Raw genomic sequence first — 127,999 nt, forward strand, 5'->3', positions numbered from 1 at the left:
TTACTATAATTACTGTGCGTGATAAGCAGAAACTACGTAAAGGTATAATAATTGTCTAACTAATCATAACGTATAAATATTATGTAGCATTGCCATAGTGATTATTGTAAGTCATTGATTATACTCCTGGCCATCTGCACCTGGGATGCAAAATGATTTCCATTCAATGTACCCAGAGGAGAATTTAACTAAACAAAACACAGTTGCCCTGGGAGGCTCTTTCAAGGCACTAATTCTGATTGGTAACTCAGGGCACTAATTATTTTTCAAACAGAGTTAAGAGAGAGGCCAGTCTTTGTCTCTCTATTCATCTTTGGAAAAGACAGCAAATGACAGTGGAGACCAGAGGAACACAAAAACATAAGAGGTAAGTGTAGGGGTAGGACACAGGCCCCTAGAGCCTGCTCTGCCATTCAATATGATTGTGACTATGATGGGTATTTCAACTCCACTTTTCTGGATAATCAGCATATCTCTTAACTCCTCTCATGCCCAAACTTCTATCCATTACTGTTTCATATACACTCAAAACTGAGTAGCTCTCTGAAAAATCCAAAGAATCTGAGTGAAGATATTTTGGCCTCAAGTTGCCAACTCCTTTTTCCTGAAAACTGTGCTACCCTGTTTTAGACATTTGAGACATATTGGAAGTTGCTGTTCCAAACATACCCAGTTTAATTTGGATTTGTCTGGTCTTTTCCCCAGTGCTCAAGTCCCTCCTCCAGTTTAAGTCCAATCTGCAAAGCTAACTCAGCTTTATTTTAGCCTTTTCTGTAAACCCAATTGGCCCCAGTGCTGACCCTGATCACACCATTGAAGGTGATTATCACCCCCAAGGAATAGTTTCATTCACTGTTTATCTTCTCTTTTTTGGCCAGTTATCAGCTCCCTGCATTGAAATCTAGAAAAAAATCCTCAGAATTCCTGTTGTAAGCAAAGTCTGTAAATGCATGGAACATTTCCAGCTAATATGTTAGGCAAGGCCTCCATCTCATAAACCCATGCTGGTACATTCAATTACCATAAAGAACAGATTCAAGTCTGTTCTTATGTCATCTTTCACAATTTCATCTATGTCGCCACAGCCTATGGTTCCCTGGATCGTTCAGAGCTGCCCTTTAAAGATTAGTGTTCTCAGTTACAGTATCCATGGGTCTGACTAGCCCTCCACCTCTTCTTTCTCCCACAACCCTGCTCATTGTTTCTTGCAGGTACTTATCTGACTTTTTGTTTAGACCTCGACAGAAGTTTCCGATGTTTACCTTGGGCCATCTTATTTGGAGACACGTTCTGAACACAATAGTATTTATTCTTATAACAAAGTCCAAGCAAAATAGTTTTCCAATAAATTATTTTAAGTGTATCTGAGTTGGAAATTTATGGATAATTAGAGTCCCCTAAAATGTAGTTTTATATATATTTATTATCAATATGCCAACGACGAAATGAAAATATATACGTTTTTGCAAGAACATTATCTAATTTTAACATCTCAATCAAGGCTTCGTCCCTTAAACTCTTGGTGGTAATCAGGTCAGCAGATTAATAATATCTTATTGCATTGCGCTGATTATAATAAAGAATAGCAGGATTACCTTTCACAGAATATTCAGTGGTTTGGTAAAGTCAATAAAGGAACAAAGCACCTCAATTCATCCCAAAAAACTATATAAACCAAGCAAGGAATTTTAAATAGTGGTTTATTTTGTAACAGAGGAAACATGGCTGTAAATTTGTACACAACAAGCTTCCACATACAGAGCAATGTGATTATCTGACCAATTATCTGTTTTAATGATACAGAAACAGCAACTGCCTGGAAAACTCAATAGGTCTGGCAGCATATGTATAGAGACAGCAGAGTTAACATTTTGGGTCTGGTGAAATTTCTTCAGAACTGTTTTAACGATGTTGGTTGAAGAATAAATTTGGCTAGCATTTCAGGAAGATTCACCCAGCTCCTCTTCAAAATATGCAATCTTTTACCTCCTCCTGACAGGGAAAATTGGCACCTCCAACAGTGCAGCTTTCTTAGTCTCTATCGCTTAAAGAATCACTGCAATGCAGAAAGTGAAGGAATAGTGTTCCATTAAGGATTTAGAATATCCTTGGGGAAAGCAGAGAGGAAGAAATTAATTGCTTAAAAGTATATATTTAATAGAATAGGGAAAATAATCAGCCAAACACTATATAAAGACTTGAGACAATCAAACAATTCAGGAAACAAAAATATCATGAACTTTATATACCACAATGCTGTTGGCAACAAGAATAATTATGTGTATACAGAGGAAGATAGTGAAATGTACTAAGTCGTTAAATTAGACAATTGTATTTGAATAGTCTCTTATGACCTCAAATGTGTTCCAAAGTTCTTTACAGCCAATTATTTTTTGAGGCGTATTGTTGCTATTTAGAAAACGTGGCAGGTAATTTGCATACAGAAAACTTGCATTAGCTGCGATGTGAAAAATTCTGACTGAGAATAAAATTTGGCCAGAACACCAGTATGAATTCTCAAATAACAATAAAATACTGCAGATGCTGGAAATCGGAAATAAAAACAGAGTGCTGAAGAAACTCAGCAGGTCTTGCAGCACCTGTGGAGAGACAAAAAAGTTAACAGTTCATGTCCAGTTTGACTTTTCAAAACTCATTTTTTTTTGTTCTGAAAATGCCTTATCAGATTCAAAATGCTAAGTCTGCTTCTTTATTCATGGATGCTGCCATGCCTGTTGAGTTTCTTCAGTACTTTTTCATTTTTAAACCAGAGTGAATTCCCCTGCTCTTACTTGTAATAGTGGCAGGGGGGGTTCATTTGTCCGAACCTCAGTTTAACAGGTTATCTGATCAATGGAACATTCAACAGTGCAACACACTCTTTAACACTGGAGTGTCAGGCTGGAATTTCACACTGAAGTAGGACTTCAACCAACAACCTTCTCGCTTGAAGGGAAACGTGCCGTCCACTAAACCCCTGGCGATGGAATGGACTAATGCCTTCTCAATGGACAAGTCCCTCAGAGAAGTTTGTTAGTAAAGCAAAAATGCACAGAAATGTATCATTTATTGGTAAACTATACCTAGGAAATATTCTGGGGACCTGAGCTCAAATCCTGCCATGGCAGATGGTGGAATTTGAATTCTCTTAACCTGGAATAAATTGTCAGGAAAAAAAAGCCATCTGGTTCACTAATGCCCTTTAGGGAAGGAAATTGCTGTCCTTACCTGCTGCCCTACATGACCCACAACAATGTGGTTGACTCTTAACTGCCCAGTGAGCAATCAGGGATGGGCAGCCTAGCCAGGAACACCCACAGCTCATAAATGAATAAAAAGGATTCACAGATAAAATAATAATGAGCAAAGCACTCAAAGTCCCATAAATAAAACCCAGAACATAAGCTGTTGGTGGTTTCTGAAAAAAGATAGATGCATGTGGGTAACATGCCTTTTAACTAAAGTGCCACTTTAAATCCACAAAGCATTTAACAGTGAAGCTGAATAAACCCATGAGGGAGACAGGAATAAAAGGATTGGCTGATGGTGTGGGATGAAATACTGCAGGAGCAGGATTGAATGGAACAGAAGTATTGGTATTGACCTATTACTCAATGGCCTGTTTGTATATTTAATTCTGCATAATTCCTGCTGGACTTCTGCATTTTATTATTAAAGATGTATGCAGTGGACTTTGACGCACAAACTACATCACGGAATAAAGACATAAAGCAGTTTCTTGGCAAGCCATGAGTAGAACATCATGCAACAAAAGGATCAACGAACCCCCTTCACACCCAAGGGGTTTTGAACGTCACTTTCAGACAGCTGAAAGATTGATGAGCTCCAGGCTCCTGCAGAAGCAGCATTTGTTTGACAGAATCATTAACATGCATCCCTTTGGTTATCATCTTCCATTTCATCACATATGATGGATCACATTTATAATGTCCTTGCCCAATTTAATGTTCCAAGTTTGTCTCTTTAAAAATTATAGTCGAGTTCCCTTTAGTTTTGAGAATCTTCACCAAGCAACTGGCAGTAGTTTTTTTCCCGCATTATAATGATAAAAATGTCAAACAAACCCTTACCTAGAAAGCATCATAAAATGGTTACAGCCCACTAAGTCCATGCCAGCTCTCCCCAAGAGCCATACAGCAGTTCATATTCTTCCTTAGTCCTGTGATTAGTTCTGTTTAGATTAGATTCCCTACAGTATGGAAACAGGCCCTTCAGCCCAACAAGTCCACACTGACCCTTTGAAGAGCAACCCATTCAGACTCATTCCCTCACCCCACATTTACCCCTGACACTACGGGCAATTTAGCATGGCTAATTCACCTGACCCGCACATCTTTGGACTGTGGGAGGAAACCGTAGCACCCGGAGAAAACCCACACAGACACGGGGAGAACGTGCAAACTCCACACAGACAGGTAATTATCCAATTCCTTTTTGAAAGTTACAACTGAACCTGCCTCCACCAAACCACCAGACAGTACCATTCTGGTCCTAACTACTCACTGCATTGAAGATGTTTTTCCTCATGTCATCATTAATTCTTTTGTCAATCACGTTTATGTGGTATTTGGCAACAGGGAAGACCTTGTATTCTTTGTCTCATTGTACACGATAATTGCTTTGAGGTACGGCAAGCTGAAATTTTCAGAGAGACCAGACATTACAGTGAAAACAACTTTCAGAACTGCTCAGAATCACAGAATTGTTAGGGTGCAAAAAGAAGTCATTTAACCCATTGAGTCTGCCTAGATCTCTGGGCATTTTAATTTAATGCCAATGTCTTCCCTTTTCCCTGTAACCCTTCATGTTATTTAAATGCAAACAATCACCCATTACCCTCATGAACATCCCAATTGAAACTGCCTCCACCACAGTGATGCAAAGCATTCCAGCCCCAAACACCCGGCAAAACAAAACACAAATGTACAGTTGTCCCCAGTGCTAACATCACTCATTAATAAAAAATCCATAAATTAACTATAAAATGTTGTGAGTGCACAAGCACAAGTGCGCATATAGAAGATTTTTCCAATGCAGCTGTACAGGAGTACCATTTATTGTTTCAAATCAGTGAAAATTCTTCCGTTAAACCTGCTTTGCTGAGCAGTATGAACAGGCAGAAAAATCCATGCGATAATTTGAGGCTCCAAAGGTAGTCTTGCCAATTTTTTTTCGTATTGCAGCAGTCTGTGAGGGTAAAATGTTTTTGAAGGAAGTACAGCATTATCCAGTTCTACTTCACCATCAACTCTTTTATTCCTTTTGGTTTGTCATGGTGTTGGTTTGATATCTGGTGGAAATAGCATATCGTCGCAGCAGATGGGGGTTTCAGGGCAAACATGAACTACAATGTCTTTATAGCAACCTTTGATGTCAATCATAACAAACGAAAGCGTTATTAGATAAAGCTTGACACCGAGTTAAAAAAGGGATATTACAGCAGCTAATAAGCAACAGATTATATTTAAAAGCTTGGTTCATGCAGTACATTTTAAAGAAGAGAAATAGGTGAAGAGGTTGAGATGTTTGGGGAAAGAGGTTCAGAGTTCATAGCTTTTGAAATCAGTGTCTACCACATTAACAGCATTACTCTCATCAACCCTCCTTGTTACCCCTTCAAAAAACTTCAAGTTATTTACACAAACTCAATATGCCCTTTACAAATCTGCATTGACTTTCTTTAATTAGTCCATATTTATCAAAGTGACTATAAATAAACTGATTAAGAATTAATTATGAATTTAAACTGATTGTCCCATAGCTTCTGAACTTAACACCGACTTTTTGAACAAAGGTTTAATATTCTCATTACAGCGCAGTAAAGGCCCTTCAGCCCTCAATGTTGCGCCGAACTGTGAAACCAATCTGAAGCTTATCTAACCTACAATATTCCATTATCATCCATATGATTATTCAATGACCATTTAAATACCCTTAATGTTGGTGAGTCTACTACTGTTGCAGGCAGGTCATTCTACACCCTTACTACTGTCTGAGTAAAGAACCTATTTCTGACATCTGTCCTATATCTATCACCCCTCAATTTAAAGCAATGTCCCCTCATGCTAGCCATCACCATCCAAGGAAAAAAGCTCTCACCCTACCTAATCCTGTGATCAACTTGCAGTAATTAAGTCACCTTCTTCTCTCTAACAAAAACAGCCTCAGGTCCCTCAGCCTTTCCTCGTAAGGCCTTCCTTCCATACCAGGCAACATCCTGGTAAAGCCCCTTTGCAATGCTTCCACATCCTTCCTATAATGCGTCAACCAGAACTGTACACAATACTCCAAGTTCAGCTGCATCAGAGTTTTGATCATCTGCAGCATAACCTCATGGCTCCAAAACTCAATTCCTCTACCAATAAAAGTTAACACATCGTATGCCTTCTTAATAACCCAATCAACCTGGGTGGCAACTTTCAGGGATCTATGCACATGGAGACAAAGATATGTCTGCTCATCCACACTACCAAGAATCTTATCATAATCCCAGTCCCCTGTATTCCTGTTACTCCTTCCAAAGTGAATCACCTCACACTTCTCCACATTAAACTCCATTTGCCACCTCTCAGCCCAGCTCTGCAGTTTATCTATGTTCCTCTGTAACCTGCAACATCCTTCCACACTGTCCACAACTTCACTAACTTTAATGTCATCCACAAATTTAGTAATCCATCCTTCTACTCCCTCGTCCCTACGTCGGTTTTGCTCATGCTGGGTATCGGGTCCTTTGTCCTGGTGACATTATTCAAAAGGGCCACAACACACTGCAGTACACCAGAACTACAAAAAGAGCAAGAAGAACACCTATACAAGGTATTTACCAAAAACTGATACCCACGCAATTTCATCAACAGATGCCTAAGGGAAAGACAACGAAATGAGGACATGCCACAACCCAAAGGACTGGCCACACTACCATACATCAGGAGCGTTTCTAAACTGACAGCCAGACTGCTGTGACCACTAGGACTCATAACAGCACACAAACCAACAGCCACTCTCAGACAACAACTCACCAGTACAAAGGACCTGATACCCAGCATGAGCAAAACCGACGTAGTGTACAAAATCCCATGCAAGGACTGCACAAAACACTACATAGGACAAACAGGAAGACAGCTAACAACCCGCATCCATGAACACCAACTAGCCACGAAATGACACAACCAGCTATCCTTAGTAGCCATACACTCAGATGACAAACAACATGAATTCGATTGGGACAACACCACTATTATAGGGCAAGCCTAACAGAGAACAGCCAGGGAATTCCTAGAGGCATGGCACTCATCCACAAATTCTATCAATAGACACATCGACCTAGACCCTATATACCGGCCACTGCAGTGGACAGCAACTGACTACCGGAACTGGCAGATTCAAACCACTATATTTTCTATTGCAGGGAGATTGGAATTGAACACATTATCCAGAAGTGGCCTGACTAATGACTTGTACTTTTGTAACATGACATTCCAACTGCTATATTCAATGCACTAACCAATAAAGGCAAATGTACCAAACGCCTTCTACACTACTTTAATCGTGACTCCAGCTTCAAAGAACTATGAACCTGCACCCTAAGGTCTCTTTGTTTGACAACACTCCCAAAACCATACCATCAACTGTGTTAAGTCCTGCCCTGATTTGCCTTATCAAAATGCAACACTTAAAATTTATCTAAATTAAACTGCATCTGCCACTTTCTGCCCATTGAGCCATATTGTGGCATGGACAGATAATGCTCAATGATATCATTCACAGGCAGCAATGAGACAGTGGTGCCAAACCCTTGTCAAAGCAAAGAAAGATCAGTGCTCTCCAAAGACTTCCTTCTAGCGTGGACCCATCCAGCTCTTTAGACTTGATGCCACAACACAGTTCAGACTGCAATATAGAAATGACATAGTCCATCATCTCCCAAGAGGGATGGATGCCATCTTCAAAGTGGACCTGGCACAGAACATATCGTACAAACCTGAGTCAAGTACAGGTCACTCTGGTATAACACAAATTGGCTACAATGCAATTGACAAATTATAGTCGCTGTTTAGGTAATGCAAACTTTCTACTGAACTGGCATGGCGCTTTTCCAAAGCACGATTTGCTGTAGCACGAGGTTGCTGAGAGATGCAAGGGTTGCATTACAGTAGAACGTCTTGTACTGGAAAATGGGATTAGAATATTTAGATGGTTGGCTGATGACCAGGCCAACATGATAGCCTCAAAGACTTTTTACCATGCTGTAAAAACGCTATGACCCAATAAATCAAGCATAATTTTTCTAGAAAAGGAAACAGGAATATATGGGCCAAATGGCCTGTTTCCACACTGTGGGGAACCTAAATTTTAAAAAAGGGGTTGAATAGCCTTGGGCTGAAAGGATACAGAGGGACCTATACCATGATCAACACTTCGGGTAGCCAATCATAAGACGTCAGGCTTAGGCCAATCATTGAAAAGCAGGAAGGAGGGATGAGGTCGCACTGTAGCTAGGCCACGCCCTCTATCTGGACAGGGAGGGTGATGGACATCCAGAATTACCAATCGCGAAGCGCTCCGGGCAGAGGTCGGGATGCCAAGCCGGAAGCTCGGCCAATCGGCAACGGCCTGGGGGGCGGGGCCGGCAAGCTCGTGCGCAGCCTCAGGAGTGGAGAGGGCGAAGGCAGAGAAAGACAGGACGGTTTGTTGGCGGCGGGAGTCGGAGCATCGAGAGAGAGAGAGAGAACCGGCAGCACGACACGTCCCTCACCCAACCCTCCCCCGAATAATACGGCGAGGACGAACTCAAAATATAAAAAGGAAACCCGGCCGGACTTTAACGTGACGGACCTTTTCCCGGTGCCTCGCCCTCTGACCGGGTGGTGCTGGTCGAAGGCCCCGACCGTTTTTCTGTCAGCAGTAGCTGTCGCCGTTCGGTTATCCACCCCTTCCCCTGAGAAACAGAGAGATACACAGGGGAAAGGGAAAAGGGGGTCGGCGAGTGACGACGGCGATAACCGTTTTGAGAAATCGGCGGGACCATGGGTGAGAGTCGCGCTCGCGCTCCGTCTTTATTTTTTCCCCCCACTCCACCCACCGCGCGCTCCGGCTGTCGTGGGGCTCGGTGGGAGAGCTGCGCATGCGTAAAGTCGCCCCCACCTCCTCCAGCCAGGGGCGTGTGTCAGCTCGGCGGTGTTTCGTGAGTGCGCATGCGTGAGCTTGGAGGCGCCCGCGTGCCCGGGGAGGGGAGTCATCCAGACAGTTGACATACTTTGCGGTGACACGGGTCAAGGTGAACGTGAAGGGGGTTGCCGGCTGTGGGGCGGGCTCACCAGGCAGGGGTTGTCTTTTGAATGGCAGGACCCAAGGAAGTACAGAGGATGTTCCCCAGAAGGGTGGGGAAACCTTGGTGTGACTGTCCATAGGTCCTGAAGACAGCAGGACAACTGTTAAGAAAGCAAATCAGTGGAGAAATCAGCAGATCACGTTTGATACCATAAGACACAGGAGCAGAAATTAGGGCATTCAGCTTATCAAGTCAGCTCTGCCATTTAGTCATGGCTGACAGGTTTCTCAACCCCCATTCTCTTGTTTTCTCCTGTAACCCTTGATCCCCTTGATGATCAAGAACTATCTATCTCTGTCTTCGATTATACTCTATGACCCGACCTCCACAGCCTTCTCTGGCAGTGAATTCCATTGTTTCACCATTCTCCAGCTGAACAAGTTTCACCTTTTCTGAATCAAATGACCCTCCTTGAGAATGGTTTTTGAAACCATTCATTCTACAGCCTTGTGCATACATATAAATGTTTTCCCAATGTGACAGAAATATGTTGCAATCAGTTTGCAGAGTCCAGAGAGTGCTTATAATGTATGTGGAACAGTGTGTTTTTTGTCACTGTCTCAGTTGTTTTTAGTTACTAAATATTTTTACATTGAATTTATCGATTAGAGACAAAAAACTGCAGATGCTGCAATCCAAGGTAGACAAGCAGGAGGCAGGGAAACCACAGCAAACCAGGCAGCATCAGGAGGTGAAGTTGACATTTTGGGTGTAACCCTTCTTCAGGGCTGGGGGTGAGTGTAAGGGGAGCTGCAGATAAAGGGGGGAAGTGGCAAGGTGGTTTGTTGGGGATTGGTGAAGACAAGTAGAGGGTATGACCTGGTTGGTCAATAGGAGGAATGAAAACTGCAATTTCTTTGTACATAGTTATTTAACAGATTGATATCAATGTGGCAAATTAGGGAGCCGCATTTCCCACTTTTGCAAGGGTTTATTGTAAACCTGTAGTTCATTACAAACTAGTTTCCACCTTTTTGTTTCTTTATAAAGTCATGAGGGGCATTGATAAGATAAATCGACAAAGTCTTTTCTCTGGGGTGGGTGACTCTAGAACTAGAGGGTCTAGGTTTGAGGTGAGAGGGGAAAGATTAAAGGGGACCTAAGGTGCAGTTCTTTCACACCAGGGGCGGTACCTGTGCGGAATGAGATGCCAGAGGAAGTGGAGGAGTCTGGTAGAATTACAGTATTTAAAAGATATTTGGATGGGTTTGTGAATAGGAAGAATTTAGAGGGAAATGAGCCAAGTACTGGCAACTGGGACTAGATTAATTTAGGATATCTGGTCAAACAATTAATCAGTTTCAAGTACAGTCTAACAGGGTTGGGAAAGCTCAGCTTTTTTTTTACATGAACCTCTTCAGAGATGCTATAAAACACCCATGAAGCAGGTGGATCTTGAATGCAGACTGCCTGGCTCAACGGCAGGGATCTATCACTGTACAACAAGAGCCCTAGAGTGCCTATTTTATTTCTCTTTGTACCCAGAATTGCTCTTGCACACAGCTGAACTGCTTTTTTTCTACAAACAATGTTCATTTACTATCTGTCGCCACATGGTAATGTTCATTTACTATCTGCCGCCACTAAATCACCCACATTTCCAATTAAGCAATGTATGTGCAGAGCCTCACAGAGACACAACCTAGCTCCCTTGATTTTTATTTTGTAATCAAGCACCACTGGAGCAGGTGGAATTGAACCTGAGCATCCTGGCCCAGAGATAGGAGCACTACATAAGCCCTAAGAAAGGATTGTAAAGACAAGAAAGGATGGGGGTGTGGTCAGACAGTCAACCATGTTTTTGATCATTTGTGATTTTTTAAAAAATATATATATCTGATATTTTCACACCTCAAGCATTTGGCATTTGAACCCCAGGACTTCTGATAAGAATGTGTATAAGGTATGAGCAGTAGGCAAAGAATTAAGTTTAGGGTTGCGGGACAAAGGCTCAGCTAGCATGACATTGGCCAGATAAGAACTTGCAGTAAACAATGATGTGCTGGAGGCAAGGGTAGTGGTTTAACGAGGTGAAGAACATCTATTATGTACTGCCAGTTAATGAGATGAAGAATATCTATTGTGTCATGCCAGATGGCTTAATCTTTACTGTTGATGCTTGCTGATTGTAACGGTCACCCAATCAATATAGACATTGCCTTATTTGGATGCTGCTATAACGCTATAATTCTGTAAGAATCTGCTGTTCGAGAGAAGACCGAGAACATGGGTGATGGCTGTCCCTCCAGGACTTGGAATAAAGATCAAGAAGGTAGAGCCATACTGTGTCTGGGTGTTTGCTTTGACTGATATGAAATAGGACAATACTGGCACAGCGATAGGGACACTGGCGGTGCACTACATAAACCCAAAACCAAATGCAACTTCCAATCAACATCTTCTTTCTAATACTGTAGCTGTTCTAGAAACCCTTTAAAGTAGCTTGCATTTTCTAATGCTGACTAGTCACAGTGTGATCCCTACCAGTATTCCTGTAATTTCCGATTATTGTTTCTGCCAGACAAATAATTCTTCTTCATGTCGTAACGAATGTTTATTTGACTAGATTAAGGTGGGCATCACAAAGACAATTAATCTGGTTGTTATCTCATTATTATTTTTGGACTTTGCTTGCAAATTCTTGACTATATTACAACCAGCTACATTACTTTGGTGCATCACCTGTATTATGCTTGGAACAAATTTGATATCATAGGTGTGATTTTAGATGAAGGTCAACATGGTACAAGATGAGAAGTTTCAACGAATTTGTATGATCTTTTGAATTGGGTGCTTTAATTGGATAATTAATTCAAATTGAGAGAAAAATGAGAACAGAAAGAAATGCATTTAATTATGCAATAGATGTTGTATTAACCATCGATGAAATTTGTTTAATTTACAAAACTCCTGAAACTAAATGTATCATTACCCTTAATTATAGCCTTAATTGCAAAATTTTATTTCCAAGACAGCTGTATATTGTATTGCTTCTTAAACGATTGAAATAGAGATGTAGCATTTTTTGGAGTTTTCAGTTCAGTTGTGGAGAGTACACATTTGAGTGTTTTGGCAGAAATTGAAAATAAAATAGGTGATTGAAGCTTTAAATCGAAAAATATTGAACAGTGATAGTTAACTGCTCTGGTGGACTGGGATTATGCTGAATTGAATTGAATTTATTGTCACATGTACTGAGGCACAGCGAAAAGCAGATCAGAGTTAAGTAACATAGAGAAGTAAATAACAGGTAAACAGTGGAAAAACCAAAAACACAGGTACAAGCGAATGTTGAGTTTGAGTCCATTCAGTATTCTAATAACAGGAGAGTAGAAACTGTTACGAAACCGGCTGGTGCATGTGTTCAGGCTTCTGTACCTTCCCCCCGATGATAGAACATTGCCAGAGTGGGATGGATCTTTAAGAATGCTGGTGGCCTTTCCTTGACAGCGGGCCTGGTAGATGGATTCTGTAGATGGGAGGTTGGCCTTTGTGATTGTCCAGGCCAAGTTCACCACTCTCCAATCTTGAATGGTACAGTTGCCATACCAGATAGTGATACATCCAGATAGAATGCTCTCGATGGTGCACCTATAAAAATTGGCAAGGGTATTTGCCGTCATGCCAAATTTCCTCAGCTGTCGGAGGAAGAAGAGACATTGTTAGGCCTTTGTAACCAGTGCATCCATGTGAAGAGTCCAAGAAAGCTTATTGTGGATGACCACTCCCAGGAGCTTGACACTCTCCACTCATTCCACCTCTGTACTGTTAATGTATAGAGGGGTATGAATAACATCCCGCCAAAAGTCAATAATGAGTTCCTTGGTTTTGCTGGCATTGAGAGTTAGGTTGTTCTCAGTGCACCATTTTTCCAGGTGCTGTCTGTTTCGTCGCCATCAGCGAACTTGTAACTGGCTTAGTGTGGTATATAGTGAGTACAGCAGGGCGAAGAGCAGGCACGGGGGTGGGGGGTGCCTCCAGTGTTGTGTTAGTAGGATGAAATATTGTCCCCAGTCTTCACTGATTGTGGCCTGTGGGTCAGGAAACTGAGTATCCAGTTGCAGCAATTGGAGCTTAGTCCGAGATCACTAAGTGCACTGAGAACAACCTAACACTCAATGCCAGCAAAACCAAGGAACTCATTATTGACTTTTGGCGGGATGTTATTCATGCCCCTCTATACATTTAGTAATTTAGTCTTGAGGGGTTAATAGTGTTGAAGGTTGAACTGAAGTCAATGACTAGGATTCTTACATAGCTGTTCTTGGTGAAGGGCAAGTGATATGGCATCTGACGCAGATCTGTTGGTCCAATGGGCAAATTGGAGTGAGTCAAGAGTGGTGGGAGGCTGATGTTGATTAATGCCATGACCAACCTTTCAAAGCACTTCATGACGGCTGAAGTTAGGCCCACAAGGTGGTTGTCATTGAGGCATGCTGTATGAGCCTTCTTAGGAACATGGATGATGTTGACCCTCTTGAAACAGGCAGGGACAGTGGTCTGTTGCAGGGAGAGGTTGACGATGTCTGAGAAGACCTCTGCCAATTGATCTGCGCATGCCCTGAGTGCACGGTCTGGTACTCCATCTGGTTCCATTGCTTTCCTTGGATTCACACAAAGGAAAATTGATTTGACCTTTGATGCAGTGACTGTTGGGGTAGGTTCGTCAGGACTTGTCAGAATAGGCTTCCCTGAAGAGTAGAGTATTGTTTACACTTCTCAAAATCTGCCTCCCACCAGTCAAATGAGTGTATAATATGCAGTCAGTGGACTAATTTGTTCTAATGTGGTATGCAAGCAGATTTTTATAATCAAACTAGAGACTTTTTTATTTCTTTGTGTGAATTGGGTTTTTTTTTTGCCTTGACGTTTTTTTGTCCTTCGTGGCCAAAAGTGTTTATTGATACTGCAACAGAACAAGGTTACGCTGTTACATAATGTATGGATTCAAGTTAGTACATTTCCAATGATGCTACCATTTGTAATATTTTTCACAATACTACAAACTACCAACGAAACTGCTGGCTGACTTGTTACTCGATGCCCCAAGTTCATGTGCTCAGCCAAGTTATACAGCTTCAAATAGGGTTCATTTTCATTTATAAATGAGAGGATACTTGAAATGAAATTATTAAAATCAGTCAGTGCAAGGCAGAAAGAAGTTGATCTTGTTGTTCAGTTGCTTGTAGTGTGTGTTTAGTTTCTCCACAATGAGAATTTGATAGAACCTGCATGTTTATGATGTGTTTTACAATCACAGGCCATTCCAAATGCTTTACAGCCATTACAGCTTTTTTGGAGTATAAACACTGTTATAATGTCAGAAACATGACATCCAGTTCTGAGCAGCAAGGTCCCACAAATGACAACATGACAATAGCTGGTAGTCATTTTTTTATTCATTCATGAGATGTAGGTCTCGCTGACCAGGCTAGCATTTCTTGCCCATTCCTCGTTGCCCTTAAGGTGGTGTTGAGGTTCAGCCTTGAAATTCTGCAGTCCATAAGCTGTAAGTAGACCCACAATACCATCATGGAGTTCCATGATTTAGATCCATCGACAATCCAGGAATGACTGTACGTTTGCAAGTCAGGTGTCTTGAAAGGGAATCTTCTGGTCATGTTCTGCTGCCCTTGTCTGTTCAGGTTGGAGTGGGTTTGGAAGGCACTGTCGAAGAAGCCTTGGTGAATTTCTGCAGTGTGTTTTGTAGATGGTACACATTGCCGCTACTGAGTATCAGTGGTGGATCTGGTGCTAATCAAGCCTGCTGTTTTGTCCAAGATGGCATCACATTTTGGTGGTGTTGGTGTTGGATTTATCTAGGCAGGTGGGGCATATTCCATCATGCTCCTGACTTGTGCCTTGTCAGTAACGAACTGGTTTTGGAGAGGCTCAAGGTGAGTCACTTGCTGCAGGATTCCAAGCTTCTGATCTGCTCTTTTACCCATAGTATTTAGATGACTGGTACAGTTTAGTTTCTGATCAGTGGTAACAAACAGATTGTTAATATTGAGAGATTTTGAGATGATGCCATTGACTGTCCACAGCAAATCATTCGATTCTGTCTTGTTGAATTTGGTAACTGCCTGGCATTTGTGTGGTATGAACGTTACTTGACACTTTACAGTTAAGCCCTAATATTGTGCAGGTCTTACTGCATGGACTGCTTTGACATCTGGGGAGTCACAAATGGATTGGAACGTTGTCTAATCATTAGTGAATGTCCCCATTTTCTGACCTTTTACAGTGACAGAAAGGTCATTTGAATCAGGCAAAAGTGATTGGGAGTAGGACGCTGTCATGAGGAACTCCTGTAGAGAACTGGAACTGCGGTGAATGACATCCACAAACCGCAACCATCTTGCTTTGTACTAGGTATGACTCCCGACCATCTAAGTGTTTTACCCCTGATTCCCATTGAGTCAAGCTTTGCAAATGCTCCCTGATACCACACTTGGTCAAATATGGCCTTGATGTCAAGAGTAGTTAGCTGCACCTCACCTCTTGCAAGTTTACCTTTTTTTTGTCTGTGTTTGAACTAGGGTTATTGTGAGGTGAGGAGTGCAGTGGCCCTGGTTGAACCCAAATTTTGTATCAGTGAGTAGAGTATTGCTGATAGCACTTTTTTATCACTAGGATCCAGAATAAACTGGGGAAGTAATTGACCAGGTTGAATTTGACGTGGTGTTTTGTATACAGGACAGACCTAGGTAATTTTCTACATTGTTGGATGATGCTACTGTTGCAGTTGTACTGGAACAGCTTGGCTAGGAAACAACAGGTTCTGGAGCACATCTTCAGTACTGTTGTTGGAATGTTGTCAGGGCTTACTATATTTGCAGGATCCAGTTCCTCTAGCTGGTTGTTGATGTCATGTGTTGTGAATTGGCTGAAAACTGTGATGCTGGGCGTCTCTAGAGGACGCTAAAATAAGTCATTCACTCAACACTTCTGGCTGAAGATTGTTGTGAATGCTTCAGACTTACATTTTGTACTGAACTGGGCTCAGCTCCCCCTTCATTGAGGATGTGGACATTTGTACAACTTCTTCCTCCATTATTTAATTATCCATCATTATTCAAGATAGGATATGAACGGGCTGTAAAGCTCAGACTTGTTGGTTTGGAATGCAAATACTATATTGTGGTTTCACAATGTTGACGCTGCATTTTTAGATATGCCTGTTATTGCTCCAGGCATACCCTTCTGCATTTTTCATTCAGTAGGATTTATTTCCTGCCTTGATAGTACAGGTCATTTTACGATAACATGCATTTCGTTCATGCGAATTTGCTATAGCATGATTGAATTGGGAACACTGTTTCTGAAACACAAACTTTTAAAGAGTGTATTGTTTATAACACGATTCCAGTCCCATTAGATTAAATGGTGCTGCTATTGCAGAATTTTCTTACGACACATGATTGCACAAAATGGAACTACTATGTTTCAGCTGAACTGACTGTAACGGTAGATTGGGAGATGAGCCAAACCCTGAGGTTGCAGATTATTTTGGGAGTACAGTTTTGCTGATGAATGTTCATGGCACCTCATGGACCCATTGTCTTGAGTTGCTAGATCTATTTGAAAACTTAGCATGGCGATAGTGCCACACAACCTAATTCTTAAGGTGGAACTTCATCTTGACAAGAACCTTGAGGTGGTTGCTCCTACCGATATTGTCACAGGCAGTGGTGAGGACAAGGTACAGTATGTTTTTCCTGCTTGTTTCATATACCCCCTGCTGCAGACCCAGCCTAGCAGCAATGTCTTTTAGAACTCAACCAGTAAAGGTGTTACTGAGCCATTCTGGGATGTAGACATTGTTGCTTCTGGTCAGGAATGTTGTGCTAGAAAAGCACAGCAGGTCAGGCAGCATCCGAGAAGCATGAAAATCAGCATTTTGGGCAAAAGCTCTTCTTCAGGAATGAGGCTTGTGGGCCAAGGGTGTGGCTCACAAGCTTCATTTGTGATGAAGGGCTTTTGCCTGAAATGTTGATTGTCCTCCTCTGCTGCCTGATCTGCTGTGCTTTTCCAGCACCACACTCCAGAATCTGCAGCCCTCACTTTCTCCCATCGTTGCTTCTGGTGCCTAGGTCAATGCCAGGTGGTCTGTCCTGTTTTTTTTTGAGACTTTTGTATCAATTGTTACCATTTGTGTGGCTTGCTGGGCCATTATAGAGAGTAGAGTCATAGAAATGTACAGCATGGAAACAGACCCTTCTGTCCAACTCATCCATGCTGACCAAATATCCCAACCCAATTCAGTCCCACCTGCTAGCACCCCACCTATATCCCTCCAAACCTTTCCTATTCATATACCCATCCAGATGCGCTTCTTAAATGTTGCAATTGTATTAGTCTCCACCACTTTCTCTGGCAGCCCATTCCACAAATGCACCACCCTTTGCATGAAAAAGTTGCCCCTTGGGTGTCTCTCATATCTTTCCCTTCTCACCCTAAACCTATGCTCTTTAGTTCTGGACTCACCCACCCAAGGGAACATACCTTGTCTGTTTACCCTATCCATGCCCCTCATGATTTTATAAATCCCGTCACCCGTTAGTTCCCAAAGCTCCAATGAGAACAGGAGAAGGGCTTATGCCCGAAACGTCGAATCTCCTGTTCCTTGGATGCTGCCTGACCTGCTGCGCTTTTCCAGCAACACATTTTCAGCTCCAAGGAGAACAGCCCCAATTTATTCAATCTCTCCATATAGCTCAAACCCTCCAACCTTAGCAACATCCTTGTAAATCTTTTCTGAATCCTGTCAAGTTTCACAACATCCTTCGCATAGCAGGGAGACCAGAATGCTCTCAATATTCCAAAAGTGGTCTAACCAATGCCCTATACAGACGCAACATCATCTCCCAACTCCTGTACTCAATATTCTGACCAATAAAGGAAACCATACCAAATGCCACTTTCACTATCCTATCTACCTGTGACTCCACTTTCAAGGAGCTATGAACCTGCACTCCAAGGTCTTTGTTCAGCAACACTCCTTAGGACCTTACCATTAAGTGGATGAGTCCTGCTAAGATTTGCTTTCCCAAAATGCAACTTCATTTTTATATATAATGTGTGTGTATATAATATATATATATAATAGATATTTTAATTGAAAGAAAAAGAAATTTTGTAACTTTTTTTACAAAATTACAAAGTAATACAAACAAGTATAAACACTAAATTTAATATAAAAGAAATAAATAATAACCAAAACACCACAAAAGAGAAAAAGGGGAAAAATACACTCAGCTAACTACTAATCTATCCTACAAATAACCAAAGCATAAAATAAGAGAACTTACATTACTAGTGAGAAATAACATAATAATTCAAGTATATACTCAAAACGGATTAACATCAAGTCATGATAAAAACCACTACCACAGCTAGACAAAAGCCCTTGACAATATGGCCGAAATATCTGTGTCTATATAGTTCAGAAAGGGCTGCCATATTTTATAGAATAATTCAGTTTTTTGGTGCACCATATTTGTGAGGAAGTCAATGGGGATATATTCCATGATTAATCTGTGCCAGTTCGAAAGTCCTGGAGGGCCCTCTGCTATCTAATTGACTAAGATATTTTTTCGTGCACAGAAAGAGAGAATGGAGAATAATTTCCTCCCATGCACATGCAGGGAGGGCAGGTTTGAAAAGCCATTGAGAAGAGACACTGGATCCAATCCAGTCTCCGTTCCCAAGATTTCTGTCAGAGCGTTCGCTGCTCTGTCCTGGTATTCGTGGATCTTGTGGCATGTCCATAAACAGTGCTTGAGAGTGCCCACTTCTGTTTTACATTTAGGACACATTGGGGATGTTCCTATCCTAAATTTTGCCAGTCGTTCAGGTACTACATGAGCCTATGGAGTATTTTTAATTAATAGCTTGAGTTCTATTACAAGTAGAGATCTTTCTGGCATTTTGCCAGATGCCCTCCCACATTTCTGATGGAATTTCTAACCCCAATTCCTGGTTCTATGTTTTAAACAGTCGTTCCATGTCTTTCAATATGTCGTTATGTAATGAGTGATAAAGAGTACTGACCGAGGGTGGACCCATTGGCCATAGCACTGTTCTCTCCCAATCCGATTTGTAAGGACTCTGATAATGTGGTCATCTTCTGTATATAATCTCTTATTTGGAAATACAGAAAAAGGTCTCCATTAGGCAGTCCAAACTTCTGGTGCAGCTGCTCAAAAACATCATAACCTCTCCATCAAACAGGTCCCCTAAGCAACAGACATCTCTGGACCTCCAGGTTTTAAATGTAGCGTCTGTCAGCACTGGCTGAAAACCTCCTGCTCCCACTATCGGAGTATAAGGAGAGGTTTTTTTGACAGTTACCCTCACCTTGCCGCATTATCCTCCAGGCTTTAACTGTATTTAATAAAGTAGGGTTTTTACAATAGTCCATAATAGCTCTCATCTTATCTAAAAATAAAAGATTGATGAATGGACATTTTGCTCAGGAGGTCTCTGTCTAACCAAATTGATTGGGTGTCTTGTGACCCACAACTAGCTACGTAGCCTAACAGAGCTCAACTGATACCTCGTAAAGTCTGGAAAATCCAGTCCTCCCCTTGTGGAAGCTGCAGCTTTTCTAATTTGATAAGGGGCTGTCTATCCTTCCGGATGAAGGAACCAGGCCAGCCGTGTAGTTTACGAAATGCCAGTCTCAGCAACATCAAAGGGAGCATTCTCATAGGATGTAAGAGATGAGGCAGAATATTCACTTTAACTAGAGCTACTCTGCCTAACCAGGATATTGGGAGATCTCCCCAGCGTTGAAGGTCCTGCCTTATTTTCTCTAGTAGGTGCACAAAATTGGCTTTATACAGCTAACCAAATACTGGGGTGATAAAAATACTTAAGTATAGAAAACCCTCCACTGACCACTGAAATGGAAAACAAGATCCGTCCGATAAATTGGATATACTAGCGAGACCCCCAATGGCATGGCCTCCGATTTTTGTAAAATTGATTATTGTAGCCTGAGAACATACTAAATAGATTATTTGCTTGAATTAAGTGGGGCATGACTATCAAAGGATTACTGAAGAAAAGAAGTACATCATCAGCATAGAGAGTGATTTTATGTTTACCCAAACCAACCCCAGTTTAATCTTTAGATTAGATTACTTAGTGTGGAAACAGGCCCTTCGGCCCAACAAGTCCACACCGACCCGCCGAAGCGCAACCCACCGATACCCCTACATATACCCCTTACCTAACACTACGGGCAATTTAGCATGGCCAATTCACCTGACCCGCACATCTATGGACTGTGGGAGGAAACCGGAGCACCCGGAGGAAACCCACGCAGATACGGGGAGAATGTGCAAACTCCACACAGTCAGTCGCCTGAGGTGGGAATTGAACCCAGGTCCCTGGCGCTGTGAGGCAGCAGTGCTAACCACCGTGCCGCCCCGGTGAAATCATTCCATCTTTGGTCACTTCAATCCCTGTGGCTGCTTAGGCTTGTATTTTGCGTAGTGAACATTGGAGTTTGAAACAGTACACTGCAGGAAGGGGTCCTTCGGCCCACCATGTCTCTGCCAATCATGATGCATTTTAAACTAACCCCATCTGTCTGTAGGTCCATTATCCCTGTTCCCTGCCTGTTTATTTGTCTGTCGAAATGCTTCTTAAAATATGCTATCTTATCTGAAAGTGACTACAGAAATGTGTTTTTCCAGAATTCAGCAGTTGTCATCTGTAGCTTCTTAATTCCAGACTTTTTTTAATATTTTGAATTCAGATTCCACCTGTGGCAGGATTTGAACCCAGGACCCCAAAATATTAGCGGAGTTCAATTGGATTTAATAGTTTAGCAATAATATTACTAGATCATTGCCTCCTCTTAATTTGTGCTATTCTTCGCTGACACATGCATGCACATTCCAAAGGGACAGTTCTGTCCTTCATCAGTCCTAATACTTCACTGCACCGTAGCACCTTCACCAGTCGAAGAAGGTATAGCGTTTGCCTGTTCATCACATGCTGTCCATAGCCGCAAAAACATTTTCCATGTGAAGCAGTGTTTTGCTTGTACGACTTTCAATTTAATTTACTGCATTTGCTGCACAAGTGGTGAGACCAAAAGCCAGCTGAATGACTATATTTGCAAAATACCTCTACTCTCTGGGATGGCCTTGACCTTACGATTGCTTGCCATTTCAATAAACCACCTTACCCTCATGGTAAGATTTCCATCCTGGGCCAACTGCAGTCTTCCAAAAAAGCACAATGCGAGCTTAAGGAATACTACTGCTGTTCTACTTATACCGTGCTGCCTTAGTCCTTCTCTCCTTCACCATTGATACACCAAAGAACTGCCCCCTACCTTGCCCTGGCTCAGATCAGCCCTGAGAATAAGGGTGCAGTGGCCAAATTAGTTGAGGACATATGGACAATCTATATCAAACTGTTTGATGAGATCCGTCTTGGGGCGTTGGCATTCTGGCTTTGCTGCAAAGCTGGGGAAGGCTAAAGCTAAGGTACTGGAAACAGAACTGGACTAACTCGATGCCCACTCAGCTCGTTGTGTATGTAAGGAACAGTAAAACTTTTTTTTTAAAAGCAATTCAATACCCAGGTTTACCTCACGGCTTTTTCCTTGGATTATTTTCTAATGTTATCATCGAGGCAGAATGAGCTATTAACAAAATATTAAACACACTGAATCCATTGTTTTTAGCTCTGCCGAAAGCTTACCTTTATATCAGTAACAACTACTGACTCTCACTGAAGCACATTTTTGCACACCAAAATGTGAAATAAAGATTTTAATTTGTGATCACGATATTTTCTGCCTCCCTCTTTCAATAATCCATATGGTCACTGAAACCCTTATCACCTTTCTGGTCACCCACAGTCGTAGTTTGATCCAACACTACCTTCTGGATTCTTGACCTTCAATTTTTGCAAGTTGCAGTTGTGCAAAACTTCTACCTGTATTTTATGTTCTGTCCTGCACTAATTTCTGTTGGCCCACGATCTCTGCCTTTGCCAAATTATACTTGATCTCTTTTTTTTCCCCAGTACATAAATGTTTAAATCCTTGTGCTTTTGAAAGTTAGTCTCTCCCTCCACCGACGTTCGGCATCCTCTTCATATTTTTACTGCTTATTTTGCCTGTCATTCATTTTCAGTTTGTTGAAGAGTTTCCCAGGAATGGTGGAGGAATTTCTGTTTTGCTCTCTGTTTAACTTCACTGCACCCTGTCCCACAGCTAAATGTTTTCCACCTTTTTTTAAAATAAAATTCCAAAGATACTTTACTAAGAAATGGTTTGAGCTAATGTCTCTTCCTAATTGAGTGATGTTTATAGTTCATAATCTAATACAAAAGACTTCATGAAAGTCAATGCACTATATGTGTGTTGACTGAGATACTGTCATCTTCAGCCTCTTAAAAATAAAATTGATCAAAATAATCAAACTGGTGGTTTTACTTAGTATTTTAAAAGAATTGGCAATGTAATAAGTCAGCTTCTTAGTATTTGTTCAGCATTCAGTGATGGAAATGAAGTACAAAACCTTAAGTAGATGCATTTAAGCCAATCCTAAATTAAGTTCTAACTTATGCAAAGAAAGCATCAAATCTTAAAGGAAAATGTCTTGTGGAATATTGTTACCATAATGGGAATTGTCTTGGGTAATGTCAACCTGTGGGAGAAAGCCAAATAGCCAGTGTGGTATTTTAGTTCAAAGATTTGATCAAAATCATTTTGTTTGTCGATTATGTAAGTGAGCTTAACATACTAGAGTTTCTAAAATGGTTTGGTTTCTTTCTCATAGATAATCTAAATGATGCTCTCCAAAAACTAAAATTGACTGCTGCTGATGGCACATCTGATAATGTGGAGGGATGCCTTGACTGCTTACTCCAAGCCTTGGCTCAAAATAGTGAGTATATTTTGAAGCATGCCTTTTTATGTTGGATGCTGAATGGTTTTAAGAAACATTACTCCAGCTGTTCAAAAGCTGGGTGATGTGTTATAGCTAGCAGTTGAATGTCTTGGCCAGTTGTGATCTCTGTTATCTTGAGTTTCTAGATTTGCAGATAACTCTCCTATTGTTATCCATTTAAAGATGCATATAAGTAGGTTCATGTCTGATTGTCCCTATGGCAAGCTTCAACCTTGATTCTGATTCATATGGCATTGAAATGAGTGTTTGTTTATTAGTTTCTTCCCTGCAGCAGCTATCTAGGGCACTTGGCCAGATTGCATTAGCAGGGACCTAGGACCAGTTTTTCATGCCAATCTCTTTGAAGTATGGTTTGTGGCTTACAGAGAAGTAGCTCCTGGCCATCTGTCTTTCAACTCTTTTTAAACATTCAAAAAAAATTCTCTTGAGTACAAATGGTCAGAAGTTTTTTTTTACATTTTAAATGGGATGAGTGTGTTTCATGACCAGACTAAAAATTATTGCCTGCCCATCCCTGATTATCCTTGAAGGTAAAAGTGAACTGCTTTCTAAAACGTTTGCAGCCCACATGATGTAGGTACACCCAAAGTGTTGTTAGGAAGGGAGATCTGGGATTTGACCTAATGTGGTAAAGTGATGATGTAGTTCCATGTCAGGATAATGTTTGCTTGAAGGGTACCTTGCAGCTGGTGGTTTCCATGAATCTACTTGTTCTTATAGATGTTCGAATTACAAGTTTTGGCTGAGCTATTAAAGGGTTCTTGATATGTTACTGCAGTGCACCTTTTGATATGCACGGTACTCTGGTGCTTGGGAGATGTGAATTGTTTGAATGGTGAGTAGGATCCCAGTCAAGTGGGCTTCGTTGTCTTGGAAAATGTCAAGTATTTTAAGAATCTTTGGAATTACACTTTTCTTTAAACGAATGGAATGTGTTCCATCATATTTCTGCATTATTTCTTATGGATGGTGGTCAGGCTTGGTGAATCCAAATGTGAGCTACTTGACGTAGAGCTCCCAGCTGTTTTGCTTCCCTTGTCCAGTCTCTTCCACTTAGGTTCATAATTCTTCTGATGCTTTACAGTAGTTTCAGAATTTCCAATTTGCAGGCTCCAGCTAATGCCTCTTCACCATGGGCATGGAATCCCTTTTTACAGTCTGTCCCCCATCAGGATGGTTTTGGAGCTCTCTGCTTCTCTCTGGGGAGAAAAGGATTGAACTTACCCCATCCACCATCACCCTCTTCTGCCTACTGAGCTCTTCCTCACAACCCCTTTCCTTTTTAACTCCTCACTATTTCGGATCAAAGGTGTGGCCATGGATACTTGAATAGGTCCCTCAGTTATGCATGTCTCTTTGTGGGGCACATGGAACATTCTTCATTCTTACTATGGCCTCCATCTACAATGCTTTCACCGGTATGTTGATGACATCAGCAGTGCTGCTTCCCCCTTTTTTTCCCGAATTGGAAAATTATCCATTTCACTTCCAATTTCCACTCTGTTCTCACCTTAATCTCGTCCATCTCTGAATCTTCTCCTCTTATCCTCAGTTTGTGCCCCTTTCTGAAGATGGGCTGGACCACGGATATACAAAACAAAATCACTGACTCCCACAGTTATCTGGACTCCTTCCTATTAAAAACTCCATTCAGTTTGATCCCATTTATTCAGATGACTTATTCAGGCTAGCTGGTTTATAAAGCCTGCCCATACAGTGGTGACTGGGCCATCATGGTTAAGTACATTTGCAGCACTTTAGCCAATACTAATTCTCCTTCCCCTGAGTTAGGGAAAAAAATATTCAAGATCCCATCTGACTGCTTCTTGGAAAGCTAGCATTCTACTCTCCTTTATTTCAATAATGTCATGCAGGGGTATTTGTTTTTTCTTGTTCCCATCCTGGATAAGATTAAACACTTGAGCTTTATCTGTAACTTTTTAACATAAAATGTGGCATGTGTTGATTTGTACATTTTTAATATAGATCTTTTGTTTATTTTAAGCTACACAAGTTCACCACCACACCAATTTGCATGTTAGTAAATCTAGGGCCTGATTGTTGATATCTGATCGATCTTTTGTGATACCATTCAGACATCACCTTGCTGAAAAACCTGTCCAAATGTAACCTTTTCCTTCAGTTACTGTCAGCATCCCTAAACATCTCATACACCGACTTGTATGAGACACTTACTTCTGCATCCTTCACACTGCATTTCAGTAAGGCCCCTATCTGCAACCCACGACTTTGCTTACTATAGTCAGTAAGTTCCTTAATCTTATCTTGATGATTTTGGGATTATTTCAAGAGTCAGCATTTATTATTCATTCATCCCTAATTGCCCTTGAGCCGAGTGGCTTGCTCATCCATTTCAGAAGATAGTTGAGAGTAATCGCATTGCCATGATTCACAAGCCAGAGATAAAGATGGCAGAATTCTTTCTCTAAAGGGCATTTGTGATGTAGATGGGTTTTATGCATTAGTCATGGTCACCATTATTTGAATGGTTTTTGTAAACTTGATTTGTTTATTAATTGAATTTAAATTTCACTAGCTCCCATGATGGGATTTGAAACAATGCCCCAGACCCTTAAATGTAAAATAAATGCAAATGTGAATACTGGAAATCCGAAACTTAAAAATGCTAGAGAAACTCAGCAGGAGTATCTGTGGAGAGAAAGAGTTACAATTTTGATTTGTGATTTTTTTTTAAAAATACGGGTCACAGTGTTAATTCCTTTTTTTTCTCTCTGTAGAAGCTGCTGGACCTGCTGATTTTTCTCCAGCATTTTGCTTTTATTCCCTCAAAAGTTTAGACTAAGCTCCTTTTGAGCATTGAGTCCTAAATTATGCAGTTTTCTGACAGAGTCATAGAGATGTACAGCACAGAAACAGACCCTTTGGTCCAACTCGTCTATGCTGACCAGATAACCCAACCCAATCTAGTCCCACCTGCCAGCACCCGGCCCATATTCCTCAACTCTTCCCATTCATATACCTATCCAGGTGCCTTTATAATCTTTTCCTGGAGTAAGGTAACTCTAACATAGTTGGTAATTGCAGACCCAATTTACTTTGAGCACAAATACCTGAACCTCCTATAAACAGTAATACTAGTAACCTCAAAGCAAAGAGATCTCCCAGTTTTTCTTCTATTTTAATTTTTGCCATGTGACTACTTAGTGTTTAATGATGGTCGAAAATGATTAAGGTCTTGGAAAATATTCAACTCCTGAGGGTTTCTTGTCCGATACAGGAGTTCAAGCCTTGACCAAGATTAACAAAAGCTGAACTTCACAGTTCATCTTGGCAGTAACAGGTGTGAACATCTTAAGAGGGTTTGTTGTTCATGTATTATACTGCATACAAAACATAAATTTTGGAAAATAATTTTCATGCTGTTTTGGGGCATGATCTTGTGTGGGGTATACAGATGCATTGTAATCTTAAGGTATATGTTATGAACCTGGCTGATGGTATTGCTGGACAAACCAGATAATAGAATGAAAAGTGACTTGAGGGTCATATGTTTAATTTTATTTTAGTTAATCTGATGATTAGTCATGAAAATATACACAACTGCAGATGTTCCTTAACGACAGGATGGAATTTTATTATGTAGAAGTGAAAAAGAGACTAAACTAATAGGAACTGGATGCCATTTATATTAATGATTTGGATGTGAATATAGGAGGAATGGTTAGAAAGTTTGCAGAGGACACCAAAATTGGTGATGTAGTTAAGTGAAGAATGTTATCTCCGAGTACAATAGGACCTTGATCAGATGGACTAAGGAGCAGGAGATAAAATTTAATTAAAATAAATGAGTTGTTGAATTTTGGTAAGGGCAGGACATATACACGTAGTGGTAGATTCCTGAGAAGTGTTGCCTAACCTTGGGGTGCAGCCTCATAGTTTCTTGAAGGCGGAGTTGCAGGTAGCTTGGATGGGGAAGAAGGCATTTGGTACACTTGCCTTTCATTGGTCAGTGCATTAAGTGTAGGATTTGGGAACATTGGTGAGCCCACTTTTAGAATACTGCATTCAGTTCTGGTATCTCTGGTCGAGGGAAGAATGTTGTTAAACTTGAAAGGATGCAGAAGAGGTTTTCAAGGATGTTACTGGGGTTGGAGAGCTTGAGCTATAGAAAGAGGCTGAGTCGGCTAGGGCTATTTTCCCTGCAACATTAAAAGGTGAAGAGTGACCATATAGAGGCTTATAAAATCATGAGTGACATGGATAGGGTGAATAGCCAAGGTCTTTATCCCTGGGTAGGGATAAGGTAAACCTTTTAAGTGAAGGGGAAAGCTACATGAAAGGGACCTAAGGGGCAACTTTTTCATGCAGAGGATGGTGCGTGTATAGAATGAGCTGCCCGAGGAGGTGGTGAAGGTTTGGTACATTTACAACATATAAATGGCGTCTGGATGGGTATATGAATAAGAAGGGTTTAGAGGGATATGGTCTAATGCTTCCCATCTTTGGCAAATTCTGAGAGATGTTGCTGGGTATGGAGGGTTTGAGTTATAAAGGAAGGCTAGGACTTTTTTCACTGGAGTGAAGGAGGTTGAAAGGTGACCTGATAGAAGTTTATAAAATAATGACGGGTACAGACATAGTTAATGGTAGTTGCCTGTTTCCTGGATGGGGGATTTCAAGACCAGAGGGCAAGTTTTTAAGGTGCGAAGGGAGAGATTTAAAGACATGAGGGACAAATATTTTAGACAGAGGATGGTTCGTGTGTGAAATGAAATTCCTGAGGAAACGGTGGATGTGGGTACAATTACAATATTCCAAAGACTTATGGATAAGTATGTGGTTAGGACAGGTGGGACGAGCATGCTGGTGGGACTCGTTTGTTTTGGGATTATGTTCAGCACGGACTGGTTGGACTGAACGGTCTGTTTCTGTGCTGTATGACTGTGATGCTATGACACTAAATGGGATTAGATTAATTTAGAATATCTGGTCGGCATGGACGAGTTGGACATAAGGGTCTATTTCTGTTGTAAACACTGACTTATCTAAACACTAATGGCCAAACAAAGTTTCAACCCATTTTCCATACTATCCATCAGGATACTCCTATCTCAGCTTTTTGTACATATACTTAATGGGCTCCTTATTTCTTTTCAGACAGTTGTGGGAATAATTTCATAATTCTTTGGGTCTGCAGTTGTGAATCTTTCATAACTTGGTGTCTGTCGTTCCAACAACTTGAAGACTTCTGTAAAAGCTGCCCCAGCTTAGAATCTGAAGACTTAAAATACATTTCTGCTGAAGTGACTTGTACCCCTATTCTGAACTGGAAGCACTTCATTCTGCTGCCAGGAGAAACTATTCTAGGTTATTGTTTTGTGTAATTAAGTACAGGAGTACAATGAAAATGTACAATGTTGCCATTCCCATGGCCATTTTAGGAACAAAGATAACCAGCTACGAAAATAGAAAAATAAGTAAGTTTAAAAAGTTCATCACTATGTTGCTTCTTAATATAAAGTTAAACATTTCGGTCCTTTCCAAAACCATGGACCTGCAGTCACTGCACGCTGAGCTTTCCCCACAAGGGCCTGCTCCTCCTTGTGGTGGGCACACTTTCACCGTACTGGGTGAAGTACTGCCTTGGCTCGCCAGCCTCTTCACTGCCACTGACTGGCATCTGGGCTTGTGCTGGACCCCGGCCGCTGCCATGCTCCATCGCTGCCACTGTCTCCAGGAGGCAAGTTTTTAAAAAATACGTTTTCTAAAAAAAAGATAAACAGAGGAAAAACACAAGAAAAGAGGAGAGAAGGAGAAAAAGAAAAATGTGGATGGAATTCACAAGACCAAGGCTGAATAGCCTGGGAGCTGCCTACTCTGCCACTGCCATCTTAGAAATATCCTACTTTCTGAACTGAACTCTAGATCCTTCTGAACTGAAGTTAGAACAAAAGCAATCACCTTTTAATGTGTTTGTTACTCGTTATGAACTGAACAGTACAAACATCTTTTCCTTAACACTGCAAGGGTCTGGTAGATACTTGACTGTAGTGCATCTTCTTGGAGCGAATTTACTTAAATCACTGTTCAAAATTGTCTTTCTGACCTTTCTTTTAAAAAAAACCTTTAAGAGCTGACCCACGTTTAACTGTCTGTCTGTTTTGGGGATTTGGATTTCAAAATATTGTGCGTATGCATATATTAAAAATAGTGCACATTCCAAATTGTATATTTGAAACAGTCAGGTTTATGTCTAGTGTAGCATGATATTACTGAAGATGTCCACCTTAGTTTCATTTGAGGTGAATGAATTCTGGTTTCCTCAATTCAATACTTTTAGATGATTGCAAGGTTTTCAACTCCATGTTTCTACTAATGTTGATCACTTCCATTATCAGTCAAAAAAATTCCATGTATTGAGTTAAACCTGCAGTCTCTCATGCTGCTGTCAATTTGAAATCATTTTTCAGCTTTATCTTTTCAATGTGATTTGCTACCATGCATGCCTCTAAGATGCATAGTAGGTACCTCCTTCCAGTACACACATTGCTCCAACTCTTAATATGACTCCAAGGCTAAGCCTCTTAAGACTACGGATCATTGCGCCTTTTGTTTTAATACTATTTCTAAGCTCAAATTCTGCACAGGAATTAGAAAGTCGAACAGACCTTAGGCTGACTGTACTTGAGCACTCCCCTCTAGATTTTTTTTCCTCTCCTTTTTACAGCTAATACAATTCCAATTGTAAGTACTTAATTTTTAAACCTTGAGCTAATATTCACGCTAGGGTTTCATCCTTGATGCACAACTCTTATTAAATATCCTTTTGTATAGTGCTTTGCCAGATGCCTTCTCCAGATTTAAGTGCCATGTCATGAGCAATTTCCACAGTTGTCTTAGGATATCATATCATTTACTCAAAGACATTTGTTGGGGTAGTTTTTTTTTCTGCATCAACTAATAAATTTTATTGTGTAAGTACTTAAAATTTACACCTTGAAACAGCTTAAATTAGTATACGAAACATAACTAAAACTAATACTTCTATAATTTGTATTGAAAGCTGTAATAAATCAGACATGTTAACATGGTTCCCATCTGCTGTTAACACCCCAATAGTCTAATGTCTACATATTCTTCAATTGTTTTGGATCCTTCAAGGCTCTTTCTAATGGCCTTTGCCAATATTTTCCTAGTAGTCTATTTACTTTTTTAGTCCATTTAGGGCTAGCAACTACTTTATCATGGAATGTTGCAGCATAGCAGAAATCTATTTAATTCATCTTTAAAAGACTGTCCAATTTGACCCAATACCCTACTATTTTCCCATAGCCCCAATTTTTTAACTATATCGCCCTTCAAAATTTTAATCGAGATTGTCAGGTTACCTTTTTGAGGAGTATGTTATTTATATCTCCCCCCCCTTAGATGCATGGAAGAAATTATCATTTAGAATGTTTACTTTTTTATTTTCTACTATTGTTAAATTAGCTTTTATTTTAATCTCCCCCATCTGGAAATCAGAATCTAATCCATTATCGATTGTCAGGAAAAACCCATCAATAATGTCCTTTAGGGAAGGAAACTGCCATCCTTATCTGGTCTGGTCTAATGTGACCCCAGATCCACAGCAGAGTGGTTGATTCTTAAATGCCCTCTGGGCCATTAGGGGTAGGTGATAAATGCTGCAGATCCAGTGATGCCCTTATTCCTTGATTGGAAAGAAGTTAAGATTGCATTCTTGCTGCTGAAGTGTTAAAATCTCTTGCTATTCGTTTTGATATCTGCAGCTGTTTTTATTCACCAGATTGATTTTTCCATTTATCAGTCAGTGTTATAATGTTTCTGTATCTTATCGTTCTGAGAACTGCAACCCTTTCCTTTATTCTTTACAGGACTTTGAGCTTTTTTTTTGCTCTATCCTGATTTTTTTAAAAATCTGTTTAAAGTCGTGCTTTTTAAATTGATTTTGTTTTTAATGTACCCTGCACATGCAGCATTATACTACTAATTGTACAATGTATTATTTTCCCTTATAAAATTCAAAAGTATTTTATTTTACGATTGTGAATTATACATCTAGCCTCATCAGGCAGAAACTGGTATAAACTGCATACTTGCTAATGAATTTCAAAGTTGCTGATGAAGTACAAACTTTGGGAGAAGATTTGTAGCTTGGGTGCTCGTTGTTGTGGTTCTGTTCGCCAAGCTGGGAGTTTTGTTGCAAACGTTTCGTCCCCTTTCTAGATGACATTCTCAGTGCTTGGGAGCCTCCTGTGAAGCGCTTCTGTCATGTTTCCTGTTTGTATGGAAACATGACAGAAGCGCTTCACAGGAGGCTCCCAAGCACTGAGGATGTCATCTAGAAAGGGGACGAAACGTTTGCAACAAAAACTCCCAGCTCGGCGAACAGAACCACAACAAGTACAAACTGATGTAGTTGCTTCTGATCTTATTTCCAAATTTGGTGAGACTTGTAAATTGGGCCATGCAGCTGTACAAGAAACCAGTTGACTGCTACAATTTTGAATATTGATTTCAAAGCTGAAAATGTGCTTTGAGGTTTAAAAGTACAAAATTAGCATTTTCAAAACTGGTTCTATAAATTGCTAAAAGATTTCAGTTCTGGGATAAATGAAAAAGATTGTACAAACAATGGGAGATTTGCACATAAATACTATGAAGCAGTGGACCACATTTCAAGGTTGTCGGTCTGTTCAACCGGTATCTGTCACACTGTAGTGGTAACGGGCAGAGTGAAGGTCAAGAATTAGTCATTTTTGGGATATTTGAGTTTTTCAAAGATTATTCATAATTAGGCCAGTTTGCTTGCTCTCCTAACTGTAATTGATAGCTATTGGACATTTATAGTTTTGATGTAACTGAGGGCAAGTGGAAATATTGTTTATCAATTTAGTTTTAGATATTTTTACTCTCAATGGGTGGGCTACCTTAAAACAGCACAGCTTTGATTAATTTAAGTAGAGAATTGGCAGTGATATGATTAAGAGAACAGTGCCAAGTTGTAATATTGAGAAAAATGTTTGAATTTGTGATGATGCTGTCAACAAAATGTCACCACTGAAATGGAATACCAGCCAACTTGTATACTAATTCTTTGGAGTGGGGCTTACTTGTGTATTGGCTAAACTGAAAGTGATATAATTGTTTATGTAAGTGATTGGAAATCTGAGCACTGGCAGCTGGAGTGGGAGTTGACTTCCTTATTTTCTCCTTCCCATTTAGTGTCATAAAACTTAATAAGCACTAAAAAGTATTGTCACTTTTTGTGTTGTTTGTTCATGGAGTATGGGAATGACTGACTGGGCCAGTATTTATTGACTGTCTCTAATTGTCCTGGAGAGATTGAGAGCTTTCCTAAACAGTTTTAGTTCTTAATGTAGGGAGGGTGTTTTTTATTAGATTAGACTTAGTGTGGAAACAGGCCCTTCGGCCCAACAAGTCCACACCGACCCGCCGAAGCGCAACCCACCCATACCCCTACATTTACCCCTTACCTAACACTACGGGCAATTTAGCATGGCCAATTCACCTGACCCGCACATCTTTGGACTGTGGGAGGAAACCGGAGCACCCGGAGGAAACCCACGCAGACACGGGGAGAACGTGCAAACTCCACACAGTCAGTCGCCTGAGTCGGGAACTGAACCTGGGTCTCAGGCGCTGTGAGGCAGCAGTGCTAACCACTGTGCCACCGTGCCGCCCACTGTGCCACCGTGCCAATAACATTGAAGAAACAAGTCAGGTGGATGTGTGGCTTGGAGGGGAACTTGCAATTGGTGCTGTTCTCATGCATTCTGCTGCCTTCCTAGATGATAGAACCTCCCAAATCTGTAATCTCTATCAAAGGAGACTTGGTGAGTTATCGTAGTGCATCTTATAAATGTGCATGCTGAAGGTGAAGGGTATTGTGCCAGTCAAGAAGGCAGAAATTACCTGGGTGGTGTAAGTTTCTTGTGTTGTCAGAGATACACTTGTCATGAACATATTTGTACCTTTCTAAATGTTTGGTGACAGGAGGTGATGTATTAATTGCAGAATTCCTAGCCTCTGACATGCTCTTGCAGCCATTGTATTTGGCTAGTTCAGTTTGGTTTCTAGTCATTGATTCTCTCGCTCGCGCTCTCTCTTGTGTATGTGGGGCTTGGGTTCAAATCTCATTTAGTCCAGAGGTGTATTATAACAGCTCTGAACAGGTTGATTAGAAAATATCTAAAAAGGCCAGTGAAGCAGCTGAAGATGGCTAGGCTTAAGACACTCCCCCTAAGAACTTATGCAGAAGTGACTGACCTCAGGCAACCACAACCCTCTTCTTTGTGCCCGGAACGACTGTGTTTCTCCCAATTCCTATTAATTGTTTTGATGGGGTTCCTTGATACCATATCCGTTCAAATGCGGTCTTGATGATTTGTTCAAAGACTGACTCTCTCACCTCTTGAATTTATTTCTTCGATCCAAGTTTTGACCGAGGCTGTAATGGGTTTGATGAACAGATTATCCCTTTGCAAGTACCGCTTAATTCGCGAAGTAGTTGGCTATGAAGTATTGAGGCTACAGGTTGCTTTTAACCATTAGTATCATGGAATTGTATTGTGGTTAGATTTTTTTTGTCAAATAAAATAATGGTATGGAGAACAATTTGGAGTAAGGTAAATAAAATTAAAAAGATTGGTAGCATTGACTGAAAGCATTGTTTAATTTCTAATTCAGACAGTTGGGATGGAATTTTTATTTATTTTCTTTAATGCCCCAAATTTAATTTGGGCTTTGTATGACCCATCAATTCATCTAGTTTTTTTCTTCTCAGACCAGAAATGAGAATGAAATAGCCTTTTTTATTTTGAAGATTTACTGTCTTTGCAAAGCTGCATTTGACCAAGGAGTTTTCAGTACTGACTTAGTGATTTGTTCCATGAATGTTGCATATCTTAAATATAAAATTTGCCAAACAAAAGAGATTAATATTTTTACCTTCCGAGCCAAAGTATTTCGTATTAGTGACCTGGCACATGGAAATCATTTACCTGACTGAAGTAAGCAAATGTCAATCACAATCATTGGAATAAACAACTAAGATTTCACAAAAGCAAGAACATTAAATCTCCAGAAAAATGGGACACTTTTTTTAATCTTCTGAGGCAGTCAGCTCTTTTGCCTTCCGTATTGCTTAATTACATGTTTTGTAGCTTTAACAATGGGTAAAAAATTAAAATATACATGCAGCTTTAACAAATACTTGCTGTGGGAGCAGCTTTATAATGTAGCACTTTACAGCGATCACAAACCTAGTTTAATTAAATTTCGTGTCTCTTAATGGCCACTATGCAAAAAGCTTTCATTGCGTAATTCAATTTTAAAGCAACAGCAGCATTTTTAAATGGTACAATAAAGTGTATGTTAACTCCCAACAATAAACAATACTGAACAGTGTACTGCTGTACAGCAAATGATCATCTGGAACTATCAATTGAAATGCACTGTAAACTGAATAGCTGAGAGGAAGTGGTGGAGGCTGGTATAATTACAACATTTAAAAGGCATCTAGATGGGTGTCTGAATAGGAAGGGTTTGGAGGGATATGGGCCAGGTGTTGTCAGGTGGGACAAGATTGCGTTGGGATATCTGGTCGGCATGGACGAGTTGGACCGAAGGGTCGGTCTCCGTGCTGTACATCTCTATGACCCTATTAATAATGTATGCTACTGGTATTTTTGTCCCTTCTGCTTAAAAACTGCAGTTGCAAGGCTGAAGTTTCTTTCTTTGAAAGATTACATGTAATAACATCCATGAAATGATCTAGACCAGTAGCATCTTTGCTTCAGGTAATTGCAAATACAAAGTGCACTGTGTAGAAGTGTTTTTCTTTTCCAAAAACAATGGAGCCAGTGTTTTGAATACCTGTCATTTTTATTGTCTAGCAGTTGCAAAACACTAGAGTTACAGGGGTAATGTTCTAAAAATCTCACTTCTGTCAGTTGCAAAGACTCTCATTCTGTCAATAAGTTTCTTAATTATATGTTCTCTACTGCATCTACATCATAGATCATTTTTTGGTTGAGAGTAACTGAAAAATTAAAACCCTTGGATGAAATATACTAGCAAGGATGCCACTGATTATATCAATGTATAGGTCTCTTGCAGAGTAAGACGTTACAGCTTTGGTTTTGTGTTATTATAGTTATTTATTTCAGTTAGGTTTATTGTATAAGTGCTGTAGTTGAAGTAAAGAAATAGATGCGTATAGATGATTCCTGAACCTTCCTGGTAAGTAACCTTTGACATCATTCACTCTGCCATTCTCCAAATGCCTATGCATTTCCCCTCACTTGGCGTTATTCTTCTCTGTGCTGAGAAATGAATTCAAAGTCTTGTCCCCCTATACCATTCCTTGAGTCTGCAAATGGCCTATTCAGTACCCTTCAATCATCCACTTTCTCAATGCAATGCTTTCCTTGGCAGAAACTGCCAGGCTCTGACTTGATCCTAAAATGTTCTTGTCAGTTTTCAAATGCTTTGCCTCTCCCTTATTTTGGCCTTTTTACATCCATCAAGAAATATTGTTTTCTATCTGTGGAAGCCATGGTTTGAGCTGTTAAAGCCTATTACCATTTTGGAATCCACTCTTCATATATTTTTCCATAACACTGATCAAGCAATTGCTCACTTATATCTAATATCTGCTGACTGGTACTATGACTCCTCCCTAGTCCCACTTTTTGTTTTCCAAATTATGCCTTGACATTTTACAAAATGATTACTGTGACATCCCTTTGTGTGTCCCCATCGAAAGGTTTCATAATTGAATCATTCAAAGCCACCTTGTACCCGAACTCTTATTGAACAATATTAATATACCCTTAACTTCTTTGGCATTTATTATCAAAACTTTCTTTCCTGGAAGGTTGCACTGTTTCTTTGTAGTGAAACATTTAGATACACTGTCAGCCCAGCCTCCTTGTTTTGGTGCTGTGGTTATACTTCCAGGGGAGTGGTATAGGATATATCAGTATCGGGCTTTTAAGTGAACCAAAGGTTATGAAGTGTGGAAAACTCAACTAGATGAATATTGGAATAACTTTGTTTGGAGCTGACAAAGACATAAACCTTTAGAGATTTAATAAATAAGATGTTGTTCCACTAGCCATCACCATTGTCACTGATTCCCCAAGTTTAACGTTCTCACCTTCACTGATTTATTAGTGTTCTTTCTTCAGGAAGGATATAAATACATTGAATGCACTTCATGTATCTATACTAGATCCACACCTGGCAAGTGTCTAATTAGTGAGATGTCTCATGTATCTGGGCTTGTATCCATTGGAGGTTACATGAGGAAGGGGTGACTTGATTGTAGTGTTATCTGATCCAGAATAATCTTAAGGTGGATAAGGGAGGAGTGTTTTCTCCTTTGCGAGAGTCTGGAGCTAGGGGGCACTGTTTTAAAATTAGAGATTGCCTTTTTAGCAGGTGAGAATTCTTTTCTGACTGTTATGACTTTGGAACTCTGCCTTAAGAATACATAATGATACCACTTTCACCATCCTCTAAGGCAAGGGAATTGATGGTTGACTGGGTGTAGATGGGAATATGAAACACCAAACAGATCAGCTATGATCTTGTTGAATGATGGACAGACTTGATGGGCGAAATGGCTTGCTTCTTTTGTTTATTAGTTCATTCACTCGATGCATGTTTGTTTTTTCATTGATAAAATTGCCTGAATTCCATTTTAGGTTGTCTAATGATTAATTGGAAATCTTAATTGGATATTGGGACTGAGCTATTCAAGCTAGAAAATTACAAGTTCAAAGAATTTCTAGAATGACTGGAATTTCTATGGCCTATCTTGTCACAATTTGTAGATTTGGATCACAATGCATTGATACAAACCAGAAAATCTGTGTAGCTAGACTTGACTAAGACCATAAGAAATAGGAAAAGGAAAATGGTCATCCAGCCCCTCAAGCCTGCTATGCGATTCAGTAGGATCATGGCTGATCCAACATTTCTCATGCCTACTTTGCTGCCCTTTTCCCCATAACCCTTGATTCTCCTACTGATCAGGAATCTATCTATCTTAATCTTGAATGCATACAAAGACTGTTGCCCCCACAGCTCTCCGTTGGAAGGAGTTCCAAAGGTACTTACCTTTCCTTTTAAGGGGACCAAAACTGCTCTCAAAACTCCAGGTCTGGTCTCACCAGCACCCGTACAGTTTTAGTAAAACCTCTCTGCTCTAATGCTACAAATCCCCTTAGAAATAAGGGCCAACATTCCAATAGCCATCCTGATTACCTGTTGTATCGGTGTGCTAGTTTTCGGTGTTTCAGACACCAGATCAGTCAAGTCCTTTTGTGTTGCAGTTTTGTGCAGTTTTTTTGCATTTAAATAACATTCTGTTCTTTTATCCTCTTTTTGCAAACTGCATTTTCCCATGTTATACTCCATTTGTCGACATTTTTTTACCTGTTTAACCTGTCATTATATTTTTGTAAATTAGAACATAGAACAATACAGCACAGAACAGGCCCTTCGACCCACGATGTTGTGCCGAACATTTGTCCTAGCTTAAGCACCTATCCATGTACCTATCCAATTACCACTTAAAGGTCACCAATGATTCTGACTCCCACAGGCAGCGCATTCCATGCCCCCACCACTCTCTGGGTAAGGAACCTACCCCTGACATCCCCCATACCTTCCACCCTTCACCTTAAATTTATGTCCCCTTGTAACACTCTGTTGTACACGGGGGAAAAAGTCTCTGACTGTCTACTCTATCTATTCCCCTGATCATCTTATAAACCTTTATCAAGTCACCCCTCATCCTTCGCCGTTCCAATGAGAAAAGGCCTAGCACTCTCAACATATCCTCGTATGACCCATTCTCCATTCCAGGCAACATCCTGGTAAATCTCCTCTGCACCCTCTCCAAAGCTTCCACATCTTTCCTAAAATGAGGCGACCAGAACTGTACACAGTACTCCAAACGTGGCCTTACCAAGGTCCTATACAGCCGCAACATCACTTCACGACTCTTGAAGTCAATCCCTCTGCTAATGAACGCTAATACATCATAAACCTTCTTACAAGCTCTATCCACCTGAGTGGCAACTTTCAAAGATCTATGAACACAGACCCCAAGATCCCTCTGCTCCTCTACCTTACTAAGAACCCTACTGTTAACCCTATTCCGCATTCTTATTTGTCCATCCAAAATGGACAACCTCACACTTGACAGGGTTGAACTCCATCTGCCACTCCTCAGCCCAGCTCTGCATCATATCTAAGTCCCTTTGCAGCCGACAACAGCCCTCCTCACTATCCACAACTCCACCAATCTTTGTATCATCTGCAAATTTACTGACCCAACGTTCGACTCCCTCTTCCAAGTCATTAATAAAAATTACAAACAGCAGAGGACCCCATCTTGCAACCTGCCTTGCCACCTATTTTAGTATTTGTCTGCAAATTTGACTGCAGTACATTCACTTCCTTGGCTCAAGTCAGTAATATAGATGTGTATCTATTCTAAACAGTTGTGCTCTTGGCACTAATCTGTGTGGAAACGGACTGGTCACAGGTTCCCAACCTGAAAACAAACCCCTTATCCCTATTGCTAGTGGCCAATTCTGTGTCCATGCTGATATACTACCTCTGATAAATTGGACTCCAATTTATGACTTAACCTTTTGAGGTATCATGTTGAATGCCATCTGGAAGTCCAAGTGCAATAGAACCTTCCAAATCTGCAACCGCCTCAAAGTCTCTCAACCATTCTGACTTGGAAATACTATATCATTATCTCCAGTGGTGAATCAAAATATTGATGTGTCCTTCCTACTTACACCTGTGGGCACCCACAGCTTACCGACTGTAGTGGTTCAAGAAGGTGACTTGCCATGACCTCCATGGACAAATAACTTTGTCTAATGAATGCTTAACTTTTTGAATTAATAAAAAATAAAAAGGTTCTTGCATCTAAAAGTAAATATTCAATTTACACTCTCACACATAAGAATGGCCACAAACAAGCAATGTTCTATGCCAGGGCTTTCCAAAGTGTTAGATTCCATGTAGGCTTGTGAGCTGAAATTCTAGGGTCATATTGTCTTCTGACTAGCATTAGCTGCCTTCCTGGTCAGGTGTATTCCACCCTCCCCAAAAAACATTCCCAGTTCATAGGTTCCAGGGTTGTAACCAATTTCCTGCCCTGAAATTCTGTCACCGTTGAAAAAAGTTTAGGAAGTACTATTAGGCAGTCAGCACCCAGTAGCCTGTATCTAGATATGCAGCCTTCGAGGCTTTCTGAAATGGGGGTAAGAAATTGTAAATGTGTTGCTGGAAAAGCGCAGCAGGTCAGGCAGCATCCAAGGAGCAGGGGAATCGATGTTTCGAACATGAGCCCTTCTTCCTGAAGAAGGGCCCATGCCCGAAACGTCGATTCTCCTGCTCCTTGGATGCTGCCTGATCTGCGCATTTTCAGCTCTGATCTCCAGCATCTGCAGTCCTCACTTTCTCCTAAGAAATTGTAATACCTATGATGTCAATTTTGACTTTCGAGGTGTTTCAGATTATAGGGTGTCGTTTTGTGTTGCAATCTCCATGCACGTTTCATAAGACGTTAATCTGTATCAATTTATTACAAATTAGCAGATGAGAAGCAATCTGTATTCCTATCTGGCATCTCATAATCCAGTCTAACCTATCAAATGCTGCCAGTAAGAGAAACTAGCTAGTTTGCTTTTGCTAATCCTGTTCATTCTCTCGTTAAGAGAAAGCATAAGGATCTGCGTGAAATAAGGCCGCATACTAAAATATAAACCTGTTTAAAAAGTGCAAAAGACAACCAATTACAAATTTATTTCTCCTAAACCTTTTTTCATTAGCTTTAATGGTGTTCTTCATTTGACTGAGTATGAAATACATTGTTTAGAGGTTTTTAATTCCTTTTAAAATTATACAAAACCCTCTTCTGTTTTTATTTTAAAATGTCTAATTGAAATTTCTTGTGATGCAGAGGTTGATCTGTAAGTTAACAGTAGATCCCAGTGGCTAGGGAGTGAATTTATCTTTTCCTGGTTTTTATAATCAGCAATATATCTTTTTTTTTAAAGGTGCGTCCATTTCAATGATACTGACAGATGCAGAAGATTTCAACCATTGAATCCTATTAGAACTTGACATTTCTTTAAACTACATATCTGTACATGTATCACATTGCTTAACCATCTTGTTTAAATGACATCTTTAGATACCTTAATGTCAAAACAAAAAGTTCCAGAGCTTCATGGAACAATATGAATTCCCTAATCAGTAGCTCCCAAAAACAGATTTTGCTGTAACTTGAATTGCTTCCTTCTCTTTGAGCTTACCCTGCCTAAATAAAAAGATCTTAAATATTAACATTGCCTTTCTTTTCTCTTTTTCAGCCAAGCACTCAACTTTTAAAATTTAGTTGGGAACAATATTTAGTTTCCTCAAGGTTGTCAGGTGTGACTAGTCCTTTACCATGGTCCACCTGCCTCCAGTGCTGTTAGTCACATGAAAAATGTAATTCTAAAGATCCAAGAAAGTTTCTAAGTCTTGATGGATTTCCTGATTGCTACCTGGTGTTGGGTATGAGTGTACTTTGTATTAAGGATTTTAAAGTACCACGCACCAATATATTATGTTACTGAGGAATGGACATGGCATGATATTGCACAGACCACCTTTTAAATTATTGCTTTGAATTAAATCGCACAGAAAAGTTGATCAAAAACTTTCCGATCAGTAGGCAAAACTTTTGCCTAGAAGGCATCTTCGAAACTTATCTTGGATGCTGTCTTTTTTTCCAGGGATTTGAAATAACATCCACTCTGATACACCAGCTGGAATATCCACAGAGTATTTGGAAGAAAATACATTTTTATTGTCATAATTTAATTGTAGCGAGTTTTGAGAAGATTTGTAGCTCAGGTTGAGGTTCTGGATATAGGTTTGCTTGCTGAGCTGGAAGGTTCATTTCCAGACGTTTTGTCACCCTACTAGGTAACCTCTTCAGTGAGCCTTGGGCAAAGCACTGCAAATAAATCTTGCTTTCTATTTATATGTTTGAGTTTCTTTGGGTTGGTGATGTCACTTCTTGTGGTGATGTCATTTCCTGTACTTTTTCTTAGGGTGTGGTAGATGGGGGTCTAACTCGATGTGTTTGTTGATAGAGTTCCGGTTGGAATGCCATGCTTCTAGGAATTCTTGTGCGTGTCTTTGGCTCATCACAGGATGGATGTGTTGTCCCAGTTGAAGTGGTATCCTACCTTACCTGTATGTAAGGATACTAATGAGAAAGGGTCATGAAGTTTTGTGGCTCATCCGTGTTCATGTATCCTGGTGGCTAGTTTTCTGCCTGTTTGTCCAATGTAGTGTTTGTTACAGTCCTTGCACAGTATTTTGTAAATTACATTAGTTTTGCTTGTTATCTGTATAGGGTCTTTCAAGTTCATTAGCCACTATTTTGGTGTGTTGGTGGGAATCGCAGCAGAGTCTCTGGTGCTGTGTGGCAGCAGTGCTAACTACACTATTCTCCCTGGTATTGACTTTATTTGTTTAAACCCTGATGTCTAAAGCTTTTATTAAACCACAGCACCATCTCCTTTGCCATGATTTCCCTTAAGGTTCATTTGGATTTTAGTTTTTGGCCACTTATCCTAATATCGCAATTGATTTGCATCTCTCTTCCTCGTATCTCTGACACACCTTTGGAAACTTATTTTCTAAAAGAACCTAATGAGTTCACTGGTTGATACAATTGATGTTGTGTATTATAAGCTTTCAGAAAAGGTGTAGCTGATCTGTGTGTAGATGTATAATTTGTAATCTAAACAGGTCAGAAGTTTCACCCATACCAAATACATATCTGGACCATCTTATTGTTGCTTGGCAAGGGTAAGATCTCATTGTTTGTATCTGCTTTAATTAGTTATTGCTTGTTTGTTGCAGATGCTGAAACTAGTTTAAAGGTCCAAGAGAGTGGAATCCTTCACGTTTTCCCTCGTCTGTTGTCTCCACATTGTTCCTGCACAGCAAAAGTAGCAAACGTCATAGCAGAAATAGCCAAAAATGGTGAGGTTTTCAACAAGAACTTTCTCTGCTGGAACATCTTCAGTTTTACACCTCATCTGTCAGTATTTTGTGTTTTTTGACTTTTTTTAAAAATCCATCTCATGTTTACATAAAGTTTAAAATCTTGCAATAAATATTATGTTGACAGGTTTCAGTGTAAGAAAATAATAACTCTGCAATTTACCCCTGATAACTGGACCAATTTTATATCTAAGTCTTTACTCAGAAAAATTATTTGATTATGTCTTGCATTATACCAGCAAGGTACAGTGCATTCTTCAAGTTTAGTTATCTGGATTGGAGAACAGAAGATAAATAGATGAATGTATGCAGATGTTGTTCAATTCAAATTTTAAATCATGCATTTTATTAGTTTTTTATGTCATTTCTTTCCGTTGTTTAAGGATAGAACTTTTGAAATTCAGAGAGCAATTAAGTACAGAATGTGGAGTGTACGGCTATGTCTGCCCTACAGGTGCAGAAATAAATTAGAGGTGCAAAGCTTTGATGCTGAATGACAAAGGTGTAATCTCTGAGACAGTTTGTATAGGTATATTTTTAGTATTTGCCCAATTTAATTTTTTTAAAGGGAAAAATGTGACAGGAAGATTGTCAGCAAATGTGTGTAGATTGCATTTTGGCTTTTTGAGAAAGGACAGCACAGATATAGGAGTCGAGAATGTGGTGCTGAAAAAAATACAACCGGTCAGGCAGCAGCTGAGGAGCAGGAGAATTGATGGTTTGGGCATAAGCCCTTCATCAGGAAGCCCTCTCAACTCTGCTACTCCAGCATCTGCAATCCTCACTTTCTCCGAGCACAGATGTAGGCATCAGGGTAGAGGACTATGAAATTTTAACCAAAAAAAGAGAAGTTGTTTAGCAATCTTAAAAGTGGATAAATCTGTATGCATCACAGGCTGTTGACGGAGATGATATTAGGAACTGTGGAAGTGATTTTCAAATCCCCTCTGCCTATGGTGAGATGACAGAGACGAGTAGATAGTTAACACTATCCAATTACTTAAAGGAGGAAGAGAGAAACCAGGGAATTACAGATCAGTCAATATATCTCAATATTTGCATTAACAACCTACCACCCTGCATGAACTCAAAATTTCCTTCATCCTATACTGTGTTGACCTGCTGTTCCCTGTTGTTCTTGCTTTCATTTGCTTCCCTAGTAATCCAACATAATCAATTCAGTTTTGATTCTAGGTTACAGATACCATGATGATCACCCCCCCCATTGTATTTTGCCCACCTCATCCTAGCCATTATGCCCACACAAGCTGTCCTCTTTTACTAGTGGTCTTAGTTGCATCTCTCCCATGCTCTCAATCAGTACCATCATTGCTGGCTGTATTCTAACACAATCCATAAAATTGTTGTATTTTTACCTCTGTTCCAATTTTATATAACTACTTCAATTTTTTTTTGGTTGCCATTGCTCACAGCCCAATTCTGTTGATTCCAATGAGGTTCTGTTTTCTGAATATTAACATGTATTTATGTATGTTTAATATGAACAATTAGTAAGAGCAGTAGTAGGCCAAGAAATGCTGCCCATCAGTAATGTAATTGGAGAAAAATGGAAAGAAATTTTTAAATTAAAGTTTACTTAACAGGATTGTGCACTGACATTTTGGTTTGTAATCAACATGTATTATCTGTCAGTGGCTTCATCAAAATTGAAGCTTTTTTGTAAAATTTCTTGCACGAAAGCTTGCTTTTAGATTGCTCATACAACAATTTGATTTGTTTAAATAAAATGGTAGCAAGTCAGACAATTTTTACATAATTACTTCTATGAAAATATAAAGTTGCTCTTAAGAGCATTGTGGACTGTTACCTGAGTACTATTTTTGTATTTGAAATGGCATTATGATGTTTTTTGTACTTTCAGTTAAATTATTGAAATGTGCTTCACCATTTCAGTTGAAGCCAAAACTATTACCATACTCAATAGTTTTGTTTACAAGTTATACAAATATTATACACTGTCCTTTCCATATGAGCATCAACATGAAACCTAAAGTAAATTCCTCATCAAATTTTTCACTTACAAACTTGATACTCTGGTGCAGTTCACTTATCTTACATGCATGTTGATTTACTACCCATACTGTTTGTAGAATTCATGCGAAACTCATGTGTGGACACAGCATTGATTCCACCTTTGGTACAACTGCTGAACAACAGAGATCAAGAAGTGCTCCTTCAAACAGGACGTGCCCTTGGCAACATTTGCTATGATAGCCGTAAGTCCAGAATTAAAATGCTTTTGCAATACTGTGGTATTCATATCCATATTTTAAAATTATTAACATCCTTTTACTAGCAGACAGCTAATGGTATTAATACTCTACTGCCAAGGTAAAATATATGAATCATTTGGTTATTTTTCCTTAATATTTTAACTACAAATGATGTTTGAGAACATGCATGAATGTGTCAGGATATCAAGAGCTTTTGAGTCCTTGTAAAATTAGTATGCACGTTAGTTTTAAGCATGAGCAAAACTTGGTTTTAATAACTTCAAAAACAAATTCTAATTTTAAGGCACATGCCATAAGCAGTCTGAATTTATTATGCTCTAGTATTATAATCCTGGGTGGTGATATCAGAGCCTTCTGAGGAACAAAATTGCTTCTTTATTGAATTGCTGACACAAGGTGGGGGAATAATTTGCTGCCTCTGTTTTGCTACTGTTGAATCATGGTTAACATAATCTGTATACAATACCTGTAGTGTTGGTGGAGTATTGTTGGTTTTACTGATTGACCATTTCCCCACCTGCCCCTCTTCCTTTTCCCTAATGTAGTGTGCGATTTACCTTCAGCTGTAATTTCCTTACCTTTGCACTTCATAGTACTGAGTTTAGGAGCACTCTTTGATATAGAGATGAAATTATAATTGAATATTGACTATAATATGATGAATTAAACCACAAATAGTGAAGTTAACAAAAGCTCAGTCTGTCAATCAAGAGAATTGTGAAAATATTAGCTAGGATATTGTGGTATTGACAACGTTCATGTTCTTTATATCAGATTGTGAATTTTCTACAGCTGCTGAGGAAGCATTTAACCATCCCTACGTAATTGCACTTAAATCATATTATATATTCTACAGTAATCTTTAATACATATGAAATTGAGAGTGTATCTACACTCCTTGTCAATAATTACTCCTTGTATTGAGAAGTTTTTTGATTGTTCGTTATTGTAAGGAATTGACTGGTTGATGTATGGATTCGTTTATTCCTATCCAATTCTTTATATTAATTAATATTCATTATGTGTGCATGTCCAGAAGACTTTGCAAATTTTACAACATTATACAAAATAGTACTTTTTAATTGTACAGAAAAGTAGCCTAATTGCATAAATTTTGAGATGTGTTCTGTTTTAACATGGTTTTTTTTAATGCTTTAAAATATTATTCTTTCCATCCAACCATTCAAAAATGATAAGAATATCCGCTGAATAAACTCCTCTTCAAAATTGACATTGATTTGTATGGAAGAAAATAAAAATATTCAGCTCTGTTACATGTGTAAAACATGGTAAATACAATATAGAATGACGTGCTTTGTGAATAGCCTAAGGAAGTGACTAAAATACAAGATAGTAAACAAGAACTGAACTATGCCTTGGCATTTTAAGAAAAAAAATTAGTCCAAACACTAATCTAGCACCATGACATTTACCCCTTTTTTAAGCAATCATGACAAGTCTATCTAAGTAGCTAGCTTCGTGGAGTATTCCCAGACACTTATGGATTGAGGTAAATATCCTGTGCATTACAGGTAAAGTTTAAGATGGATAATATCCCAGTGTAGTTGAATATTCTCTGCTACACCTTACAAACTTTACAATGTTATAGCTTACAAGTTCTTGGACTTCAGTTTCCTTGCTTCAGCTTGGGGAAAAGATTTCCAGCCTTGGGTTATCTTGCATGACTTTTTTGCTTATTTTCCTCTGTAGACCATTGATACCTAATTTTTATAACTTTAAAACTTAAATATAGCAATAAATTTTTAAAGGAAGCCTTCTGTCCTCAAACAAAAGTACAGCTGGATCTTCACAGTTGTACAGGTGGTCAGTCAGTAACTCAGATATTTGTCAGAGCTGCAATGGCCGCCAACAAAATTTTGATTTGGCATTAACAATTAGGCTCTGCAACTGTGTCCTTTGCCTTTGCGAACTTTGCAGGCTAAACAGTGAAGGTATCTTGAATTGTAGGCATCCTTTTAGAGGAGTATAGTGGAATCGGAGAGGGTTTATCTGCTCCAAAGTGGTGTCATTTTTTTCATTCACTCCACTCTTCAAGGAAGGTTGCCCTTCTATTTTTGAATCTTTGGGACATAGTTGCATTCCCTAAACACGCGCAGTGTGTTTCTTTTTCAATGGCGGAACTATGTTTAAAAGGCTTTAAAACCATCACTTCTATTTGTCATTCTGATTGCAACTTGAGTCACTGCAGCAGTTGCTAGTTGTGTTTGAGCAACCTGCTGCTGAAGGTTAACTGATATTATTGATTTTAGACCAAGAAGAAGAAAGTGTTATCTCTGTGTCTGAGAATGTACCATTTGCTACAATTTCAATCTATTTTCTGGTGGCCTGAAGTCTAAACATTACTGCTGAAAGTAGCCTTCCTTGGTTGGCAGATCACATTTGTGATCTCTGGTTCTTGTTTGCCCACGGACTGCTCAGGGGGGAGGCCACCTGATAAGTAGACTCCTAGAGATGTACAGCACAGAAACAGACCCTTCAGTCCAACTTTTCCACGCCAACCAGATAACCCAACCCAATCTAGTCCCACTTGCCAACACCTGGCCCATTTCCTTCCAAACTCTTCCTATTCCTGTACCCATCCAGATACCTTTTAAAAGTTGTAATTGTACTAGCCTCCACCACTTTCTCTGGCAGCTCATTCCATACACATACACATGTGAAAAAGTTGCCCCTTAGGTCTTTTATATCTTTCCCTTCTCACCCTAAACCTATGCCTTCTAGTTCTGGACTCCCCCACGCCAAGGAAAATTCCTGGTCTGTTTAACCTGTCCATGCCCCTCATGATTTTATAAAGCTCTATAATGTCACCCCTCAGCCTCTGATGCTCCAGGGGAAACAGCCCCAAAGTATTCCTATACTTCAAACCTTCCAACCCTGGCAACATCCTTGTAAATCTTTCCTGAACCCTTTCAAGTTTCACAACATCCTTCCGATAGGAAGGAGACCACAATTGCACGCAGTATTCCAGAAGTGGCCTAACCAATGTCCTGTACAGCCGCAACATGACCTCCCAACTCCTGTACTCAATACTCTGACCAATAAAAGAAAGCATACCCAACGCTGCCTTCACTATCCTATCTACCTGCGACTGTACTTCCAAGGAGCTATGAACCTGCACTCCAAGGTCACTTTGTTCAGCAACACTCCTGAGGACTTACCATTAAGTGTATAAGCCCTCCTAAGATTTGCTTTCCCAAAATGTGGCACCTCTCATTTATCTAAATTAAACTCCATCTGCCACTCCTCAGTCTACTGGCCCATCTGATCAAGATCCCATTGTAATCTACAGTAACCTTCTTCGCTCTCCACTACACCTCCAATTTTGGTGCCAAGTGCAAACTCCTATATTCATTATCTCCTATATTCATATCCACGTCATTTTTAATAAATGATGAAAAGTAGTGGACCAAGCAGTGATCCTTGTGGCACTTCCCTGGTCACTGGCGTCCAGTCTCAAAAACAACCCTCCACCACCACCCTCTGTCTTTTACTTTTGAGCCCGTTCTGTATTTAAATGGCTAGTTCTCTCTGTGCTCCATGAGATCTAACCTTGTTGAACGCCTTACTGAAGTCCATATAGATCACATCCACCACTCTGCCCAAAACTCAGATATGATTTCCTACACACAAAGCCATGTTGATTATCCATAATCAGTCCCTTGCTTTTCTAAATACATGTACATTATGTCCCTCAGGATTCCCTCCAACAACTTGCCCACCCACAACATCAGGCTCACTGGTCTATAGTTCCCTGGCTTGTCCTTACCACCTTTCTTAAATAGTGGCACCAGGTTAGCCGACATCTCCTGTGACTATTGATGATGCAAATGTCTCAGCAAGTGGCCCAGCAATCATTTCCTTTGCTTCCCAGAGTTCTAGGATTAGATTACTTAGTGTGGAAACAGGCCCTTCGGCCCTACAAGTCCACACCGACCCGCTGAAGCGCAACCAACCCATTCCCCTATATTTACCCCTTTACCTAACACTACGGGTAATTTAGCTTGGCCAATCCACCTGACCTGCACATCTTTGGACTGTGGGAGGAAACCGGAGCACCCGGAGGAAACCCACGCAGACACGGGGAGAATGTGCAAACTCCACTTAGATAGTCGCCTGAGTCGGGAATTGAACCCGGGTCTCTGGCGCTGTGAGGCAACAGTGCTAGCCACTGTGCCACCGTGCCGCCCTGATCAGGTCCTGGGGATTTATCCATTTTTATGCATTTGAAGACATATTCAGCACTTCCTCCTCTGTAATATTGACATTTTTCAAGATGTCACCATCTATTTCCCTATATTCTGTATCTTCCATATCCTTTTCCATAGTAAACATTGAAAATACTAGTGTCTCCCCAACTCCTGTGGCTCCACACAAAAGCCGCCTTGCTAATTTTTGAGGGACCCTATTCTCTCCCGAGTTACCCATTTTTGTCCCTTAATGTATTTGTATAAACCATTTGGATTCTCCTTAACCCTATTTTAATGTACTGAAGTCAAATCATGCTGACGTGCACACAGGGGCTAATACAGTTGTTCGACTTTCATGAAAATTCCTTAGAGACTTATTTCTCCAATTTCATTTGTGTGGTTTGCACGTATGGTCATCTTTGCTTTGAAAATTTCTTCATGGGATGTCTAATGCAATTCTTCATCAGTTCTGCTGTTCTCACTTTGAATTCTTGAGCTCCAAGCATCTGAGAAGTGATGTGAAATAGTGAATTATTGAAAAACTGAATTTGTGCTGCTAGTTTAACCATGCTGGAACATAATACAGGGGCATAGCTTCAAAAGCTAAAAGGTTATCTTTTGGGTTTGTATCTTTTAACTTTTTTTCACTTGGAGTGGACTTCCTGGTGGAATATTAGAAATGTAAACCCTGGATCAATTCAAGAAATAATTGTCTGTAACATTGGAATGCAATGCATTGTTACTCTGGAAGGTTAGATTAAAGTAGGAAAAACCATCTTTTTCACAAGTAAATATATAATCTGTGCTCTGTTTATAAGACGTAGGAGCAGAAATTAGACCATTCGGCCCATTGAGTCTGCTCCTCCATTCAGTCACGGCTGTTAAATTTCTCAACCTCATTCTTCCACAGTCTCCCCGTAACCCTTGATAATCAAGAACCTATCTATGTCAGTCTTAAATATACTCTGACCTGGCTTCTACAGCCTTCTGTGACAATAAATTCCATAGATTCACCACTCTCTGTTCATTCTGAACTTTCAGCTACACATCTTCTTTCTATTAAAGATTGACTGATATTCTTTTAGGCTAATGGAGATCTTGCCTACCAGTCAGAGCCTCAGTAGGCACTCCCCATGAATTTCAAGTGAGAGGCCTGATCGATATTTAAGTAGCCACTGTCAAGCCTTCATTGTAATTGAGATCACCAGCAGCAAAAAGCCTTTCCCCAAGAACTGCAAGCATGTCAGAGGCTGGCAGCCCAACATCATGCCTCAGAGTTCCAGCATCATCATGGGAACTGAGACTGAAGCGGAGTGATAGTGAAATGGGTGTTGATGAATGGACAAGATGTGATATTCTGTTGGGAGCGTTGTTGGAGACTGGGTCCCATTTTAATTCCTGAGCTGCAACTTATTTGCAGTGTGCGCCAAGCTAATAGCTGTCACTTAAGTTATTAATCAGCCTCATTGACATTGCTCTGGTGGCCTGGAATCCTATTGTCAGCACTTTTTATGTTCTAACTTAATGGGAAAGTTTTGCTCCAAAGGAAACGTGGGGTTTTCTTGCAATTAAGTGGGCTAAGCCACCATGCTCCTTTTTGTCTCAATTTAATTTGCATTAAAACGTTATAGCTTTAGTTTGTCCCCAGCACATCAACTAAATTGGAATGCTGTTATTTTGACATTTCTATTTGCTGTATGCAAGGATTTAACATTGAATATACTGAACTCTGCTGTTAATCCTGTCAGTTCTTAGTGGCATAAGCCCAGAGGAAACTAATTACCCAATATTTCGGTAAATGTCTACTCAGACATACCCCACACTTTGTTGCAAGACAATTTTTGATTCAAAAGCATTTCTGATCCCTTTTTGTTTTCGCTATTGACTTATGGGATGTGCACATTGCTGGCTGGCCAGCATTTTATTGTCTGCCCTTAGTTGCCTGAGAAGGTGATGGTGAACTGCCTTCTTGTGCCACTGCAGTCCACATGCTGTGGGTTGACCCACAATGTCCTTAGGGAGGGATTCCAGGATTTACCCAGCAACAGTGAAAGAATGGCGATGTTTCCAAGTCATAATGGTGAATGGCCTGAAGGGGAGTTTACAGGTGGTGGTATTTCCATATATCTGTTGCCCTTATCCTTTCAGATGGATGTGCCATGGATTTGAAGGACAGTTGGTGACTTTCTGCAGTGCATCTTGTAGATGATACACACTGCTACTGAGCATCAGTGGTGGATACTGTGGATGTGGTGCCATTCAAATGGGCTGCTTTGTTCTGAATGGTGTCTAGCGTATTGAGTGTTGTTGGAGCCGCATCCCTTCAGGTAAATGGGGAGTATTCCATCATACCTGATGAAGGGCTCTGGCCCAAAACGTCGAATTTCCTGTTCCTTGGATGCTGCCTAACCTGCTGTGCTTTAACCAGCAACACATTTTCAGCAGTATTCCATCATACTCCTGACTTGTGCCTGGTAGGTGATGGGCATGCTTTGAGGAGTCAGGAGATGAGTTACTCTCCACAGTATTCTTACTGTTGTAGCCACTGTTCATATGACTAGTCCAGATGAGTTTCTGGTCAATATTAACTCCAAGGATGTTGATAATGGTAACACCACAGAATGTAGAGGGATTAGATTATCTCGTTGGAAATGAGCAGTTTATTGTTGAGCAGGTGCTGCTTAAAAGCACTGTTCGTGACACCTTCCATTATTTTACTGATGATGGAGACTAGACTAATGGGGTAATAATTAGTTGGGTTGGGTTTGTCCTACATTTTCTGTACAAGACATACCTGTGCAATTTTCCACATTGTAGATGCCAACATTCTAACTGCACCAGAGGAGCTTGGCTAGAGGAGCGGCAACTTTCAAATCAAATTTTCAGAATTGTTGCTGGAGTGTTGTCAGGGCCAATAGCCTTTGCAGTATCCAGTGTCTCCGATAGTTTCTTGACATCACGTGGAGTGAATTGAGTTGGCTGAAGACTGGTATCTGTAATGCTGGGGACTATTAGAGAAGGCCAAGATGGATTATCTATTTGACACCTTTTTGGCTGAAGATTGCTGTGACTGCTTCAGCCTTGAATTTTGCCGCCTTGTGTTTTTGTTCTTCCATCATTGGGGATGAGGACATTTGTGGAACTGCCACCTCCAGTGTGTTGTTTAATTATCCACCACAATTTGTGACTGGTTGTGGCAGGACTGCAGAGCTTAGATCTGATCTATTGGCTTTTAGGATTGCTTAGCTATCACTTGTTGCTTAAGCTGCTTTGTAGCTTCACCAGGTATGTCCGGTGCTGCTCCTGGCATGGCCTCCTGTATTCTGCATTGAAACAGGGTTGATTCTGCTTCTGTTGATGACCCAAAGTGCCTCAGGCTCGATCTGTTTGAAGCCTGTCCCATTTAGGTCGGTGATAGTGTCACGCAACACAATGGAGGATATTCTCAATTTGAAGGCAGACTTCATCTCCAGTAGGACTGTGTCGTGTCACTCTTACTAATACACTCATTAACAGTTGGAGTTGGTGGATTGGTAAGAATGAAGTCAAGTTTGTTTTTCCCTCCAGTTGATTCCCTCACCACCTGCCACTGACCCAGTCTAGTAGCTATGTCCTTTAGGACCCGACCAGCTCAATCAGTAGTGTTGCTATCAAGTCACCTTGGTGATGTACATTGAAATCCTTCACCCAGTGTACATTCTGCATCTTTGCCACATTTGATGTTTCCTCCAAGTATTGTTCAACATGAAGTAATATTGATTCATAAGCTGAGGATAGTATGTGGTAAGCAGCAGGAGGTTTCCTTGCCCCTGTTCAACCTGAAGCCATGAGACTCCAAAGGCAACTCCCTCCCTCCCTCTGATGGGTCTGTCCTGCCAGTGCCTGGGACAGTCATACTTAAGGAATCATACCTGACTGACAATGTCAGGCTATTGCTCGACTAGTCTGTGTGACAGCTCTTCCAATTTTGGCATTAGTCCCCAGTGTTACGAAGGAGGACTTTGAAGGGTCAACAGGGCTGTTCCTACCATTGTCTATTCCAGTGCTAGGTCGATGCTAGGTAGTCCATCCATATTCATTTCTTTCTTGAGACTTTGTAGTGATTGATAGAACTGGGTGCTAGTTTATTTCAGAGGGATCATAGTTTTTCTGGCTCCCACCCTTTAGTTTATAAAATATTAATCATCAAAGAAGAATTTAGGCGTAAAAAACGAAAGGCAAACTCCGAACAACATTTGACCATCCCAAATACATAAGACAGGAAATACTTATACATTTTTAGGGTGAGGTAAAACTAATTAACTTGTATTAAGGTGGCAAAGTAAATAGTAGATGAGCATTGTCCTGTGATTGTTCCATGCAGAATGGCATAAAGTCAAGGCCTCCCTCCTGTTTGTGACACATTGAAATAGGTTGGAGAAGGTTCATGTGAAGCATAGGCTTGTTAAGCCACAAGGTCTGTTTGTGGTGTGAATGACAAAATTTTATGTCTCCTGAATTGAAAATGCTTCACCAAGTAATCATTTTCAAACCAGAAAGTTTGATAATTATCAATAAGTATTGTCATTTGTTGCAAATGAAATAATAGGTTTTTTTAACCTTTCCCTGGAGGTACTCAAATGCATGAAACTGCTTTGAGAAATGTCTTTGCAAACTTCCTGATCATGTGCTCTGTGGAATATAGTAAGCAAAACTATACTCCCATTCAGTGACCACAATGTTCATCAAATAAAATTCAATGTAATCTGTGGGAATTATGTATTATTTTTAAGATTATCTTTTAAGATTTGGGTTTCTGGTTTTTGAGTTAGTAACCAGTGGGCTTTTTATCTGATAATATTTGAGCATTCTTTAGCCATGGCAACGTATTTGTGTTGTTGCATATATCTCAGCCAGAGACCATTTTGGTGTAGTGAAAGCCATTAACAGTATAACTTAACAAGCCAAGTTTCGCTCTGGGATCTGACTTGCCCAGTAATGATATCAGCTGGGATCATGACCAATGGGAAAACACTTCGAACAGCACATACTAAATTTCATTTGAGTCAAATGTTTAACATACATGACAAACCTGAGAGCCATAGGTCAGTGTTGACCCAGGTGTTAAATGAAGTAATATTAATGCAGCTATAAGGTTTTAATTTGAATGGTGAATACTTTTTTGTGAGAACATTCATTTTCAATAAATAACATTTCTGGTACAGCACCTTACCGAAGAGTCACTGTCACAGTTTCTGTGAAACAACACGAGTAGGAGTAGGAGCAGGAGTAGATCATTCAGCCTCTCAGGCCTGTTGCATCATCAGATTGTGAATTCAACTTCACTTTCCTATTTGTTTCCCATAAATGTTAGATTTTTGATTTCGAGATGTACAGCACGGACCCACACCCTTTAGTCCAAAACATTTATACCGACCAGCTATCCTAACCTAATCTAGTCTCATTTTGCCAGTATTCCCTCTAAACCCGTCCTATTCATATACCCTTCCAGATACCTTTTAAATGATGTCCTTTTACCAGCTTCTAACACTTCGTCTGGCAGGTCATTCCATACACACACCACCCTCTGTGGAAAAAGTTGTCTCTTGGGTCTCTTTTAAATCTTTCTCTTCTCACCCTAAACCTATGTCTTCTAGTTCTTGACTCCCCCACCCCAGGGAAAACACCTTGGCCATTCACTCATCCATGTCCCTCATGATTTTATAAATCTCTATCAGGTCACCCCTCAGCCTTCGATGCTCCAGGAAAAACAGCCCTAGCCTATTCAGTCTCTCCCTAAAACTCAAACCCTCCAACTTTGGCAACATCCTTGTAAATCTTTTCTGAACCCTTTCAAGTTTCACAATATCCTTCTGATAGAAAGGAGACCAGAGATGAACAACAATTTAACTTCTCATGAATAGGAAGGACATGGGGAGAAGGATCAGGAAACAGGATAATAAGTCACTGTCATGTTGTATGGGGGAACAGTTTGATCAAGCTGTCTGATTTTCACCTGCCCTGCCTTATTTCCCAAGAATAGACCATGTTTTGCACCATCCACATATTGACTCAGAAAACCTTTCTTGTACACACTGAACAAATTCCTCTCCTCTCCAGCTAAACCCTTAACAATATGGCAGTCCCACTCTATATTGGGAAAGTTAAAATCCCCCACCATAACCACCCTATTATTGTTACAGATAACTGAGATCTTCTTACAAATTTATTTCTTAATCTCCTGCTGACTATTGGGAGGTCTATAATACAATCCCAATAAGGTAATCATCCCTTTCCTATTTCTCAGTTCCACCCAAATAACTTCCTTGAATGCATTCCCAGGAATATCCTCCCTCAATACAGCCATAATGTTATCCCTTATCAAAAACGCCACTGCCCTTCTTCCCTTCCTCACATATCCGCCCTGCCACCCCGCCCTGATCCTTCCTATACCATTTGTATCTTGAACATTTAAGCTGCCAGTCCTGTCCATCCCTGAGCCACTTCTCTGTAATTGCTATGGTATCCCAGTCCCATGTTCCTGGCCATGCCTTGAGTTCATCTGCCTTCCCAGTTAGGCCTCTTGCATTGAAATAAATGCCATTTTAAGTTATCAGTCCTACCTTGTTCTCTGCTTTGTTCCTGCCAGCCCTGTGTTTGAGTCACTCCTTTTCTCACCTGTACCACTGTCAAATTGATTCTTTTCTCCCTATTTCTCTCCGTGCTGGTCCCAACACCTTTCAAATCAGGTGCAATCTGTCCTCCTTGTATAGGTCACTTCAACCCCACAAGAGAATCCAATGATCCAAAAATGTGAACCTTTTTCTCCCCTGCACCAGCTCCTCAGCCATGTATTCGTCTGTTCTATCCTGCTATTCTTACCCTGACTAGCTTGTAGCACTGGGAGTAATCCAGATATGACTACCCTTGAGGGCCTCCTTTTTTAAACTCCTGCCTAACTTTATCATTTTCCTTCAGAATCTCATCCTTTTTTCTTCCTATGTCATTAGGTCTAATGTGTACAACAGCCTCCTGCTGGTTCTTCTCCCCTTTGAGAACATTCTGCACCTTCTCCATGATCATGGTACCAGGGAGGCAACACATCATTCTGAATTTTTGCTGCCATCTACAGAAATGTCTGTCTCTGCCTCTGACTGGAGAGTCCTCTATCATATTCGATTGCTTGGAACCCATTGCACCCCTCGTTACATTAGAACCATTCTCCATCGTATAAACTTTGCTGCTTGTGCTACATTCCCCTGCAAGTCCATCACCAGCTACATTTTCAAAAAAATCACATTTGCTTGAGATGGGGATAGCCACAGGAGATTCTGGCACTACCTGACTACCCCTCCTATCTTTCCTGGAGTTAGCCCATCTATCTAATTTTATCCACGGCTTTTCTACCTTCCTGTAACTGCCATCCATTGCCTCTAATTGCTGCTCCAACCAATCCATGCAATCTGATAGGATTTGCAATCAAAAACACTTCCTGCAGACAATTGTCAGTAACGTGGAAACTCTCCATAAACTTCCATGTCTGACAGGAAGAACACATTACTCTACTAAAGATCATCTTTGTGAAGGGGCAATCTACAGACCCAGAAGATAGCACTGTCTTGCTCTTAAAAAAAAAACACTGCAGGCTAATTTAATACTTGTATTTTTGAAACTTAATCAAGAGACAGATCTCAATAAAACATATAGTCAAGAAAGAACCCACTCTACTCACTATTATGGAGTTACAGCAAGGCTACACTTAAAACTATGCACTTATCTGTTCCTGTGCTAAAATCTCTCCCACCCAGGTTCCTCCAAGGTCACATGTTAATTTTGCTGTTTGTTAATTTTTTCATAGAAGTAAGTCTATGTCCGTAATTCAAATCCAAAACATGAATAGTTGTATGGTTTTTAATTTCATTTAAAATGGTTTACTTGTGAGAGCCACCTGCATAAATGCTATTACGAAGTTCTTGTTGCCATCATGTTGTGATATCTTGAAGATTTCAATTTGAATGTTGATCTGTGAAGTAAAGGAAATTGGTTTGTACAAGTCAGAAAAATGCATCTGCACAAAATAATTCAGCATTTCACTTTAAACAGACCTGTGTTTACTCCACTTTTTTTTCCCCTCACCTTGGAAGTGAGCAACAATGGGAGAGGTAAAAATATTAAGCTCTTTGGATTGACCATTTAGAATCAAAATAATCATGAAAAATTCCTTGAACTGTTCAGTCATGAGATAGTTATGTTTCAGAGACCCAGTGAAATTAATTTCTTCTTAGATTGTTGCTTCATTTATGTATTGTCAAACATTGGTTTCAAAATTGTATTAATTTTATTCTATTTGAATATTTCTATGCATTTGCCTAGAGTGCAACACACTACTTTCTTTGTTTTATAAAACATATGAATATTATGAATATTCATTATGAATATTGCTTAGCTTATTTTAAAGCATTTTACTTTGTTTCCAGAATGTCTTATTTGAATTTATATTTATGTTTTAGATTTTTTAATTTAATTCTTTGTTTTGCAGATGAGGGCAGGAATGCAGTTGACCTATCTGGTGGCGCACAGATAGTAGTTGACCACTTACAGACACTATGCAGTAATATTGATGCGGCCAATCAGAAGCTCTTGACTGTCTTTTGTGGCTTCCTGTTGAACTATAGCAATGATAATGGTAAACTAAAAAGAAAAATGTTTATAATTTGCATACATGCCATCTTTAAAGCAAACATTTGCATTCAATAGTTAACATAACTCAATTGTTTTAAAAAACAAATTATTCAGTATAAAACCATTGACCTTTGACATGAATGTTTTGTCTTGTCCTTTATTTCCCTACCTTTTTCACCTTTTTGTTTTTATAATCTCTTGCTTCTTATCACAACAATAAGATCCTTGACTGACATTTTAAAAATTCTTATCCCAAAATGTGGTGTATATTGGCCAAGGAAAAACAATTTTAATTTTTTAAATTGTATTTGTTTACATGAAATAACCCCATCTTGTAGAAGGAAAAGAGGAGGGGAAAGATTCTGACATATGGATTCCAAACAAAATGTAATTAGTGTCCCATGGAATTATACAATTTTGGAACAGTCAAGAGGTTTTCTGCACAGTGTCAAGACGGTTAATCTCTGTTGCTGTCTGCTTCATCTTGTAGTGTCAGTGATACTAGTTCAGAGCATTGTATATGAAAGCAGTTTTAATTCTGATTGTGACTTCTGTATAAGTAAAATATTTATCAAAGTAATCTCAATATTATTCATTGAGAGTTTTGATACCATAATTTAAAATAGTAGTTGGTTCAATTATAGCATATAAGCTTTTTGTCCCTTAGATCCTGAAGAACCAAACATAACCAAGATGGTATCCAAAAGCTTTTAATTGATTAGACTGTAACTTTCATAATTGTGTTTATGTGCCCATTATAATGTAATTTAGCACGATTTGTCTTTTAACATTTCATCTCGATTAGAAAGCGATGGATGAGGCTTATTTCACGTTCATAAGTCCGTACGGTGGCTGTGGTTTGTAGAATTTTCATTTTCCTACTAGGTGATTAAAGTTGGTAGATGTTTTTAATTGAATAAAAACTGAATAGTTGCACATGTTGTAAGTCAGAAACAAAAACAGAAGTCCAGTATCATCTGTGAAGAGAAATCTGAGTTAACATTTCAGGTTTGGTGACCCTTCCTCACAACTGATGGTAGCTAGGAAAGTGTTGGTTTAAACATGGAAGATAGGGTGGGGCGCAGGGGTAGGGAGTAAATGAAAAGTGAGGATAAGAATCCAAAGAAAGAGAAAACCGGTGAAAAGACAAAGGAGTGGATGAATAGCTGTTAGTGACTAACAATAGGTAGTGTGCAATGGCAAACTGTGATTACAAGGCCTGGTATATGGGATAGGGAGCTCGGATGTAGAGTTCAAGCCCTAAAATTATTGATCTGTTAGAGTCCGAAGGGCTGTACTGTCCCCAAGCAGGAAGTGACCTGTTTCTTACCCCCTCCATCCACCTTATTTTTTTTTTGTTTTGGAGCGTTTTTATTAGAAGAAAGTGAGGACTGGAGATCAGAGTAGTGTGTGTGGTGCTGGAAAAGCACAGCAGGTCAGGCAGCATCCAAGGAGCAGGAGAATCACTGTTTCTGACATAAGCCTTTTATCAGGCTTATGCTCAAAATGTCGACTATCCTGCTCCTTGGATAGTTGCCTGACCTGCTATGCTTTTCCAGCACCACACTCTCGATTTGAGGTGTTTTTATTGGTTAGCTGTACTTGATTTACGCAAATAAGTGAATGTAAATTTTTTTATAATAGATTAACCTGATTTTGCAGGTTGCTTGATAGGATCCAGTCATTGTGGGTGTGTTGTGAAAGATAATCAGTTCACAAAGTAATGTCTTTATTTGGAGTTGGATAACCAATTAAGAATTCAGCTGTAACATTTATACCAAAGTCGCAACAGCTATACTTAAAATGTCTCCTTTTATTTTCTAGATTACTTTTTTGTCTTAGACCTTCTTTAGGTCAGTTCTATCACTAAAGAAGTTTGCAGTGAAATTGTCAATTATGATAGAAGAAAAGTTGGCTTTGCTACCTGTTGTGGAGAAATGTTTCTAGGCTAATTGACTTCAGTGTCACAAATTTAACTTATGGTCAATGTGAAACATTCACAATGAAGATACGGTTCTGGGATGAAACAAAGCAAATTGTAATGGCATTTCATAGGCTAGTGATGAAGTAATTTCTGCACATGGCTTACAAATTTGGTTGCCCTAAAACTATCACAGACCATTGTGTTCAGAGAAATGTCTGTGATTATTAAAGACTTTGGGACCAGTGAAAAGACTAGGGTGACCTTTATCATTAGAAAAAGTGACTGAGACTACACTACAAGGTAATGAAAGGTGTGTTTGAAAGATGTCAACTGTTCAACTTGGACTACAAGCAGTGTGTTAGAAGCCACAAGTACAAAATGCTTTAAACAAGGTTACGGATTAGTCACAACTTTTCCCCTTGTATTCTGTGCTGTAAACAGGGGGAGCAAGTGCTTTTCGGGGTAAGTAGTTGATTCTGGGCCACTTCTCATCCTCAAAGGAGAGTTAGATTTGTGCTTGTAGACAAGGAATTTGATGAACATTAAGAACTTTTTCATTTTTCACCTCCAGCAAAGTCAGGAAGAAATGTGATTGTGAAGAACAAATCACGAGAGTTCTTGTGGAATGATTACACAAGGATTCTGGCAGAATGAATTCTCAGAGGGTGGGGAAAGGTTTTGAAACACATTTATCTGTACACTATGTTCTCTTGGTTCACAAGTATTTTACAGAGCAAAATTGGATCATTTAATGAATTTTATTTCAAGGAGGTTTGGCACATGACAGTAGGGAAGTCTGTTGCAACTATACAAGGTGCTGGTGAGACCACTTTTTGGATACTAGTGGGCAGTTTTGGCCCCCTATTTAAGGAAAAATATTATTTCATTGGAAGCAGTTTAGAGAAGTTTTACTAGGCTGATCCTGGTATGGCAGGATTAACTTATGAGCAAAGACCAGACAGGTTAGGACTTTACTCGCTGAGCTTAGAAAAATGAGAGGTAATCTCCTGAAAACATAGGATTCTTAAGTGGCTTGACAAGGTGAATGCTGGGAGGATGTTCCCCTCATGGAAGAGTCTAGGACCACAGGACATAGTGTTACAACACTGGGTAGACCCTCCTGCTTTAAAACCAGCAACACAGAAAAAAAATTGTCCCGTGCAGTAATCTGTAAAACCTCGAGTGGCCAAGAACTATTTAAAGTAAAAATTAACAACTTTATTTCTTAAAGTAAAACAGAATAATTAACTAACAAGTCCTTGCTCTAACCTACCTTTTCACCTTTCCTTCTATAATACTAGTCTGATAAACTCGCGATTACGATTTACAAACAAGACGTCTTATCTTAAAGTCAGGCAATTTTCAGTTTTCTCTGTATTTCAGTCGTCTTTTCTTCTTGGCGATCCTGCTTCACACATTACTGATCAATAAAGGTACCTGTTTAAGAGAGCTATTTTCTGGGCAGTGTGCAGATTGCGTTGGCGTGGCAGTTCTCCTCCCAACAGTTCAATTTTTCCCAATCTTGTAGCCCCAAAGCAAGATTATCAATATACCAAATTCAAACTGGATTGAAGTTTGGTATTTTTCAGGGTATAATTTAAACTGGTTGGCCAAATTCAAATCTGTTTTGTCATTTTCAGGCAACTAGCTAATAGAGTTGTTCAACCAAATATTTCATTATATTTATTTTCAGAACATTTGGTTCTGTCAGGTTGTTCTGTTACTTTTAACTCTCTTAAAGGTACAGTATATCCACATCTTCATAACAATAGTCAGAATAATGGGGTGCCAATTTAAGGGATTGTGAGGAGGACACATTTCTTCTGAGGATTGGGAGCTTTTGGAACTCTTTGCCAGAGGACTGTGGGGGCAGAGCCTTTGTGTATATTTAAGGCTGAGATAGTCTCTTACTCATTCGGAGAATCGAAGATCGCAGTGAAAGGGTGGAAAAGTGGGTGTGAGGAATGTCGGATCAGCCATGATCCTATTGAATGGCAGAGCAGGCTCGAGGGGCCAAGGAACCACCCCCTCTTTCTTTATGGACTTATGGTATTATTTAAAAGTTCTAGTGCTGTAAATAATGCTGCATGTTTTTCTTAGAAACCAAATGTTAGTAATGAAGGTTTGCAGCTGAGGAACTGCTTTTAAAAATTTTTAGCTACTCTTAGAGACTAAGACAAAGGGAAAAAAGATGTAGAAATGGCTGGCCTCCTGTCCGAAAATAGTTTTGGGAAGCTCCTCTTGCCTTCCTGGATAAGCACTGTCCCACGAGGACAGGTCAACCTAAGCTGGCAGAACAGTAGTATATAGCTAGTAGACCTCAACATTGACTCTGACCATGACATCTTATGGAATTCAATCATAAGCAAGAAAATGATCTCTATTTGCCACCTACAACCCTTCCTCAATTAGTAAACCAATACACACTTAGAAAATGTGCTCAGTAGCAGGGCCTTGCATGGCAGCAGTGACCACTGCACAGGGCTTGGGTGAAATCCTGACTTCACACTGAGAATATCACCACTGGATTATGTGGCACAACCATCATGCTGGTCGAGGAGGCTCCATAAATATGCATTTCCACAACGATTTGGGAGACCATCAGCTCAGTGCAAAAAAAATTGAAGCACTTGCAAATCTCTTCAGCCAGAAGTGACAAGATTATTATCCTTGGCTTCCTCCCAAGGTAGCTAACATCTCGCACTGGCTTTCGACCACTCCGGTTCACTTGTTAATAGGGCGAAACGGCTGAAGACAACTTGCGATAGTACTGAAGACCTGTGCTCATAATTGCCTTCCAACTAACACCTTGATATGCCACCTGCAGCAGTTTGAGAATGTGGTGGTAATTTTTTTCAGTACTGCTCGCATCCCATGAATGATTTTTTTTACATGCTACTTGCTAATTGGTGAGTTTATTCTGTTAATTTGTAAAGTATTTTAAAGTACATAGTTGCATATGTGACTGGTTTTATATGTAAAACATGTGCTAGCTGAAAGATCTATATTTCTGTGATCTTGGGGATCTGTATCTGGACGTCTTTTCAGGTTTGGCATGAGAAATCCATTTCAAATTTTTAAGACTATCTTGGAAAACATTTTACTTGTTAATATCATTTTGTGAATTAAACTTAAGGCATCAAGAAACAGACATTAACATCCTAATTCAATTATTTTCAGATACCTGTATAGTCTGTTGTTTCTTTAGATACCATTTATAAGATTTCCTAATAATTTCAATCTATTCTAGAAATTGTTTGCATTTTTTTTTCCAAGCCAGGAACACGAAACCGAAATAGACATCACTTAGGGATTATCTTTTAATGAGTTGTTAGTTGCAGATTTTGGCTTGGTAGTTAGACTTGACCTGTCAACCTCTCCCTGAGCCTTGGTTGCTGTTGTATTGTAGTTATCAATTTCAGCTCCGTATAATTGACCAGCAACAGCATCCCACCATGTTTACACTGCCTGGTTGGAGCTAGGAGCAAACTCCTATGTTTTAGGAGCCTTGCATAGAACTCTGCTTGCAGTCACAGACTATGAACTTTGTGCAATAGTTGAGGAATATCTCTTTAAAATGTATGTGTATTTATGCTGGTATCCAATAATTGGCTCTGCATGCATTATTTCATTTAGATGCCTATTCTGTTCTACTCATCTATTGAATTCAGAAACTTTAAAAACTAACTTACAGCCTTTTCCGGATTGGGAATCTAAGTAATATTGATGATTTTAGTGTGTGTGTATGAAATTTCTTTTACTATGTGAGCAAAAGCATAAAAAGCTTAAAATAGGTGAAATAAATAGTTAAAATGCTAGAAAATTCCGTGCTAATATTTGTTTGCCTGTTACTAATTGTACATCCATTTTCAACCTCTAAAGCAATTAACCAGTGACATTTATTGCTATTGCAGAATTAATGAAGCAAGGTTTTTCAAAGCTCTTTTAATAAAATTGTGCCTTGCAAATCAGTACTATAGCTCGCCATTAGATTTAATGTTTTCACAAAACCTCTGCACCTAACAAAACATGGTAGCGTTTTCATCATTCAAGTGTATAGCCAGCTGTCTTCCTGTGTACGCATTATTAAGGCATTTATTATTGTTTTGGTTGACACATTTGCAAGCAGCAAATCAAAAATAATGATTTTAAGTAAATGAATTGAAGGCTTGCAATTAGCTTCTAGTAATAACATTGGTATGGACTCCAGGTTAAAGACCTTTTTAGTATAAATAACAAGGTTATATCTTGTGATTTTAATTTAGTTGTATGATATATGATCTATCCATATGGCAGTACCATGTGAAGTAACCAGTATAAACAGTATCTTATTGTCCCGTTACTTACTTTGTTACTAATAGCTGCATTGACTTTGGCCTGAGGACACGTTCATTTTGACCTGTGTAAGTATAAACAATGGCTAGCTTGAAAATCAAGTTAACCTATCCAGCATCCTTTTGGACTCTTATGATATCATGTAGTGGAGTTGATGTGTCAAATTACTACTTAATGATAAATTCATGCAAAAAACTAAAATTTAAATGCTGAGTGTGACAACAGCTATCACGGTGGATGTCACAGCATAAAATCTGATTATAAGAGTTGTGATGAGAGATCAACTGATTATTAATCTCCTATAGTCTGAATAGGTGGAAATTTAAATTCTTGAAGGAAAGTGAGACTTCTAACAGTTTACTTGTACTGTATATGCCTGTTCTCTAATACAAAGTGAGATTTATTTCATAAGACTTAATACAGGTTTTTAAAACCTGTATTGCATTCGTCTTACCTAAGTGGTTTGGATATGGCAGTCAGTTGGCAAAATAACAGGCATACCAAATTTCACAGCCTGGCCAACAAATCTTAAAATGCCATATTCACTCAAATAACTAGTTTAGTGCAATGGTGTGTTGCATGTTCCATTTAAGATGCAGATATTTTGCTTCTAAGCCCAATTGCACAATGAAGTGCTACGCACATGTAATGTCCTGTGATAAGGCTTGGAACACGATTGGAAATTGCACCTGTTTATCTTCTGTTATTAATAATTCTTGTTAGGATACAATTCAACATTTGGTAACAGTGGCAGACCTTATCCAAGTGACACTTTCTTGTTTGAGAAACCGACATGCCTGTTTAAACTTGCCCACGTGTGTCACCACCTTTTAGAAAAGGATGTTTATATTTGGCAACTATTAAGAATTAAACTGATTCCTTCTGTTACAGTCCCAATTGCAAAAGCACTAAATAATTGTAGTTCCTTGATTATTATACTGTGACTAACTCTCCAATTGAGAGAGAATGTGAAACCTTCTAACCTGCAGAGTTTTGCACAATACTGAGTGGTCGGTCTATGCACTGGGCTACTGATTTGAGTTATAGTTTGCAGATTTGAGAAACTTCTGCAATGGAAGGGAGGAGCTGAGTATGAATTATATCCTGCAGTGACAGTAATATAGATGGATTGATTTTTGAATTCTGAGAGAATTTGAAAAATAGACAGCTCTTTGATCCAGTAAAGCATATTGCTTAGTATGGTAGGAGATGTTTAGACTTTGAAAATATTTTTTGTTACAAGCCACCTATTTATGAAAAAATTCCATTTTAATATACAATGCTTTACTTTATCCACTTTTGTGATTTTTAAGAAGAAATTGTGATCCTTTGAAAGCGTCCTCACCTGTTGATGGTTGTTCTTAACGGCTGTTCCAGAAAGGGATATAGAGAAATGGGTTGTCATATTTATCTTTGTAGATTTACCTTCCCTTTTGAATACATCAACTTTTCATTTACTAGATACTGATCTAACAGTTCAGAGCTTGGGTAATTTGTTTTTGTGTCCACAAGTTTGCAACTGTCCAAATATTATTGTCTGACAAATCAAGTATGGTTTAATTGCTCTGATTCATCACCTCTTTAATCATTCTAAGCAACATAATCTCTCCTTTTCACTACATTGCTTTCAGACAGTATATGTTGTGCAATCTTGTTTCTTTTCTGTTTATCATGTCAAGAGATAGCTCTGTGTATCTTACACTGAGAATTAAATATTAACTTAATGCTGATTTTTGTTTTATTTTACAGATGTTTTGCAGGCCCAGTTGATAAATATGGGGGTCATTCCGACTTTGGTTCAGTTATTGGGAATACATTCCGAACATACAGCCCTGACAGAAATGTGCTTGGTTGCATTTGGTAACCTAGCAGAGATAGGTAAGCTAGATTAAATCTAGAGACCCAGAAGGATTGTATTTGCCATAAGCCTCTATCTTGCAGCAAAGTATTGCATTTGATCTTTACTTTTTCAATATTCCTGTCCTTCCTGTTGCTTGCTTAGTTTTCCTTCTGTCATTTTAGAGGAAATTATGAAGGAACCTTAATTTTTTTTTAAAGTGAAGTTTTTTTTAAATGTGCTAATTAGTTGAAGTGATCCAGTAATGTAGCTCTTGCACAGTTGCTTAGAAACATGAATTAGTGGTGAATTCTTGAAAATATTATCCTCCAAAATGTTCAGCATTCAGCCAGTAGCATGTAATGTACAAGTCTTTGGACATATTTGTTTTTCATGATTAATGCAGGTCAAAAAAATCGCTACAAAACTAATACAACTGAATCGCCATATTAAAGGATGTTCTATCCCTTTTTCTGTGTCCATTTTTTAATTGCCTTTTTAATGTTGATTAAATTTTAATTTAAGAGTCTAGCAAAGAGCAGTTCGCATCAACTAAGATCGCAGATGAACTTGTAAAGCTCTTCAAAAAACAAACTGAACACGAGAAGAAAGAAATGATTTTTGAAGTTTTAGCTCCACTGGCAGAACATGGTGAGTATTAAATTGATGAGATCATTTATTGGTCACACGTTTCCCATCAATTTTTATGCTTTTCACAGCCATCTTTTTATAAACTGAAGAGGTTTTAATGCAGTGCTGTTAGTGCTAACACATTGGCTGTTGCTGTCTAAGGCATTCTCCAATGCAGGACTTGTGATCAGGATGTTCCAGGAACAGCACAACTCTGGATGCTAATATTACCTTGCAATATTAATCTCCATAACCACACTTGACCTCAGCACAGACCTCAGCCTTACTCCCTATTTTCTTGCCTGTTCTGCCTTGACATTTAAAAAAAAAAATTTGGTTGCAACCAATCTCGTGTCTAAAGTACTGTCTCCTTTCTCCTCAACACAGATTATCACCTGAGTGAACCACAAGTGCAGCTACCAAAAGTGGTGGCCTGTGCTTTCAGCTACCCTTGAGGGGTGCTTCCTGGCTGACAATAAGTTGGAGACAACTTTGTTGCTTGTTTGATGCAAGGTTAAAATGTGACTTGCAGTTGCCTTCCTGACGATAGAGGTGCCATTTGGGGCTCCTCCAAAGATTATTGCATTGATTCAGGCAGTCTTTGACAGAGTGTGCGCCTGTGTGTAACATTCCTCATTCAGGGCTAAGATGATTAATGGTTGCCTCCTATTCCATCTTTTAAAACAGTCTCCAGCATGGCACATGTGACTATTGGAGGCGACCACCACTGGCATTTGTGTCATATATTTTGTGCATGTCAGTGCAGTGCTAATACTTCCACTATTAATTGATACCCCATATGACTGTCCAAGAGGTTCAAAGATCTAAATAGAAGATCTTTGTGCCCAAAACCCTAAGTAGCAGAGCACCTTTACTTAATGCACTCCGCCATTTAGAGCACTGACGTTTGTGCAGATATTTCATGCTACTCATCTGGAGATACCTGTCTTGTGTGCAACTCTGGACACTATGCATCACTGCCCAGTTGAGCATGCCTTTGTTTACACTCCTCTGAGAGGGACTGCTCGCAGCTCTCATTTGCTCCTTCTCGCCTGTGCAGTGCAATTCATTCTGATCTATTTGTTTTAAACTAGATTATAAACTCAAGGCAACGATATATGCATTGGAATGATTTAAAACAATGGAAAGATTTAATATCAAGTTAGTGTCAGGAACTAATGTAAATATGTGATCTGTGGGGTCATGCATAAACGTGATGATGAGATTTTTAATTCTTCCATGGGATGTGAATATTAGTGAGAAGGCTTGCATTTGCTTCCCAATCCAAACTGCTATTGAGAAGGTGGTGATTTGCGACCTTGAATCAGTGCAATTATACATTTCAGGATTTCTATCCACCAACATTGAAGGAACAATGCTATGATTCTGAATCTGTATAGTGTATAGCTTGGGGAACTTTGAGGTAGTGGTATTCCCATGTATCTACAATCCTGATCGTTATAAGTGGAGGTGCTGATGAGTAAGATTTGGTGAGTTTATGTAGTAATCTTTGATGCATACTGCTATCATTTGTATTGGTGCTGAAAGGAATTAATGGTTCAATTGGCGGACAATCGAATGAACTATTATGTTCTACATCATGATGAGCTTCTTGAATGTAGTAGGAGCTAAAGTTTCAAGGAGTGTGGAGTTTTCCATCATACTCCTGACTTGTGACTTGTATGAACAGATTTTGGGATATTCAGTCTTGATGTTTCACTCCATTTGTTCCCACAATGTGTCTCAGATTTTAGTCTCTGGTCACACTGGGATGTCAAGAGTGGGGATTCATTGATGATGCTGTTGAATGATATTTTGTGTGAGCTGTTGGATTTGCTGGACTATTGGAATAAAAAGAGCGGGTCAGTGGGATGAAGTGTCAGAAAGGTATAATGAATCAAATGGTTTTACATCATGGGAAGTTGCCACTGAGCGATAATGATAGACAGTCAATTGTAGACTAAATTTATTGAAGTCCTTGTTGAGACCAGGACATATAGCAAAAAGTGGCTATTTCCAAAGTTTGCTTCTCTTCTTTGTTGGAGCAGCCAGGAAGATTAAACATGAAGAGATCAAAGTGCGAGGGGCAGTTTATGGCAAGCTACAAGAAGGCCAGAGCAACATTTGCAATACAAATAGTCATGCAACTCGGAAACAGATCCTTCAGTCTAACTCATCCATGTTGACCAGGTTTCCCAAAGTAAACTAGTCCCATTTGCAGCTTCTCTTTCTAACTCAAACCTTCAAGTTCTGGGAACATTCTTCTAACAACCTTGTAAATAAAAAGTAACTAACAAAGAAGATTGATTAGGGCAGCATGGTGATGTTGTTTACTCGGGCTTTTAGTAAAGCCTTTGACAACTTCTGCATGGTAGACTAATTAGTAATGTCAGATCACATGGAATTCAGGGTGAACTTGCCAATTAGATACAAAATTGACTGAATGGCAGGAGACAGTGTGATAGATGGGGATTGTTTTTCAGACTGGAGACCTGTTACCAGCGATGTTCCATACGGGGTAGTACTGGGTCATTATATAAATGTTTACCATTTATATAAAATTATTTAAATGAAAATATAAAAAGCATGGTTAGTAAGTTTGTGGATGACACCAAAATTGGTGGTACAGTGGACAGTGAAGAAGGGTATCTGAGATTACAAAGCGATTATAATCAATTGCATCAATGGTCTGTGGAGTGGCAGATGGAGATTAATTTGGATTATTGTGAAGTATTGCATATTGGTAAAACAAACAAGGGCAGGACTTGTAAAATTTAAAAATAGGACCTTGGGTATTGTTGTAGAACAGAAACCTAGGGGTTCAGGTACATAATCTTCGAAGTTTGCGTCACATGTTTTAGATTAGATTCCCTACAGTATGGAACCAACCCTCCGAAGCATAACCCAGCTCGACCCATTCCCCTACCCTATATTTACCCCTGACTAATGCACCTAACACTGCAATTTAGCATGGCCAATTCACCTGACTTGCACATCTTTGGATTGTGGGAGGAAACCAGAGCACCCACATGAAACCCACGCTGACGCAGAGAGAATGTGCAAACGCCACACAGCAGGGTGATTTAAGGCTTTTGGCATGTTTACCTTCATTGTTCCGACCTCTGAGTGTACAAGATGGGATGTCATGTTGAGGTTGTACAGGACTTTGGTGAGGCTTCTTCTGGAGTACTTTCTGCAGTTCTGTTCGCCCTGTTCTAGGACCGATACTATTAAGCTAGATTTACCAGGATGTTGCTGAGAATGGTGGCTTTGAGTTATAAGTAGAAGCCAGCATCTGTAGTCCTCACTTTCTTCTGGTTAGACCGAAGGGTCTGTTTCCATGCTGCACCCTGTCCAATGAAAATGTATGCTGAAGTTTTCACTTACTGTGTTCCTTCACTCCAATTTGCAGAAAATTGCACAGTAAATGACAAATGCAGTTAACTGTTCCTGCAAAAATATTTATTAGTGACTTGCGTGATCACTGTTTGAGATTTGCTGTGTAAAATGTGCCTGAAATCATATAGTTCACAATGTTCAAGCTGTTATAAATGTGGTAAACCTTGCGGCTAATTAATTTGCTAATGCAGATCTGAAGTAAAAGAAAAAATTACTTTTCAATTTTATTTGATTGATTGAGCAGCTTTATGAAAGTCTCTGTTAAATCGGTGGTACAGTTAACAGATTTGCTGTCTACTTCACTTAAGATTTTAAAGGGGGATTTAATGTTCAATCATATCCAGGTCGCTGAATGAACAAAAGCAGCTCTTCAGAGTCAATATCAAAAAATGTGTCCATGGTAGCTGCCCATTCTAATTTGTTGATTTTTGGATTGCTTGCAGATCTGTAGTTCATCAGAGTTGTAGGCTGATAGGTTTTTTTTTGAGGAAACGGATACAAAGTCTGTTTCTGTAGAAATGAGCTAATCTGACTTTTGAGAACATAGGACTTGCTGTCTTTGGTAATGAAAATTCGAGGATAGAGGACTTTTTCCAATTTTTTTTAAGATAAAACATGACTTAGCAAATTTTTATACATACAAACCTAACCCCACAAAGCCTTTTTTTAGAAAAGAAAAATGTCACTGCTTACATGTGGTCACATCTGTTCATCTGTATGTATTGCCTCTCATGTAATGAATAACCAGTCCATATACAATTATTGGTGGGTGAGTATTTTTTGTAACCGTTTTAGAGATTGGAATGCACTATAAGAATGAGGAGTTAAATGATCAAGATATTTTTTGGTGGTGGTGAAAATTGCAAGATTGGTCAAGATGCCCCTTGTTGAATGACAACATCTAGCAAAAACGTTGCCTTGTCAAATCTGAAGAGCAACCCTTCATAAAATGCAATGTCAAGTCCTGGATTAGGGCTCAAGCTTAAAACCTTGAGACAGAGGTTATAACCAAAGGATGTAGGTAGACTTGAAACAGGTGATGAGAACAAATCACATTTCCTGAATAATATATTCCCCAGTAATAGCTGGAGGGAGTAGAGAACAAGAAGCCCTGCCTAAACTTGTGTGCCAAGCCAAAATCTGGCAGTTATAGAAATTAGGCCATCCATTAAACTACATCACATTTGATTGTCAATAGACAGACACTTAAGGACTAGAGGGAGCACTGAGTCATAGCAAAGCTGATTATTAGCAAAGGCCTACATTAGAAAGAAGCAACTGGAATGATTTGGGCTTTTCAGCATGTAAGGGAGATGTTGAAGATGTAATCTTAGTTAATTGAATTGCAAAGGATTGTTTGAAATTAATAGTGGATTTTAAAAACCTGGCAAAAGCGATTTAACACTGATACCAGAATTTATATTTCAAAGTAGAATATTGTTGCATCTTGATCAGACATGGAAAGGAAAGAGGGGAACTAGAGTACTACCCTGATTAAATTGGATGGATTAAAATTACCTGCTTCCTATCGTTCTGTTGTGATCTGTGAAATAGTTCTTACTGGAACCACTGCAATTGCAATAAATCTGATTCAGTTTTGGAAAAGGAAAAGTCAACTCTGGTACGTTATCTAACATTGAAAGCTATTCTATTGGCAAGAAATACTTGAGCAATTTTTGAAAAATAAAGCATCTTCTGCATGTCTTTAGAAATTACACTTATAAATGAAATATTGCAAAACTTGCTATATGTTTTATCAATTTTAAGTGAAAATATTCCATGTCAAATCACCAAGATGAAAGTAGAAAATAAATAGCTGAAGACATTTGTATGACGAGTGTTTTGAATGAAAGTGGAGGCAAGTGAAGGATTAAAGTTGAAATGTGCAAGCAGGCATAGCTGGAACTTCATTTCAGTTAAATTGCTGTTGTTGAAAGCAGAGTGAAGATCATGAAAGAATTGATTCCTTTTCACTGACATTTTGGTACATGATATAGACACTGCACATTCTAAAGCCAGCAGATACTATATCAACTACATTAATCTTTTGTAAACCTTTTCCATTCTTGGACCTAAAACATGCATCCAAAAATGTATATAGTGAAATGGAAGCACTTTTCAGTGATCCACCAGTTTCAGTAATAGCTATTTTTATTGAAATAAAGTTCTCCTATCTTTTTCAACTTTAATGTTCTAATGCCCTCCTATCCCTTTTCTTAAGCCCCTGTCAAAGAAATTCAGCTATTCATTTTCCTCTTTTGCAGGTGCTGAAACTCTTAGGGATTCTTCTGAGAATTTTCAATAAGGCCTCATATCCCTTGTTAAGGCTGCGCTGGCAGTGGGTGGTATTGCCCCAGTAAGTGGATTTTAAAAATCTGAATCATGAAGGTGCACAGATTAATGGTAGCCATTTCTGATCCTGCCTATGTTACTCCAAACCCAGAGAACATGGTTGATTCTCAACTGCCCTTTGAATCAAGCAACTGGGGATGGGCAGTAAATGCTGACATTGCCAGTGGGATATCATTGTTTCCATTGTCACTAGGACTCACTTTTGATGCTGTGAATGAACGCTAAAGGTCGATCATTACCGTATTGAAATAAAGCTTTATTTTTAACCTAACAATAAGCAGTATTCCATTCTGTTTAGACGCAGGCCACAATGTGAACCTTTTTAAGCTGAAGATCACTTTCTGGCCCAAGCCTGAAGAGAATTTAGAAAATAGCAGATGAGATTTGAAATCACTGCTGTCCAGACCTATAAGCTAACATGTTTCTCTGTTTTGGGTTCAGATGTCATTAAACTGCAATTGGTTGATGCAGGATTAGTAGACTGTCTGCTGGAGCTTGTCCAAGAGACTGTGGACAGTAATAAAGAAGATGATATCTCTGAGCTTAAAACAGCTTCTGATCTTATGGTGCTGCTGCTTCTGGGTGGTGAGTTTGTGTTCAGTTTTTTTTTAATGCAATTTATCAATATCTAGTAAACTTACTTCTGTTAAGTAATCTGGATTTCAGTGTTTCGTTTGTGGGGAGGGGGTTGGATTGCAAGGGGCAGAGCGGAAGATAATTCCACTTGTAAACTAAGGAACACACTGTAAATTGTATTGCTTGTCTAGAAGATACTTATTTGGAAATTAATCCAGAGAGCCCTGGGGCTATTTGTATGGTGTAACTTTTCGCACCAAAGAGTGCGGTATGAGTGAATAATAAAAATGCTGATCTTTAAGTTAGATCATTTGGTAATAAAATGAATCCTATATTCAAAAAGAAATGCCTCCACTCTCTACTTATCACTTTTTTTTCCCTCCCATGAAAAAAAAAGAGTGCTGCAAAGTAACACTGTTCCAGAGGCACCAGATGAGTAATCCAGAGCCCCTGGCTAATGCTGTTGGGTCTTTATGGTAGATGGCAAAATTTAATTAAGAAATATAGAATTAAAAGCTAATCTAATGGTAACCATGAAACCATTGTCAATTGTCATAAAAAGCCATCTGATTCACTAACGTCCTTTTTGGAGAAAGGAAATCTGCCATCTTCACCTGATCCTTTCTATATGTTGCTCCAAACCTCTCTACAATGTAGTTGATTCTCAAAAGTCTTTTGACTTGAACAATTGGAGATAGGCAATAAATGCTGACTTTGCCAGTGGAGCCCACTTTTCCATGAAAGAATAAGGGGGAAATGTCTATAATTTGATGTAATGCAGAATTTATCTAATTGGTGCACAGTGCGTCAAAATACTGATCAGGCATTTGTACCTAGATAAGGTTCTCCATTTCCATTCACCAGACTGTTTGTTTAAGTATGACTGTTTTTTTTAAAGAAAAGCAAAATGAGCAAGTAATGACCTGAATGGTCATTTGTATAGTTCAACTTAAACTTTTTTGCAATAGCTGAAATTCAGGTCAACATTTTTTAATGAATATACATACCAAGCTAATAGGCTCAATCAGTGGAATAATAGCCAAGCGACCTCTACCCAGGTGTTGGGTTTATTGTTTCATCATCTACTCTTGAACTAAATTGTGGGAATGGGATGCAAGAGTCAAAATGTAACTTTTTAATCAACAAATGAAATATCGGTGTGTTTAATGGGAGAATGGAATGGTGGGGAATAATTGTAGCTACCATAAAATGTTGCATCTCAGTCTCAGCCTTCTGTCTACCAAGCAGCCAAACCTGTTGGCTAAGTCTTCGAACTGGGGAAGCTAGGCAGTAAAATATTGGCAAGTCGTATTACAACTGTGTAAGACTTTAGTCAAGCTACATTTGTAGTACTGCGCAGTTCTGGTTGTCACACTGGAATGGATGTGGATGCTTTCCAAAAGATACAGAAGAGGTTTACTGGGATGTTGCCAGAATTAGTGTATTAGCTGTAAGGAGGGGTTGAATAAACTTAGATTGTTTTTGCTAGAGTGTCAGCCTGAGGAGTGACATAATCAAAGTATACAAAATTAAGGAGCACAGATGGAGTGGATAATCAGAGTCTCTTCCCCAGGGTGGAAATGTTAAATACTAAGGAGCATGGGTTTAATGAAAGGGGGAGGTGGAGCAAATTTTAAAGAATATGTATGAGGAATGTGATTTTTACAGAGTGGCAGGTGCCTGGAATGTGCTTTCAGGCAGGTGGTAGAAGTAGATACAATAGCAATGTTTGAGAAGCATTTAGACAACGCACAAGCAGACAGAGAATAGAGGGGTATGGACCATGTGCAGGCAGGTGGGATTAGTTTAGAATAACACCATGGCCAGCACAGACATGGTGGTTGAAGGGCCTTTTCCAATGCTGTACCGTTTTCTGTTTAAAACCTCTGCCCTCTGTCCATAACTTCTCCCCACAACTATGCAAAACTGGCCTGTGGCTCTTCAATGCACAGTGAGTGAATATAACTTGCTATCCATGATTCCCACAATACTCTACATATAAAGGGTTAATTGGCTGAACCGCTGGTTTGCAATTCCTCAACAGTATGGGTTCAGTTCCTGCATTAGCTGATGATTTGGAGATGCCGGTGTTGGACTGGGGTGTACAAAGTTAAAAATCACACACCAAGTTATAGTCCAACAGCTTTTGAAGTGCTGCTCCTTCATCGGGCGGTTGAGTGATGAAGGAGCAGTGCTCCGAAAGCTAGTGCTTCCAGTTAAACCTGTTGGACTATAACCTGGTGTTGTGATTTTTAACTTTGCATTAGCTGCAATGCTTTTAAAATGTAAAGTAAGAAAAGCTGAATGATAATACTCCTAATCATTCTAGTAATCTCTACTTGTTGGGAGTCATCAGGAAACTCTTTTGTATATCAAAAATTCTTAGAATTATCAAAAATCAGAGACTAGGTCAACTGAAAATTGCAAGGCTGAGATTGAGAAATTTTTGATAAGGAAGGACATTAAGGGATGTGGAATGAAAGTGGGTAAATAAAGTTAAAATGCAGTTCACCGTGATGTTCAAAAATGAATAGCCTCCATTCCCCACTTTACCACTTTCCTTCCCCCATCAATTAAAAAATTTGAAAGCTTACTAGGCTAATATTATTCCAGAATTATAACAGCTATCGAAAGTTACTTTCTCTAATGTTGAGGTCTTTCATGTCATGCAGATGAATCTATGCAGAAACTGTTTGATGCGGGTAAAGGCAGTGTCTTTCAAAAGGTGCTGTCGTGGCTTCCTTCAAATAACCATCAGCTACAACTTGCTGGAGCACTGGCAATTGCAAACTTTGCACGAAATGGTGAGCTTCCTACTTTTAAAAAATTGTTTTCCAACTTTCTGTTCTCAACTTCTTAAATAAACTTCAGTGTTCACCTTTCTTTTCCCTCCTCCCTACTTAAAGGGGAAAAAAAAGTTGTCTTTCTATAACGCCTTTCATGTTCTGAATCCCAAAGCATTTTACAGCTAATGAATTATTTTTGATGTGCAGGCAAATGCATGTCTAATTTGTGCTCAGAATTTTTCCATGAACAGCATTGAGATAAATAAATTAAAACAAATCCATTGGTTAGTAATGTTAATTGAAGGATAAATATTGGCAGGGCAGTTTTGATTTTGAATAGCACCATGGAATCTTTCGCATTCGGTCTAGACTATGTTCTGAAATCTTGGAGTATGATGTAAATCTATGGCTCTGAGGTGAAAATACTGCCACTGAGTCCCACTAACACTATTGTTGATGCATTATCAGAAAGATATCTGAGTAAAATCTCTACTCTTACCATGCAGAACAGCTGTCTATTAATATTGTGCCGAGTACCTGGTTAGTCAGTGATTTAATGACAGGTGGAGATTGTTTAAAACTGCTCCCATAGTCTATCATGCTCCATCATCCTATCTTAACAATTGAATGATTGTATTAGTTGTTATCTAAAATGCATCATCCCCTTTTAAAACTGTGCAGTTATATAAATTACCTAAATAGAATCAAAAGTATTCGTGATTTTCCCTATTTTGGCTGTCAGCAGTTATTAGCTTCAGCCGTTTTATTTTGATAGGTTGTGACTTTTTAAGAACCTTGCAGTCAACCGTATTTAGAAAAAGGGTATTGTATCCATCATTAACATGTAGAATATCTTAACCATATTTATTTGTTCATTGTACCCAGAGAACTGAAAGCTTACAGTTATCAAAAAAGATTTGAACAAATTTTCTTTTTCTAGGAAAGAGGAAGGAAGATCTAATAGTAATCACCTTTTTTTGTTTTTTCATAATGTAGAGATGTTTCTGCTTTTGAATAAAAAACTGAGGTCATCAATGTAAAATTGTCATCAATAAATCTAATAAAAAATTAACATTATAATTGAAAGGAAAAAAAAACTATAAAACGATGTTTAAAAGGTCAGATGAAGTAAAGTGGGTAGAGGTTTGTTGGAAAAAGTGAGGACTGCAGATGCTGGAGATCAGAGCTGAAAAATGTGTTGCTGGAAAAGCGCCGCAGGTCAGGCAACATCTGCTGCCTGACGTGGAAGGGCTTATGCCGGAAACATCGATTCTCCTGCTCCTTGGATGCTGCCTACCTGCTGCGTTTTTTCAGCAACACATTTTTCAGCAGAGGCTTGTTGGAGCCCAAAACAAGCCTGGCCATAATAGCTTGTTTGTCGCAAATCCAGCATCATTTTAAACCAAAATTGAAAGTACAAAATAAATTTTTTGAAGTTGAAGATTGTTTGTTTGTTTGTTTGTTTGTTTGTTTGTTTGTTTGTTAAAATTAGCTAAGATGTATAGCATTTGATGCATAAGGTCTTTGAATGTACCAAATGAGAAACAAAATTCTGCATTACAGATAGTCAGTCAGTTTAAAAAAAAGTAATTGTCTTTAGTGTGGATCAGTCCTCTTCTGCGTAATGGTTAATTCTCATTATGAAATTAGAATAGCAGCTGCTTCATTGAAGACACAGACATACTCTGAACTTCATGGTGAGCAGACAGATGGAAGCTTATCTTAAACATTTCGAACAATAGATTGACGAAGATGAATTGATTTGTCCACTCAGTTCTATTCATTAACGGCATCAAATTAACTTCATTTTGCATTCCCATCCTTGATCTAACTGCTTCTGATCTGTATTGTAGTAAACAAAAGATAAAATATCTCATTCTACGGAAGAAAAAGATTATTTGGTATTACTCGCCACTATCAGTGACCGTTTTTTTTTATTATTGTTGTCTGCTTGTCATGCTGTTTACAAACATTGATTTTCTGCATAACAATATAGACCACATCGATTCAGAGTGGACAATGATGAGGCCAGCTACTGCCTTGTTATCATCAGACCTCTACCCTACAATGCTAAATGAACCAGAACTTTCGAGAGTTGCCACTAATAAGATTAGACATTCACGTTCATAACATGGTAGCTACCGTTAAAATTAAATGGAGATTTAACAGATATTTGTTAAACCCTGGTGGTATGAAGAGCTTGCTTTGGGTTGAAAAAAAATCTGATTCTTCAGATTAAATTCAATTTTAAGAGTTCATTAAGTCACTGATGATTAAAACTCATTTCCACTAATGAATAGTGTTATACAGACAACAAAGGTGTTCTAAGGGAGGGTTATACTGGACTCAAAAATATTAACTTTTCTCTCTCCACAAATGCTGCCAGACCTGCTGAGCTTTTCCAGCATTTTTTATGTATTTGATTTCTAGCATCGCAGTACTTTATAAATAAAGGTGGATCAATGATGCTCTTAATTGCTCAGCAAGATACAAACCTTTGTGGGGTACAGGTTTGCTATCCTTGTTTTTTGTTTGACTGTGTATGACCACTTCATACAGGCCTTGCATGTACTTAACATATATTGTTAGTTGAGAAAATGCTGCAATTCCTTTATCTTGACCTACAGTAATTTTCTCTAACCTAGATAAAAGAACTGTGGATGCTGTAAATCAGAAACAATTTCAGAAATTGCTGGATAAGCTCAGGTGGTCGGTTAGCATATGTGAAGAGAAATCTGAGAAGGGTCACTTGACCTGAAACACTAACACTGATTTCTCTCCCCAGATGCTGCCAGACATGCTGAGCTTTTCCAGCAATTTCTGTTTTTGTTTCCACTAATCTAGCTCTCTTGTCCTTAATAGTCCCCACATTAACTTTGTCTTGTATTAAATGTATTAAATTTAGAATTGTTGTCCATGGATGTTCTCCCTCTCATCTCTTTACAACTTGTTCTAATTTTGTTTGAACATCTATCTGTGATCCTAATAATGCATTATCTTCAGAGTTAATAATGCTGCCACAATGTGCTACAACGCCTCATCTGCATTTCTTTCCAACAGAGCTTACAATCATATAAGAATGCCATTCATCTTGCCATATAACTATAGATTGAATGTGTTTATTCGTGTATTTCTTCCTCTGGAGCACCTGGGATGTTTTCCATGTTATTAGTACTATACAAATGGAGATTTTTAAAAAAAATTAACCTACCTCAATGCTTCTCTGGATTAAGGGACAAAATTCCCTCAAAAGCATATCACTCAACATTGTGACTTCATAGTTATCCAAGTATATTCTAATTGACTGCATAAAATTTGACACTGCTTTCTCAATTTCCATTGTTCAACAGTATTCATTTTTCAGCTGGCTGTAACAAAATTAAAGTATCCAACAGTGTTTATTACCAGGAACAGAAAATTGCTTCAACGGAGATCACTGATTTATTATTTTCTGCAGGCAGAAAATACAAAGCAAAAAAATTTCTGAGCCTTTTGACTAATTCTTGCTCTCAGAATATGCCATTCAAGAATGTATTTTAATAATGGTCTGAAGCAAACCATTATAATGCTAATTAGTAGTCCTAAAAGTCTTTCTGATGTGGGGGTCTCAAAGCAACAACAAAAAATTGAAAACCAACATAAGCAGCTCTGATCTCGTCAATTAATTGCCTTTTTAAGAAGTTGTTTCCTTTCTTCCCTCTAGAATGGTCAGTGTCATTTTTCAGGTTTGGAAGTAGATGCTGTCATCAGCCTGCAACCACACATTAATGGTGTCACATGCAGTAGTTAGTGGAAAATATGGCTTGTACTTCACCATTGCAAAAAATACAATTGCTTTGTGTATCCTATTCTTAATGCATTTTTAGCCTTGTAAACCATCTGGCCTTGAAGCTGGCTCAGTGCGTCTTTAATGCAGATAATATTTTTATTCTCAGATGGAAATTGTATCCACATGGTTGAAATTGGAATTGTGCAGAAGCTTTTAGACTTACTGGATAGGCATGTAGAAGAAGGGAATGTGACAGTACAACATGCTGCACTTAGTGCTCTTCGAAATCTGGCAATTCCTGGTAAACTTTTCTTCTTATTATTAAAGTCTAAACAGAAAAATGCATGCATAAAAATGTTTGTTTGTTTTGTTTATTGGGTAATGCAACAAGCACCCCTTCCAGAGAATTATTTTAAAATTCATGTAAATTGAAAACAATTTTTTGTTGTTAAGTTTGAACTAATAGATTCATTCTCGTTTCCTTCTATAGAAACAAAATACTTGCAACTATATCTATCTTATAGTTTGAGCTTGAATATAATCTGGTCATTCCCATGAGTATAGCCATGTCTGCTCTCATCTCAAAAAAAAAGTCCCACTTCATATCTTGTTATAAGGTGACATAGTACAGATTTTTAACAATATCCAGTACATGCAAAAGGTCTTACTGTGTTTTTATATGCTCCCTATTTCTTCTGATAGGTACATTCTGCGTTTTTCTATTTCTTCCAAGAGTAGACTGAGTAAGGGAGTGCTTGGTTTAAGATCATTAAGCTAGTGAGGCTTGGGTTCACTTTGTTCAATCAGTGTAACTTAATTATGTGATCTGGTGCAAGGAAAGAACATGCTGTACTTTAATACTTATGTGATTTTTTTTTCTTGTTTTAAACAAGATGAATCTTGACTGTCCTCCAGTTTTTATAATAACTTTACTGAAGTGAGCTCAAATTTTCTCTAATGAACCTCACTGCTCTAATTGTCTTTTCGGTAGTAATCAGCCTGTTATTCACTTATTCTTGAAGGTATTCAAAATATGATGGCTGAATGACATCTTGCATTATAATAAATCTGTGATTCTGTACGAAATAGGTAGCACTGTTGTAATGACCAAATCCATGTAATGGTTCAGTATTATTCTGAGAAACTTGAAACATTCTTCATTACAAACCACTGCTTCTGACTTCCATTTACTGCAGTACAAAGTTTTAGCTGGACTTAATATGAACATCTCATGGAATTATGTTTCCAGGCAAAAGGTTTGCCTCCCGTGCCCTTGTTAGTGTACCTCCTCTATGTCTTTTCAACTCTATATTCTGCTTGTTTTTACCACTCCTTCCAAGCCTTTGCCTTCCTATAACTCACCACTTGCTTTGTTGACGTCCTCAGAATTCAAGTCATAACTGTGCATAAATTCTTCTTGGCAAATGCTTGCTAATATTGCTCACCTTACCTAGCTACTGGTGTCAACTGACCGTTGTTCCCATAATGAAGAAATTAAACAACTTTATTTATTTACAAATGGAGTAGGGGAACAAGAAGGACTTCATCTATTCTTTTTGGGGTGGGAATGAACTACTATAATAATAGAATTCACTTTGGAATTGTTACCTGCTTGTTAAAAATAGATTCACACATAGATGTAGGAAACCGAAATCAAGGCATGTTTGTTATATAGATGTGATTTTTATTTTAAAAGATAAGTGTGCAACCAATAAGCAACTGCTTGATTTAATCAGATTTCATTCTTTAGAACTCAACCAAACAAGATCTCGATATATAGTCTTTAATATTCAGAAGCAGACTCAATTTAATCAACAGTCAATGTATTGCACTCTCACCAATCCAGACAGCTTACCATATGTCTGACAACCTGAGTTTCAAAGTTATTATAGAATCCCTACCATGTGGACAGAGACCATTCGGCCCATTGAGTTTGCACCAACCCTCCGAATATCCTGTCCAGATTCAGACCCCCACCTTATCCTATTCCCATAAACACACATTTCCCAGGGCTAATTCACCTAGCCTGCTTGTCCCTGGACACTCCAGGACAATTTAGCACAGCCCATTCACTGTGGGCGGTAACTGGAGGAAGCCTACAGAGACAGTCACCAAGTCTGGAATTGAACCTGGGTCCTGAGGGAGCAGTACCATCCAATTAATTCTTGATTGGATTTAGGTTTTGGAAGCAGTAAAAAAATTCCATGCAAGCACAAATCCAAATGTGATGTGATTTTGATCTAAGATGATTCTGCCTCATCTCTACCATTGCTCCACTTCTCATCAAGGCTAATGAAAATATCTGGATCTTGAACTTTTAATGTGAACTGGACTTGGTGATCCAATGAACAATGAAACTGGACCAATGTAATTGCTTCCTTGAAGGAAAAAGATAATAATTCTAATAATGCTATTTTTGGCCGCCTTAACTCTCAGTTTTGCATTTTCAGTGTACTTAATTGCATTAAATTCTTTTACTGGTTGCAAAACCTAAATGGGTGATATCTCGAACTAAATCTAAAAGTCAAGTAGTCTAGGTTGTCAGACATAAGATGACCTCTCTGGATTTGTGGGTGTACAATAAGTCTAACAGTTGATTAAACTACTACAATTTCAATAAACTCTGCTTTTTGCATGTTAAAGGCCATGTATCAAAATCTTGCAGTACTGCATTAGAGGATTCTTGAGTTATGACTTGGAATGAGGATTTTGGGCACTTTGTTGAGACTCAATGCTGCAAATTGTCATGTTAAACTTTTTTTTTAGTATGTTCCCAGTGGACCTTTTCTCATCCAGGTAAATGTGTGTATTGTTTACTTGTAACTTCAGTGTGTTGTCAAAATCAAAAAATTTGATGTCTCTCTAGCTCAGACCCAAAATCTCCCAATGAATTGAATGATTCATCTAGGTCTGGAAAGAATAGCTACTAAAACTCAAGCTTTTGGGTTGATGAAAGTACTGGAGAAGACAGTTTTGTGCATCCACCACTAATTGGACAGGAATTTTTAGGGGTGGGAATGTTATGCATAAGAGGAGAAAAGTGTTCAAAGTGAAGTGAGGCACTCAATTCAATAAAGTCATAGGCCCACTGCTTTAAAGTAATACATTGGTGCACATTTCTGGTTAAAATAAAATCACATATGGTGAAAGTATCACGACAGCTGTGTAACCAGAGGTAAAATATATTACTGCGGTCGAGTCCTTTCTTTATTTTCCACTGTTAATACCTATTTTCTGTTCTGACCAGGTAACATATGAAAATCATTTACTTGAATTCCTTATTTTCCCCAGTATCAAATAAAGCTAAGATGCTGTCAGCAGGAGTTGCAGAGCAAGTACTGAAATTTCTGAAGTCCGAGATGCCACCAGTTCAGTTCAAACTACTTGGGACGTTACGCATGTTAATTGATGCACAAGGTATTGTAGTTGAGTAATTTATTTAAGTGAATTTTCCCACCAGGAGATCCTGATTGTTTACTTTTAAAAACCTACATATGGGTCAGTGCTTTAAATGACAAGCTCGTCTCTGCCAAGAAGATGTTGAAAAATATCCAGAGTGGAGATGAATCTTATAAGAAAGGCATGTAAATTAGTAAGTGTGTCTGTCCTGTCGTCATACCTGCTAGCAACTAGTACCAGCATTCTCAGGGAAATCAGAAACAGATTTTTGACTTATCTGGTTGAAGGTATATAGAAGACACTTGAAAAAAATGAAATAACTTTGTTTTGATTTTTTTTAGGTTAAGTATAGAATCTACTTAATTTATTTCAAAATGTTGGTAAAGTATCTGTAGTTAGCATTCTTATTCTTCCTCTTGAAAGGAGGAAAGTTATACTTCATTGCTGCTTCCATGTGATCTCTCAGCCTGTTAATGCACGTCAAATATCAAAAGGTGCTACAGGGTTATTAGTACGAGTGCTGTCATACTTCAGTCTAGCCACTAATTTTAGGAGTTGAGTGGCATATTTGGCAATAGGTGGTAATTTTGACCACACCGGTGACAAGTCTAGTTGTTTAAAAACCTTCCAAGTCCTTTAATTCATGCTGTTCTAGCTCCAGAACTATTAAAATATGGTTTTAAAATAAGCTACATTAATGAATTTAATGAATTTCAAAACATGGTTTTATTATATGACATCCTAATATGCAATTGTCTGCATAATTAGATCCAAAATCCATTTTTCTAATTATGTATGGGAAGGAATGTTCAGATGTAATATTCAGGTGAAATACAGTTCTATACGGAGATTAATTGAATTTAATTCTTTATTTTAATTGCATCCTTGATTTGTATCCCCAATGTAAATGTGTTGACAGTTATAATGTAGATGCATATGTGAATTTGCTGTACCTAATTATAGTCTCTGACTAGAAATTAATTTTCTGCTCCCAAAACCATACTCTTCTGAGGAAGGATCTTCTTTTCTGAAATGTTCTCCCTTTATAGTCATTGTGTACACATTAGACCTTGCATGGTTCAATTCACCAACAGTGAATTATCACCCCAGCCCCCACTGTCATAGCCCAGGCAACGTCACAAATGTAATGAGCTTCCTGTGAACATATGCCCACTCTGCAAGAACCCTTGAAATATAGAACTGTATTTTCCAAGAAGTGGCAACCTCTGTCACACTGCCCCTTCCTTTTGCCACAATGGTGTTTCATGTTTGTGACAGGAAATTCTGATCAGGTCGTCTTCAGAAATGTGGATATCTCATGCTTCCAATCTGACACCTCCCTTGTAATGGCAGAACTGTCGGGGAAAAACAAATCATACTACTTTTTTTATGTAGTCAGCTGCTGTATTCCGAAATTTCAAGGTCCAGAATCACAGCCACTTTAACAGCTGCAGTCATATAGTATGTGTGAGGTTAAGGTACCAGAAGGGTAGAGTCTCACATGATTGAAGGCATGTTTTAATGTAGTCGGATGGATTGGACATGTTTATATCAGAGGTTGTCCCCAGATATGCACTCAGTTCCTTTTTTTTCTGCCTCCTTCGATCCTTGTTACCCAGCTAATTTCATCACTTACAGGTACTTTCCTAATCTTCCCCTTCAATCCTTTTTTACTACCCAACACCACTACTCTATATTCTAACTCTGCTTCTTTCTGCGATCAGATTCCCCTTCAGTATGGTTTGAAGTACAATTGAGGCACCTGTCAAACTCCTTATGTATAGGATCTCATTCAAATGGCAGCCTTGTCAGGTTGGTTTAGTTTAACTGAAGTTGGACTTTTTTTTAACAAGTCCAAGCTGAGCTATAAACAAAATTCCCACTAAGCTGTGTGGCTGCACATGCTGAGTCACATGTTGACACATTGACCTCCACATAGAGAGGTTGCTGCTATGCATGGATCTCAGGTCCACACAGCAAAAAATGTTGGGGGGGAATGTTGCCTGCCCATGTCACCAATCAGCCCGTCTGCTGCTGAAAACGTCTTTACTGTCAGACTTGACTATTTGTCTCTTGGCCAGCCTCTGATCCTGAAATCTGAGATCTCTTAATCATCCAAACTTTGTTGCTTATGTTCTACCCTATATCAAATCCATCACCCATCCTCGTAGTAAAATATGAACAATAGAAGGCCTCTAACTTATCTTCTCTTGGCTTGGTATTCATTCTTGTCTGATGAAGTGCCTAGGAATATTTTTCTACATTAACCACACTTCATTGCTCCAGCTACAAAAAACCTGCTCTAATGGTCAGATGGCTGATTCTGCTTCCATTTAGTATGTCACCCTTCTGAACTGATACTAATTTTATATTGAATATGTTTGTTCATCCAATATAAACACCCTTTTCTAGTTCACCTGCACTGTTCCCTCATTACCAATGTATGGGAAAGATAAAATTTTCTGTTATGTAAATATTCCACCTAACGTATATATGCAATGTTATTTGAAAAGAGAAATGGAGTGGGCACTTGGATTGTTGTGCTGCATAACAATCCGAGCAGTTTCACAAAATCCACCCACAAGAGTTCAAAGTGCTAAATCTGGTTTATGATCTAATGTAACAATAGCTTAAAGACTGTTCCTGAGTACTTTGTGGTAGAGCTATTTTCTGCAGTGCTCTTCCTTGTGTTCTAACTCTGTCTCGCCTGCTTTCCCACAGCTGAAGCAGCTGATAAGTTGGGAAAGAACATCAAACTGGTGGAACGTTTAGTAGAATGGTGTGATGCAAAGGATCATGCTGGCGTCATGGGTGAATCGAACAGGCTGCTATCGGCACTGATCAGACACAGCAAATCAAAGGTCTGTTTTGAGAAATGTTACTCTGTAAAGTCTCCTCCTTATGAAGTAAAGTTGGGAATCTGCACATCTGATGCTAATGTGCATCTGTATTTAATTTTATTTTTATTTATCTGAATTTTTGATCGTTAACTAGCAAAAGGATTGTGGAAAGGATTCCTATTTTTCTTAAAAACAAATTACTGCCACTTATTGTAAATGCAGTTTCAACTGTTTGCTCAACCAGTGGGTATATTCAGCTGCAGGTGAATTGCTACAGGGAATGTGTATGAAGTGAAATTTGGCCAGCAATGAGCAGTTGACAGGGATGAAGACCAGTTGTTGCTGATTGTAGCCTTCTATCTGTGTCCAATTATGTGATTGGCTCCTAGTTATCTGTACAAGTTGTGGTTGTAAATAATATAGCCAGAAACCTTCAGACTCTGGAAGGAGAAATGGTGTCCTTTTTCTCCACAGAAAAGAAAGATGCCTTCAGCCTCCCTCCCTAATATCTGTAAACTATTGCTTTGTCAGAGACTGAATTGTAACTAATTTCTTGCTGCTCCTTGATTGCTCTTCTCCAGATACTTTCAGGAGGCACAAGTCCTGGCAAGTCAAAAGGTTCATCTCCGAGAACCTGTGGGCAGGGTCCATTTCACTGCCTTCCTAGTCATTCCCTCTGCCCAAAGCAATATTTATTTTCATCTGCCTGCATGCATGTCAGGAATGGTTAGAGTTACGTATTGATATTTTAGATTCTAGCTACAGGAAAACACCTATTTATTTGTAATAAGTACTGATTATTGTGAACAACTGAAGCCTGATCTGTGTTTTCTGCCAACCTGATTCTACAAAACTGCCCAATTACCTGTCTTTTATACTTTTATTATGTCTTCCGGAATAGCAGGGCTGGGTTTTCAGTATGCTACCCCAGTGAGGTGTGACATACAGTACTGAATAAATGGGTTGTTGTGTCTGTGGATTAGAATACAAATGTATAACCAAAAAAGTTACAGAAAAGGCTAAATTATACACATTTTTGGTAAAAACAGGATCCAACAAAACTAAAATTGGACAGTCACTAAAACATATTTGAAAAAAATCAGCTGAGTTTTGCATCAACACAGCATTTTCTGTCTGTAATGGCATGGAAACATTTTTCTGCTGAGGATTTGTAAAAGTTATGGCACAAATGTTTTGAAAATTATTGTAACATTTGTATGTTCTAAAATATTGCAATGAGTGTCATGTTCTGTGGTTTAAAAAGCGTTTTGTAGCAATCTTATTTCATCAAGAAGCAAATGCTCAGTTTTTATTGCAGTGTACTCACTGTTTACACTACCTGCTGTTTTATTTTCTTGCAGCTTTACTTAAAAGAGCTAATTCTGAGAGATTTTGGCATGTTATTCATCCTTGCTTCTGTGGATATATAAATGGTAGCACCAAGAACCTGCTCCTGCTATTTATTTTTAAAAGTCACATTAATGGAAACTTATTCAAGGTAGTAATTAGCAGTAAGGTGACAGTTCTAACAGAATATATTTTATTCCGCTCTTTAATTATAGCATTACTCTGTATTTCAGAAGTAAGCACACGGGGTTACCAACTCCTAATGTTTATCTGTGTCCAATCAAATACGTAATTGCCCGTAATATAAGCTGGCGTATATAACAAAATAAGCCTATCTTCTAAAAATGGAATTAGAACGTGTAATCTTTGATTAACTCCCTGGAATATTGTGTGCAGTTCTGGTCTCCAAATATGAGGAAAGACATTCTGGCTATTGAGGGAGTGCAGCATAGGTTCACGAGGTCAATTCCTGGAATGGCGGGACTATCTTATGTTGAAAGATTGGAGCGACTGGGCTTGTATACCCTTGAGTTTAGAAGATTGAGAGGGGATCTGATTGAGATGTATAACATTATTAAAGGATTGGACACTCTAGAGGCAGAAAACATGTTTCCACTGATGGGTGAGTCCCGTACCAGAGGACAAAGCTTAAAAATAAGGGGTAGGCCATTTAGGACAGAGATGAGGAGAAACTTCTTCACCCAGAGAGTGGTGGGTGTGTGGAATGCTCTGCCCCAGATCCATTTCTCTCTGTCTAATGCACCTAACACGATGGACAGTTTAGCATGGCCAGTCCACCTGACCTGCACATCTTTGGACTGTAGAAGGAAACTGGAGCACATGGAGGAAACCCACGCAGACACGAGGAGAGTGTGCAAACTCCACTTTCTTCCATATGTTCCAGTTTTCTTTTCTAGAAAAATTATGGTTGATTTATTGAGTCATAGCGTTTTTTGCAGCATGGTAAAAGGTCTTTGAGGCAATCATGTTGGCCTGGTCATCAGCCAACTATCTAAATATAAAGAAAGAGTTGGATAGAGCTCTCGAGGATAGTGGAATCAAGGGTTATGGAGATAAGGCAGGAACAGGATACTGATTAAGGATGATCAGCCATGATAATGAATGGTGGTGCAGGCTCAAAGGGCAGAATGGCCTACTCCTGCACCTACTGTCTAACTATTCAATTTAATGTAGAAACTGCAATTAATTATAACAGAAATGTATACAAGTTTAATATTGGAATTCCCTGTGAAAGATGGTATAAACTTTAATGTAGCAACCCATTTGTATGAAATAGATTGCTACATTACTAGTTGAAAAATGTTACATTTCAAAATATTTGTATATAAGATTGGGTGACATGGTGGCATAGCGGTGAGCACTGCTACCTTACAGTACCAGCATCTCTAGTGCAATTCCAGCTTTGGGTGACTATCTATGTGGAGTTTGCATATCCTTCCCTTCTACTGGGTTGCTCCAGTTTCCTCCCACAGTCCAAAGATTTGGCCATGATAAATTGCTCCATCGCATCTGGGGTGTGCAGGGTAAGTGGATAAGCTATAATATATGCAGTGTTACAGAGATAGGCTATAGAGGGTGGTCTGAGTGGGAAGCTTTTCAGAGGGACAGTGCGGACTCGATTGGCCAAATGGCCTCTAGTTGCACTGTTGGGATTCCATGATTGCAGTTTTAATTTTGTTGTTCCAATAAAATTATGTGCAAATATTTTTGTCAAAATCAAATTCCCTGGCACCACACATTTAATCCTGATTCTCTGTTCTCAGTGGAGTATATTATATTTCCAAGCATCCTCAGAACTTGTGAAACAGTCTTGTTCAGTAATGATCCTGAAGCAGCTAACTACATCTTTAGCTTATTCTTGTGCATACCTCTAAAATGTTTAAACATGTTGGCCCAAAACTTGGCAAAATAAAACCATTTGGAGTTAGTAAGGACTGCAGATGTCAGAAGTCAGAGTTGATAAAATGTGAAGCTAGAATGGCACAACAGGTCTGGCAGCTTCAGAAGAGCAAGAAAGTTGACATTTTGGATCGGAATCCTTCATCAGGACTGGCCCATTTTATCAACTTAAAATAAAGCCACTATTTATGCACAAATGTCACAGCAGCTTTAAGAGGGAAGATACAGGTTCAAAGTAGAAATCAAAACGTTGCTATAGAACTTGGCCCTTAATAATCAGCTTTATGTATACTGCATCTTGCTGCCTACACCCTTGTCCTTTCAAATGCATTAAGTGATAGATAAGGACCACATTTGTGAAAATTCTTGCATGTCATTTTAATTGTGTTGCATATTAAGTCCTCTGACACTGAAAATTAACCTTTATAAGTGTGGGGTGTTATATCTTAAAGTTTTAATTGTTGGAGAGTTAAAACTATGTTTAATATGCCCCGTTTTGTTTTCTCCATCCAATCTTTCTTTCTCATTATTTTCCTTTCTGTATCTGATTTGACTGAGTCTATCTATCATAACTTGCATTTCCTTCTCAGTTCCTATCATGTTAATTTTACATACCTCCAATCTGATTTTTTAAGAAGTTACATGATTACATGCTCTGTGGGAAAAGCGCAATGTTTTTAACTCTCCCTCCCAGCAATTATTGTAACATTTGTAGTGCAAAATGCTGCCCACTTAAAATACGAAGGACAAGTGTGACTACTGGCAAACACCTTTTTTATGGCAGGGCACAAGATTTTGGATTGTAAAGATCTGAATAAAATTACAGAAGTCTTCCACATTTCTACATAACTATATTTATTGTGTAGTTATAAGAATATCAGAACAGAAATAGGTCACTCAGCCTTTCAAGCTGCTCATCCGTTTGGTACAATCATGGCTGATGAAAGCTGCATTGTCTTTTACCCGCAGTATCAATCATTAATGTTTATGGGGATAATCAAAACTTCATTACTTCTTCAAATATACTCCGGCTGAACTTCTGCTGCCCTGTGAGGTAGCAGATTTCAAAGATCCACAGCTGAGTTTAGAAAAAAATTTCTCATCTCAGTCCTAAGTGGTATCCATTTTGTATTTAAACTGTGCTGTGTTTTTTTTTAATTCATTCACAGGATGAGGGCTGGCTATCAGCATTTATTTCTGGATCAGTGATGCTGGAAGAGCACAGCAATTCAGGCAGCATCCACAGTACATCGAAATCAGCATTTATTGCACATCTCTAATTACCCAGAGGGCAGTTAAGAGTCAACCACTTTGCTATGGGTCTGGAGTCACATGTAGGTCAGACCAGCTAAGGATGTCAGTTTTCTTCCCTAAAGGACGCTAGTGAACCAACTGGTCTTTTCTGACAATTGACAATGGATGCATGGTCATCATTAGACTCTTAATTCCAGGTGTTTATTGAATTCAAATTCCACCATCTGCCTTGGCAGAACTCTAACCTGGGTCTCTAGATTAACAATCCAGCGATAATACCATTAGACCATCACCTCCCTTGGTTGGCACATCTCCTTTCCATGGTGACTTCTAGACTTGCCACGGAAACCTCCTGCCTACTCCTTTTAAGTGTTTTATAGGTTACAATGAGATCATCTTACATGCTTTTGAGAATGCAGGCCTACTTTGCCCAATTTCTCCTCACTAGGACAGTCCAACCGTCCCAGGAACAAGTCTGGTGAACTTTCATTGTAATCGTTCTCTGGCAATTGTATGTTTCCTGAGATAAGGACCAAAACTATAAATAGTACTTCAGGTGGAGTCTAACCATGCTCATGTACAATTTCAGTACGATTTTACTAGTCCTAACTATACACACACTCTCTTGCAATAAAGGCTAACATTCCATTAGCTTTAATAGCTTCCTGCACCTGCAGGTTATTCTTAAGTGATTTTTGTTTTCAACAAGGGCACCCAAGTCTTTTTTGCACATCTACACTTTCTAAGCTCTTACCTTCTAAGAAATGTTCTGTGCATCTGTTCTTTCTACCAAAGTGGATACCCTAACGTTCCTGTATTATATTCCATCTGCCACGTTCTTGCCCATTCAGTAAGCCTGTCCAAATCCTGAAAATATTGCACATCTTCACAATGTTTATTTCTGCTTACTTTAATACTTCTAAATTTGAAAATGATATACATTTGGTCCCTACACTCAATCATATTATGAACAACTGGGGCCTAGGTACTACTGCTTGTTGTCAAATGCGCAAATGATCCATTTATTCCTACTTTTTACTGTTAGTTAATGCTTTATCTATGCCAATGTGTTTCTTCCTATGCCATGTGCTTATAACTAACCTCCCTTGTCAGAAGCCTGATGAAAACCCACATACAGGGGAACCTCAATTATCCGAACAAGATGGGTGGCATTATTTTGTTTGGATAATCAATTATTCTGTTAATCAATTAAATGCCTTTCTTCTGGGGCTCGGAGTTTTTAAAAGTCTGCTCCACGTTCAGGAGACTGCAGCAGTGTGCGAGCCCCTACCCCCCCCAACTCCGTCCAACACCTGCCCCCGACACCCCCGCCCCCCCACCCCGCGGCCAACCCATCCAACACCTCTCCCCACCCTGCAACACTGCCCCCTGCTCAACCATCCCCATCCCTATGCTGCCCACCCCCATCCCTATGCCGCCTACCCCCACCCCCTCACCAGGACAGCTGGCCTGGAAACCAACAACAAGGCTGCTGCTGCTGCCTTTCTGGGGTAAGTCTCCAAAGAGCGCACACACCACAGCCCCCCCCCCCCCCCACCTTTGACTGCAACTTTTTGACAGGTTCCACCTCTGCCCTGTACAGGACAATGTTGGTCAGATTACCTGGGGAAGGCGGTGGGGGATGAGGTGGTTTAGGGTACACTCCTCTGTAGAACTCCAGGGAAAGTGTAGGGAGAGAGAGGGCGGAAGGTCAGTCATTTGGAGACTGTGCCTGTTTAATCACTAAACAAAAGACGCGATCAATTTTGGAAACCCATCTTTAATGTAATGTTTCTATCGGGACCTCGATCTCCTATGGGTAATCCGATTTTCGGATAATTTGTATTCTGATAATCAGGGTTCCTTTGTATACTATATTTGTAAATCATCTTGATCAACTTTGTTACGAACATCCTCAAAAGACACTAAAATGCTGGATGATGGAAATTTGAAACAAAAAACAGTGCTGGAGAAACTTAGTAGGTCTGCCAGCAACTGTGAAGAGAGAAACAGAACAGAACATTGTCAAAAAATGCTGTTATCAAATGTGTTTTTTCTTTTGCAAATCCATGCTATGTACAATCAGATAATTTTTATCCATGTATGTACTTAACAACATGCCTTATGATAGATCCTAGCATTTTTCTTACTCCTGATGTAAAATAGATGTGTAGTTCCCTGTCCTTTTTTCCTACTGCTTCTTTCTTAAATAGTGGGGTGATGTTTTGCAAGCTTCCAATGTGCAGGCATCACGCCAGAATCTGTAGAACTTATGATCACCATTGTATATACTGTCGCAGTCACCACCACCTCTAACACCCTGGGATGTACGCTATCTGATCCTGGGACCTAGTAGCGTTCTGCCCCTTCTTTATTAATACCAATTTTCTTAATCTTCATTTTTCTCTAGTTACTTGGAAATCTCATATCTTCCTCAGTAAAAACAGACATAAAGTAATCTATTATTGTAAATGGTGATTTACCTCATCTCTAATAAAAATTATATCACACCTGAAACTATTTTTAAGTGGAATTTATGCTTAAAAGTACAAATGGTGCTACTTTGACAGTTTTATTTTCATTAAAGTGAATTTAATTTTGCTGAAAAAGACACTTTGAAGCTTTCCATCTTGTATTGATCAGAACAATTGCACGAATGCCAAAATCCAAACCATAAGAACAACTTACGCTGCAGGAGAAATGGCATTGCTATGGAGAAAACATCAATGGAACATCGATGTGATTCTTGGGGAATCTGACAGGCATTTGTTTTGTGGTTTGCAAGTGCAATTGGTTGACTACTGTCTGTACTCTGCTAATTATGAGCATCCACAGGAGCATGTTATTGTTCATCTACTATTAGATATGATTCTGCAATTGGCCAGTATTTGCTGAACAGCCCTGAGTGCTCTAATTCTACCAGTGACTAATTTTAAGGATTTTAAATTTAATTTATTCCATCTCATTACATGGCTCATTGATGCTTCCTACATGGTGTGCCAGTCAATATGCAAGGACACATTACTTGTAAAACAAAAGGATATATTCATGTTTTACACCTTTTATTGAATTACTTGTTGGCCTTTTCTGACTGCGAACTCCATTACCTCTGCCTGCCTTCATGTTAGAGTATAAATGTGTCAGAGTAATTCAAATTCCGTATTTCAAGGACGTTAAAAGATTCCCTTTCTCTTTGTTTCACCTCATTCAATAATCTTGAAAATTGAGTGAATTAAGAGAATTTCTGAATGTTATCTTGAAGGTTTTTATGCTCTTTAGCACTGATTTTAAAGTCAGTAAATTCATAAATGTGGGTCAATTATTTGACATCACTAGTAATATTCCTTTGATTTATGAATATTCAAACTCATTGTTTAAAAATACTAACCGCTATCTTCCTGTGATTTGTAAGGACGTTGTCAAAGCCATCGTTCAAAGTGGTGGTGTTAAACATTTGGTCACTATGGCAACAAGTGAGCATGTTATTATGCAGAATGAAGCTCTTGTTGCTTTGGGATTGATTGCTGCTCTGGAACTTGGTGAGTAGTGACTAAGTTGTAGGACTTACTTTAAGCAATTTGTTGCAACTTTGTTAGTTTTGTGGGAATAGAAAACATCATGTCTGTTAAACATCACACAACAAATGAGTATGCCTACGACTAGTAGCCGGTTTTGCATCTCATTGCTTTAACTACAGTGCCTGAGTTTTATTGAACTACAGTTTCTGAAAAGTGGTGAGTATTTTGGACTTGTTGGGCTATTTTAATCAACTTAATTGTTCAAGTTTACGATTCTTATGGCAAAGAGTTGTACTGCTCAGAAATTAAGCTTTTCCCTTCAGGTTTTTAGTTGAAATTAGGGATAATTTTATTCTCAAATACATTTTTCTGCAAATAGAGAGAATTGTACTAAAAAATGTAAACCAAATCCTCCCTGTCACCTGACCAGAATTGTACGGTGTACTATTCATCTTTTGTGAAGCAAGCATAAAGCAACAATGGATGAATATAATGCAAGGAGGATAGTGGCAATTGAAAGCAAGTGCCAGTCATTCAAACTTGCTCCGTCTCCAGCATGTACAGATTAGCTGTTTGAAGTAGTCACCGTTTCAAAGAACAAACAAAGTTACAGCACAGGAACAGGTCCTTCAACCCTCCAAGCCTGCACCAATCCAGATCCTCTATGAAAAACTGTCACGTATTTTCCAAGGATCTGCATCCCTCTGCTCCCTGCCCATTCATAGATCTGTCTAGGTACATCTTAACTGACGCTATTTATGTCTGCCTCTACCACCTCCGCTGGCAACATGTTCCAGGCACCCACTACCCTCTGCATAAAGAACTTTTCACACATCTCCCTTAAACATTTCCTCTCTCATCTTGAACTTGTGACCCTTAGTAACTGAGTCTCCAACTCTGAGGAAAAGCCATTCTTGCTATCCACTCTGTCTATATACCCGTCATGATTTTGTAGACCTCAATCAGGTGCCCCCTCAACCTCCGTCTTTCTAATGAAAATAAACCTAATCTACTCAACCTCTCATAGCTCGCGCCCTCCCTACCATACAACATCCTGGTGAACCACCTCTGCATCCTCTCCAAAGCATCCACATCCTTTTGGTAATGTGGCAACCAGAACTGTACACAGTATTCCAAATGTGGCCAAACTGAAGTCTTATACAATTGCAACATGACCTGCCAACTCTTCTGCTCAATACCCCATCTGACAAAGGAGAGCATGCCATATGCCTCCTTGAACACTCTATCAACCTGCATTGCCACCTTCAGGGAACAATGGACCTGAATATCCAGATCTCTCTGTACATCAATTTTCCCCAGGGTTTTTTCCACTTGCGTATAATTCACTCTTGAATTGGATCTTCCAAAATGCATCACCTTGCATTTGTCCAGATTGAACTCCATCTGTCATTTCTCCATCCAACTCTCTAATCTACCTATAATTCTGCATTCTGAGTCCCCTTCACTATCTGCTGCTCCACCAATCTTAGTTTCATCTACAATCTTGCTAAGACCACCTATACCTTCCTCCAGATCATTTATGTATACCTCAAACAGTGGTCCTATCATGGGTCTCTGTGGAAAACCATTGGTTACAGTTCTCCATTTTGAGAAACTCCCTTCCACTACTACTATTTCCTATTGCCCAGCTAGTTCTCTATCCATCAAGCTACTACACCCTGGACCTCATGCGGCTTCACTTTCTCCGTTAGTCTACCATGAGGAACTTTATCAAACGCTTTACTAAAGTCCATGTGATATCTACAGCCCTTCCCTCATCAATCAATCAATTTTGTCACTTCCTCAGAGTTCTATTAAATTGGTAAGATATGACCTTCTCTGCACAAAACCAAATGGGAATAGATCCTATCTCTCGGTATCTTCTCCAGCAGCTTCCCTACCAATAACATTAGGCTTACCAGTCTAGAATTACTTGGATTATCCCTGCTACCCTTAAACAAGGGAACAACATTAGCAATTCTCTAGTCCTCCAGGACCCCACCCATATTCAAAGATGCTGGAAAGATATTTTTAAGGCTCCAGCTATTTCCTATCTTGCTTCCCTCAGTAACCTGGGGTAGATCCCCCCAGGACCTGGGGACTCGTTTGCCTTAATGCCTTTTAGAATACCCAACTCTTCCTCCCTCCTTATGCCAGCTTGACCTAGAAAAATCAAATATCGATGCCTAACCTCAACGTTCATCACATCCCTTTCCTCAGTGAATACAGATACAAAGTAGTCATTAAGAATCTCACCCGTCGTCTTTGACTCCACTCATAACTTTCCTCCTTTGTCTTTGAGTAGGCCAGTCCTTTGTCTAGTTACGCTCTTGCTCCTTGTATACAAATGAAAGGCTTTGAGATTTTCCTTAACTCTGTTTGCTAAAGATATTTCATTACCCCTTTTAGCCATCTAAATTACTCATTTCAGATTGGTCCTACTTTTTTGATATTCTTTCAAAGCTTTCTGTTTTCAGTCACCTAAATATTTTTGTATGCTTCCTTTTTATCTAGTCTCAATTTCACCTGTTATCCATGGTTCCCTAATCTTGCCATTTCTATCCCTCATTTTCACAGGGACATGTCTGTCCTGCACTCTAATCGATCTCTTTTTGACAGCCTCCCACATATCAAATGTGGATATACCTTTAAACAGCTGCTCCCAATTCACATTCCCCAACTCCTGCTGAATTTTGCTATAGTTGGCCTTCCCCCAATTTAGCACTGTTGCTCCTATATCTTTCCATAATGTGTTTGTATATTTGTACCTCTATCTCTCGCTTGCTGTTGGGAGGTCTGTAGTACAGCCCCAACATTTGTTACCACACCTTCCTATTTCTGAGCTCTGTCCATATTGCCTCACTGCTCGAGTCCTCCATAGTGCCCTCCTTCAGCACAGCTGTGATATCCTCTCTGACCAGTAATGCAACTCCTCCATCCCGCCTAAAGCATCGATATCCTGGGATATTTAGATGCCAATCATGTCCTTCCCTCAACCAAGTCTCAGTAATAGCAATAACATCATACTCCCAGGTACTAATCTAAGTGCTAAGTTCATCTGTCTTAACTACTACACTTCTCACATTGAAACAAATGCACCTCAGACCACCTGCCCCTTTGTGTTCATCATCTGCTTCCTGCCTCCTCTTTCCCTTAGTCACCCTGACTTCACGATCTAGTTCCTTACAGGCTTTAGTTACTACCTTCTTACTGTCCACTAACCACCTCATTTAGTTTCCATTCCCCTGCCACATTAGTTTAAGTACTCTCCTCTCCAACAGTGTTAGCAAAAGTACTGCAAGGACTCATTCGTTCCAGTCTGGCCCAGGAGTAGACTGTGTACAATTTGTAATCGCCCCACCTCCCCCAGAACCTGTCCCAATGACCCAAAAATTTTAACCCCTCCCTGCTGTACCATCACTCAAGCCACGCATTCATCCTGCCTGTTCTTTCATTTCTACTCTTGACAAATAGGACCTCTTCATGTAGCTCACGTAGGAGACAACAGTTATCCCAGAATGCAGTGAAGTAAGCTTTCAAGACTCCCTTGCCAAGGAAATTTTGATCCTAGAAGTGCGACAGCTGTGCAATCAGAGAGCACACCAGGAAACGACAGATTCCAGTGCAGATTTAGAGTTTCTCAAATTACTTATCTAGACTGCTCTTTTTGTTTTCAATTACCTTGCATTGTAGCTATCACTCAACAACAAGGTTTCTTAATTGCTTAGGAAGAACAAAGTAAACTTTTGAATTTTACACAAGTCTGTGCTCTAGTGTATTCTTATTCAAGAGGAAGGTATTAAATGTCTTTGCGTCAGCTTTTGTGTGATTGATCAACTTAATTTATTATTGTGGCATTATAAGTATAAAACATTCTGGAATAATCATTATGTACTGTTGTGATCCTGCCTGATAATGTTGGACAAGTCTGATGCCAGAGTGAGACCTGGCTTGATAAATTATGAATTTTAGTTCACCCTGATTCCACTTTTAAAGCTCCTTCTTTAGTTGGCATTGCTATAATTGGTTTGTTTTGAGCAAACCCCTGCATTCACCAATGTATTTCATCAGTCAGATACTTTTCCTGAGCCTCTTAAACTAACACAGCTCACACTACAGTATTTAACATGGATGCATTAAACACCTCTTCCACAGCGTTTGCTGAGAAATGACCCTGAAGTATTTCTTAATGATACTGAGCCACTCTACTTTATTTTTTGTCCTGACTATTTTAGAGGCTAATAAACTACACTACAACTGACACAGACTTTGGTCTCTGCATAACCTGCTTCACACTCTGGTTGGTGGGGAGGACCCACACATTCACTGACCTTCTGGATAGTTATATCACCTTTCTTTTTGTTAAAATTATGCACTCCCGATAACATAGAACATTTCATTGCTCGGCAACAAGCCATGTTTCTCTCTCCTACACTTGGTTCTAAATACTGAACAATTCTCTTGAGCATTGTTAAAAGCCTTATTTAAATATGTCAACAAATTTCGTGAAGAACCTGCACAGCAATACATACTATTAATCTACAAGTAATTTTTACATTTCTATTGTTCAACATCTCTTCAGTTTTCAACCTTTCATTGAGGATCATTTTGCAAAGGGCATTAAAAATAACTTATCACAAATATGCCAGTCCATCTTCAAACATACTGTATAACATTTGACAGATTAAAGGTTAGGCACAGTATAAATTCTTTCATTGTCATCAAACTGATTACAAATTTATGCTAGTTACCATTTGTATTACTATACCACTCAAATGTGTTTGACAGAAATGGGAACCACTGAATTTCCTTGAGTCAGATTGAGAAGCAATTTGGAGACCTTTTCAATGAGTTTATGTAGTTGTTTTGACAGACTGTAGTTTCTCCATATAAGCAAAAGAACAAGGGTGAAATGGTATTTTCTAAACCAAAATGAAGTATACTCGAAATGCCTACTGATTAATTGAAGTGTTACATCTTTATAAATAATTAACACTTTTTAAATAAAGTGAAGAGCTTCTGTTCTGTTAAAATGCTTTGCAGTGTTTCTCTGACAGCATCAGTGAGAACAAGAACTTCCAACGTAGGAAAAATGCTGGCACCTTAGTACAGTGCGTTAGTGCACCACATTGTACATTTCTCAGCAACAAACCCAAACAAGCAGACAAAACATGTCCAGAAACACTAGCCACTTCCCCTCCATTCAAAGACCTCCGGAAAATTACTGCCAGACTACCTAGACCCCTTGGCATCATGATAGGCAACAAACCTACCAACACACTAAAAAGCAGATAACAAACTTGAAAGACCCTATATAGACCTGAAGAAGGGCTCCTGCCCGAAACGTCGATTCTCCTGCTCCTTGGATGCTGCCTGACCTGCTGCGCTTTTCCAGCAACACCATTCAGCTCTGATCTCCAGCATTTGCAGTCCTCAATTTCTCCTAGACTCTATATAGACAACAAGCAAAACTAATGTAACTTACAAAATACCTTGCAAGGACTGTAATCAACACTACATTGGACAAACAGTCAGAAAATTAGCTATCAGGATACATGAACGTCGTGTATGACTCACCCTCACTAGTATTTTTACAAACAGATGAAGGAGGACAGCACTTCGATTGGGACAACACACCCATTCTAGGACAAGCCAAACAGAAACACGTGCAAGAATTCCTAGCAGCATGGCATTCCCAACACACCAACTTGGATCCCATTTATCACCCCTTGGGAAAAAAGAACAGGAACTGACATCACCACAGGAAATTACATCACCAGCCCAAGGAAACCTAAACAAATAAATAAAAAGCAGGCCTTACCACCAGTGCTTCATCCAGAGACTCGCTGATGTTACCTAGTATGTTAACAAAACGTCTGAAAACGCATCTTCCAGCTCAGCGAGCAAATCCTATATCCAACACTACATTGTTCTTTGATTTATGACATTGTAGTTGTACAGATTCTGAAGCTAATTAGTCTAATGACTGGTGCATTTACAAAGAAAATACTCAAACTATCATCAAACGCACCATCCCTTTAAGTATTCAGTAGTGGAATACCTAATTTTTGGATATTTTAAAAATATTAAATCAGATTGAACCCTTTTTCCACTGATTCAATTGAGCACACTCAACCAAATAACCCATTCATTGTAGACTTGAATTAAAGCAAAATACTACAGATACTGGAAATAAATAGGACAATGTTGGTGAGAAAGATTATACATTATAGGTTTGAGCTCACTTCGGATAGCTGTGACCCAAGCTAATTCACAATACGTTTTCATTTAGGAGAATTAAAGTGATCAAAAATGAAACTTGAAATGATTTCTATTTGAGTACATTAAAATCATCGGGCATAGTATTTGCAAGGGAACATTTAGCTTGGCATTTAAGTACGGGTGGAGAGAAACCACTTCATGGAAATTGAGTCATATCTTTGTTCATTGGATGTGATACACTTGAATTTATTTCTGATATTCAGTTTTGATGAGCTTTTTGTTTGCACCCTTAGGCACAGCTGAACAGGATCTGGAGAATGCTAAACTGGTGGAAATTCTGCACAAGCTGATTTCTGATGATTCCAGTGCACCTGAAATCAAGTACAACTCCATGATAATGATTTGCACCATAATGGGATCGGGTAAGGCTAATGGTCAGAAATAATCTCTGTTAAATAACTCTGTACCATCTGCACTATTTGAAATTGTAGACCAAGTATCAGCAATATAGAAACGGACTATTTAAGCCTTCTGTCCATCTCACCACATTGCCATACCTTTATTCCTTACTCCATGGTGCTGTTACCTAGCTTCCCCTTAAATCCATCTATACTAATCCTTGGTAGCAAGTTCCACATTCTCCCCTCTCTGGGTAAAATGTTTTAAATTCCTTACTTAATTTTAATGATCATAACCTGTGCTCTCTGGCCTGCAAATGAAAACATCTTTGTCCAGTTTATCAAACCTTTCTTATTGTTGGAGGCCTCTTCCCTTCTGTTACCAGACTTTTGAATGGACTTCTCATTAATTCTGATCTCTCCCCCTCTCTATGCACCTTCTCTATAGCTGTAACACTGTATTCTGCACTCCAAGCCTCCAACTCGGTGCCATCCTCCGAGCCTGTCCATCACTGCCCCCTCTGACCTTCTCCTTCACCTTCATCCACCTATTGCTTTCCCAACCACCCCTAGGCTTATGCCCGAAATGTCGATTCTCCTGCTCCCTGGATGCTGCCTGACCTGTGCTTTTCCAGCACAACACTCTTGACTCTGATCTCCAGCATCTGCAGTCCTCACTTCCTCCTCCCTGTATTCTGCACCCTGATGCACTTTGTACTGTATGATCGGCCTTAGCATACAAAACAACACTTTTTCACTATCTTGGTACACGTAACAAGGATACATTAACCAATCTATTAATCCACAATATGAAAACAAAATACTGCAAATGCTGGATATATGCAGCAGTTTGGGCAGCATCTGAGCAGAGTGAAAGAAAGTTATCATCGACATGACTCTTCAAAATTGAAACCTTGGGATTAATGCTGTTGAAAATGGACAAGAAGGAAAGGTCATGGAAAGGGAGATTGAGACCAAAGTGTGTGGAATCCAAGAGAAAGGGAGTGGAAATGGTGGATAACAGTAAAGGCATAGATCCAGGTTAGGTGCTAATTGGCTAAACTAAGGTAGGAATATTATAATAGGAAACAAAGTTCATGATCTGCTGATATTAAATTCAGTGTTGAGTCTACAAGGGTGTAAAATGAATTGGTGTTCCTCCAGCCTGTGTTAGGCTTCACTGGAACACTGCAGCTGGCTTAGAATAGAAATCTGAGCATCCGAACAGGATGGTATGTTTTGAACCAGCAAGCAATCCGAGCATCAACATCTTTTGTTTGTGGACTAAGCCGAGATGTTCCTGAAAGTGATAACCCACTCTGCATTTGGTCTCCCCAGTGTAGGGGAGACGTGCATGGCAGATGCAGTAGACTAGATTGAAAGAAGTGCAAGTGAATACTGCTTCACCTGGAAGAGGGAGAAGGTGTAAGACTAAGTATAACACATTGTGAATTTGTAGGAAGGTGCCATGATGGAGGAGGGGGGGATACTGCTGCAATAAGGTACTGAGGCTAATTGAGAAGTAGACCATGATATCAGGGAGGGAACAGTGTTTGCAAAATATTGAGAAGACCCAGTATCTCATAGTGGTGTAATGCTTGACATGGCTGATGATCATGGAAGACAAATCCCTCCTTTGTCTTCTCTCGAACTATTGCCTTTTGTTCTATGCTAAGGGAATGGTAATCTCAGAATTGTAGAAACCGTACAATGTGGAAATCGGCCATTTGGCCCATTGAGTCCGCACCAACTGTCTAAAACCTTTGATTTCCATTCTCTTTTACTTTTCCCTCACCTAGCCTTCAATTCTACATGGCCCTCCCTCCACTGACTTTATAGTATGAAACCCATGACGTTTCCACTTCTTCAGGTCCAAAGAAGAGACATTGGACTCAAAACATAAGCTGCTTCTCGATTTGAGCCATCCCTGCCTTCACACTTCTGCGGGGAGAAAAGTCCCAGTCTATTCAGTCTTCCTGCTTTTGAATAAACAGTGCAGTGCAGCATAGTCTAAAACATCTATGACACCCAGTGAGAACAAACAAGGCAGTTATCTTTATTTTACTTGCAATTTACTTATCATACATTTCAAATTCTATTTAATGTTTTAACATTGTTTCCCTTATGTTCTGTTTTCTAAGTAAGATTTTGTGCCTCACATGGCGCTATAAGTCTTGTAAACTTTCCATTGTACTCATGTGAGTACATGTGACAATAAACCAAATCCAATTCAAATTCTAAATGGCCAAATGCTGACATTAAAGTGCTAAGTATTTCTAATAATTTTCTTTATTCCTGCTTCTGGAGGTTTGTTTAGACTTGCAGTTCCCATCAGTGTCGTGGTAATAATCAGTCGAAAATTGCTTCAGCAAAATGGGGGTCATGAAAATACTGAATGTCACTGATACTGATGGAAGCTACCTTGGAGAAATTACTGTGGCAAAGCTGAATTACAATGTTCAGTTATAATTAGTGTTGCCTTGAAGATCTTGAAAGACCGTTATTAATTTTCTCGTTGCATTCTAGCTGCTACTCCTAACCTAATTTCTCCCATAATCATTATGTTGCTTGGTGACCGCTGACTCTTGTCAGTTGTAGCTCTTTTAGGGGTGAGAGGCAAGGAACTGGGAATTATAGAATGGTATAAAAAGGAACAATAGTTACATTTTGTTCAATCTGTTTAACATGAATGATGATGGATATTGGCTCCTGAGTTTGTGACTGAAACAGCGTGGTCGACGATGACTCATCTTAGCAATTTTGACTATTTGAACAAATAATTATTGCTTTTATCACTAATTGGTGTGCTACACCCATTTAAGCAAGTATTTACCCCATCAGCACCATTCTGAAACAAATCCTTCAAAAGTTCTATTTATTACTGCATTTATTAAATAGCCAAGACTGTTATTAGAATAGGAAACAAAATAAGGCAAGTATTTGGGGAGAAAGTGAGGACTGCAGATGCTGGAGATCAGAGCTGAAAATGTGTTGCTGGAAAGGTGCAATAGGTCAGGCAGTATCCAAGGAACAGGAGAATCGATGTTTCGGGCATGAGCCCTTCAGGAATGAGGAAAGTGTCTCATTCCTCATTCCTGAAGAAGGGCTCATGCCCGAAACGTCAATTCTCCTGCTCCTTGGATGCTGCCTGACCCGCTGCGCCTTTCCAGCAACACATTTTCAGTAAGGCAAGTACTTAGCCCAGTGTTAATTTTGTCCTCTCATTAGACTACTTTTAGTTGAGCCTGGTGAAATCTTAATTGTGCGCCATCTTAGTTAATTATTTCCTATGTGTTTCTCAAACTTCACAATCATGTGCCATGCACCATTAGTATTTTTCAACACAAGTCATTCTGCTTTGTTCAATGATGTTTGTAATATTTACCAACTGTTTTGCAGCTTCTCTCTCCCCTTTTATCACTACATGCTATTTCTACTGCTTTCTAATTGTCAGTGTGTGCTAAAATGACATGGATCCAGACTGTCATCATTCTGGTCTTATAAATACAAAATTCAATAATAGTGGTGAATGTGCAAAGCTGATGTGACGTTTATATGATTAGCGATGTTTTATTTGTTAACTTTGTGATTTGTGAAGTTGCTCCTAGTGAATGTATCATTACAACTGGAAGTTTAATATCAATCTGACTTGTCACTCATTTTTCACTGTCATTCTGCATATTTATACTTGGTATAAGCAAGATTTTTTTATTTTTCAGAACTACTTAGAAAAGAAGCACAAAATATGCCATTCAAGGAGGTCGTGTCAAAGCTTCGCCGCCATGAGAATAAGCTTGTAGCCCAGCAGGCATTAGTGACGGAGCAAAGACTGATTATTGAAAGCTGAGATTTGTTCCCCATTACCTGTTCTTTAGTGTCATGTCACTGGATCACCTTTGTCTGCTGTGAAATGCTCATGCGGTACCCTTGCTTCTCACCTGTCGTGCATGAATTAGATTGGTCCTGTCTTGACAAACAAAAAGCTGGACCAGGTACTTCCAGCTGTAAGCTGTGGTTTTAAACAAAAAACTTAGCCATTTGTCATCCCATGTCCACGTAATGTCCCTTTTAAATGCCTGAAGCAATATGGTAGAGCTTGCATGGTATAGTAAAATAACAATGTGGCAATGTTTATAGAAAAAATAATGCACACCTCCCATACAGCTGCCCCATTTGCATTTTGTACAGAACTGTAAAGCTATCAGCTGGAGAGGATGCAGAAATTAAACCTGGGTTTTCCTTTTAGATTCCGATATTGAAGCTTGCTCCATTCTTAACGCTTCCAAAAGCCCCACAAAACAACAATGGGAAAAGAAACTAGCGTGCATCATCAGTCCTTCCAGGTGTCCAGATGTTGGCTGTTAATTATGTAAAATTGTGGTACCTAGAATTAATAAATTAAATCTAGAGTTCTGAGTGGTGTTCTGTTGTGTTTTAAAAGCAGGATTTATTGAATGGTGTGAATTCCACCTACTCCTGGTGAACTGTATTGCCTTGCCATGAATTTTGTTCATATTTCCCCTGCACAAACAGGGCCTTTACAATCACTCTCTCATTTAGTAATTTGCAGTAACAACATATCTTTCGTCTTAAATTTGGCTCAAAGAAGTTGAAAATAGGAGTAGGCCATTCACCCAGTCCAGTCTGCTATACCATTCAATATGATTGTGGCTGATTATCCATCTCAGCAACCTGTTCTTGCTTTCTCCCCATGCCCTGTGATCCCTTTAGTCCCAAGGACAGTGTCTGACTCCCTTTTTGTGGTAGAAAATTCCACAGGCTCACTGCTGTCTAACTTCTCCTCATTGTGCTTCTTGCATGATGTCATTATGCTCCGTATCCACCTGGGTTAGACTGTTTGTCAGTTTCCTACCCAAACAGCCACAGAGCTGCTGTCTCTCACTTTACTCTACTGGTACGTACTCCTTCAAATATTGCACTTACCCCTCCTATAACATTTTCACAGGCTTCTTTTAAAGGACTGTGGAAATGAATGTACACTCATCTCTCACTGCCAAAATTCCAAGGCAGGGTAAAACATAATGCTTCAAAGGCACTTCTGAAAAACTGCAGTGTTGTCTGTACTTTGAAAGAGGAATTTGCTACCAATCATTCAAATTAGTAACCACCTGTCCACCAAGTTATAAGAACATAAGAGCTCAAAGCAGGAGTAGGTCATCTCTCCCTTCGAGCATGCTCTGCCATTCAATAAGATCATGGCTGATCTTTTCATAGCCTCAGCTTCACTTACCCACCCTCTCACCGTGACTCAATTCCTTTACTGTTCAAAAAATTATCTATCTTAGCTTTGCAATCATTTGCTGAAGAGTCATAGAGCTGTACAACATGGAAACAGATCCTTCGGTCCAACGTGTCCATGCTAACCAGGTATCCCAACCCAATCTAGTCCCACCTGCCAGTACCCGGCCCATATCCCTCCAAACTCCTCCTATTCATATACCCATCCAAATGCCTCTTAAATGTTGTAATTGTACCTGCCTCCATCACAACCTCTGGCAGCTCATTCCATACACGTACCAGCCATTGTGGAAAAAGTTGCCCCTTAGGTCTCTTTTTATACCTTTCCCCCCCCCGCCATCCTAAACCTATGCCCTCCAGTTCTGGACTCCCCGACCCCAGGGAAAAGACTTTGAGGGGCAGGGATAGGGTAAATAGACAATTTTGTAACCCTCTATAAGGTCACCCCTCAGCCTCCGACACTCCAGGGAAAACAGCCTTAGCCTGTTCAGCCTCCCCCATAGCTCAAATCCTCCAATCCTGGCAACATCCTTATAAATCTTTCCTGAACCCTTTCAAGTTTCACAACTGCTTCTCTGGACAGGGAATTCCACAGATTCACAGCCCTCTGGGTGAAGTAGTTCCTTCTCACATCAGTCCTAAATCTGCTCCCCTAATTTTGAGGCTATGCCCACTTGCCCTAGTTTCACCTGTCAGTGGAAACATCCTCTCTATTTCTATCTTATCGATTCCCTTCATAGTTTTATGTTTCAAGTAGATCCCACCTCATTCTTCTAAATGCCAATGAGTATAATCCCAGTCTACTCAGTCTGTCCCCATAAGCCGATCCCCTCAACTCACAAAATCAACCTAGTGACTGTACCCCTTACAGTGGTGGTCTCCTTACTTGAGAAAGGATGAACTAAAACTGCAGGCAGTACTCCAGGATTGGCCTCACCAGCACCTTGTACAGCTGCAACATAATTTCTCAGTTTTAAACTCAATCCCTTTAGCATTGAAGGACAAAATTCCATTTGCCTTTGTAATTACCTGTTGCACCAACAGACCAGCTTTCTGTGATTCATGCAGCAGGACACCCAGATCCCTCTACACAGCAGCATGCTGCAACTTCTTACCATTCAAGTAATAGTCCCTTTTACTGTTACTCTTATGGAAATGGATGACTTCACATGTATTAACATTGTACTCCATCTGCCAGAACTTCGTCCACACGCTTAAACTATCCATGTCCCTTTGTAAAGACTCAGTCCTCTGCGCACTTTGCTGTACCCCTCATCTTAGTGTCATCCACAAACTTTTGACACTACACATGGTCCCCAATTCCAAATCATTCATGTTAATTGTGGTCCCAACACTGATTGCCAACCAGAATAGCACTCGTTTGTTGCACTCTTTGCTTCTTGTTGTTGAACCAATCCTCTATTCATGCCAATATGTTGTTCCTAACACGGTGTATCTTTATCTTATGCAGCAGCCTCTTGTGTGGCACCTTGTTGAAGGCTGAATCCGTTCACCATGGAAAGTTGTTCTGAAGGGTCTGTTTCTGTGCTGTACATTTCTATGACTCTATTCTCTAGATACACCACATCTACTGTGTCTCTATTGCCCACCCTGCTCATAATGTCTTCATAGAATTCCAAAAGATTAGTTAAGCATAACCTGCCCTTCATGAGCCCATGCTGCACCTGCCTAATGGGACAATTTCTATCTGGATGCCTTGCTATTTCTTTCTTGATAATAGACTCCAGGCCCAACATCTTAAGTGATGTGGCAGAGCAGTCATGGATAACCAAACCCTGCACTCTGGGTCCTGTGACCTCATGAGATATCTTCTCCCATTTGTGCCAGAGAAGAACAGCCTACTGAATCACAAAGATTGTAGCAGACTCACTCAACTGTCATCCTAAAATCAATGGACCTGTAATGAAAGTTTGGTCACTAGAGGGCAGCCAAGGCCTGGTCAGCTGAGCGAAGGTGAGGACTGCAGATGCTGGCGATCAGAGTCGAAAGTGTGGTGCTAGAAAAGCACAGCAGGTCAGGCAACATCTGAGGAGCAGGAGAGTCAATGTTTCAGGCAAAAGTCCTTCATCAGGAATGAGGGTGGGAGCCAAAGGGGTGGGGAGGGAGCTGAGAGTGGATAGGTAGATGAATATGGGGGTAATTAGTGACTGGTCTGAGAGGAGGGTGGAGCAGTTAGGTGGGACAGAAGATGGACAGGTTAGAAGAGTAGTGCCAAGTTGGATATGGGGTAAGGTGGGGGGGGGTGGGGGGGGGGAGAGGAAATTAGGAAACTAGTGAAAACCACATTGATGCCATAAGGTTGGTGGGTCCCAAGGCAGAAGACGAGGCGTTCTTCCTCCAGGCTTCAGGTGGTTAGGGAATGGTGATGGAGGAGACCCAGGATTTACATATCCTTGGGGGGAATTGAAGTGTTCAGCCACAAGGTGGTGGGGTTGGTTGGCATGTTCTGCTTTAAATATTAAACCTGCCCATCCTGTAACATTTCCTCAGGCTTGTTTAAGCGATTATGAATGCAGGGGTCCTGGAGATGTTCTCTGAAGTGCTCTCTGGGACACCCGCACCAACCAACCCATGGCCGAACGCTTCAACTCCCCCTCCCATTCCCCCAAGGACATGCAGATCCTGGGCCGCCTCCATTGCCACTCCCTAACCACCAATGCCTGGAAGAAGAATGCCTCATCTTCTGCCTCTGGAACATCCAACCCCATAGCATCAACATGGATTTCACTGGTTTCCTCATTTCCCCTCCCCCCACCTTATTCCCACATCCAACTTTCCAACTCTGCACCGTCCTCTTGACCTGTGTTAACTATCCATCTTCCTTCCCACCTATCCGCTCCACCCTCCGACCTTTCACCATTACCCCCAATTCCACCTCCTATTGCAATCTCAGCAACCTTCCGCCCAAACCCCATTTATCTCACCACCCTCTCTGTTCACAGGCCCATTCCCAATGAAGGGCTTTTGCCTGAAATGACTACTCTCCTGCTCCCCTGATGCTGCCTGATCTGCTGTGTTTTTCCAGTACCACACACTCTGGTCGGCTGGGGCTGAAACCCACATTCTCATCAGCAATTCAGCTTGCCACAAAACTGCTAGCCTCCATTCTTGCCGGTGATTTGGAAGTATTAAATATTGCTACGTCAACATAACAGGCAAAATGGAAAAGGGCTGTAGAGATTTAAACCAAACTATGGCTCACTCAAACATTTGACTTTATTATGCTCTCAGTATTATGTCGTATTTTACACAACACATTTTCTGGTTATTATACACTGGAGAAAACTCTACCATTGGTGGTAACAGTCCCCGATTTGAGGACCCATTCATCAGCACTAACCTCAGTCAATATTAAATTTAAAAATTGGAAGATCATTGAGATAGCATTTGTGGAGAGAAAAAAATCTTACTTCCCGATGTGGTCTCCTCTACGCTGGGGAGACAGGACACCAACTTGTGGGTTGTTTCAGAGAAAATCTCAGGGACACCCACACCAATTAACCCCACCACCACTTTGCCAGTTTCCTCATTTCCCCTTCCCCTACCATATCCCAGTCCCAAGCCTCCAACTCAGCACCGCCCTCTTAACCTATCCATCTTCCCTCCCATCTCTCCTCTCCATCCTCCTCGCCGACCTATCACCTTCTCACCCACTTTCATCTACCTATTGCATTCTCAGCTAACTCCTAACCCCCACCCTTCCCCAGCTCCAGCCCTACTCCCCTCCCATTTATCTCTCAATATCTCCCTGGTCACAAGCCTCATTCTTGATGAAGGGCTTATGCCCGAAACGTCCTCGGATGCTGCCTGACCTGCTGTGCTTTTCGAGCAACACACTCTCAACTCTGATCTCCAGCATCTGCAGTGCTCACCTTCTCCTAACATTTCAAGTTGCTGAGTAAGCTTTCATCAGAAGTCAGCATTTTCAGCATCTTCTGCGTTTACTCTGTCAGATATCTGAATTGAAATTAGGATGAGTGGGACAAATTGTACAGAGGAAAGGCCTTTGTACGTTAATTGCCCATCCTGAATGAAACACAATAGCAAATGTGTATTGATCTCCAGCCTGGTCATGCTTCTCATACACAGGCCTAAAATATATATTTCTATTTCAAGTTCATATCCACCCTCATCAACATGTCATTGATGTTCTCCTCTGGTATTGTGGAGAGTTTCTCTTTAACAGTTCAGATGTAAGTAGACATGTATTTGCCCATGAATAAATAATTCTGCTGGATATTTTTGTGAGCTGTAGACCAGCATAATGTGATGATTGTATAAATATTCAAGTGATGTTTTCTGTTGAAAAAGGTCAGATCAAAATTCTATAGTTCATTGTGGCGGTTTAGAAGTCTGCATTCAAGGGCAGAAAGGACATTGAACAGCAAACAGAAAATACTGAAGTTAAATTTTAATTCCCTAGGATAACATTTTAGTACTAAGTTGCAAACACAAGGTTTGTGTGCATCAGAAAGATTTCATTGAGCTGTGCAAAGGGACCATATACTTTACTGCAGTGAATCTGCAAACCATCATTCACTTCACTTCAACAAACAGCTTAGGGCCTCTGGGAACATTCCTGAACAGGTCATGCAGAATTTTGGTGCTTTGATAAAATGTTTTTTTTTTACATATTTACAGCACAAGAACAGACCATTCAGCCCAGCTGATCTTGGCTGGTGTTTGCAATCTTCTTTCTACCCCAACTTCATCTTTAAATTAATCAGACTGGGGAGGGTTTTGGGAGAAGGGAAATCTAGGCTTAAAATGCCAGAGGATATGGCAACTTTACAGGCAAGCTGTTTGGGGAATGATATCCAGAGAGGGAGGGGGAGGAACAGATTAGATAATTTTTAAAAACGGCAATAAATAGGGGGGAATAGTTAAAAAAATACCATTAACGACTACTTGAATGTAAACAGTATTGAGAATAAAATAACTATGAACATATACAGGTTAACTGGTATGATTGTATAGCCTTTACAGAGACCTAGCAAAAGGAGACAAGGACAATTGTGGAACAGTGCCGGACATTTAAGAAAATAATTCATGGCTTACAACAAAGATGTATCCTTGTGAGGAAGGTAGATTGTCAGAAGGGGATTAATCAACCACAGTTAACCAGGAAGTTTTCAATGTGGCAAATATTAGTGATAATCCAGAAGGTTGGGAAAGGTTTAAAACCAAAAGATAATTAAAAGAAAAGGGTGAAGATAAATTTAGTAAAGTTACAAGTAATATCAAGAGTGGGGAAATGATAATGGGGAACCAGGAAATGCCAGAAGTTGAATAAATACTTTGCACCAGTCTTCCTAGTGTAAGACACTAACAGAATTCCAACATTACTAAATAAACTAAAGGGGGATAGGAAAGCAATAAACTATCACTTGAGAAAAATGTTAGGGAAATACTTGGAGATCAATAAGACCTCTGTCTGATGGTATACATCCTGGAATATTAAAGGAAGTAGCTACCAAAATAATGGATATACTGCTTGTAATCTTCCAGGAAACCCTCGATTCTGGAAAGTCCCAAAGGATTGGAAAACTTGCATTGTAACACCTTTACTTCAAATGTGAAAGAGTTTTTTTTAAAATAAACAGCAACTATAGGCTACAATCTTATTGGGGAGAAATGTTAGATTGCGTTATAAAGAATGTAGTCACAGAGCAGTTAGAAATATATATGATCAGCTTCATGAAGGGAAAATCAAGATTGACAAATTTACTAGAATTCTTTTGAGAAAGTAATAATTTGAATAGATAAAAGTGGAAGCAATAAATAAACAATGTGTTTGGATTTTCAAAACATGTTTAATAAGAACCACACATTAGGGTACTTAATAAGACAAGCCCATGGTGTTGGAGGTAGTGTGGAAAGAGGATTGGCTCAGGATTAGAAAACAGAGGGTTGGGATAAGGGGGACATTTTCAGCAGAGCTGTAACTATCAGTGTGCCACAGCTAGGGCTACAATTATTTACAATATATATTGATGACTTGGATGGGGAAAGTGAATGGAGTGTAGCCAAGTTTGTGGATGACACAAAAATAACTGAGAAGGCAAGTGGTGAGAATGACAGTCTGTGGAAGAATGTAGACTGGTTAAGTGAATATAGACAGGTTAAGTGGGCGGCTCAGTGGCCACTGGCCTCACAATGCCAGAGACCCGGGTTCAATTCCCGCCTCAGGCAACTGTGTGTGTGGAGTTTGCACATTCTCCCCGTGTCTGCGTGGGTTTCCTCCGGGTGCTCCGGTTTCTTCCCACAGTCCAAAAAATGTGCAGGATAGGTGAATTGGCCATGCTAAATTACCCGTAGTGTAAGGTGAAGGGGTAAATGTAGGGGAATGGGTCTGGGTGGGTTGCTCTTCAGCGGGTCAGTGTGGATTTGTTGGGCTGAAGGGCCTATTTCCACACTAAGTAGTCTAATCTAAATCTAAGTGAATATAGACAAGTTAAGTGAATATAGACAGGTTAAGTGAATATAGACAGGTTAAGTGAAAATCTCAATGGATGGTCTGTACTGTGGGAAAATGTGAGGCCATGCATTTTGGCATGAAGAATATTGTTCAAATGGAGTAAGACTACAGAAAACTACGGTGATTCATGAGTCCTCGTGCATGAACTACAAACAGCTAGCAAGTAAGGGAAGGCAAATGGACTTTATTTCAAAGGGATTGGAGTAAAAATTGGGGAAGAGTCTTTCTAAACCACTAAACAAGACAATGACCAGACCATAGCAGTAAAACTGAGAAAGTTTTGGGCCACTTATCTAAGGAAAGACTTACTGGCATTGGAAGTCAGTCACAAGAAGATTTCCTGATCTGAGAGCAGGAATGGAGGACTATCTTACAAGGAGTGATGAGTAGATTGGGCTTGTATTCATTGGAGTTCAGAGAAATCAGTGGTGACCTATTGAAACATACAAGATTCTGAGGAGACTCGATAGGGTAGATGAAAGGTTGTTTTTCCCTTACGGGAGGGATGAGCACCAGAGAGCATCATCCCAGGGGTTGAGGGCGGACAGGGTTGCGGTTGGGGCAGGTGGGGTTGGGGGCAGATAGGGTTTGGTGGCGGGCAGGGTATGGGGCGGGGTTGGTGATTGGGGGTAGGCAGGGATTGTGGGGGTGGATGGGGCTGGGGTTGGAGGGCAGCATGGGAGCGGGCGAGGTTGGGGGAGCAAGGTGAGAGCGGACAGGGGTGAAGGCAGGCAGGGGTTGGGGGCAGGTGGGGGGGACAGGGGCTCATGTACGATATGCTGCTGCCTAGTTTCCTGAACGGGGAGCAGACTTCACAGAAAATTCCGAGCCCCAGAGGAAATCAATTAACTGAATAATCAATTATCTGGAAAAATAGGGTAATTGTTTGGATAATTGAGGTTCGTCCGTACAGAGGGCTGTGCATAAATCCCTGAAAGTTGCCACCCAGGTTGACAGGGTTGTTAAGAAGGCGGACGGTGTGTTAGCTTTTATTGGTAGAGAGATTGAGTTTCGGAGCCATGAGGTCTTGTTGCAGCTGTACAAAATTCTGGTGCGGCTGCATTTGGAATATTGCGTACAGTTCTGGTCACCGCATTATCGGAAGGATGTAGAAGCATTGGAAAGGGTGCAGAAGAGATTTACCAAGATGTTGCCTGGTATGGAGGGAAGGTCTTATGAGGAAAGGCTGAGGGACTTGAAGCTGTTTTTGTTAGAAGATTAAGAGATGCCTTAATAGAGGCATACAAGATGATCAGAGGATTAGATAGGGTCGACAGTGGCAGTCTTTTTCCTTAGATGGTGATGGCTAGCATGAGGGGACATAGCTTTAAATTGAAGGATGGTAGATATAGGACAGATTTCGGAGGTAGGTTCTTTACTCAGAGAGTGGCAGGGGCATGGAATGCCTTGCCTGCAAAAGTAGTGGATTTGCCAACATTTAAGGGCATTTAAATGGTCATTGGATAAACATATGGATGATAATGGAATAGTGTAGGTTAGATGGGTTTTAGATTGGTTTCACAGATCGGCGCAACATCGAGGGCTGAAGGGCCTGAAGTGCACTATGTTGTTCTCTGTTGAGGCTGTGTTGTTAAATACAAGGCTGAGGTAAACTTTTCATCAGTAAGGGAATCAAGGATTATGGGAAAAAGTCAGGGAAGTGGAGATGAGGATTATCAGATTAGCAACAATTACATTGAGTGGTGAAGCACACTCAATGGCCAAATGTTCCTACATCTGTGATCTGACGTTCACCAGATCAACATATCCTTACTTTTACTTACCCCTCATATTTATCTACTTTTCCCTTCAACGTATCTGTGCTATTCCTTGTGTTCCTCATTTTCACTACTAACTTTGAATACAAAAGTTTTTCTGATTTGCCGGTTGAATTTACTAGTGACCATCTTCTATTCATATTGTTCTGGTCCTGCCCAGAAGTGGAATGACCTTCTCTACTCATACCTTATCAAACATTTGCCTTTTAATAATCTCAATAACCAGGTCACCCATTGTCTTCTTCATGGAGAATAGACAGACAGTCTATTTAATCTTTCCTCTGAATTCTGGGAACATTCTATAAACGAAACTAAAGTTGGCGGAGTAGTGGACAGTGTGGAAGAATGTTACAGGCTGCAGGGGGACTTGGATAAACTGCAGAATTGGGCTGAGAGGTGACAAATGAAGTTCAATGCAACTAAATGTGAGGTGATGCACTTTGGGAAGAATAACAGGAAGGCAGAGTACTGGGTCAATGGAAAGATTCTTGGTAGTGTGGATGTGCAGAGGGATCTTAGAGTCCATTTACATAGATCCCTGAAAGTTGCCACCCAGGTGGATAGTGCTGTTAAGAAGGCATACAGTGTGTTAGGTTTCATTTGTAAAGGGATTGAGTTCCGGAGCCACAATATCATGCTGCAACTAAACAAAACACTGATGCGGCAACACTTGGAATATTGTGTACAGTTCTGGTCCCCATATTTCGGGAAGGACGGAAGCATTGAGGAGATTTACCAGGATGTTGCCTGGTCTGGAGGGAAGGTCTTATGAGGAAAGGCTAAGACACTTGGGTCTGTTATCATTGGAAAGAAGGCAGTTAAGAGGGGATTTGATAGAGACATACAAGATGATCAGAGGATTAGGTAGGGTAGACAGTGAAAGACTTTTCTACGGATGATGACGTCAGCGTGTATGAGGGGGCATAACTACAAATTGAGGGGTGATAAGATTTAAGACAGATGTCAGAGGCAGGTTCTTTACGCAGGGAGTGGTGAGGACGTGGAATGTAGTCAACTCAGCCACATTAGGGAGATTTAAACAATCCTTAGATAAGCACATGGATGATGGTGGGATAGTACAGGGGGACGAGCTGAGAATAGTTCATGGGTCGGTGCAACATTGAGGGCCGAAGGGCCTGTTCTGCGCTGTAGTGTTCTACGTTCTAAGACCTTCTCATGAATTACTAGTTTGAAGTGGCTGCAAAGTCAGTGTAGAATTTTTTTTAAAATGGGGTCAATCTGAAACATTGCTCAATTTTCAACTTTTCTTGTGGGAAAGTGAATGCACCCCCTGTGCTTTTGTGTTCTTTGGCAGAGGTCTTCATTACAGCAGTGACAGTAATTGGTGATCAGTGAAAAATATGTTTGAGTTTTATCAAAGGCAAGTGCTGTGATACTCCAGAGTGGGGAAGGCTCGCAGTCTGCTGTTGTACAGTGTTAATGTTGCACTCATGTTACTAGTTTGCTAATATTGCAGTCACATTCCAAATAAAATTACTTTAATGGGTTTCTACATCAAAGGGACCAAACTAATAAAAGATCCTCAGAAGATTATGTTAGGAGAAAGATATGTAACAAAACATACACCACAAACCCCAACCAATTACACTATTCTCAAATATAACTTCTGACTTGCTGATTAGAAACAGACCGTGCAGCTTACTATGCCTGCTATCTTTGTGAAGGCACCCTCCGTTATGATCCTTTCACTTTCACCTCCCCATAGGCCTGCAAATTTTGTCTAATTCCATTTGCAAGTTACCACTTAATCTGCTTTCTCCATCCTCTAAGGCAAATTGCATTGCAGATTGTAACAACTTACTACATTAAAAATAAAATCTTCTATTTTCCCTTCTGCTTTTTCCCTAATTATTTTGAATTTTTGTAACTTTATGCCATGAGAATAAGATGTACAAATTATTTTAGAAATTAATGACAGAATTTAAGATAAGCAAAAAAAAAGCACATTTCCATTACAAAACAGGGTCAAATTCACGTGATAAGGGAGATTCATTGGAGCTGCACACATATACACACATACATACATGCACATATATGTTCATTAGCACAAATGCACACACAATGGAACATGCACAAAGGAAAGTTAGCAGAAGGGTGCAGAATAATGTAGGCTGGAAATACTCAACTTAGAACAGAAGCAGACCATTCAGCCCAACTACTCTATTCCACATTAATGTTCCACACAAACTCCTCCTATATCTCACCATGCCTTTCTATTCACTTGTTCATTTGCTTATCAAACTTTCCTTTATACTGTGTCTATAGTGTCCATCTGACTGTACCATATGGCAGTGAGGTCCACATTCTCACCACTCTCTGGTTAAAGAAGATTATAAGACCATAAGACATAGGAGCAGTAGTTAAGCCATTCAGCCCATCAAGTCAGCTCCGCCATTCAATCATGGCTGATAAGTTTCTCAACCCCATTTGCCTGCTTTCTCCCCGTAACCCTTGATCTCCTTGACAATCTATTTCCGTCTTAAATATACTCAATGCCCTGGCCTCCACTGTCTGTGACAGTGAATTCAGTGGATTCACCACTCTCTAGCTGAAAAAAATTCACTTTATCTCCATTCTAAAAGGTCTTCCCTTTACTCTAAGGCTGTGCCCTTGGGTCCTAATCTCTCCTACCAATGGAAACATTTTCCCAACATCTACTTTGTCCAGGCCATTCAGTATTCTGCACATTTCAATGACCCCACCCCCCCTTTTATCCTTCTAAACTCCATAGAGTACAGACCCAGAGTCCTCAAACGTTCCTCGTATGTTAAGCTTTTCTTTCCTGGAACCATTCTCATGAACCTCCTCTGAACCCAATCCAAGGCCAGTACATCCTTCCTGAGATAACTTGAATCCCTGACTGGATTAGCTTGCGGCTCTGATCTAATCTCGGCTAATGTTGCTGCATGTCTACTCAATCAAACTCTATTAGCTTTTCCCCTCAGCCTTTCAGAAAGGACTAGCAAGGAATCCTAGGAAATTAACGAAATAATTTTCATTGCTGTTTTAAAAATGTGTAAATAAATCAACAAACTAGTGTTTTATAGGGTTTGCGTTCCAGGACAGTCATTTTCAGTGTTGAGGTTACACTCTGCAAGACAAAATGTCAAAATGGCCACTTGGTGGTGCAGCTGAGCAAACTTCTGTTCACTTCGAGGGTAAAAAGCTGAATGAACTCCATCCAAATGTTGTTTTTTAAAAAAAAGAGATGTTATAGAGTCATAGAGATGTACAGCATGAAAACAGACCCTTCAGTCCAACTCATCCATGCCAACCAGATATTTTAAATTAATCTAGTCCCATTTGACAGCAATTGGCCCATATCCCTCTAAACCCTTCCTGTTCATATACCCCTTTTAGACCTCTTTTAAATGTTGTAATTGTACAATCCTGCACCACTTCCTCTGGCAGCTCATTCCATACACACACACCACCCTCTGTGTGAAAACCTCTTAGGTCCCTTTTCAATCTCTCACCTTAAACCTATGCCCTCTAGTTCTGAGTTCCCAACCCCAGGGAGAAGACGACCTTGTATATTCACCCTCATGCCCCTCATGATCTTATAAATCTGTACAAGGTCCCCACTCAGCCTCTGATGCTCCAGGGAAAACAGCCCATTCAGCCTCTTCCTTCATCTCAAACCCTCCACCCTGGCAACATTCATGTTAATCATTTTTGATGATGTTTTTCACCTTACACTCAAGACAAATGCAAGAATTCTGAATATCATGTGATCACAACAATTAGAAATTAGTATAATTCTTGCATTTGTCCTGCTGACTGCAAGGTGAAAAGCCTTGACAATATTGATCACGTTATGATAATGTTCAGGTTCTGTCCTACCAAATTCTAATTAGTTTGTGATGCGGACAGTCCTGGGTTATGTTGGGTCCTGTTCTGAGTCCATTCACAAACTGAGTTGTACAAAGGTCAGAACACAATGCAGGACAATGTAAAGCAACTGCTTGTAAGTACAGGGATTGTTTACATGCTGGGACTTTAAAATGAGACCCCTGCAGGGATCAGGGGTCATACGTCCAAGCATCTTAGAGTCAGATATTCATAGTCAGGGAATATTACCCTGTCTGAAACATTTCAATACAACAACTTTAGAAAATGTTATTAAAACTGAGTTATATTCAGGATGCATGAAGATGATTAAAATCATGAGGAATCTTTTTGTTAAGAGTAAATGTGAAGGCACAGTTTCCACTTGTTGAAAGCGAGGACAGCAGATGCTGGAGATTAGAGTCGAGAGTGTAGTGCTGGAAAAGCACAACAGGTCAGGCAGCATCCGAGGAGCAGGAGAATCAACATTTCTTGATGAAGGGCTTTTGCCTGAAACGTCAATTCTCCTGTTCCTCAGATAGTTTCCACTTGTGGTAGGTTCAGCAACCAGAGGTCACAGATGTAAGGTAAACAGCAAAAAAGAACTATTTTTGTCGGCAGAGAGCCAGGAACTGCACTGTCTCAGGAGGCAGTGATTTAACATTCAACCGAAACTTTGTAAAAAAGAATTTAATTGGGGGAATACCATGGCATAATGTCACAGGATTGGTAATCCCAAAAACATAGTCTCATGTTTTGAGGAAACAGGTTTCAGCACCACCATGACAGAAGGTAAAATTTGAATACAATCTTTTAAAAAAGCCACAGTCAATCACAAATGTGTAAACATTGTCAATTGTTGCCCTTTGAACAAGGAGGTCTGTTGCCCTTATCCAGCCTGTTCTACATGTGACTCTAGGTCCACATTAAATGTGGCTGACAACCAACTGCTGCCCTGGCCAGTGACACCCACGTCCATGAACAAACATAATATTAAAGTTGCAAGGTCAAAATCGACAGATCTCTGGGGAAACATCAGCTCAAGTGCATCAAACCAAAACCTCTTTCATACACAGATACAATACTCCTCCACCTGAATGGTATGACTTTGTACAGGGCAACCGGTCTTTTTAAGTCTCCAATCACATCAAAATATTCTTCGTAAACAACAACTTTGCGTACTTTTTTTCTTTCTAATCCATTTTGCACATGAAATAATTTGTCTCATAACAGGGTAGACTTCCCTATGTCCCTGGTATATAGGACATAGGAAAGAAGAGCAGAAGGTGATTCAGCCTCTCAACCTGCTCTAATCGTCAAACGTATCACTATTAATCTTCTGTGCCAAAGCCAGTTTCATGTACTATGCTACATCCATTGCTATCTTTAATATCCAGACATCTATCGATTTCTGCTTTGACCATATTCAGTGACTGATCATTCACAGGACTCTGGGATAGGGAGATTCACCACCTCCAAAGGATCAGATGCATTTAAAAACTGAGGAGAGTGAATGTCTGGAATTCTTGACCCCAAGTGGTTGATGGAGGCTCAAACACCCCTGAAAAGATTTCAATGAAAAGGTTGATGGATTTCCAGAAATAAAGTATTGGGGAGGTGCAGGCTTTAAGGGGCTGGCATGAAACAGGATTAGATTGGATTCCCTACAGTGTGGAACCAGGCCCTTCGGCCCAACCGGTCCACACCGACCCTCCGAAGAGTAACCCACCCAGATCCATTTTCCTCTGACCAATGCACCTAACACTATGGGCAATTTAGCATGGTCAATTCACCTGACCTACAAATCTTTGGACTGTGGGAGGAAACCGGAGCACTCGGAGGAAACCCACGCAGACACAAAGAAAATGTGCAAACTCCCCATGGACAGTCGCCCGAGGCTAGAATCGAACCTGAGACCCTGGTCCTGTGAGAGGATACCTGGGGTAAATCAGCCATGATATTTTGGAATGGCAAGCAGGCTTGAGGGGCTGAATGGCCTCTTCCCACTGCTATTTCTGATCAGAGGTCCCACAATACCAGGTTCTTTCTCTGTTTTTTAATGTTTACAATTAGTGTAGTTAATATCAAAACAGCAAAAGCCCACAAACCCCCCAACACACTAAAACAGTAGCTAATGAACTTGAAAGACCCTATACAGACCAAGAGCAAAATTAACGTCATTTACAAAATACCGTGCAAGGACCAGAACAAACACTACATTGGACAAACAGGCAGAAAACTAGCCACCAGGATACATGAACATCAACTAACCACAAAAAGACATGACCCTCTCTCACTAGTATCCTCACATATGGATGAGGAAGTACACCACTTCAACTGGGACAACACATCCATCCTAGGACAAGCTAAACAAAGACACGCACGAGAATTCCTAGAAGCATAGCAATGCAATCAGAACTCTATCAGTAAACACATCGAGTTAGACCCCATCTACCACCCCCTGAAAAAGGATCAGGAAGTGACATCACCACAGGAAATGACATCGCATTCCCAAAGAAACCCAAGCATATAAATAGGAAGCAGGAATTTTTAGCATTGCTTTGTATGAGGTCCACTGAAGATATTACCTAGTAATGTAACAAAACATTTGGAAATGAACCTTTCAGCTCAGTGAGCAAACCTATATTCAAAAGCAAAATTCATCTTACCTTCATTTAAGGGCTTCAGCTGACTGCTTCTCCTAATCCAGTGACAGGGTGCGGTCCAGAGTGGTGGTCTTTTCCCAGGACGGTGGTATTGGCCCTGTGGAGAGGTCTCCTGGGGTTGACGTTTCATTGGCAGCCTGGCTTAAGCTTCGTCGCACACTTCAGGCCCAGTGTTCCGACGGCCCGGTCTGCGTCCGAGACTAGGAAGCATTAAATGGACCGTGATGAATTTCTGTCTTAAATTTACTTTTCATTGTTATGGACTTTACTTAAGATTTCTGTCATTAATACATGCACCACAATAGGGTGAGATATAATACTTTCCATTGTATTTTTCCTGTAAAACTACATATGACAGTAAATTCTAATTATCATGCAACAGGTTTATTCGAAATCACAAGCATTTGGAGGGCTGCCCCTTCATCAGGTGAAGCTTATGATTTCAAATAAAGCTGTTAGATTATATAAGCTGGTGTCATGTGACTTCTGACTTTGTCCACCCAGTCCAACACCAGCACCTCCACGTCATGGCCTGTTTCGGATGTTCTTCATCTCCGTCCTAAGTGGCCTACCTCTTATTCTGTGACTGAGAGTGTGATCTCACTTAAAGGTTCAATCTTTGTGCATCAACCCAAATTAAAACTCACCAACTAATCCATTCAGATCCCTGTTAAACTGTTTTTAAAACGGTGTTATTTTTCATGGGCACTGTAATCACAGTGAAGCTGAAAGATGGAAGTACTGGACTGTGTGGTAACTGTTTATACATCTCTAATGTTCTGACATGGGGTAAACCCTCCTGCTTAATTTAAAACAGCATAACAGAAAAGATTTATCCCATGCAGTAATCTGTGAAACATTTGAGAAGCTAAGAACTATTTAAAGTAAAAATTCACAACTTTATTTCTTAAAGTATAAGAGAATAATTAACTAACAATTATTTACAATTCCTTCCTCTAACCTATCTTGTATCTTCCCATTCTACAATACTAGCCTGATAAAACCCCCAATTAAGATTTACAAATCAAAACTTATCTCAAAACCAGACAGTTTTCAGTTCTTCTCCATATTCCTGTCATCTTTTCTTCTTCTTGGGGATTCGGATTCATAGGTTAATGATCGATAAAGGTACCTTCAAGAGAGCTATTTTTCAGAAAGTCTTTACATGCAGATGGTTTGGCAGTTCTCCTCTCAACAGTTCAATTTTCCCTGGTCCTATACCCTCCAAAGCATTGGATTACGTCATTGTCTTTGGACATTGTTAATATACTCAATTCAAACTTGGGGATTTGGTATTTTTGAATTAGAATTTAAACTGATTGGCCAAATTCAAATTTGTTTTTTGTCTCGTAGTAACTCAGCCAGTGCTATATTTTCTGTTACATTATAAAAAGTGTCCAGCACTCTGTGTACTTGCCAAGTCCTTCACTCTCTTAAAGATACAGTACACTTCTACACCTTTATAACACTTAGTATTGCTACCTAATTAACTCCTTCCTGTTGCTCTTTCTTGAACTATTGAGATTGTTTTACAATTCCTGTCAGAGTTGGGTGTAAATCCTTCACAATTCCAATGGTCTGCATTATTAAAATATAATTCTCTATTTAAAAGGCATCTGGATGGGTTTATAAATGGGAAGGGTTTAGAGAGTTCAGGGCAAGTGCTGGCAAATGGGACTGAATTAATTTATGATACCTGGTCGGCATAGACAAGTTGGACCAAAGGGCCTGTACATTTCTATGACTCAATAATCTGAAGATTTCTGTCCCAAACCTTCCTGGCTTGGGCAGTTCACCAACCAGTGACTGCAATCTTTTTGTAATGATTGATTTCTTCTGAATTGAAACTGTCAGGAGGGAAGCTGAAACCATAAGACCATAAGACATAGGAGTGGAAGTAAGGCCATTCGACCCGAGCCCACTCCACCATTCAATCATGGCTGATGGGCATTTCAACTCCACTTACCAGCGTTCTCCCCGTAGCCCTTAATTCCTCGAGGCAACAAGAATCTATCAATCTCTGCCTTGAAGACATTTAGCGTCCCAGCCTCCACTGCACCCTGTGGCAATGAATTCCACAGGCCCACCACTCTCTGGCTGAAGAAATGTCTCCGCATTTCTGTTCTGAATTGACCCCCTCTAATTCTAAGGCTGTGTCCACGGGTCCTAGTCTCCTCGCCTAACAGAAACAATTTCCTAGCGTCCACCCTTTCCAAACCTGTTTCTGAACCTTTGATTGAAATGTTGCATTCTCGGCTCTGAAGTCCAAACAAAACTAATGGCTTAATGTGTGTATATTGTTGGTCATGAAGCCAAAGTATACATGTTTTATTCCGATAACACACCAGGGCTTCTCCTGCGGTCTTGATTGTGGTCACATTGCTTCTTGGAACTTGTTAAATTTAGATCACTATTCCAGAATAACTTTACAATCCTTTTTTTTAAACAAAACAAAAGACACCCTAATTAGCACTAACCTGCATCCATATGCCCATCTTTTTCAAGCAATCAAAATTCTAACATTTATAGTACACTTTGCACCCCTTTCGTCCTACTAAAGAGACAAACGGAGTTCCATTTTGGAGGGGTCGGTGCTGGACTGGAGTGGACAAAGTTAAAAATCACAACACCAAGTTATAGAGGTCTAGTCCTCTTCATCAGGTGACTAAACATATTAGACTGTAACCTCGTGTTTGAGATGTTTAACTAAAATCCAACTGTAACTCTAATGGGAAGTGAGAGCTGGAAATCAAAGTCCACTGCTCCGTCCATCTTTACAAATATGTAAGTGACTATTTTAAATCACTAAGATGGTTAATTTGTCTGAATTTGACCACTTTGTGAAATAAAGGGTGGCAGATGCTGGAAGTCAGAGTCAATGAATGCGAACCTGGAAAAGCACAGCAGGTCAGACAGTAGCCGAGATGCAGGAGAGGCATCAGTTTCTGAACGAAACCCTGAGCCGTGCCAGACCTCATCAATAAACAAGAAAACAAAAAAAATTTATGAAAAGATTTTCTTTATCAATAGCAAAAACAGATTGGTAATTACCAAAGTACTACACCCTTTCTAAATTCAGACATGCACAACTCAGAGACAGGGCATATTGTGGCTGGATAACATTGGCACAGGTAAACAGATGCTGAGAGTCAGAAGTCCAAACCAAAAGTAGGAAATGAAACGCCTTTTCTATATCTCTTTTGGAGATAGCAAGTTTTGAGAAGATTTGTAGCTCAGGTTGAGGTTCTGGATGTAGGTTTGCTCGCTGAGCTGGAAGGTTCATTTTCAGAGGTTTCGTCACCATACTAAGTGACATCTTCAGTGAGCCTCTGGATGAAGCACTGCTGATGCATCCTGCTTTCTATTTATAGGTTTGTGTTTCTTTGGGTTGGCGATGTCATTTCCAGTAGAGAAACAACACTCATGTAGTTCAGTATTTGGTCCATGATCAAATCATCTTACACCCTCAAACAAAGCTGTATTAGAGCATTATTTGAATGCGCCACCACACACTGCAGCACAGAGGAACTATGAAGAGCAAAGGAAAGTCACCAATACAGTGTATTCAAAAAGAATGGGTACCCAATGAATACACTCCGCCGACTTTTCAGCAACAAAGTAAAACAAGCAGACAAAACATTTCCAGAAATCCTAGCCACTCTTCCCTACATCAGACATCTCAGAAATGACTGCCTGACTGCCAGACTACTCAGACCTCTTGGCATCCTGGTAACCCACAAACCCCCCAACACACTAAAACAGCAGCTAATGAACTTGAAAGATCTATACAGACAAGCAAAACTAATGTAATTTACAAAATACAGTGCGAAACCTGAAACAAACACTACATTGGACAAAGAGGCAAAAAACTAGCCACCAGGATACATGAACATCAACTAGCCACAAAGCGACATGACCCTCTCTCACTAGTATCCTTACATACAGAGAAGGATGGACACTACTTTAACTGGGACAACACATCCAGCCTAGGACAAGCCAAACAGAGATACGCGCGAGAATTCCGAGAAGCATGGCATTCCAACCGGAACTCTATCAACAAAAACATTGACTTAATCCCCATTTACCACCCCTGAGAAAAAGAATGGGAAATGACATCACCAACCCAAAAAAACCTAAACATATAAATAGAAAGCAGGAATCATCAGCAGTGCTTCATCCAGAGGCTTATTGAAGATGTTATCTAATATAGTGATGAAACATCTGAAAATGAACGTTCCAGCTCAGCGAGCAAACCTACATCTTTTAGAGATGATAAGATGTTTTTGTTGACTATTAGATTATGAAGAGACATGGACAGGGTGGATAGGAAGCAGCTGTTCCCCTTAGTTCAAGAGCCAATGGCAAGGGAGTCTCAGTTTACAATGAAAGGTGGGGGATCTAGAGAGGGAATTGTGTAAAAGTCATTTTACCCAGAAGGTGATTTGGGGGGGGGGGGGGTCTGGAATGCATTGCCTGGGAGGGTAGTTGCGGTGGGAAACCTCATGAGCTTCATAAAGGTTTTAAACTTTTAAAAACTAACACTCGAAGTCTCATAGCATTGAAGGCAATGGGCACCGTGCTAGAGAATGGAACTAGTATAAATGTGGACTCGATAGGCTGAAGGACCTGGTCTGTGGTGAATGATTATATGACTGAATTTGACAGCAGCTATCCTCAATTCAGTAGCCGCAGTCAGTTGGTTTTGGTTGGGTTCTTGCTAGTGTTAGTGTTTTTTTTAAAAAAGTTATTCAGTGTTGGTTTCCATCCATTCAGGGAGGGGTGAGGTCAGGTTTGTATGTTATTGGAAGTCTGAGTACAACAGTTTTTCTCAGCTCTGTGAAAAACTACAACTTTAGACAAATCCAAACGTTGTTACTGGCCAATTTTGTTTTCAACTCATTGTCATCTGGTACAGCTAATCTCACAAAAGTAGCAAATCCAATTAACTAATAATTAAACTATTCCACTTTTCCTTCCAGTTTTTAAAGAAATTCTACAAATTCCTACTCTTCGGCTGATATTTTTAAATAAAATGTGTAGTCCTTAGTATTATGTAGATATGGGTGCACTGTACCTTTAAGAGAGTTAAAAGCTAGCAGTGACAGCACCATGTTCTCAATAAGACACAGTGTAATGGTTCAGAACAGATAGTACTGGCCAAGTTGCTATCAAACAAAAAAAAATTCGAATTCAGCCAGTTTAAATTATACCCCAAAAGTACCAAATTCCAATCAAGTTCGAATTGAACACATTGATAATCTTAAAAGCCAATGCCACAATCCGATGCTTTGGGGTATAAGACCAGGGAAAATTGAACAGTTGGGAGGAGAACTGCCAAGCCAACAACATCTGCACACTGCCCAGAGAATAGCTCTTTTAAAGGTACTTGTATCAATCAGTAACCTATGAAGCAGAATCCCCAAGACGACGACGACGACAACAGGAATTCAGAGAAAAATCCGACAAGTGATTTTGTTTTGTAAATCTTAATCAGGAGTTTTAATCAGACTAATATTGCAGAGGGGAAAGTAAAAGTTAGGTTGAGGAAGGAGTTGTAAATAATTGTTAGTTAATTATTCTGTTATATTTTAAGAAATAAAGTTGTTAATTTTTAATTTAAAAAGTTCTTGGCCTCTTGAATTTTCACAGATTACTGCATAGGAGAAATCTTTTCTGTGTTGTTGGGTTAAACTGAGCAGGAGGTTTAACCCTGTGTCAGAACATAAATCAAGATGGGAGCATAATTTCTATGGACCTGATTGTCTACAATAAATAGTATGGGGAGGAAGGTCGAAACTGTGTTTAAATGTGTTTCTTTCTCACACCCTTATGTAATGAACTTACATTCCATTGTTTAAGAACTCATGAATATGTTTGAATGGCTAACTGCTGCTTTAGATGTCTAATCAAAAGTATAAATGAGACATATGATCTATCCAGCAGGTTTCGGTTTGAGATCTGACTTGTCCAATTGTACCATCTCGCGAAATCAACACCTCAATTAGGCTAATCCAAGAAGGTTTAATCATAGCCTGCTTCCCCATTCCAGCCTCCATAGTCTAGAACAGAAATAAATTGCTGGAGGAACTCAATATGTCTGGCAGCATCTGAGAGAGAGAAAAAGTTAACCCTTTTATGTTCAATGTCCATTCTTCAGAATGGATAGTAGCAAGAAAAAGATGGTCTATAAGCTGACGGAAGGGTATGTGTGCACACATTGGGAAGGATGGTGATAAAGAGAGTGGGTAGGCAGAGATATCGATCTTCTGGCATCTGCATACTATAGGCTCGCCCCACTTTCCTTGGAATGATCAGTCATCTTGCTGGATGACCTTTGCCTGTTGGTCAAGCAGCCTTTTTCCATTGGCAACATATTTATCAGCTGAAGAAAATTATGAAATGCAATAAAAAGTTCAACCTCTATGACTTTTGTCCCTCCCCGATTTTTCTAAGTGTACTGGCAACTTCAGGACAACTCCAGAAAGTCATTACCTGTGGAGGGGTGTTTGGAAGCGATCACTAACCTTCACATATAAATACAGAGAATGGTGAAAATACTCGGCAGGGGGAAGGGAGAACTTTCATTACTAACTTGAAAAGTCACTGATCTGGAAACATTTACGCCTTCTCTCTACATTACGACTGCTCGGTCCCTTGAGAATTTACAGCATTTTCTGTTTTCCTTTCAGTCTCCCAGCGTCCACAGTATTTTGCTCTCGTACTAAGTGTGGTCATACTCTGATGAACTTTCTGCAAGCAATTTTCAAGTGTTAATCCATGTGTCTTAAAAATCACGGCCAGTTGCGGGGAAATAAATTTACTCCAGCGGATTCATTTTTGTCTTAGGTTCAGCACTAAAGCCAAAAAAAAGTTGTAGATTTTGCTCACTTCCAACAGGCTTAGACTAACAGCCTCAAGTTTAGAGCAACATTGTCTTGAAGGTGTGGCATGGGAAATAAATGGTGAGTGCTCCAACAATGGGGGTGAAACGTCTGGATTTTGAAAGTACACAACTGTCAATGTATAAAAGTGTTTATTTTATTTAAAAGTGGATTACCACTATCCACAAACCAATGCAGTATCATTCCAATAAAACAGCATTGCAATCTGCTGTGGCCCTCATTATAGTTCACAAATAAGATAGGTCCACAGTATAACCTGGGTGAATACATAATACTCTTTAACATAGAGGGGCCACTCAATCATCGTTATCTCAGTGAGAGACACCCCCGCAGGTTATCATGCATTGATGTGCAAACAGAGGGAAGATAGCTGATTAAACATGCTCATAACAATCAAATCCTACACTGGTAGAGGCCGGATGCAAGCATTATGAACAAAAATAGAGGAAATGGCAGGCTTAGGACTAATACTGAATATTTATCATTCGGAAAGCCCACTCTTATCAAACTCACCCCAATTCTGGCTCTTGCTTTCATTCACCTCGGGCTATGCTACAAGATAAAAGGGAATCATGTGACAGCAAGTGGGTGAGGCACATGATCTAATTGTTGCATGTCAGGTGAAACATTTTTATGAATGCCTTTGGGTGGCTAATTCTTTTTGAGCATCTCAATAGGGTTTTGCATGAACAAAGTAATCTTAAAACATGTCCATGAGTAACATTGCTTTGTTACATTATCCTGTTCATTCATAAAACCTATTAACTTAAGACACTCTTTTCAAAATATAATGCTATAACTCCAATATTTTGTTTATTTACATGAAGGGCAAACATTCCTTTCAAAAAGAAAGGAAGTGTCAAGAAGAAAAATATCACTAAACATTGTTAGACAAGGTACGCGGTTGCTTTCTCTCACTTAATGAAAAGCGAACATATATATTTGGCAAAGAACTTCACAAAAACAACATCGAGTCACTGTCCTGAGTAACAG

The 127,999-nt window shown here is 39.7% G+C and overlaps 2 protein-coding genes across 6 annotated transcripts in view; one reads left to right on the forward strand and one right to left on the reverse strand.

Annotated features, from left to right (window-relative positions):
• Positions 1 to 8,670: 8,670 nt before the first annotated feature.
• On the forward strand, positions 8,671 to 104,469 carry rap1gds1 (RAP1, GTP-GDP dissociation stimulator 1). 5 transcript variants are annotated; one of them, XM_060851337.1, is made up of 15 exons: positions 8,671 to 9,051; positions 23,164 to 23,271; positions 42,280 to 42,402; positions 44,535 to 44,660; positions 57,405 to 57,551; positions 65,556 to 65,684; positions 66,169 to 66,294; positions 72,466 to 72,609; positions 75,273 to 75,404; positions 79,322 to 79,456; positions 82,447 to 82,572; positions 85,276 to 85,415; positions 93,328 to 93,454; positions 99,949 to 100,077; positions 103,773 to 104,469. In XM_060851337.1, the coding sequence occupies exons 1-15, from the start codon at positions 9,048 to 9,050 to the stop codon at positions 103,898 to 103,900; spliced, it is 1,824 nt and encodes a 607-aa protein (XP_060707320.1). In that variant the 5' UTR covers positions 8,671 to 9,047; the 3' UTR covers positions 103,901 to 104,469. The 5 variants fall into 5 exon arrangements, with proteins under 5 accessions (XP_060707320.1, XP_060707321.1, XP_060707322.1 ...); XM_060851338.1 differs by having other exon boundaries at positions 72,496 to 72,609; XM_060851339.1 differs by lacking the exon at positions 57,405 to 57,551.
• Positions 104,470 to 127,120: 22,651 nt separating this feature from the next.
• tspan5a (tetraspanin 5a) overlaps positions 127,121 to 127,999 on the reverse strand; it is a 101,998-nt gene continuing 101,119 nt past the window's right edge. The window contains exon 8 of the mRNA XM_060851771.1: positions 127,121 to 127,999. This exon is cut by the window's right edge and continues 812 nt beyond it. The gene's annotated coding sequence lies outside the window, so the exon portion shown is untranslated.

The sequence above is a fragment of the Hemiscyllium ocellatum genome, chromosome 36 (genome assembly GCF_020745735.1).
Source record: "Hemiscyllium ocellatum isolate sHemOce1 chromosome 36, sHemOce1.pat.X.cur, whole genome shotgun sequence".
NCBI classification, from domain to species: domain Eukaryota; kingdom Metazoa; phylum Chordata; class Chondrichthyes; order Orectolobiformes; family Hemiscylliidae; genus Hemiscyllium; species Hemiscyllium ocellatum.

Excerpts from the sequence above, each read along its gene's own strand:
- rap1gds1 (XM_060851337.1), top strand. Across the intron at positions 23,272-42,279 it reads CCAAGCCTTGGCTCAAAATA|ATGCTGAAACTAGTTTAAAG; the intron begins GTGAGTATATTT and ends TGTTTGTTGCAG. Across the intron at positions 66,295-72,465 it reads AGCTCCACTGGCAGAACATG|ATGTCATTAAACTGCAATTG; the intron begins GTGAGTATTAAA and ends TTTTGGGTTCAG.